The 116120-nt window shown below is 44.9% G+C and overlaps 1 protein-coding gene across 1 annotated transcript; it reads right to left on the reverse strand.

Annotated features, from left to right (window-relative positions):
- Nucleotides 1-37793: 37793 nt before the first annotated feature.
- Nucleotides 37794-103253, reverse strand: ISM1 (isthmin 1). Its single transcript, XM_005287399.4, has 6 exons — nt 102566-103253; nt 57865-58104; nt 49326-49593; nt 47115-47258; nt 41710-41799; nt 37794-39954 (listed from the first exon to the last, which is right to left on the reverse strand). Exons 1-6 carry the CDS (start codon nt 103088-103090, stop codon nt 39437-39439), a joined length of 1785 nt encoding a protein of 594 aa, XP_005287456.2. The 5' UTR covers nt 103091-103253; the 3' UTR covers nt 37794-39436.
- Between the last annotated feature and the right edge of the window lie 12867 nt (nt 103254-116120).

The following is a 116120-nucleotide window of genomic DNA, read 5'->3' on the forward strand; positions in this document are numbered from 1 at the left end:
AGAAAATGGAATGATCTATAATGTTGTTGACATCTACAACAGCTATGGAGTTCATTACCCGTCTTGGGATTACTTCTAAACTGACCCTTGATTTTCATTTTATAGACATCCTGTTTTAAGGTGCCGTGTAGCTACACAATATTTATGTACCTTTTATTCCAAAAACCACTTTACCTTCAGGGCCAGTATGAAGTCTGTGCACGAAGAAACAATTACATATGGGAACCTCTGAAAGCTTTTCTTATTAGAGAAAGGAATGTATGTTATATGCCTGGGAAAAGAGGAGTCTTGAGATGGATTGACTAACCACTGTGGAGAGAGATGCCACTAACGACGAATGAGCTAAAACTTCCAAATCAGGTGCCTTAAGTTGGACTCTGAAATTCATGTTTCAGAACCAAATCAAAATAGCCCTGTTAATTGGAGCAAAACCATCAGCTCTCATTGACTTAAATGGTGCTTGGATAATGAGCATTTCTGAAAATTGGGCTACATATATTTAGGTGGCAAAAATGGATTTAGGAATTCAACTTCAGGCACTCAGGTTTGAAAATTTTGACTAAGGTCCCCACAGGTGAGAAAAGGGGGAGTAAGTATGGGAGTTGGAGTGGCATTCTTGAAGGGATCTTCAAATGTTCTGTTTGGCAAAAAACAAAAAAACTTTGTAAATCTGAACTACATTTGATACAATTAATTATTTTTAAAAAGTATTGTGGTTGCTTAATGCCACTTGTGTTTAAGTAATAAATGAATGAGAAAATGCTAATGGTGATTGCAATAAATGGACTTTTATCAGCCCATGAACTGATCCATCAACAAAGTTTATTCAAGATTTATTTTTAGAAAAATAACTTGAATATTCAGTGGAATTATTTTGAGTTCCTTTAGCTGTCATGTCTACTCTAAAGAACAAGACAAACTGAGATCCAATCACCATGTGCCAAGATGACTGATGACCGTTTATCAAAATCTATTGAGAGGATGGAGATTTATGTCTGTCTGAAAATAGCTAACCTTTGCCCACAGCCAATACACTACAGTGTCCTACCCAGCTCTACTGGAAAAAGCTGCTTTTGGCTCTCAAAGACTTGTCTACACTAGCAAAATTTGGACCTGTAATTCCCTGCTGCAACAACTCCAACAGTGGTCACTACAGTGGAAGTGCTACTGTAGTTGGAGCTAGGGCATTTTTTATCAGAGCCTTCTCATTCTGTTCAGAGTGACCTTATAGGTCAAGAGAGAATTCTGCTCCTTGGTCAAACTGTATTGGCAGGGCAATGCTGTACTATGTAGTCAAGGATCCTGGATTGGCTGGCAGTTGAAGGAAAAGTTAGTTAAAATGTGTCTGAGTAGGGAAACAAAGGCTCTGTTCAAAAGACAGAGCAAGCAAATTGATTAAAAATAAGAACTAGAGCGAAAAGGAGTCAAAGCGGAGTTACTGTGGGCAGAAAGAAAGCAAACTGATTTGTAAAATTAACGGTATAGCACAAAGAAGAAAGCTTAGGACATAATTGAGAGAAGATCAGAGAAGCTTGACTAAGCATTGGTTTAGAGTACACTACCTTATTTACTGTAAATGGCCCAGAATAGCCGAGACCACAACCTGATTCCTTCATCCTTGATGGTGACTCTGCAGTAACACAGAAACAAGAAAAGCACCCTCTAGTTTACTAGGCCAGGGTTTTTATTTAAAAGGATGTTTTCTGAAGTATTGGATCATATACTGCCTAGTGAGGGCAGAAGGAGAAATTTCTTTATTGGTGAGCGAGGTTAGCAAGGTCTTTATGCCAGACACAAGATGGGTCTGGCTGTAAAAGCCTGTGGACATATATATGTATGTGTATATAGTGAGGGGATTTTTGTAATGTCCCTAATATTGAGTAATACAAGCTGCCTTGTTATTCATGTTGATAAACATTTGTTTTTTATAAATGTTTTTTTAAGACTATAGAAACTGATGTTTTTAAAAGAAAAAGCCTCTGAGATTTGCTAACATGCAGTCTTTCGGAAGGATCACATCAGGGTGAATGTTTGAGGTGAAATCCTAGCTCCACTGAAATCACTGGGAGCTTTGCCATTGACTTCAGTGGATCCAGGATTTTACCCTTGCGGCAATTCTTTCAGAAGGGACAAATAGTCTTAGCTCTTTAATATCAACAATATCAATCAATTTTTGCAACTCATAATGATAAATAATTAGTTTATTGCGCAATGGGTATTTTGGAATGTACCAGAAAGAGAATGGTCTATGCAGATGATCTGGTTGACCCTGTGAAATTATGGCTGAGTGCTTTCTACTTTAATACAACTGTTTGAGAGTGGGAGATTGCAAGCTATTCTCTGTTGGGCATCAGTATTGGTTGATTTATGTTCAGAAATGTTTTTTGGGGGAAAGCCCTAAAAATTAGAATTTAGCATCTTCAAGGCAAATGATTTAATGAAGCCAGACCTAGATTTGTTCTGAACACTTCAGGAAAATCTACATGAGCCAAACATTTTGAGCAGATTTTTACAAAGGTGGTAACATATTGAGCTCTTGTTCAAAAAGCAATCATCTTTTTGTCTTCCATTTTGAAAATATATATGGAATACACGGTATGGTGTAATACAAACATTTTATTGCTGTGCGATTTTGAATTGTTATATTACTCACTAATGGCAAAACCACCAGCATCCTAAGTGAGTGCTAATAAAACCATGATACCACCACTGACCGTCATGTATTCTGTACCTACCACATATGTAACAATGCTATTAGGAATGTTTTTTAAATGCTATTGGAACCATTTCTTGCATCCTTCCACTTGTAGAGACAGATGTCTTAGTGTGAATCCTGATATACAGGGCTCAGAGGAGAGGGTACATTTAAAATAGATATAATTTAAAACTTCTCCAAATGACCTAAAATCGACTTAGACTTAGACTTTGACTTTGAAGTCTGATACCTTCAGACCATTAAGGACTGGAACTAAATACTGTCTGTCAGTTGAGGTACAAAACATGGGAACATCAGGGATGATCCTGAGCCTATACAACTGGACAGCTGTCAGTGTGTACTGAGCCCCATTACATATTTCCTGGGCGCATTCTCACAAAACGGATGATCAGGTGGAAACCCTATGGTTGGCATGCAGTCACCACTGCAGCTTGAATGTGGTTGGAGTCTGAACTCAAGAGTAAAGTGATGCTGGATAAAGCTTGCAAATGAGGGGCCTACTCACTGTACTAACTAGAATTATTTTTAATGTATGCTGCTCATGTTGTCCAGTTTCAATTAGTTGTTGCAGATAAATAAAAAATGCACGATTGACTGGTTTTACTGGGAGCCATAGCAGAAACCTGAAACCCTAGAGAAATAGTTGTGTGCTGTACAGTATCTATATAATGTTACAAGAGTCAAGTCTACTTGGGTGTAGCTCTTGAACTGATCAAGGAATGGTTCCTCAAGCTCCGAGGCTAGCCTTCTTGGAAGGCTATGAAGTCTTCAAGCAAGTGCAGGGTTTTTGTGGGGAATGATTGTAAAGCACTTGGAAAGTGCTTGGATGGAGAGTTCTGTAAGTGTTGAAAATAAGATTTTATTGTGCTGTAAACAGGTTACAAAAAGAGGGGTAAAATTCCAGGAGAATGTTAACTTCAAACTTATCGGAGCCAAATAACCCTTTCAGAGATTTCTATAGAAATCTAGGTCCGTGTATTTTAAATTTTGAGGCTGGCCTTTTCCCAGGGAAGGTTCAATGCAGTCCAGAAAACTTTTTATAAAAGATTTCTCCTTCTTGGGCACCTGGTGCTCTGTGATAAATTACAACTGCGTTATTCCTCCTAATCTTCCAAGCAAAGAGAGGTTTCAGAGTAGCAGCCGTGTTAGTCTGTATCCGCAAAAAGAACAGGAGTACTTGTGGCACCTTAGAGACTAACAAATTTATTAGAGCATAAGCTTTCGTGGACTACAGCCCACTTCTTCGGATGCATACAGAGACTCCTTTTAAGAGATTCCTTTTAAAAACCAACCAACCAACACCCCCCCCCCCCCGTCTAACTTCTGTAAGGCCAGCAGGTGGGGCTGTTCTGAGAATTGTTTGTAGTGCCTAACTCCCCAGTGTCTCACTTCTGCTCCACAAAGCAGGAAGCATCTCTGGGTCTCTCTCCTCTCTGTGATCAGGCAGGAGCTTTTTCTATTATTTTACTTTCTTTCGTTCTTTCAGGCTCAATACAGAGAGGATTTTTGAGAATAGGAGTCTGCAGGAAACTGGTGTTTGAGGAGAAAACTTGGCAGTGTTGGCATGCCCAGCTGAGATCAAAGGGGCCCGGGCACACCACCCAAATATTCAGTAAGGCACACACTACCCACTCTACAAGCCTTCTGCTGCTTGGGGCAGGAATTGAACAGCTTTGCAGAATCACCAGGCCAGTTGTCCCTGGCTACATGGTGCTCTCGGTCAAGGTGAAGCATGGAAGGAAGAGTTGATTCCAACAGCAGCCGTGTAGCAGGCAAGCCTTAATAAGCCATTTGGGGTGGAAATTCATCAGCAGGTGTTTTGGAAGCCATGAGCCAGAGGTCTTGACTGGTCTGTGCTGACTGAGATGAAATATGGCATCCAGAAGTGTGTCCAAGAGGCTGGTAAGACAGAGGAGTAGGAAAACAGGACCCCTGTCCTAACTACTTCCCGTCTGATACAGTAACCAGGTGTTTTTGCCCTGATTGTCCTGAAGGGGCCTTTGCTAGTCCTTGTATCTGGTGTCTTGCACCCCAGACGTCTCAATTGTTCTTTTAGCCCACCTTCTTTGAGGGCCGTTGGACTCCCCCAGGCTTTGAAAACAGAAGTACAGTTAAAAACAAAAGGAAATGGCTCAGATTCCCTATATTTGGCACCAGTTACCATGACATCCTGGTAGCCTGAGGGGATCTGTCTGCTTCTATCCCGGGCTTTTCCTCAGTGAGTCAGCACAGCAGTGGGCCCAGTCTGCCAATGTGGCTTCCTGGCAAGAGACTGTGTTTGTGTGTGGGGGGGGGGAAAGGGGGGCATAGTCCAGGCCTCCACATTACCACGGCTTTGTTTTAACAGGATGTAGTGGAGCAGTATAGCCTATTAGTGCCAGTCTAACCCAGCCTACTCTGTTTGAACCACCCCTGCCGATTGCTTTTCTTACCAAGGCAGTGGAGCAGCCCAGCCCAGACTGGCAGCCCGCGTGTGCCAACAGACCACCCTAGCTGGAATTTACAGGGAGAGTGACAGTTCTTCCAGTTTTCCTTCACGTATGCCAGAACAGCCTGACAGCAGTTTTCTTCAGATGTTGCTGATAGTAGCCAGTTGCTCACAGCATGAGCCTGCCGGCTCCAATGGACAGTTGCAATAGCTGTGATCCAGGGCTAAAAGGTCAGCATTCCGAGTGCACCATTTTGTTGCATGGCTGTAAAACTACTTCAGCAGGCTTCAAAACTCAGAGTATTACTGCGTGAACTTGAGAGTGCTCGTGCCCAACTCAGCAGAGTCTTTTCAACCGTCAGGCTGGGGGGCCCAGTAGATTAGGAGTGGCTTTGCCATTTCTGAGGTGGTTAGTTCAGTCTTTTAATAAGCTGCCTTGGGGGGGGGGGGGGGGAGGAACAGGGGTGAGGGAGGTGGGGCAGAAAAGAGAGCCCAAAAGGGTTTTTTACTATTTTTCTCTTAGAATCGAGGCTTTTCTTTTTGTTTTTTGTTTTAATCCTTCCAAATCAAAAAAATTCACATCAGGTAGGTGGGCTCTCTAAATCATCCAAATCTTTCCATCGATCTTCAAGTTGCCCTCCTTCACCCACCCTTCCTCTTCACCAGTGAACAGGCAGTGAAGGACAGCAGCGTGAACCTAATTTCATCAAAAACAATTGCTCCTTTTCTGAGTGGTTATTTTGTTTGGGGGAGAGGGAAGGATGTTCACTCAAGACTCTGCCGGGTAGGAAAGAGAACACACACAGTTTGCCCAGTACTAGTTTTGTCTAGCCTAACGGGGCAAAGCCCATTTCTGAATGGAATCTAGGTTTTTGACAGATTTTTCCTCAGGATTTTCATAGTCCCTACAAGGAAACCTATGCCAGTTTGCATGTGCCACTCAAGCTAACTGCATTTTGCAGCTTTGCAGACCCATTTCTAGTCCCTGGCCCTTTGGCTTCTCTCCTGTTTTTGTTTTTTTATGAGTCAGATGATAACTCTGGCCAGTTTATGACCGTCAAAGATGGCATGTTGGTAGCCTGCCCATAGTATCTGTTCATACTGACTAAACCTTTCAAAGTACTTGAGTCCTTTGATTTCTTCATCTGTTTTCAGAGGACCTCCTTAATGCCTCCAGCATCTGATCCACCTCTGGGCATTCCTGATTGTAGTCCAGTTACTCAAAGAAATATTTCATAATCTATATTTCTTTGAGGAACTCATGTATTTTCCCTTCAGGGTCTCTAGTTACTTTGTATGACTGTGACCAGATGTGGAAACTGTTACTTTGCTCTGTTTTGTACACATTTTCTTGACTATCCATGGAATTTCCAGAACTAGAAATCAGTTTATCGTCTGCACCTCTGTGTGAGCTCAGAATGGCTCCATTCAAGTCCAGGCAAATGGCTGTCCCAGGAAGTTCTTCTGGACAACTGCCTAGAGTTCCAAGTGGCTAGAATAGTTCTCTCTCCTCTTAATCTCTTTGGGCTTGGTTGCCATGCAAGCTAAGAGCAACGAGAGCTCCGGGGCATACTGGCCCTTCCAGGCTGGAACAAGTTAAAAGTCCTGAATGAAGCAAGGGAAATTCTCTTGCTCCTGGAGCAGGAAGTTTTGCTGATTATTATTTACATTGTTTATAGTAGTACCTGCTGGGTGCTTACCAAGCCTTCATTAAGGACAGTCTTTTCTCCAAAAAGCTCACAAAACAAGGCATCTAATGATTAAAACCAATTACATTTGAGCAAAAGGGTAGACTATTGGTCACCTGCATCCCGTTTTGTCTCACAACCACCTATATCCTGGAGTTCCTTCTAGATGGGATCTGATTGGGTCAGACGTCTAGCTTCTTGAAGGTCCAAGTTTCAATGTTAGGAGCCTTGTCACCTATTTCTTCCACTTCTAGTGCTTTTTTGCAGCCCTGAGATGATGTGAGGAGGCTAATAGAACAATCTGATGTTTCAGGTAACCTCTGAACCTTCTGTTTTGAAAATATGGAGGAGTCTTTGCTAACAGGAAAAGACTGTATTTTGCCACAAGTACATTGGCCAGGAGAATTAGTAAGTTTGGGGGCCTTCTCACAGTAAGGTGAAACCTCTGTACATTTGTTTGGTTGGGACATCCAAACTCTGTTTATACAAAACTAAACGCTAAATAAAATCTGACGTGTTTTTAGTGTTAGATGGGGAACCTAAGCAGAAGGGCAAAGCAACCTTCTCCACTGTTTCAAAAGTGTAAATTCAGGAGTCTTTCAGGCCTACAAATTGTATATAAAAGATCTTCCTTTCCTCTGAGCACTCACTTGCCTTCTTCTTGAGCAGTATAGTATAGTCATGCATGTAACTTTGTCATATGGCCACGTGGTCTTCAGTGCATTCTTGTATCACTTTAAAACAGATGTGTTCTCTTTGTCTGATATGACTTTTGGACATAAGATTCTGTCTGCAGTTTTTCCTTTGGCTATCTTTCAGTAAAACCCTTCATGAAGGAAAGAGAGAAAAGTCAAAAAACAAAACAAAACACCCCACCCAAAAAAGACGAAAAAAACCTCAAATAAGAACTGGCTTGTTCTCTTCATGTCAAGTTATGTTTAAGTTTCTCTCCAGTTAGTGGAGATTTGTTTTATTACTGGTTACTTCCCAGTTGTAATGGATCACAGAACACCATAATTTTGCCTTCTCTGAAGTAGGCACCTGGTGCTTCATGAGATCCCATGCATCACCTAATATGCATTAAATTCTTGTTAGAGGATAAATATTTCAGTCCTTCCTTTTACCCTTGTAGAGCATTCCTTTGGAGAAAGATCATGTTGGAATCTGGGTTTGCTGTAAGTCTTCATTTACATTTTTGTATAATAAATGAATAAGTAGATAAAAGATAAAATATTCTGTCTGGAGACGACTAAACTTTCATAGTATTTATTTGCTGATCAAGCCCTTACACCCTTATTGGAAATACTATCAGAAGTCATTGACTGCTGAACTACTCTCCCATTCCTGTTCTGTGGATAATGCTTTTTGGTTTTTATGTTTACTAATTTTCTTGGGTGGGTAGTACCAAATCCCGTCCAGTCTATGCCGGTTCATGAAAGGGAGTTAGCGGCTATCCAGTTTTCTTCTGTTCTCTTGTATCAAAAGTTGGCCCATTATATTTACAGCTTTAACACCCTGCATATGGTCAGATCCTAAAGCGAGAATGAGACCAACTCTCTGCTTGCTCCTTGCCTTTTAAACGTATTCCCTCTCACCTCAAACAGCCGCTTGATCTTCAGAAATAGTCTCAGACGTCAAAGCAAAGAGTTTATATGATGAAAGTAAATAGTTCTCTTTTGAACTATGGCAAAAAGGCCCTTTCTTTGTAAGCAAAGGTGGAAATAGTAATTTGCTGATTAAATAAATACAAATCTGTTCTCCACGCTGTCTACCAGATGCAGTATGATTTTTGAAAGGTAGAGATGACTGTATCTTTTCTGCTCAGTTTTATTTAACATATAAAATCACTTACTTAGGTTTTTTGGGTGTCCGTCCCCCAGATACTGATGGGGCTGATCCAAAGCCCATTGAACCCAATGGGATTATTTTCCTTGACTCCAGTGGACATTTGTATCAGGATCTCCTACAAGGTTCCAAAATCGCAATTATGTCCAAAAAGGTGGAGAGTAGAATTTATGATCTAGGCTTTAACACTAAGCTAGTTATTGCCCAGGTAAAAGTATTTCTGAATCCTCTTTTAACTCTGGTGAGCACCACGCTTGCCACTTTCCTAGCATTGCCTTCTGACAGTCGTTTCCGCAGTCAAGCTGCTGAAGGGCTCTTCATGCAGAGTGTTTTAGGAGGTACGTAAGTATTTGGAGCGCCTTTGTGGTATAACACACAAGCCATGTTCTCCAACAAAATTAGACATTGTAACATTAGATCCCCCTTGTCTTTTAAAACCTAATAGCCATCATTAGCTTAGTAACAGTATCGTAATACTGAAAAACTGACTTCCGAGTCACTTAGGACTTGTGTACGCTGTCAGTCAGTGCAGGGCAAGCCGGGTCCGAATGTACAGCATGCTAGCCTGCCGAGCACTAACTGGCTGTTTGGACCCTGCTACCTCACATTAAAAATTCTGTAGTGTGTTTCATGCTGCTGCTCTCTGAGGCAGCCACACAGCAAAGTATACTACGGGACTTGTCCTGTGCCACAGCAGGGTCCACACGGCTAGTTAGTGCATGGCAGGCTACCCGCCGGATCGGCGGGCAGCAATCGATCCAGTGGGGATCGATTTATCACGTCTAGTCTAGATGCGATAAATGGACCCCCGAGTGCTCTCCCATCGACTCCTGTACTCCAGCTCGGTGAGAGACGCAGGCAGTCAGTGGGGGAGCGGCAGCAGTCAACTCACTGCAGTGAAAACACCACAGTAAGTCGATCTAAGTACGTCGACTTCAGCTATGTTATTCACGTAGCTGAGTTGCATAACTTAGATCGATTTCCCCCTCCCTCCCCCCAGTGTAGACCAGGGCTTAGTATTTGTGTAGCCCTTGGAGACACTTGGATGCAAAATGCTATAGAAGAGAGCAGATTATCAATATAATAAACTATTGTGAGACATGTTACTATGACACTGGAAATAAGATTTCCCACAGTAAAGTACATTGGTCATATAGGCTGTAGTGAGAACAGTAACACAGGGCTCAAAAGAAGAGAGCTATTACATGAGACTATGCAAACTGTAGCCGTAATCCGTCAAAAATTGGTGCATGTGATACTCCCATGGATGGGACGCTGCATGCATAAAGGTTAAGCCCGTGCAGAAGTGTTTGCAGGGCTGGGGTTCCTAATAGGAAAACAGATTGTAGATAAGCTTTCCCATTATTTCCTCCTTTGCTTGTGACCACGAAGCTACTCCCACTCCCTTTCCTTAGGGGTCAGGCTTTGCATTTTGGTCTATGTTTTCTGAGGCTATATTGTTGTAAAACCCTGATGTTAGGAAATTATAATTGTAAAAGGGCTTTTTAAATAAAAAATAGAATTTAAAAATCCTAACAGAACTGAAATTGAATCAAATGTATGTCCCAGCTACGGTTGCCAATTTTGGTTGGACGTATTCCTGGAGGTTTCATCAAATGACATGATCCTTGTTTAAAGAGTAGTCTTTAATTCCTGGAGACTCCCGGACAAGCCTGGAGGCTTGGCAACCCTAATCCTAGCCCTTTCAGAAAGGTATAGGCTGGGGATAACCCATTGACTCCTACTCTGGGGGATACACTGGATGGCATTGCATGTTCATGACCCACCTTTTGATAATATACATGCAGTGTAACCAATAAGCCAACACTGCCAACTATTAACCAAATTAATGCTTATTTGTTGCATTACCCTTTCCTGTGTAAATTATATTTCCATCCATCTCTTGTGATCATTTTTCCACAGTTCTTTACCAAGTACGTAGTAAAATGGAGACCAATGCTGTAGGTTTATATTACAACAGGCTCCCTCCCACCGCCACCCCCCGTTAGCTGGGCTTCAGGGGGGCCTGATTTTAGCAAAAGGCTGGTGAAATGGGAATCGAAACAATGTTCTTTCAGTGGTCGGGATGACCTCTGGCCAGCCCTAGTAGAGGCAGACAGTGAGGCCTCTGCCTGCATTAAAGTTTGGATTTCTTGACAGTTTGGTCTCCGCTCATTCCTTTGGGAACCCCTGATGCTACAGTGGTGATACTGGTATCAGAATGGTAGAGTGGTGATGAAACAACCCCATGCTGCCAAGCAGAAGCAGCTGCCACAGCTATGACCAGGAATCGAGCAGGCCCAATCCCAGGCAGGCCGGAGGCAGATACAGATGAAGGCCCTTTTGGAAGAGGTGAGTGGAAAAATTGCAGGGATCCCCCATTAATTGAGAAGCTGGCCAGAGAATCCAGAGAGGAAATGAGGCAGCAATGCATCTTGCTTCAGTCCCAGACAAGATAGTCGGAAACAGCAGAGGTCCCTGAGGAGGCGGAAAGCACCTAGATTGAATAGCAAAGGTGAGCTGGAAGACTTGTCTGATCGCGTTTTGACAAAAGAAGCATATTTAGCCACAAACCTGACTGGGGATGTGCTTCCAATTCTCACCTCAGTCAGTATGGGCGAGCATTGCAGTTACCAGGCCCTATGTGAGGCCTTTGCTCTCAGGTTTTGGTAGAGAATGGAGCTGGCTTGCATCCAGGTTGCAGATACAAAAGAGAGAGAGGTGAGGTGCTGTCAATTTCATTGAAGATCTGCATAGGTGTCCCCTGTAGAAGACCAATGAGGAGAAGGGGATTAAAGCCAGTCCACGTCATGAGGACACTGAGGAATCAAGTGTTTTTCTTCCTGCTGTGATGCTGCCGGTTCCCTTGGCCAATGGAACTCTGGCCTCATTGAATTCATATGCATTATAACATCACTTACAGGCCCCTCTGGGATTAAAGTCCCACTGTGCTCAATGCCACACACACATGCACTCAAAACGAGGTGGGGAGAGGAAATACTATCTGCATTTGACAGATGCACCGAGTTCATACAGGAATTCTGTAGCAGAGTTGCGGATTTAACCCAGATCTCCTGAGTCCCTCTCCAGTGTCCTACACCAGACCAACCATTCTCTCTCCTTAACTTGTCTAGGCATTCAGAGAGTCATGGATCTGGCAGGAGAAAGAAATAGGAAGGCCAGGTTCACAGTCACACAGCTGGCAGGGTGAGGGCTTTGCTGCACTGATGTGGACTCTCATTCCTTCCCAAAGGCCTTCAACTAACAAGCTGCGTTTCCTTGTCTCCCAGCTGGCCCCACGGTTTTGCAGTGATTCATCATAGACCAGGTGACACTCTGATCCTCTGGTACAGCACAAGTGAATAATAGGCAGTTGTCACAGTTTCACCCGGGGCCTTTTTAGACTTTCTCAATGAAACTAGGTTGTTGGATTATTCTGTAACTTGTTAACATTGCTATGTAATTGTCAGCTTGCTGCGGAATCCCCAGGGTGTGGCTGTATAATTTAGGCGTAATATGTGCCATAGGGCATAGGCTGGAAAATGTAAAGAGACAAAGTTACATTGCTTAAAATGTACTTGGATAGCATGTTGTTGAGGGCAGGATAAGACGTTGACTACAAGGGAAAGATCAAGTCTGTGGAGAATCTTATAAATGAAGAATGATGTTAAGAGAGGAGTGGGGAACTAGAATCTCCATCCCAAGAGCTCGTGGACATGTTTTTAATGAAGTAAAAATCAGACTAGGGAAATCCATATAATCTGTATTTTTTTATTTACCTCAACGAACATCATAACCCCTTTTCTCCTCTTACCCACCCCAAACTAATTAGTAAGCAGCTTTACTGTTTTTTTAAAATGGTGAAGACAAGGGCCTGGGCATTAAGTCAATGAGTCTGACTTTGGTTATGAAAAGCTCGCTGGCAAATCATTTACAAGAAAATATCTTGCACAGCAGGGTATCCAACAAGGAGGTCGCATTTAATGACCTGTCTTAAATGTTGTTATAAATCATTACATACTCACCAACTAAATCCCGGGCTGTGCATTTCTCTTGCACCCTCTATCGTCTCATAGAAATTTCTTTCATTTGTGAACATGTGGGTAGATAGTGTTGCACACCTTAATGGGGCAAAGAGGGAAGGCCAGAGCGAGGAATGGGGCACATCAGGCCGTCTTGGATATAAGCCCTGTGTTTTCAACAGGACCCACCCCCCTTTACAAAGCACAAGGCTTTTGGGAGATGGCTGAACTCGAGCCTGATGTGCCTAAAGGAAAGAGCTGAAGTAGCATTTTACAGGAGGCTAGAGCGGTGAGTGAGTTATGCAGTGATGTAAGTCAGCAAAGGTACAGTTCAGTGTCCTGCCAAACTGGATTCATAGCTGCATAATAAACTTCTTGCCTGGCTGGTTTGTTCAGCAGAACTATGCAATAAACCATTTCAGAGTCATGCCAGGCAAAAACCTTCGAATCATCCTCAGGTTACACATAATTTACAACAGTTGCCAGGGGCCTGAGTGATAGAGGCGGCACACAGTGGCCTCTGGAGCTGTTCTTACACAGTTTCTTGACAGATGGATGTCTGTATACCGAGGGTGGGGAAACTTCCTCCTCCCCATGGAAAGTAAACATCTCACCTCTGAAAAGCAACAGTCCTGTATCCAGCTCTCATCTGTGGATCCACTTTATGCTGGAAGGAGCCTAGGGGCTGCTTTCCACTATTTATTTTACACGGAAGAGTGTCAGTATTATTTGGGGAAAAAACCTCAAGACCGGCTGTCTTGTGAGGCACTAGTCATTTTAGAACAGTGAACAGCAGTGAGGTTTTAAATTGAGGAATAACAATTTGTTACTTTATTACTCCTTTTAAGTTATGCCTGAAAGAATTCCGGTCCATCTCCCTTGTTTTTCCATGCTCTGTGGGAATCACTGTCAGAAATTCTCTAGGGCACTTAGACATCATTGGTGATGTGTCAAAAAAGGAATTGAATGTTTTATTGATGCACTCATTCAGTAAGAGTGGTTATCCTTTGACAAGTTAAAAAAAAAACTAATAAAATTGCTCCAATAACCCCACTTTGACCAATAAGTAACATATAACACAATAGCCAAAAACATATTTAAAGTCTTCCTATCTCCCACCAGAGTCCTCCCAGCGGGGGGAAAGAAATGGCCTTGAGGCCTGCCCTGAAAGTAAGTAAACTAGGACTGTTGGGGATGGAGGTTAGGCCCAGAGGCAAGCAAGATGCTTACTCCTGGCTGGACTGCCCTGCTTCCCATGTATTAACAAGGCTGAGGTTTAGGGCTGGTTAGGCAGGACTACATAGTACACTGTTACACACCGTTTTACACGTTTTCTCAGTGTATGAGCAAGGTTTTCATGCCGGAAGGAATGCTGGTAGTACTTTTTAAATGAAAGAAATCTCCCAAGTAGTTGGATTAAGTCTGAGCTCAACGGGAGAGGTTGCTAACAGAACAGGTGTGGTAAGGGTGGTTGGTATTCATTTGACCTGAGAGGACCTTATTGAGAAGCAGCTCTTTGAAGTGCTATTGTGTATCAGTAAAGAGTGTGAGTGTGTGAGAGAGAAACGATACAACTAGACTTGTAAAACTGACAGGAGAACCTACCAGCCCACACAACAATCTGCTAGCCCAACTTTACTATAGTTACACAGCTTCCCCCCCCTTCTGCCCATACAACCATTCACATATGCTTACACTCTGTGTATATGTAACCCACTGGTGAATGTGTGTTAGAGGTCCCCCTCTGTGCCAATCCTCAGAGGATGTAAGTTCTCACAGAGCCCTGACTCGTTAGCTCAAGATGTAACTTTTAGCTTTGGAGATCCCCGGTTCAGTCCCCAGTCTGTTGGCCACAGTGGTGGCCGTAATATAGACATGCGCCTTTTCTCACTCATTGCTCACACAGACAAACTTACGCACCTCTGGACAAATAAATGTTCAATCACCCACCTGTTTCCACACAGTGGCCCTGGACATATATTTGCTCTTGACCACAATTGCCATCTTTATTTTCAAGACACCTTATTACTCCTTTTGACCTGAGTGGTTAGCCAAAAATTTGAGGTCTTGCCTGTGGTTCCAAATAGGAGGAAAAATTGGTGGTGGAGTTAGGCATTTCTGTGATGCCGTTTCATTGATTTACAAAGAATGTCCATAAAGTCGTGTTTCCCTGAACACAGCAGGAATCAAACAAGAGACCATTTCTTTGCTCACCGTTCCAAGCCCCTTTCAGACACCACTCGGCCCCAAAACGAACCCTCTCTCTCAGCTTTTCTCAGGACCACGCTCTTAGAGCTTGCTTCGTCTGTGGCTGATGCTTTCTTGCTGTCTTCTCTGACTATTTCTGTGGTGGTTTTCTCAGCTTCTCTCTCCTGCACATCCCTCTGCTCAAAACAATATCGACTGACGCCCCTCTGTTTACATAGTTTAAATTCCTGAGCAGCCTCACACGTGCCTTTGTTTTGGGCGGTGACAAGTGCCCGTGTTTGGGGTGGAGACCCCTGCTGTTTGGGCTCTTGGTTCCATAAAGCCTCTTACTGGCTTCCTACAAATCTCTTAACTGAAGGAGGGTGGTTACACCCCATTTCAGTGAAGCTTAATCCAGCTCAAACAGTGCTCTTGCATGCTCAGACCTGGACACACACACACACACACACACACACCCCTCTCGCATGAGTGTGCACCCATGGACACATATCACTGCTCTCCCTCTGTTTCATGTTACACCTGTTTCTCACACACACAAGATAACCCCGCTATGCACCACCCCCTGCCAACTTAGTCACACATACTTAATTACTCCCAATAACCATGTACCCACTGTCACCTCTTCAGCTGCCCCATCCCCCAGCACCATTCACCCTGACACCATTCACCTCTCCCCTCCCAAAATGTGTCAGCTGTTCTCCGTGGTCCCCCCCAATCTATTACCTTTCCGCAGCAGTGCTTACAAGTCACTGCAGCAGCTTTGTTCCCGTTCCCCTGGTCAGGATAGAAATGACCCTGTAACACCATGGTAATAGGGAACAGAAAACAAAACAAGGAAAGTCAGCGTGCCTCTTGGCTTGTATACCTTTGGACTCGGTTGTGGCAGGGTCTCACTAATTAGCAGTGGAGTGCCCAGCCAGTGGCTGGACTCCCTTTGTGTGCATCTTGCATATTGCTGCACCAGACTTGTGTTACTCTATAAGATGTGCACGAAATCATCCACTGGCTTGACCACAAGTTAAACACCCATTGCCTCCCCCGGCAAAGTTCTTACTCAAAGGGGCCTGTGGTTGAAATGAGCTATGGACCAGAGTTGCTGACACTGAGATCGCCCCTAGGTCTGGTAGAATGGCAGAACAGAAAATAGCACAAATCGTCTTTTGACTCCCAGTCCATTGACCAAGACCACACTGGAGTCCAACAGACACCCCAGTCGCTCTGCTTGTTTATTCAACACTTTAATACCCCTATTTGCTTACTTACAGAAGAGACTTTGGATCATTTGGCAACCTCTAATGACAGCCTAAAGCTAACCACCCAGTACTAATTGAGTGGTGTTAAAAATATAAGCATTTCCAAATGGCCAGTGGCTGTAGGCTTTTCACATAGAATGTGGCTTTTTCCTAATCCGTGGTGTATTTTCTTTGTCTCGCACCTTCATTTGGGAATAGCTATTTTCATATAAAATGAACATGAAGCAGAATAAAAGCATCTTGTTTAACCCTCTCTAAGAAAATTTTCTGGGGCTCATCGTGCTGCAGGAAAACAGGCAGCTTCTCACAGCCAAATATATGATCTGAAAGTGAGGTCAAGAACCCTTGATTGCAAGATGCAAGGAAGCCTTTTAATTAGGATTGACCAGTAATAACAACCCTATAGTATTGTGGCCAGGCACTTCCTGAAATGCACACCACCACACATACAGCGGTGTAAGGAGCTAAAATTAGCCATCATTCCTGTGGGGGGGAGCTTGGTTAAACTTTTCTTATATTCTTCCGTGAGGATCAGTATCAGTAACTGTCAATATTCCTCCCTAGCTTGTGTCTTGATGCAAGAGAAGATACCCCCAAAATAATGAGCAAGGTTCTGTAAAGATTTATAGCTTTCCAGCCTCTCCCCTCACATGAGTTTGTGGGCACTGAATAACAATGCAGCAATTCATGTGCAGTAAGGAGGGAAGGCTCCTATATTTATTTAGAGCTCAACCTTAATGCCACCTAAAAGTCTCTCAACACATCTGTAAACACAGTTTAATAGGGAACAACAGGCATAATTTGACGAAAGCAGCATCGCTTCTCCTTCTCCCAGCTGATCACTGGTCATCAGCCCAAAACAGCTGAAGCCTAGAGCTGGGTGAATTTTTTTTGGATGAGTAGTTTATTTGCTGAAAAATGCAGTTTTGGAGCAACCAAAACTGTATGCAAATTTAGATTGAATTTGGCAAGTACTTTTGGCCAAAAGAAGAAAAGAAAATCAAAATTATTGACTTATTTAAAAAGCAACACAAACCACCTAGAAAGGAAATGAAAAACTGAATTTTCCAGGTTGACCTGAAATGATTGATTGATTTGATTGATTGATTTTGAGGTTTGGCCACCGAACCAAAAACACAATTATTTGCTCAACTCCACATAAACTCAACCCCCACCCCAATTTCATCTGGGCAGAAATCCAGCCTCTGACTGTCTCAGCCGTACACCAGTGCCTGCTCCAATAGATGAGTTTTGCAGCAGGCCCTGACGATCTAGATATTCAGGCTATTTCAGACCTGAGGACGGAGAGCATTCCAAGGGAAAGGGAGAACGCTCTGCTGATCCATCTCGAACATCCCTGATGATCGCAACTGCAGCAGTATAGCATGGGCGGGGGCTGGGTGGAGGGAATTTACAGCGAAAGGGCCCAGTACTACAAGGTGCTGAATGCTTGCAACCTCCATAGATTTGTAGAATCTGGTCTGATGTCATTCCCTTCTCCCCTTCAGCCATTCAACATAATCAGTTTCTCAACATTGCAAAGAATTCATGGCCTGCTCAGTCTTTTTTCTTTGTCCCTCAGCCTGTTGTGGAAGCCTTCCTAAATTGTAACAGGAAACTACAACAAGTAAGAGAGGAACTGGAGAAAGATGAATCATTGGGAATCCTCAAAGAAGTGATCATTAAAAGGTGGTCTCAAGAAATAAGCAGTTGCTGTCTAAGTATAAGAGTCTATTGGAACTGCAGACACAAACCTACTGTGATAGACGGGGTGATTTTCCAGGGCAGTGGAATGAGCCTCTGTAAAGAAATGCTACGGAAGATCCACGAGGGTCCATTTAGGAATTGAGAAGTGATAACAAGCACAAGAGGTGCTGTATTGACTGCAGATCAATCATGATATCACTAATGTGGTAACCAGTTCCACAAAGGCCTTATAAGAAGGTAGGCATTCACTTATCCAGGAGCGGCACCAGGGTTTTTGCCGCCCTAGGCAGCAGCGCTCCTCCTCAGAGCATTCGGCGGCGGGGGTCCTTCTGCTCCGCGTCTTCGGGGCACTTCGGCGGCGGATACCAGAGCGAGTGAAGGACCCACTGCCGAAGCGCCCCGAAGATGCGGAGTGGAAGGACCCTGACGCCGAATTGCCACTGAGGACGGCAAAATGCCACCCCCCAAATCCTGCCGTCCTAGGCGACCACTAGGGTCGCCTAGTGGAAGCGCCGGGCCTGCACTTACCTGGCAATCAAAGGATTATTTAATAGCTAAAGATTATTATTCTCTGTATCCAGAAATGTGCACATTGCACAGTACTAACAGTAAGTCGGTGATGGCCAGCTTGAGGGGAATCTTCTCTATATGTGGAATTCCAGATGAAGTCTCTAGCGATAACGGACCACAATTTTCTAGTGAAGATTTTAGGCAATTTGCCATAGATGATGATTTCTGATGAAAATCCCAAAGTCCAAACTACCCCCAATCAAATGGATTTGTGGAAAGGTCTATACAGACAGTAAAGAACCTTATGAAAAAGACTTTTGACAGCAGGGATGATTTGTATAAAGCGTTACAGGTTTACTGAAGTACACTCCTGGAAAATGGCATTTCTCCAGCTCAGCTGTTAATGGGCAGAAGGATCAGATCTCCTTGCTGAAATCTCGTACCAATAAATCATACAGAAGAGGAAAGAAAATCAGAAGTGGAAGCAGAAATGTTATTTTGACAAAAGGGCCTGTGATCTTCCATCTCTTAACCCAGAGTGTCACACCTCCAATACCAAAGAGGTGCCACTCAAAATCAGCTGCTTCCAAGGTCTTATGTAGTACAGACAACAGTGGTAGGCAACCTGTGGCCCGTCAGAGTAATCTGCGGGTGGGCCGCGAGACAGTTTATTTACATTGACCGTCCGCAGGCACGGCCGCCCGCAGCTCCCAATGGCTGCGGTTCACCATTCCCGGCAAATGGGAAATGCGGGAAGCGGCGCAGGCTGCAGGGATGTGCTGGCTGCCGCTTCCCACAGCTCCCAATCAGTAGCGTAGCTAGCGGGCTGCAGGGGAAGTAGCTGCTTCCCCCGCCTTTCCAAAAGCGGCCGGAGGAGCGAGGGGGGGCGCAGGCTGGCGGCCCGCAGCGTGGCCGGCAGCCATGGGGGGGCGGTGGGGGTGGCCAGAGGAGTGGGGGGGCGCAGCATGGCGGCCGGCAGCCATGGCCGGAGGAGCGAGGAGGGGGGCCACGGGGGTGGCACAGCAGGGCCAGAGGAGCCATGGGGGGGAGGGGCGGTTCGGCCGGAGGAGGAGCCAAGGGGGGCGTGGCCAGAGGAGGAGCCAAGGGGGGCGCCTTTTTTATGTTTGCTCCCCCTCCTCTTAGAAACTGGCTACACCACTGCTCCCAATGGCTGGGAATGGTGAACCACAGCCACTGGGAGTTGCGGGCGGCCGTGCCTGTGGGCAGTCAATGTAAACAAACTGTCTCGTGCCCCGCCAGCGGATTACTCTGATGGGCCGCACGTTGCCCACCACTGGACTGGGGGGGCGAGGGGGGGGACACCTTTCGATTTAATTGAAGGGATTTATGAGTAATCCCAGAAAGTTCCAACATTGACAGTAGATGTGGACTCTGGCATTTCCTATCTAACGGATCGTTTATCATCAATGCAAAGGAGAAACTGTCAAGGAACAAGAGAGCAACTCAGACTCTAATAAAAGGCTGATACTGAGAAGATCATAGTGGGAAATTAAATATCCTGAAAGACTCCTAGAGATTTGCTAATCTGCCTGGAGAAGGAGTATTTGAGAAAAGTGAGTGGTAAAGACTCAACCAAAAGTGATGTGCTGATAACCTCTCCTATCTAGGTGGTTGACACACAAGGTTTATGGAAATGTACTACATGGGTTAAGAATTTAATGCATGTGTTATTACAGGGATCAGCAACCTTTGGCGTGCTGGTTGCTGATCCCTGTAATCCCTGGCGGGCCAGGACCGTTTGTTTACCTGCCGCGTCCGCAGGTTCGGCCAATTGCAGCTCCCACTAGCTGCGGTTCGCCACACCAAGCCAATGGGGGCTGCGGGAAGCGGCGTGGGCTGCAGGATGTGCTGGCCGCTGCTTCCCGCAGCCCCCATTGGCCTGGAACGGCGAAATGCGACAACTGGGAGCTGCGAACAGCGGAACCTGTGGACGCTGCAGATAAACAAACAGTCCTGGCCCGCCATGGGCTTACCCTGACGGGCCGCATGCCAAAGGTTGCCGATCCCTGTGTTATTAGATGGTTAGCTGTTTCATAGATATATGTATATATGAATTAATTTGTTTTTCTTTAAGGGGGAAGATATGGAGCTATGTTTGTAGAAGATTATAATTTAGAGACACTCCCTCATAAGGGGCAGTTTTAGAAACATAGGAATTTGGAGATGTGCCCTGAAGGCCAGGTTGGGAACACTGCACGGCTGTGTGCAGCAGTTCACCAGAGATGTTCTCTAGTTTGTTTTATTCAAGTTGTATTCCTTTCTCATTCACTGGTTTGTTATGTAATGAACCCCAAGATCGTTACACTCCTCATCCCCCTGAGCGACACAGCTATGCCAGCAGAAGTCTGTAGTGTAGACTGGGCCATAGTGCATTAAGAACAGTAACTAACTGTTCCTTTGCAAGGTAAGCAGGCATGTATGTACACATGTAAATAAGACAGTGATCCAGATGTGTTTTTCTACAGACAGCTTTCTGGAAAGGATTTCATAGAGGAAAGTTCTATTTTTTACATTTGGCCCTTGGACTTGATTTTTCAGTTATGTGGTAGTTTTTTGTAACTGTTAGAAACTGAGCACCGAAAACTCAGGCACAAAAGAGCATTGTGTGCATTTGTTCCAGGGATTGGGACCCATTTGATATTTTGCAAAAAATGAAAAGGTCATTTAATACCAGCCTAGCTATTTATACTTCTTGCACGAACTCAAAGATGATAAAAAAATAAAAATAAAAAAAAAGCAACATAACTCATGAAGTAAAGGGCAGTCTTTGCCAAGTGTAATATTTGTATTTGGAAACATGGTCTATGTTGTATGAAGCAGTAGCCTTCTAGCTGCCTCCAAGGTTTCTTTTGGCTGATGTTTATCCAAACACTCTTGCTCTTCATTCATTTTAATGGCTGAGAGGGAGCTGAGTGTTTTTACATTAAGAGACTGGCATGGCTCAGTCTTTACTTCTTGAACCATGCTGAATGCCCTCTTCTGCTTCGCAGGGGGAATGTGGGGAAGTGAACACAGCACTTGGGAGTTTTAGGAACAGTGGAACTGATGTGCTCAGTGTAGACAAACAAATGCCCCAGTGTTCTGCGGCTGCTGGATCGTTTTCCAAAGGCTTTACCTCCAACTTTTACACTGAGGGCTCTATTTTGCCTTTGGTTATGCCCTGTGTCTCTTTGGGTCTTGAACAATTCAAATGAAAGAGAGACATGGCAGGGCACATCATTTAAATGACACGGTGTTCTTGTAAGAAATTGATGGGCATCTTGAGAAAATTGCCAGACATGGGAGCTGTGTTTGTGCGTGGCCAAAAAGGGACAGGAAAAGCTTCTGAAAGGGTGGAAATGACTGCAACAAGTACGTCTCCGTGTATTCTCTGCTCTGAAAGTTTGTGGTTGTCAGGCAAGGTGGGAAGAATTTGTAATTTCCTATTTGGATAAATTCTGGGCATATCCTTAGTGGCACTTTGGTATTTTATTTTTGTTGCTTCTTTCCCTTTAACAGAGGTTAGAAAATATTCCCAGCTGTTGGTTCCTCTGAGTTTTTTAAAGGTAGTCCGAAACAGGTGTAACAGAAATGGTGTTGTCTGGTGAGAGTGAAGGGTCAGCTAGCCAGGACTCCAGAGTTCTCCTCTTTAATCTCTGCCACTCTTGCTGCCCATCTTGGCAAGTTCTTTTAATACAGTGTTTCTCAAACTGGGGTCACCGCTTTTTCATGGAAAGCCCCAGGCGGGCCGGACCGGTTTGTTTACCAGCCCCGTCCGCAGGTCCAGCCGATCGCGGCTCCCACTGGCCGCGGTTTGTGCTGCAGGCCAATGGGAGCTGCTGGAAGTGGCAGCCAGTAGGTCCCTCGGCCTGTGCTCCTTCCAGCAGCTCCCATTGGCCTGGAGCAGCAAACCGTGGCCAGTGGGAGCTGTGATCGGCAAGACCTGCGGAAGCGTCAGGTAAACAAACTGGCCCGGCCCACCAGGGGCTTTCCCTACACAAGTGGTGACCCCAGTTCAGGGCCGGCTCTACTGTTTTTGCCGCCTCAAGCAGCGCACCGAATTGCCTCCCGCACACGGCAGGGGCAGTCTGTATGCCATTAGAGCGGCACGCGCGTTTCCACGGCAGCAGCAATTCGGCGACGGCTTCTGTCTTCAGCCGGAAGACAGAAGCCGCCAAATTGCCCCCGCGGGCAGCTGAACATAGAAGCTGCCGCCGAATTGCCGCCGCCGCGGAAACGCGCGTGCCGTCCTAACGGCACACGGACCGCCCCCGCTGTCCGCGGCGGCAATTTGGCGCACTGCTTGGAGCGGCAAAAACACACAGACTGCCGCCCCTTGCAGATTGCCGCCCCAAGCACCTGCTTGGAATGCTGGTGCCTGGAGCCGGCCCTGCCCCAGTTTGAGAAACACTGTTTTAATGGCTCTGGGGTTAGGTTACAGACATGTAAAAGGATATTTGTGTACCAAACAGATTTATAATTGTGAAACTTAATTTAGGCCCTGATCCACATGAGTAAAGTTAATCATAAGCATGTTCGTAAATGTTCGTAGGTTTGGAGCCTTCGACTGTAAGCCCTTCAGGACAATGACTCTCTCACAATGTGACAACTTCTATCACAATGGGGGCCTGATCTCAGCTGAGGCTACTGTAGTACAAATAAATGTAAGGTTGTTTAGATTCTTAGATAAAGGTAGTATAAAAATTCAAAGTATTAGGAGGGGAGGGGGGAAGAATAAATTGTTGCAAGTGATTCAAAGGGGTTTAATCATAATAGAAATCTTAGAAGAAATGAAGCATACACCATGTTTCCTGAGCTTCCAGACGATCAGTTGTGCAGCAGATTATCTGAGGCCTCACTGATCCTGGCAGTATTAAGGTGGCCATATTTTTGCATGGATGAGATATTCTTGAAAAATGTCTCCAATGCAGTTGGCACAGATGAATTATATTTTCCACTCAAGGTATGCAAGTCTTCCTGTTCACCTTATTTTTCTTCAGTGAACGTAATTATTGTTGTCATTGTGAGGAAAATCCCTCTGTCTGTGTCTCTTTGTTAAAATATGTTAGGGCAGCAGATGATGAAGCACAAATGTTGTTGTTGTGACTGAGGATTTCCTCTTCAGGGCCTCGTTTCTATAGTTTATTGTTCTTCTCTAACATAAACTAAATGCTGGGAGGTGGTGGTGGGGGGGTTGATTTTAGTCATACTTACTTTGAAATGGGAAGTTCCCGGACCAGATTGTCAGCCGGTGTAAATCAGCATCGTTTCATTGATTCCAATGGAGCAACTTCGATTCACACACCTCCTGAGGGTCTGGCTTTCTGAGTGTGTTCCATCTCCATGCGTGCATTGACATCACCAGGGAGAATGTGACATCACCCATGTGTTTGGCTTCATTAGCATGTGATAGAGCAGTCTATCTACTGCTGTTACCCAGGAACCCAAGCAATTCCTGTGCACCTGTAACATGCTGCTAGGGACACCCAGACCTGTGAGTCAGGTGTTCCCTTTCAGAAAATGCTGCCAAACCTGCAGCTATGGGGGCAGCCCAGCCCCATTAGGAGGTGGCAGAGATGCTAATATGACGCTTACTTCCCAGACTCCTGTGCTGCACGGCACCGGGTACAAGCTGCCGACTGACAGCTCTGTAACAGCCCTCGTTATTGCAGCCCTTGCTTATGGCACTTTCTAGATTTCGTCCTCCTGTTTGATGGGAAACATGCTTATGCTACACGCCTGACTGGACCCAGTTCTGGACACATTCTCTGATGTGCTCCTCCATATCACCTGTGAGATGGGAGCCAGCTACTGTGATGGTCTAGGGGGAGGTCACCGACAGAATCTGGGATATCACTAGTGGGGAAAAGAAGAGGCAAGTTGGAGGGCTTTGCAGGGGTCCCCATATTTGCTTAGCAGGAGAGGAGCAGTCACAGACTTGGGAGTCGATGCATTGCAGTCATGTTTTTGTATTTGCCAGTTTTGTAAAGAAAACTGAAGGAAAGGGACAAAACTGCACGTGCCCGTAAATGCTTCTCACTCCGCATTGATATGAATGGGGCTGGGGAGCAGAGTTTGTACCTTAGCTGAGGGGAAGCAGGAATGGATTTGCACCTTTGCTGTTACTACTGTTTGGCTAAAGGCAATTTTCTGCAAGACTGCCTCAGTGGGACAGTAACCAAAGGAACAGATCTAAAGTTAAAATGTTCCTCCAGATTGTGGATGCAGTTTTGTGCCCAGAAATGCAGGTATAGTTATTTGTACCCACAATTATGCCCATTTAGAAATCTAACTTCCCTGTATATAACAGGGTTCAAAAGAGAACTAGATAAATTCATGGAGGATAGGACATTCATGGAGGATAAGTCCAACAATGGCTATTAGCCAGGATGGGCAGGGATGGTGTCCCTAGCCTCTGTTTGCCAGAAGTTGGGAACGGGCGACAGGGAATGGATCACTTGATGATTACCTGTTCTCTTCATTCCCTCTGGGACACCTGGCATTGGCCACTGTCAGAAGACAGGATACTGGGCTACTTGGACCTTTGGTCTGACCCAGTACGGTCGTTCTTATGAATCAATACTTAATTATGGGTGCAAAATTGTACCCAGAATATCAGAGGCTAAGTTTGGGATCTGGCTAAAAAACCAGGGCCCTATTCTTCAATCTCTGTCTGAATATAGTGTACAAGGCTTTCCTGGGATAAGCCACCTCATGGCTGAGCTGTGCAGCACTGCAAAGAATAGAACTCCTCTTATAGGTGGCTCATAACGGCTTTATGAGGCGCCAAGAAAATGCTTGTGAGGAACAATCACGTTCTTTGGTCTTTCACCATATGCACACTTATGCTGTCTTTGTGCCTCCTCCATGTGAATTCTGTGATTACAGTTAATGAAATGAAAGCTTAGGTTTCATCCCACAGAGAACAAAGTCTTCCTGGACGCAGGACTATGTATCACTGAAAGCGTATCGAGATAGTCCGTTGGTAACACTCTCTCTTCATATGTGTTTGGTAAAGGAAAACAGCTTAAAGCATCTACATTTCACAGTGTCTTACCAGCTTTGGCCTGGTGTTCAATGGTCTATTTTTAGTTTCTTATTGTCATAGCCCATGTCAGGATTCTGGGTGCCGCCTTTGTGGCACAGCTTTCATCTCAATAAACAATCAGATCACGGGTTTGTGATAGCTGCAAATTGTAAACATAACTTAGATGTATATTTGTGAAACTTCTTCATCCCAAAGATAACCGCTAATCCTTCTTGATCTAATTTGTTCAGCAGAAGGCAGTGTCCAGGACACACATGCAATTGGTTTCTCTGACCCATCCTCCGTCCACTGAGCTAAAACAGTGCTAGTTCCATAAAGAATGTAGCACAAGTCAAGATCGGTTCTTTCTTAGCTTGATCACGGACCAGGACTTCTGGGGCCTGCAGCAAGAGTTTAGAATCCTGAAGCATTTGTTCCTGAGCGGATTTCCAATTTAACCCCCTTTTTGAGTAGCATATACAGAGGCACTGGAAGTGTTGATAACTTTGGCAAAAACTAACTAATAATGCAGCAAGCCTAAGTAAGTGCTTAGCTCTGAAATATTCCTGGGTGCAGGGGCATCCTGAATTGCTTTGACTTTCTCTCGTTCTCTCTGGCTGTAGTCCCTGAGCTTTCACTTTATGTCCCACTTCATGTGCCAGGAAGGAACAGTTATCCCTTTTTAGGCACAGACCTGCTTCTGTTAGCCTGTTTAGCACTTCTGCTAAATGTTGTAAATGTTCTGTGTATGTGGTACATGTGGAATCCCCTGAATCAATCCCCCAGGGTGTGTTTTTTTTTTTTTTTTTTTTTTTGGAAAATAGCCGGGGCTGAGGACACACCAAAAGGTAACCAATTGTATTTAAACAGTCTTTTGTGAGTATTGACAGTGACGTGCTGCTTGGAAGCTTCCTCCAGGATGATCTGTTGGTAGGTCCAGCTCATATCTAACTTTGTGAGCAATTGCCGTCCGGCTAAAATTGCAAACAGATCCTTGGTTTTTGGAACTGGGTACTGTTCTCATTGTGAGGTGATGACATTGCAGCCCCTGAGCCTTCCATAGTAACTTTTGGGGAAAAAATTGAGCGAATTTATTACTTGTGAAAGGTATTGGCTTGACAGTCACAGCATTGTTAGTAAGACCTGGGGGATAGCGCTATTTTGGTTAGGGGTGTAATATTTTAAATAAATGGTTATACCATTACAGCCTCTAGTGTGGGTGCAGTTACACTGGTATAAAGGTGCCTTATAACCTGGATAGCTTATTCTCCATCCCCATATGGGAATCGCTATGGCTGCATAAAGCAACTTTATAGCAGTGTAACTGCATTCACACTAGGAAGTTCTACCATTTTAACTATACGACAGTAGTTATGCTACTAGCTAGCAGTCTCCTGAAGTCCCCTAATTATACACTAGTAACCTGCTGAAGTTCTCAGTTTATGCATACCACAGGCAATGGTAGTGCAAGTTTCCTCACAAGTGACCTACCAATAAGCCTCAGCCAGATACAGGTGGGACCACTAGAGGGCACTATGGTCTCCTTGCTCATTCAGTCATTGAGTTCTTGGGTGAATCTGTCTACATGGAACCAATTACAATTGTGCTTTTTGTGATGGGGATGCCTGTCTATGAGCAACTCAACTGACACTATTGACCCGTCATCAGATAGTTAATGACATTTCACCACTAATGTCTTGGGCAGGATTTGAAATGATGACCTACAGGTAAAAGGTTGTGGACTCAGACTCGTTCTAGCACCCCCATGCAAAATGTTTCTTTACAGGAGTGCCGAAGCACTTTATCTCCTTTTTTTTTTCTTATAAGCCTAACGGGTAATTTAGCAATTGCTTGCTTTTTTTAATGTTAAACTTTCTTTTTATATTGTAACAAACAACATCATAGACTCTAGGACAAACATAGAACAAGCATGGGCAAAGTAAATAATAGTACCAGTGCAATACAAGGGGAGTAGTATGTATATGTGGCTATATGGAGGGAAGGATAGTCTTGGAGTCAAAGCACAAGATTTGGGAATCAAGATATCAGAGTTATATTTTAATCTATTCTCTGTTAGAGACTCTTGTGTGACATGGGGCAAGTCTAACAACCTCAAGTTCCTCATTCATTAAACAGCTACTTCAGAGGGACATTGCAATGCTTGATTCACAAATGTTTGTAAAGGACTGTGAGGCCCTTGGAAGGAAGCTTCTACAGAAGGGTAAACTACTGCAAAAGAGAGACACTAGATTTTGTGCATTTTAATTTGTGGAAAATTAGCCTAAGACATAGTACGACTATCACGAAAAGGAAAGATTCTAGTTCTTTAGAACCTTTATTTGTCTCATAACTGGTTTCCTGTGAAACAGTTGACACGATACTTGCTGATAGTTTTGTTCCCTTGTTTCCCTGAAGTTGACTTGAAATCCCTGGAAGCAATTTACAAGCTACTCTTGTTCCATGCCAAAAGGAGAGGAGAATGGAAAAAGTTTGCTTGTTGCTGTGTGGTAAGAGTAAAAACAACACATTGGATCCAGTCCTACTCTGGCTGAAGACGAGAGGTTTTCCATGGCGTTGAGTGAGTGAAGGATTTGGCCCATTGTTTGTATGCAAGTTATTTTTTACAGCTCATAGAAAAGGAGAAATCTGGGTGCTAGTGCCATTTGCAGGTTGCTGTGTTTGACTTGCCATGTCAGTCTATTACACATCTTATTTCTATTAATGGGAAACGTTAGTAAAGCAAATCATTTCACACACACACACATGAGTGAGGAGTTCTCACTTGACACACAAGGTTAGTCCAGGGCCTCCTTTCTTCCAATATACAATGAAGTCCCACACATCTGAATTTCTTCCATTATCTCCCAGTCCAAGCCGTTCTTTTTTCGTCATATACAGTTTCAAAAGAAAAGCGTTCAAGAATCTGAGATCAATAGAGGTTTGTATCTATAAAAACCTCCCCTCTTCACTGAATAACACAGAGCATTGGGAGCTGTGCTGTATTTATTCCAACGCCGTTGTGGACTTTTCAAATCATGTTCTCCCTTTGTGATATACCCGAGGGTGCCCATCAGCATCTCCCGGAGGGTTACGAAGGGTTCCGCGGCTGCTGGGTCTCCGAAGAGGAGGGTGGAGAGAGGTGTGTGTCCCTGTGCAGATTGTACGTCTCAAACAGACCTGGTCTTAAGTTGACACAGTGATCAATAAAAAGCATCATGGTTTGATCTGTTTGGCTTCCTGTGTAGGGTGTCTCATTAGATGAAGATCAGCTCTTCTCATCCTTTAGCTATGCTTTCTTGATACTGAACTGCTTTTTGTGTTTTTTTTCTTTTCTCCTATTTACTTGTGCAGGACGAGGAAGTGGCAATCACTTCCAGCCAGGTGCTCTAAAGGAAGTCTCTGTGATATGTCACACTTGTGAAATGGGAGCTGCCAGCCACACTTAGCCATGTGGTGATTCCTTCAAATCTTGTAAGTGAAGCAGCACTGAGCTCTGTGACCGGTTGGGTGTGAAACCTCCGAAGACAGCAAGGTGCTGGAGGACGTGGTGTTGGCAGGTTGGTAGGTGGCAGCTGAGTTAGCATTGAAGCAATGCCCCAGCGCGGTGGAAGAGATGATGTCTTGGATGAGACATAAAACCAGAGTCCCAGCTGCTTCTATGGCACTCCTTTGGCTTTGTACTAGACTTTGAATTAAAATTGCCCACAGTTGTTGCCGCTCCACTGGAAGTAGCAGCAATGGGAGTGCTGGTGTAGACAAGGTGTCAGCAGCTGTTGGCATTTTTTAGGAGTTAGACAACATGGTGGTTAAAATGCTGGCAGTTGGCCCACACTGGCACTCCCGTAGATGGTCCAACATTGCCAATACCTGTGCCTCTGTCTACTCTGAAGTCCCTCTGAAAGACCCACATCTACCATGCTGTGGTTGTGGATCAACTGATCTGTATGTAAGTTGCCTATTGTTGTTCCCCTTCCCTGACCTCTGTCACTAGATTGTGAGCTCCTGGGGGTAGGAATTGTCCTGAAGTGTTTGGAAAGTACCTATCATATAGTAGTAATGGTGGGAACTTTTAAGGAAGATAGTCCACTGGAAGTGCAGGTGTAATAGGAGCAGTGGTATTGTACAAAGGTCCCATTTTAACAGAGGCTATATTCTCATTCTTCAATTCCTCCCACAGTTTGTATCGGACGTAGTATTCACTGAGCTCTCCGTTCATGGATTTTAAGGCCAGAAGGGACCATGTTGATCATTGAGTCTGACCTCCTGCGTAATACGTGTCAAAGAACCTCACCTAGTAATTTCTGTATTGCGCCTATAAGTTTGGTTTGAGCTATAGCCCGTATTTTTAAAAAGAGATCCGCTCTTGGCTTAGACTACAAGAGATGGAGATGAATGGTTCCAATGAATTACACTTACTGTCAAAAATTGGCACTTTATTTCCTTTTCAATTTGTCTAGCTTCAGCTCCCATCCATTGGATCTGGTGCTAAAGCAGTTACCACACTATCCTTCCTGTCTCTCTGCCCCCAGTTTGCTGTTTCCCATGGCCAGATGAGGCAAGTGTGATGCTGTTTTTAGTTAGGGTGGAAAAAGGGAATCATCCAAGTGTCCATGTAGTTACAGCTGTATATTGCTAGCGGGTTCGTCCAACTCAGTTACAACACGAACGAGTTGTGCTCACGCAGCAGCTTTCTTCACAACACGGGGGCCCAATGAGTGTGTGCATCCACAGCCCCAACACTGCCTATCTGTGCATTCGTAACTCGCCCATAGAGGCTCAGTAGGGATATAGCACTTACAGAGCACAGGCGTAAGACAGCATCCGCAGCATGTGGGGCAGCGCTCTCCAGGATGACCTGCCTCATGTTGAGGTGCTGGGAGGAAGGATGCCTGACTGGCCAAACTTGTTACCCAGGCACAGTTAAGGGGGTCCCATGCACCAATTAAAATGTGTTAACCACCAATGTTAACCACTAACAAATATAGTTAAGAGCTGTGATGCAGACAAGGATTAAAACGCCATTTTGGTTTCTTTATGTGTCAAAAAGTTGAGATGCCTTTTGCTCCCTGTTTGCCTGTTGGCTGCCCCTCTCCGTAGGCTCGTCCCTCATTGCATAACTAACCAGCTGCGAAAGAAGCTCAAGGTCAGATCATGTTAGAACCAGGGCTTCTTGCCTAGGAGGCCTGGCGGTGATGGGGGATCCATATGAAAACCTTATGAAGGAGACTTCCTTAGCCTAGCCATGATACAGACAGCAACGCCTTCCCTAGGTGCACCTTCCTTGGTACCTACCTGGTTCCTACTGACTTCCTTCCCTGTAAGGTGGCTCTGTTACAGGTTACTCTGTCCCGGGCTGATCCTTTAAATTTGGGCAAACCCTAAAGTGGCCATTTTTGACATGAGCTGCATCTCCACATCCTTCAACTTACTGAGTTGTTTTAACTCCTGTTATGTTTTCTCCTTGCTCATTCCTGAGCTGATTCTCATACTAGGTTTTCACCATGTTTACAATATGGTTCCGTAGCATAGCTATGAGTGTGTGCTCTGATCCCACAGGTAGGAGAGTGATAGCTGTGCTTCACAATGGCTATTTTTGTAGTGTGGATGGAGGGGCCTTATTGGGAGCCATTCTGTTTAGCTAGACTCGCATGAAGGAGAGAGGCGGAAAGGGAGAAAACGGAAGATATGAGTGTGCTGTGTATTAGCCCTTTGGAAGCTAGCACTGGATTCCATTTTAAGAACATTTCCCAAAGAGAAAGGCCTGGTACATGTGCTTAGATGAATGAAGGCCCAACAAACATTCATTGCTGCTTAATGCAGCAAGCTTATGATGTTATCAGAACGTCCTAGGAAGGCAGACTAGACTCACTGTTTACCAGAGAGAGAGAGAGACTGTTGTGTCTCCAGCGCAAAGAGGCTGGACTCCTTTCACCTATAACAGGGCAGAAGGCAACAGCTGGGACAGTGGAGGAGGCACACTAGCTCTGGAGTGAGGTAAGGGGCACTCACTGGGTCTAGCCTGTATAGAATCTGGTTTTCTAATGCAGCTTTGCCAACGTCCACCCACAGTTTGAGTTGCGTGTTTCCTAGGTGTATGTAGGGGAGCTGGAACGCTGTGCTTCTTTGGACCTAGTTACTTTGCAAGGTTCAAAAAACCCCAAGAGTACATCATGCCATTTCAGACCAGGTCTGGATAGCCAGACTCCTGCTGGGTAGCACCTTATTCCAGGCCAGGTTGTGACTGTGTGGCTGGGCAATGGCCCTTCACTCTCTTGCATCCACTCCCTGGATTCAAGAGGAAGGAGGGAGAATGTCCTCTGTGGAGGTGTGGGATGGGATGAGGAGTGGGTGGAACCTTGGCTGGCCAATGAACTGGCTAGTGTAGCTACACCATCATGCTGGGGAGATACACAGCACAAGTAAAGGACTAGGAGAGGGAACTTCCCTACTGCCTCCCTCCAAAGCAGGGGAAAATGCGGAGTCACAATCTGCCTTCCTGTTTGTTCCAGGGCCAGCACACAACTGCTCTGCAGTTTGCTTGGAGCTTGTTGTAAAGCCATCGCAGAGCCCTCCACAAGCAGACAGTGAAGTCAGCGGGGCTACTCCTGGAGCAACATGTCGGCCAACATGAGTAAAGGTATCAAAATTAATCCTGTAATAAGTAGTGACTCTGGTGTTTAACACATGAAACATTATTTGCTCTGTTTTAAAAGGGAAATACTGTCAAATCACTCCTTTAAAAATCTAGAGCCACCCACCCTTGGTCCTGACATTTTGAATCCCGTATTAATTGTGTGTTTAAGGAATGAAAAGCTGCTCTGTGTGTTAAAGGCCTTTTTTTTTTTTTTTAAGGTAGAGCACAAATACAGGAAAATTTTATAACTCCCTGAACTGATAGAAAATTAGCAAGGTCATAAAATGCATGTGTGGCTTTACCAGTGTGGCTACAGGGAAAACGAATAAGCCTGCTCCTCAGAACATTGATGTTTTTCGCATTAGAGTCAAGGCATGGCTGCTGCGGGTTCGATTTGCCACATCCCCTTGCAGAGCGTTAAGACTTGTCAAACCTGGGGCTAAACGTCATCCCTCCAGGCAGTCCAGTAAGGAACTGCTATTCTGTAGCTTGGCTTCTGTGGATGCTGCGTTCTGCAAACCATTGTCATATCTGAGGCTGATCTAAAATAGTGACTAGAGGATTTCCTGCCTTTATTTACAAACATATACGCACATACCAATATAAATATAGACACGTATGTATGAAACCAGTAATTACTTAGTCAACCCCTTCATTTGTCTGAAACAGTGCAGGCAAAATGGAAGCTGCCCACACACTTTTCTATTGGAAATTGCAAATGGATGAAAAAAATTGGAAAAAAACCCCCACATGCTCATCAGCTTTCACACAAATGTCATTAAGCCAGGTACCAATGCATGCACTTACCGGCTTGCTGGAAATGGCTTTCTCCCCATCCCAACACAAACTGCTGCACTTTCTCCTCCACTTGCCCTTCCCTCCTTTCTTATTTTTATGAGTTCTAAGAGCTTGTCTACACTACCAGCTGGATCAAAAGGCAGCGATCGATCCAGCGGGGTCAATTTATCGTGTCTAGTATAGACGCGATAAATCCACTGCCAATCGCTCTAGCATCGCCTCTGGTACTCCACCTCAACAAGAAGCACAAGGGGAATAGATGGGAGAGCGTCTCCTGTTGACACACCGCAGTGAAGTAGATCTAAGTACATCGACTTCAGCTACATTATTCACGTAGCTGAAGTTGCGTGACTTAGATCAACCCCCACCCCCGTAGTGTAAACACACACGAGAGATGGAGTGATTTGATCATGTTAAACAACACCCCTTGCATGACTTTCCAACTGACTTTAAAAGGATAGTTTAAAGGTGCCGTACGCTTGCTGTTGAATGTTCCTGGTACTGATCAAAGGTAGACTCTTGCTGTGTACCTACCGATCACAAAACTAGGGCCCCAATATTACTTGTAGGAGTGGGGTCTTATGAGCATTCTAGACAGCCTAAATGACTTCTTTCTGGGGAAGGTCCTTGCTGTATGGAAGCCCCTGCCAGCAGGCGGAAGCCCCAGTGCAGTTGAGCAATTACATTGGGTGGTGGGTTGCTGATTTCAGGCAGGCAGGCAAGAAATTTTAAAGAGCTATGGAGCCGAAGGTGCCTGTCCCTGGCAGCTACCTCAGCATTGGCGCTCGGCCAGAGACAACAGGGCCTTTTGACTAGATTTCTTCTCCTCACATCTCTGTGAAGGGGAAGGAGCCTATCCAGCTATGCAGGGGGATTAGAGAGAGAGAGGCCAACTGTATCTAGTGAGTTGGATTAGGAACCTTCTCGCTGACATTCCAGTATAATCTGAGGACCCCCTGATTCATATAATTTAAAAACAACGTAAAAGCTAAATTAGACTGTGGCCCAGTGACCTTCCCCTCACTGCTGCTCGCACTGCAGGAGGGTTTACTTTCAGTCCTAGGGCTATTGTAACCTCTGCACAGTCCCACTGTGGGGACAGCCAAAGGTAGGGGCTTGTGGCACGTGGGAGGAAGTGAGCTCATTAACACAAGCATCTCCCCAGAGCAGATCTGCAATTCCTGAGCTTGGAGCTGCCTCCTTGGACTTACGCACCTGGCCAACATATCGGCTGGGCTGATGTATAGCCAGCACGTGCTGCCTTCTGGGGTTTGAATGCACCAGAAGGCTGCATCAATATTCAACTAGACAGGACTTGCAGTGGCTATTAACTGTTTTCAGGAGGGCTAATAACTACCTAGTTTGTTTGTAACTTTTCATTAACTTTTCATTAATCAAAATGTTCTGGGTGCAAGTTAATTTCTTTTGCTCAGTAATTACTGTATATCCTCCCTCTCTATCTATCTATCTCGGGCTACAGTTGCTGAGAGAAATGAACTGTACATTTTTCTGGAATCAGATAACAGCTTATCAAGGGTTATAGTGGATTCTCCATCACTGGAAACTTCAAGATTGGATGTTTTTTCTTAAAGATGTGCTTTAGTTCAAACAGGAATTCATTCAGGGAAGTCCTATAGCCTGTGTTATACAGGAGGTCAGACTAGGTGATCACTATGGTCCCTTCTGCCTATATAATCTAAGAATTGGTCCATGCAGGGTCTCTAGTATCTTGGTATACTGTACCGAAATGATCTTGGGTAAACCTTTCAAAAGTGCCAGAGTTCCATTTTCAAAAGTGATTTAGTAGACTAGTAATTAACTCCCACTAATCTTATTGGAAATGGTACCATGAAAATCAGTTTATCTGAGCTAAATAGCCTTTAATAATAAATTAATAATAGGGCTGTCAAATTATTAAAAAAATTAATTGTGATTAATCGCACTATTAAACAATAGAATATCATTTATTTAAATATTTTTGGATGTTTTCTACATTTTCAAATATATTGATTTCAGTTGCAATACAGAATACAAATATATTGATTTCAGTTGCAATACAAAGTGTACAGTGCTCGCTTATTTATTTTTAATAATTGCACTGTAAAAAACAAAATAGTATATTTCAATTCACCTACTACAAGTATTGTAGTGTAATCTCTATCATGAAAGTTGAACTTACAAATATCTAATTATGTACAAGAAAATAACTGCACTCAAAAATAAAACAATGTAAAACTTGATAGAGTCTACAGGTCCACTCAGTCCTACTTCAGCCAATTGCTCAGACAAACAAGTTTGGTTACATTTGCAGGAGATAATGCTGCCCGCTTCTTGTTTACAATGTCACTTGAAAGTGAGAACAGACATTAGCATCGCACTGTTGTAGCCGGCGTCACAAGAAATTTACATGCCAGATGCTCTAAAGATTCATATGTCCCTTCATGCTTCAACCACCATTCCAGAGGACATGCGTCCATGCTGATGACAGATCTGCTCGATAACAATCCAAAGCAGAGCGGACCGATGCGTGTTCATTTTCATCATCTGAGTCAGTGCCACCAGCAGGTTGATTTTTTTTGTGTGTATGTGTGTTCGGGTTCTGTAGTTTCCACATCAGAGTGTCGCTCTTTTAAGACTTCTGAAAGCATTTGCCACACCTTGTCCCGCTCAGATTTTGGACGTCACTTCAGATTCTTAAACCTTGGGTCGAGTGCTGTAGCTATTTTTAGCAATCTCACATTGATACCTTCTTTGCATTTTGTCAAATCTGCAGTAACAGTGTTCGTAAATCAAACAACATGTGCTGGGTCATCATCTGAGACTGCCGTAACATGAAATATACTGCAGAATGCGGGTAAACAGAGCAGGGGACATACAATTCTCCCCCAAGAAGTTCAGTCACAAATTTAATTCACTATTTTTTTAACGAACATCATTAGCATGGAAGCATGTCCTCTGTAATGGTGGCTGAAGCATGAAGGGGCATACGAATGTTTAGCATATCTGGCACGTAAATACCTTGCAACACCAGCTACAAAAGTGCCATGCGAACGCCTGTTCTAATTTTCAGGTGACATTGTAAATAAGAAGCAGGCAGCATTATCTCCCGTAAATGTAAACAGACTTGTTTGTCTTAGTGGCTGACTGAACAAGAAATAGGACTAAGTGGACTTGTAGGCTCTAAATATTTAATAAATTTCAATTGGTATTCTATTGTTTAACAGTGCGATTAATCACGATTAATTTTTTTAATCGCATTTAATTTTTTTGAGTTAATCGTGTGCGTTAACTGCGATTAATCGACAGACCTCATTAATAATGATACCTGGGGTCTTGTATAGTGCTTTTCATCAGTAGATCTCAAAGCACTTTACAAAGGAGGTCGGGATCAAGGGCTGCATTCCACTGACAATGCAAATCATAGGGGCGGGAAATAAGCAGCTAATAAAAACTGTTGGGATGCACTGGTTTAACCACATTGTCTGTAGCCTGAATGTCTGATCATCACTACAGGTTTTGTTAACATAATCTCACCATTTAACAGAAACATAGAGCCAGGTCCATTCAAAGAAAAGACAAAATTAATGGGCTTTTATTTAGCGGCATGGAGAAAGCCTAACGGAAAGTCGAGTGGGCATAGGGGCCTCACAGAAACATACTATAGCCCCCGTTTTAAAATTCCTTCTGGGAGGCATAATAGCTGCTGAGAACTCTTCAAAGAATCTCTTGGACAGTGTCAAAAATCTTTTCAAAACATTAGTTGGCTAGGCAGTGTGTGTGGTGCTTGGTATGGTTTAGTTCCCCCTACGTTTCCCTTTGTTTTATACACCTGCTTTATTCTATTGTAAACTACATCGTAAGATTTCATCATAACTGTTTATACTGTTTCGAGCAAGTTAGGGCCCTGATCTCTCCATTTCTCTATTTGTTTAATTACCGAGACTGAGTCAAATCCATGCCTGGCTGAACGCCAGTGTGTTAGGAGAGTTACATCAGGGAGACATTTGGACAGTGATCTTTAACAGTTGTTGAATGCAAAGATAGAAAACCTAAGGAGTTGTAATTTCAGATGCAATAGCACAAACTTTGCTTTTACTTTTTTTTATTACAGTCTGCAGCGATTGAGAATTCTTTCCTCTTGATCTCTGCTCCAAGACCAGTGCTAGGAAAACTTATACTGATGCTGAAAACATGTTTCTCGTTTTGGCACATTGTAAGCAGTGGGACTTGACAGCTTTTGTGTCACTTTGTTGATTAAAATAATTTACCTCCCCCACATACCATATTTGTTCTGTAATTGAATGTTAATGGTGTATTATTAAAAACCTCTCCATAGTTCCACAAATCTTAAAATATATAATTAATGTGTGACTCTACACATCTCTCTCCCAGAGAAACCTGAGATGCTGGTTTCATCCCATGCTGTTAGAAATTGCTCATTACATCACTTCCTCTATTTTCAAGGCAGCTAACTGGGCAAAACACTGGTCCATTTTTACAAAACTCCCTCCTTCTGTAATGGGTGATTCTTGAGGTGCCTAAATGTTTAGCCCATCTGCTGTCAATTTCACTGGCTCAAGTCTCCTTACCAGGGCTGGACTTGCAAGGGTTTACAAAAACTGGTTTCTATAAAAATCAAGGGGACAGATCCTGAAATGAGGAACAATCCTTTTGTTTAGGGACATACGATGACCTGCCCCAATCAACTACCCAATTCTTGGTTTTATCACAATCAACTGGCACCTGAGAAGCCAAGAGACCTGCTTGTTTTCCTTTTTAAATCTGATTAATCCTCATACAATAAACTGAATCCCAGTGGTAAGGCTTCATGTTTAGTATGTATGACTGACTGGGACTCAAGTGAGCTAAATTTAGTTCCCAACAAACTAATCTAAGTGTTTATTACTCCTTTTCACACACTGTAATTTTCTTTGTCTTTAATGAGAATGCAGGTACCAACTGTTTAACTGTGGTTTTATTGATAGATTCATTTTTCATAGAGATCTGCAAGTTAAACATTTGCCTAGAAATAGTCTCTTTCCTGGCCATCACATTCCAGCTACAGAAGCCCCGCATGTTAAAAACACCCCTTGCATGAGTTATAACAACATTTTAATAAATACTTTACAAAAATAATGCTCAGGCTTTTTAAATCACTGAGAAGAACTCCTTATCCCTTTCCTCCAAAAAACTCTTTAAAGAATAGCTTTTTCTGTATAATACTGTGCAGTCAGGACATGCTGGAAGGAAAAAAAAATTAAGAAGGTGACTTATTGTACCCCAGTGAATCTGTTCAAAACTCTATATTCGTTTCTCTTTTTTTTAAAAGTGCACTTCTTTCTGTATAGCAGAACCCTTCTAATTACATGTAGGAATTAGAAGATAACCAGGATTTCTTCGTTTTTTTTGGTCAACATTCTTTTCCTTTTAACTCCACGCTTCAGCCTCAGCAAATTTTGGCCTGTTAGTCCCTGATCCTGCAAAGATTTACTTACACCGTTTCTTTATTTGTACACACTGTGTGGCAGATTCTCTACTGGTGTGAATTGTCATAACTTCATTCTCTTCCATGGAGCTATGATAATTCATAGCTGTAGATCCGCCCCTGTGCATAGTCCCATTGAAGTCACTGAACTACTCACAGTATGGGAAGTTGAGCACATTCATATGTCTTTGCAGAATCCTAGGCCTTATTTTAGATTCTTTTGGTGTAGCCCAAAGGAACATGGCAGCTGCATCTTCTGGAAACCCTACCACCTATGTACAGCTAACACCTGAGTGACTGGAAGGGCAATGGGGAGCTTCAACTGAGAATGATTAATGTGGGTGTTGGTTTATTGATCTGCAGCATTTCTACCTGTTTTCTCCTCCAATACTTAATAGCTTTCCCTCCCAACAATCCTTCCCCTCTTCTTGTAGATACCATTAAATACTTTCATTAATACAGCTCCAGAGAAAGTGTTATTTTTAACAGCTGTGTTTATATTAAATAAGTTACATATAAAAACTGTTTGAGAGTTTAGGCTCTTTGGCCCAGATACAAAAACCCCAAACCTCTCCATGTGGCAAAGCAGGTAAGTATGTGCTTATCTCTAAGCACATGCTTAAGTTGCATTGACTATAATGGATCTAAGCATGTGCTTAAGTGCTTTGCTGTACAGGACCTTTGAGCCTGATTTGCATTTCACTTCCCCTAGTTTTACCCTACCATTAGGGACCAATCGTGCATCATTTAAAATCAATGGGAGCAGGATCAGAGCTTTACTGATTTACACTGATGTAAAAATCTGTATCAAGCTCTTTATTCAGCATGAATTTAGTCACACTGTTTCTCCCTGGAGGTTTTTCTTTCTTTTGAAATAAAATGCATTTTATTGCTATATCCGCTTCTATCATTAAAGGTTTTGTGTATGTTTGTATGCAGAGGAGTGTGTGAGATATAGGCATATATAAATTACACACACATGTATTATATACAAATATATACACTCATACTAAAGATACTGACCAACCCCATTTCAAATAGAGAATGCAGCAAATGCAGTTTTGTACCATCTATAAAAATGATCCCCATTTTCCTGTCTGAGGAGGAAAATCCCTTCAGTATTCCCTTGCTTCCTGAAACTGCTTGTAATAGTCTTCATCTGAAGGGTTTTCTGTACATTTCTGACCATTGTTAGGGGGCCGTGCTTCATTGTATCGGCTCCAGTCTCCTTTGCATATAATCCAAGGCAAAATGTCTACTTTGTAATGGAGTTCTGCGGAGAATTCTACGCTGATCAGGTTTGGTGTGCCCGCCCCTTTCCCCCTAGTAATCAGCTGCATATTGTCATCATAGCAACAGTGCTGCGCAGCTAGAGTTGTGCTCTCCAAGGAAAGCATAGAGCGGATACAATATCTGGCTGTGGGCTTGTAGATCTCCAGTTTTTCCTTTGGCCCACTTGCATCTTTCCAGCGAAAGTTTTTCCGCTTAATCCGATCATAGATCTCAGCAGTGCTGTAAGCGACTTCTGTGGGGTAGGAGCAAGGGCAGCTGGGTAGGTCATTAACCACTTTGTGCATGTATTTCTTCAAGAACTCACTTTTGCAGCTCATCCATCTTTCGCAACTATCAGTATCTGTGGGAGGAGGGGAGAGGAAAATGCCTTAAGGTACATTACGCAGCACGTAAATTAATATGATATAGCTACAGAGATAACAATGAAGATAAACGTAACTGTCCCACAGAAAGTTCTGTGTAACCAAGTAAGGGCTATAAAGCATGCCTGCTTGTAGTGTGGTGACTTATCTTGTTATTGGATAATCAAGAAAGCAAGCTATGACAAGAAAAGGCCATCCTACCGTGAATTACATTGCCATAGTTACATGGATCTTTGGCACTTACTAGGCTTTCACAATGTCTTACAAACTTCAATTAAACCTGGCAACAGCCCAGTGAAGTACAATAGACGACATACTCCAGTTTTGCAAGTGAGTGAGCTTGAAGCACAGAGAGGTTAAGTGACTTGCCCCAGGTTAAACAATGAATCAGAATTGTGAATAGAAGCCGGCAGCCCTAGCTCTTGACCCTCAGCTCCAAAACCCAAGATCTCACAGCCTTCCTGTACCACCACTTGGGGCTCTGAAACGGTACGTGAGGCTCAGCTGGTTTGTAATGACACTAAAGACTCCAAGATGATAAGCATAGCCTTGTACTTATGAAAAATACTTTGGTTAGGACTTCATTTATTTTTCCCTTGCCATGTCCTCTACCTCTCCAAAAGGATCTTTCGAGCAGCTGCAGTTCGAAGATAGAGAGTGGCCTACAGCAGCCAGTTACATGATGTACCATCAGACAATGTCCGTAAATTAGGATGGTCAAATGGCACTAGACCTATGAATTTTGGTGTGGGGTGGCGGGGTGGCCAGAGTAGGACATTTACAGCTGATATTAATGGATTATGTTGAAGGGGACTGGAGAGAATCAGTTAAGTTTCTCATTTTGGTTGTTTGGGGGCCAAATCATCTCAAACGATGGGTCTGGTCCCATAAGTAGGGCCTTAATTTTACATTACTTATGTCATCAGCACTCAATAGGTCTCATCACATGAGGAAGGTGAGCAAAGTTTCGGCCTAAAGCTATACTGCAAACATATTGCCTCAACGATTTCATGGTCAGTTTGCCATACATTTAAGTGATATGCCCGGTTGTCAACAAGTGCTATAGTTTGCCTTACAAGCATACACTAGGATTTGGCATGCCGGATAACACTGTTGATCCAACCTGTCTAGTATCCTACCTCCATAAGGGACCAATCCCTGATGCTTCTATGGTAGGGGATAAACCCTCACAGTACACGTGGCCCATTATGTGCACTGTTGTACATGAATGGAAGAAAGTTACGTACAGCAATCAGCTCATACCCTGAGGCATTGATTTGGTTGATCCTATCTTGCCATCCATAGCTACAAATGCTATTATTGCTCATATAATTATCCACCTCACATCAGCAACAGCTGTAACTCTTACAAAAATGATCACGAATAAAGTGCCACTATAGCACCTTTCAACTGAGGATACCGAAGCGCTTATAGCACTGCTGTGAGGTAAGGACGCAGCATCGCTGTTTTACAACTGGAGAAACTGAGGCACAGACACCGACTTGGTGATTTGTGGAAAGTTATTCAAAAAGAATCCTGTGACAGAGCTAGGGATAGAACCAAGATATTCCGAGGTCTAGTTCTGTTCCTTAACAATAAAATAATCAACAGCAATTTGGAATATGACTCATTTTTAAGACAGAGGCTTATGAGCCCAAATCTTATAGTGATAGTTTAAAAAACAATCCTAAAAGGAGCTTGTCTCTAGAGATACTAGACTGCCAGCTGCTTACCAACTTCGAATAGCTTGGTGGCATTGAACTCTTCGCTTCCTGCAAGTAAGCTCACTTCTGTGGCAGCTGTCCTGAAGGTGTCTTCAATCCCTAAAGACAAACACAAACTAATAGATGTGTTTTCTTAACAGTAAACAACAATGAAAAACAAAAACAAACCACCAAAGTTCTGACTGCATTGCCTCTCTTGAATTTAGTGCTGGAGGAAAACAGTAACAAAATAATGATGAGAAACAAGCTGACCTGGTGGAGTCCCTGTAGATAACCGGTATACTTGCTAGGCAGGCCTTTAAATAGCCAGGCCAAAGGTTCCAAACTTTGGTGCCTAGATCGAGTTAGGGCACCTAAATCTATATTTAGGTAGGTAACTAAGGGGCCTGATTTTTCAAAGCTGCCCAGTAACTCCCAGGAATTCCAATAGAAGCTGCAGGTGTTCAGTCCCAATGGAAATCCGTCCATTTGATTAGGTGGCCAAGTTTACGGATCCAGATATCTTTTTCCTAGCATGTGTTAGGGATGGTTGATGACGTCTCAACTTGTTGAGAAGTTTCTTAGTGAAAGCTGTAAAGCACAACGTGGAATATGAAACCCGTTGGAGACCGTGCTCCAGCTGTGTTGAAATGCTCCAAAATGCTGATCTGGCACTATTTTTTTGTTTTGGAGCTGGAACAGCGATGGTCCCAGGTCAAGTGGCTCTTTTCTCTCTCCCCAGCTGCAGAGAGGCTTTGAGCCAGCAGGTGCTGATGCTAGGCCTGGGAGGGAGCTGGGGATGCGGCTGCCAGGACCAGCCAGGGGAGCGTCAGGGAACAGAGTGCCAGGAGCCCAGGGTGGAGCTGGAGTCTGGCAGCAGGACCACATGGATAGTGGAGGGAGGAGCCTGGCACAGGCAGGGACAGGACCGGCTCTATGGAGAATCACTCCCTGCTCGCCCAGGCCTCCCTCAGCTCCCCCTATCTTTCTCCCAGCTCCCCAAGTTTCCTCTCAGCAACCCGCTGCTCTCTTCCAGGGCCTCCCACGGCCTGCATTCCAGCACTACTGTTTCAGACCCCAGGACTGGTTGGAGACCGCCTCAGCTCCACCTTTTAAACTGATGGAGACTTGCTAATATGTTCATGTTTACTTGTTGGCAGGATACCAAATGTGTTTCAGTGAGTGAATGCAATAGCGCCTGCCCCAACAAGCTGAAAATGTATTTGTGTGCTTTGCTCTTCGGTTACATTCTCTGCTGCTGCTAGGGGAGTGAAAGGAGTTGGGAGGAAAGAGACAAATATGTAGATAATGGTCCAAAAATCTTAGACTTGGGGTGCCTGGCGAGCTCTAGTAAAGCATTTGTCACTAGCATAGAGAACCATGGACTAACAAAAAAGGTGTGAAAACATGGTCATTACTGGACTAATTGTATTATGCTCAAATGAACACCCTTTTGATGCTATTTTATTTAGCGAGCTACTATTCTCTTTAAATGAAAGCCCTTCAAAGAAGCATTTAAGCATGTCATTTTTATTCCATTGCATCATATATTTCAAAAGTAAGCCCAGAAAACGCTCAGTATGCAAAAACTGTGTGGTTAATAGAGCCTGGTTCCCTTCCATCCCCTGTCCAGCAAACTTTATCGTGATCTTGTTACTGGTGCACAGTCATACAAACTAGGGCCTTGCAGAGCTTCAAAACAGCCTCAGACTTCTTTACAATAATTTATTGTAAGGGCTTTGCCTTAACTGCAGCTGTAGATGCAGAATAATAGATACCCCAGAATCCTTCCAAGGGAATAATTCACTGCAGAGGTTCTGCTGACAGTATAAACAGTAGAAGCTGAGCTTTGGCCTGGTCATTTTAAAAATACCAGCAGAGACCCAAAGAGTGTATTACATTTTCCTCACTGATCCTCAGGTGTCTGTAATGTGACATAATACATTCTTTCCAGTCTGGTTTGATTCTAGATGATAACAAATACCTGAGACTACACCTGGGAGATGGTGACCTCTTCTGGATTTAACCCATTGTTGTTCAGGGTTGAGGGAGTGGGGGAAATGGTGTGTGTGTGTGTGTGTGTGTGTGTGTGTGTGTGTGTGTGTGTGTGTGTGTGTGTGTGTGTGTGTGTGTGTGTGTGTGTGTGTGTGTGTGTGTGTGTGTTTTCCTGCAGTGGCTAGCAAATAGCAACCAACATCCAGAGATGGATGGGTGTGCATGCCAAACACTGCTTGCGAGTGACTTTACAAATCTCTAGCAATACTGCATTTGTATAGTCCCAGTGCAACATCTCATCTCATACTTAGGATTTTATAGCTATTTCAGGTCTTTCACTTCCTTTACCTTCCAAATTGTGAAGCTAAACGTGGCTAAATGTTGGTGAAATGCAATCTGCTGGAGGGTGCTTCCCTCGGCTCCGCCTAGGCCCCGCCCGCAACTCCAACCCTTCCCCCAAGGCCCAACCCCCACCCTGCTTCTTCTCACCCCTGCTCTGCCCCCATCTTTTCCCACCCAATTCCACCCCTCCCCCGAGCACGCTGTGCCCTTGCTTCTTCCCTCCCTCCCCCCTCGCCCTCCAGCGCCTCCTGCCACTGAGAAAGAGCTGATCTGTGGCAGGCCATAGGAGGGAGGGGAAGGTGCTGATCGGTGGGGCCCGCCAGCGGGCAGGAGGCGCTGGGGGGAGGGGGAGGTTCTGGTACTGGGGCTGCCAGTGGGTGCTCAGCACCCACCATTTTCCCCCCGAAAATGGAGTTGGCGCCTACGTACTGTAATGTGAATGCACCATACTGCTCTCTGTGGTGTAATTATACAGCTCCAATGCATCACCCTCAGTGCTGCATCACTGTATGGATTGTGCAAATGTGGATTAATATGAATAAGCAGAGAATCCTCTCAACACGTGGCTCAAGCTAAAACCACATCCTTAATCTGCCCTGTTGTGCACAGGCATTGAAGGGCCAAGCCTGCTGGTTTTGAAACTTTTCCAATTTGTAGGCAAAATGGACAGAGAGAGAGATATGGATGGATGGCATTTTAGCCTTAATTCTAGACTTGCTGGTTTGTATTAAGAGACGGGCGCTTTGTGGTTTAATGTCTATTAAAACAAAAAAATCCCTTGACTCAAACTGCAACAGCTCTTTAGAACATTACTCCTGAGGGCATTCTGCGCCTAAAAAATTCGTCATCCAAAAAATTAAAAATTCTGCTCACAATATTTTAAAATTTGGCTAGTTTTATTTGTCAATAAATAAACACAGAGGCTGCAGCAAGGCAGTGGGGAGCACAGGCCACTGGCTACACGAAGGTGGGAGATCTCCCACCCCCAGGAGACGGACTCAGTGGTGAGGCTGCACCCGACCCTGACACAGCATGAGGCTTGGGCCTGCCCCAGAAACACCCTGGGGCCCAGCAAGGCACACTAGATGTGGGGTAGGCAGGCTCAACGAGGCAGGAGGGGCTCAGTGTGGGGGGATCCTGCTGTGAGGGTGAGAGGATTCTGTGAGGGACAATCTGGGTGCAGGCAGCTCAGTGGGGGGTGGGGGGAGGACCTGGATGCACAGAGGCTCATTGGGTGGGTTCCAGGTGCAGGGGCAATGGGATTCTGCAGGGGCTTCCAGGTGAAAATGGCTGGGGCTCAGAGGAGGGGTCTGGGTGTGGGGGTCTCAGTAGGGGGGTATGGATGCTGGGGGAGTGGGGCTTGGTGGGGTGGGGGTCTGGGTGCAGCTAGTTGGGGGTCAGTGGCATGGGGGTCTGAATGTGGGGGCTCAGGTTGGTGCAGGGGGGTGGGGCTCATCATGGTGGGGGGTTGAGTGCAGGGAGCTCAGTGGGGGATGGTCCGGGTGCGGGGGGGAGGGGGGGGGGTCAAGCTTCAGTGGGGTGAGGCTTGGATATGGAGGACTAGGGGGTTCTGGGAGTACAGGGTGAGGCTTGGAGGGCATATTTGGGAATGGGAGGGTCCAGATGCACAAGAGTTGGGCAGATGGGGGAGCAGCTTCCCATACAGTGACCCCTCCCTACACAGTTGAGGAGTGATGGGGGCAGGAAGTAGGGGAGGATGCAACTGGGGGAGGTTTCTAGGGGTGGGTCTGACACAGCCCCAGCCACTCCTTACAGGGGAAGAGAAAATCCCATCCTCTCCTGCCTCCTTCCCAGCCAGGACTAGCAGCTGATCCCAGCTCAGAGTAGGAGCCACTGACTGTCTCCACTGGCTGCTACGGGTGCGTAAAACAATGTACCTGCACAGCTAGGGAGTGATGTGTGACTGCTCTTGCACCTTCCCTTTGCTTCCCTGTCAGAAAGTCATTTTTCTGCGGGGAAGCAAAGACATCTGTGAGGGACATGAATTCTGCACATGTGCAGTGGCACAGAATTCCCCCAGGAGTAGAACATCTAGTGTATAAGACCATGTTTCAGATCTCCTCTAAAGCAGTGGTTCTCAAACTAGGGCAGCTGCTTGTCCAGGGAAAGATCCTGGCAGGCCGGGCCGGTTTGTTTACCTGCCACGTCCGCAGGTTCGGCTGCTCGCGGCTCCCACTGGCCGCAGTTTGCCGCTCCAGGCCAATGGGGACTGCAGGAAGGGCGGCCAGCACATCCCTTGGCCCGCGCTGCTTCCTGCAGCCCCCATTGGCTTGGAGCGGCGAACTGCGGCCAGTGGGAGCCGCGATCAGCCAAACCTGCGGACGCAGCAGTAAACAAACTGTCCCAGCTCACCAGGGGCTTTCCCTGAACAAGTGGTGGCCTTAGTTTGAGAACTAATTCTCTAAAGCCACTTTGCAGATAGTTGGCATGATACTTTAAAGGGCATATTAACAACTAATATGGAGCCATTATTCCTGACACTATGGGAAGTATATACATTAAATGTATTGCAATGTATGTTCTTATTTTCGAATAATAGTAATGTGGCTGTTTTAAAATAAAAAAAACAAATGCATTCTAGGTGAAATGAGTGCACATTTCTTTGGGCAAAAGCTTCAGTCCTGTGACGTGCGGAATGACGTGCGGTAGGCAAGAAGTAACTGCAGCAACAAAAGAATTTTGCCTTTAGACTGAAACTTTCTGTAGCAAGTTTAACCCCTTATAGGAGACAACATTGGATTTAATAACAAATGCTTTGTTAATTTAAAGATAAAAAATAAAATATAGAACTACCCTAAAACATAAAAGACAGGCATGGTCCATTAACATTAAAATACTATGTCTGCCTTTTACATTTTAGGGTAGTTCACATACAAAATAAAATTTCATAAGTGACCTTCAGGACTGGAACACCACTTTTTAATAGCACTGTTACCCAGCCATGGCCCAAATGTGATGCTGGCCTTTAACCATGTATGGTGAAGCCCTCCAAACCCAGTGCCCTGTCCCCTGGTGCAATGATCTTCCTAACAATTCAGGTTCTCTCTTTAAAAACAACCACCATTTGTTAACCATACCTGGGCAGTTTGGCCTATCACATGTCCTCGACTCAGTGGCTGTGCAGGCATATCCACAGGATCTGGTTCGCTTCTGATTGCCAATCCCACAGGTTACGCTACAAATGGACCATGGGCTCCAGTCTCCCTCTCCATCAATATAATCTATACAGGAACAAAGAGGAGGAAGGAAATGAAAAACAAAAACCCTACTACCAAATACTACTGTATAGATGGTGGTTTTTATTAAGTAGGCATAGCAAGAATGGAATCCAGATGTCTTTACCTGAAATCTGGGCTGAGTGCCAGGCTTAAGCCTGCTGTTTAAATGGTTTTCACACTTGACTCTCCTCAGGGACGTGCATGCAACATTATTTGAAAAAATATTTCCTTTCTCTTTTGACCTTTTAGCAGCCGAGAATCTTCAGCTGTAAAGCTGGGTCATGAACTAACAAAACGTCTATTTAAACTATTTTTCCATCGGTAGGAATATGCTTTCTGATCACAAACCGACCAGATATGTAATAAAAACATTTACTTTAACCTCTCCACCCCTCGAATAAACCCCTCCAAACATATCTATAGCACACAACGATATTCAAAATGTAACTGGATTTTATGACAGAATGCAGCTTGGATTTTGTTTGGCTAGTTGATTGTATGTGGAAATATTTCAGTTTCATTCTTTAATCTCCCCTCACATCAGAGCAAGAGAGCTAACGTGTTATAGAAGAAGTCACTGATGCAGTGAATTACATGTTCTTTTCAAACCCATGGTAATGAACATTTTATATTACTGACTAAATGACCAACTGTTGTCACTGAGGGCCTGATCCTGTACCATTAAAAGCTCTTTGGGTCAGGAACCAGCATTTTGTTCTGTAATGACTGTGGCTTCTAGGCACTACCACAGTGCAAATAATACGAACATGACTGGGTCCAAGTTGAGTGAAATATTCCACTAACTAATCTGGGAAGCCCAGAGCATAGAGTGTACTGCCTAGTGTGCCTTCACTCCCGATACCAAACATGCCACTTCAGGGTTACACATTTGCGAGAAGACCAACCAAGCTCCTGTCTCTCACTATGTAACGGACTGCACTAGTGCATAGTTTTCTGCCAGGGTTAGAGGTATCTATGTTATAACATGGTTTGTTTTATTGCCAGTGTGAACAGAAAACATGGATAATAAACCCTGTTAAAGATGGCTGTTTTAGCCTAGAGAATCTGCACTGGGAATAGAAATCTTCGTTTAACATTGATGCCCCTAGGTGTGGCAGAGCACTGTACATCTTTTTGTAGTACTAAAATTTGTCCACAGATACAGGTGCAAGAAGAAAGGACTTTAAAATTCTGGCCCACAATATTCAGTACTTATGTACATATTTAAATATAAAATTCAGCAAAAAAGCTCTCTAAGTTAAGGCTCTAGACTCAAACCTAATCAAAACAAGGGCAACTAGGGCTGAAACAGTAAGCTACAGCTTCTGTGTGTGTGTAGATGATGCAACATGAATTTGGTAGGGCTTTACTTCAGTATATATTGATTTACAGCTTCATCCTTAGAGGCTCTGAGCCACTTGCAACTCCCATAGTGTGCATATTAAGTCACGTCCCAGAAGTCATCCCAAAATGTGCAGCTATAGACCAATGTGATAGTAAGGAAATAATTCGTCCTTTCGGTTTTCAGCAATTGTTTCATACAACAAACTGAAAATAATTGTTTTCCCCAGGATACATCTGGAACAGAATTCCACACGCAAAGTGTTCCTGCTATCTATGCCACTCCCTACACATGAGTCAACATAACTTGCCTTACTTATATCTCAACCAAACATGACCACATTGTAGTTCTCACTCATTTATCCACCAGTTACATTTTAGCTTCCAAATCACTGCACATGGTTCTAAATTTGTACTTATCCTTACACTAAAAATAAATGAGACCGTATTTCCTTTGTTTAAAAAAGTACACTTATGAATAAAAAAAACTTCTTGTAGGATAACTGGTATAATTTTCAAGATTATAGACTCACAAGTGGAATGTGGCTACCACAGCCTAGTTTGTGCATCTGCACAGATTTGTATTTAAAAGCCAATGAACAAAAGCCACATGTTGGAAAAACTCTATTTTGCTTGGCCTACTTTCAGCGATGCCTCTCCATTCTCATTTCCCCCAAACTAGTTTTACAATCCCAAGGTGCCCATAAGAGGTCTGGAATGCGAACTCACCATACTCTGGCTGCTCCTTGGATTCAAAAGTCCGGTGGTTGGGTGCATGCCTATCCCACCCACCAAGAGGGTTTAGGAAGTTGCTATCTTCGGTGGTGCTGTCATGCTTGTAGTCCTGGTCACCGCTACTCATGCGAGTCAAGGTGGATGACGTCTGCCACCAGTTCCTCCAGTCAGGGGATGGGACTGGCCAGCTAGGCTTGCTGCTCTCTTTGTGCAGATCCTTCTCTGGTTCAGTATCGGGGCCATCAACCACTTCTATGGTAACCTAGAGAATTCAAGTTATGCCAGGTCAGTCGGCATGCAAAATCCAAAACTAGATCATCTCCACAGAGAGTGCCCATGCATCAGTGGGGAATCTTCTAAACAGCAGAGATAAGGGACTGATGTTATCTAGCAAAAGGGGCTTGTAATCCTTTAGGGCTAGCCTGTTATAAACCGTACGTGGATTACTGTGAGCCCAGAGATATGCAGAAACTGAGTGATTCCTTCTGCCACCTGTGCTGAGTCAAATCTTGGAGCAAAAAGCCCTCTTTCCCCTCTCTTCCCCCCCCAAAAAAAATCCTGAACAAAACAAGAACGAAACCTGCATTTTAAACCTTTACAATGAAGCTTTCTGTCTTCAGGGGAAAAGTCGTTTAAAAAGTTTATGAAGAGGAAAAAGAAAAACACTCATCTTAAATTCATTGGGCCTGAATGTGAAATGTGCTAGATCAGAATGGTAGCCTTCGTTGTTGGCTTTGCATAGGTGCAAATAACTACACCAGGTGCAAGGCAGTACAGAATCAGTTGCATGCTCTTTGCTTGCTAAATATCTGTTCAAGTGTTGGCCTGGTCGCTGGCTGATAAGACGATTTGCACCCTAGTAGATTTTCCTATAGCACAATTGCAACCCTATAATATTTAGGGCTGGCACTAGCGTGTGAAACCATAATGTAGGTGGCCACAGTTTCTATATATTCTTCTTTTACCCTGAGATACCTTTTATATCCAAGGTTACCATGGGAATTTTAATCATAAATGACTCAACATTTTTTCAACAAGATATAATAAATATACATTTTATACCACTATTCATTAGAGAAGCTTTAAGCATTTTTGGCAATTGTCACAACAGCCCTCTGAAATAGATTTGATTATACTCACTTTCCAGAGGGGTAAGAAGAGGTACATTTAAATCACCTGTCTAAAGTAGGACAGGCCACTATCAACCAGGAATAGAACAGCCCAGATTCAAGATTCCCTGCTCAAATCCCTAGACCACACATACATTCATGCATATAAATAAATCTGTATAATACTATATAATAATTATAACACACCCCTTTGCTGCTTTTCAATGCATAAAAATTAATGAATTAATTATGAAATTCTTAAATAAATGTTGGGTGCGCACATACATACACATTTAGAGAGACATTGATACTAGCAATCAGGAATCTAGGGTCCCGGTGTCATGGAAATACGGTATGACCATAGACAAACAAATTATCGTTCAGTCATTGGTATGCCCTCGCTGCTTTGTGCTGCTCCAGGAATGCAATGCAGCTGTAAACCCAGTTCAACTTGCTGAGTAAGCTGGACTTTTGGGTTGGCCAAAGGAGCCAGAGTGTAGAGGTGGTTCTGTCATATATATCTACTGTATAAAATGTATGTGAGTATGTACATTTTATAGATACACCTACATGTTACAAGAGCTTTTTGGACAGAACTTTCTTAAAATTGGGTTTCTATAAACCAGACAAAGCACAATAGCCTGTTATGCTGGGGACATGAAGGCAATTGGATTAGAGTTCACAGTTTCATAAAATTGGTTTTAATAAAATCATGAATTTACCTGAACACACACACACACACACACACACACACACACACACACACTCTCTCTCTCTCTCTCTCTCTCTCTCTCTCTCTCTCTCTCTGGCAAATAAAACCTCATGTACTTTCTATGTCCGTCCTGTTACTTGTGAGTTGCCGAGGGACATTACACTGGAAGTGGAATGGCTCCAGCTGAAGATCTGTTGGAGCTCAGTAGTGCAGAATGCAGTTGTGCACTTACAAAACAATGCACATATTTCCTTTTTGGAGAAACAAGCCATTGCATTTACACACTGCTTCCCCTCTGACTAGGGTCAGAAAAATTAAGACGAAATGACTGGGAGGCTATTAGGAAGTTCCACTGGGATTGTATAGAAAGAAGCAATACAGGTATGCAGTGGCTGTAACAAAATAAGTCTCTGGGAAGGAGATAAAACCGTCCAGCATATTTTTGTTTGTCTTACATTTTGTCATTTTAATGGTGGAATCAAAATGATTACTCCAACAGATTAGTCACTGCAATTTCTACAAACTGAGAATTAAAACAGATTTCATATGCTTGAAACTATAAGTGACAGTTCCTGGGCTGTACGGATCCAAGCAAAACAGTGTTGTGCATCCAATAAGTGGGAATAAACAAGGTGCTTTGTAGCAGTTTAAAGACAACTAGCTATGCTTGGAAGGTCCTATCACTGGCTGAATATCAACAGGATTTTTTTTTTAAAAGCACATTAACTTTAAAAGCAAAAACTAAACAAAAGGAAACAAAAAAGACTTTCCAAAGGGACCATTTCAAAATCAGTCCTTCTTTGCTATTTTTTAATTGTAATACGGTTCATTGCGATTAACTCTCTGGGTATATCATGCAGATGTAATCTGAAGTCCCATAGGAATCTAATTTAAAAAGATTACTCAGAATACTAAGTTATTTTTAAGATATTATAAAAAGATCTTTGAATTTTTAGTTATCCCTGCTATACTTGTAATGTGTTTGTTATTATGCAATCTTATTACAGGGTACTTTAAAACAATAAGGATTGCACATCTCAAAGTAAGTAGCATTAATTTCTTCTTAAAGTTGGGTTAAAATACAAAAAACTTCCACTTCTACCAATTATTAAACAGTTATATTATTCTTTCTGATAGGCCTAAGGAAAATGGATTTAGTCATTCACCATTCTGCTGCAGTTTTCCCAAACACACCACTCTAATGCAAACTGCAAGGTGTTAAACCCATCTGATACAAAGGGATTATTAATAAAGTGTGTACTATACAGGGCCGGCTCCAGGCACCAGCCCACCAAGCTTGTGCTTGGGGTGGCACCTGGAGGGGGGCGGCGCTGTGCTCCGGCTCCGGCCGCCGGGGAGAGCGGAGCCCCGGCTGGGCTCTCTGCCCTCCCCCCGGCGCTCTGGCCACGGGGGAGAGCGGAGCCGCGGTGGGCTCGCCGCCCTCCACTCGGTGCTCTGGCCGCCACTCCGCCCTCCCCCCGGCGCTCTGGCCACGGGGGAGAGCGGAGCCGCGGTGGGCTCGCCGTCCTCCACCCGGCGCTCTGGCCGCCACTCCGCCCTCCCCCTGGCGCTCTGGCCATGGGGGAGAGCGGAGCCGCGGCGGGCTCGCCGCCCTCCCCCCGGCACTCTGGCCGCCGGGGAGAGCGGAGCCGCGGCGGGCTCGCCGCCCTCTTCCTGGTGCTCTGGGAGGGCGGAGAGCCCAGCCAGGAAGAGGGCGCTCCGCCCTCCTCCCGGGGCTCCGGCCGCCAGTGGAGCCGCGGCAGGCTCGCCGCCCTCCCCCCGGCACTCTGGCCAGTTGGGGAGAGCGGCCTGCGGCCGGGCTCGGTGCCCTCCCCTGCCGCGCTGGGGGGGGGGGGGGGCGCGGCGGGAGGCTTTTTTGCCTGGGGCGGCAAAAAAGCCAGAGCCGGCCCTGGTACTATATACTTCCACAGAGATTTCACTTCTCCAACTCTGGAGTCAGAGTATTTCTAACATGCCCATCATTGCCGAATTCAGCTGTCAGACTGTGTAAATTCACATTAATGTTTTAAAAAGTAAGTTGGTGTGTGATGAAACTTGACAAAGAATCAAGTTCCCACAGGAGGACAAAATACCGCTACCTGCCAAGTCAGAAGGATTTTCCCCTTGCTAGCTGCTTCTTGTGTCATTTACCACCAGCCTTTTCTGCTGTACTCCCAAGGTGTCTGTATTGCAATGGGGAGCCGCAGAGCAGTAGAATGGGACACAACAGTACAGCACCCTTTAGGGTCCACAGGAGTGGGAAACTTTGACTTGAAATTCAAGGGCGGGGGAGAGCTAACATTCCAATGAAATCGGGGGTATCAGGTTCCAAGTGCAGCACCCCCCTCAGAGCTGGGTAGCATTGGATGGGTTGTAGCAGGGGGTGGAAGACAGAAAAATCTCAGAAAGAGAAAATAAATAGGTGGCCACATCCCCTTGACGTGACTTCACTTTCATTGCTAATGGGAAGGAAGGAAGTAATTCTGTTTTACACTGAGTAACCCTGCCACACTGGCAGGTCTGCATGTGTTACTGAGCTGGCATGTGTCAAATCAATGGAGACCAACAAAAGGGCTTTTCGGTGAGGAGGATGAAAAAAAGAAATCGGTGCTCCCAAAGGAAATATGGCACAGATTTTAAAAAGCACCTCACATTTTAGAGGACCTCCAATGAATTAGTTTATTCGAGTGCAATGGTGCATTTGGCTGCAGCTCTGATACCAAGCTAAAAACCAGCCACAATACACTAATGGCAACAGCTGCTGTGGTTACTCCCTTAAACAACCTCTTGCCTTACCAATACTAAACAACTGTACAAATTCAGCATGAAATGATGCAGGGGTTGAAAAATGGGCCAAACTTCTACAGGGCTAGCAGATCACAGAAAAACCAGTAAGAGTCCTTTTTGTATTACTTGCAAAGGGCTTACATACATCACAACAGCGAGTGATGAAACTTTAGCAGCTGTTTTTTTTGTTTTTTTATTAAAGTATTTGACAATTTTTGCATAGATCTTTTAACTAGAACTGACTGTTTTGTGGCTCTATTTGTTTCTAGTGTACTGGATCCAATACCTTTATAGTCAACAATGACTTTGTAGTTAGAGTAGTAACCTTGGGGCAGGGCTAGTTTTCTTAACACTGTGATTACACTCCCTGTAACACCACCTCCCCAGGAATAACAACAACAACAACAAAAATGTGGACAAGCGCATAACTATGACATGATACAACAATTGCTTTCTTTACCGCTATATAAAACAGGGCTCACGGGAATATCATTTTAAACTGTTCTCACAGGCTGACTTTCAGGCCTGTAAAGTATACCTCTACAATTTATAGGGAAAATGTCTTCATTTTTAAATGTATTATTATTGGGCTGTGTGTATGTCCCAGAAAACATTGGGAAGCAGGACCAAGATTTTCAGAAAGAGGAGCCCAGAGCTGGGCTCCTAAATCCATATTTAGGCACCTAAGTAAGTAGCCTGAAATTCTGGCCACATATTTAGGTGCTTAAATTGAATTAGGTGCTAAATGAATTGAGGAGCCTAAAGTTAGACTCCTGTTTCCATAAAATCTTGGTCCTGCTGCCCAATGTTTTCTGGGAGAGAAGGCTAAGTTTCTCAGGCCCAAGACCCCATGGTCACTGCTGGTGTACCATTCCATGTGTTGTCCAGTTTTCAGACGCCGCATCATCCAGTGAAAAACGAGCTCATAATGACAACAATTATTAATTTGTATTGGGAAGCCAAGAAAATGTTACTCCTCATTAATCCATTCTTTGGCTTTAAGCATTCAATAACTTTCCTGCCGGGGAATGTATTTCCCCCGCTCTATATTCTGTGGGTTACATTGTTATTTGTTAATATATACACGTATAGTGGCACACTATTTACCTCAAACTGCAGCTTCAGGCCTTTGTAGAGCTTCCCAGACTACCCTCCTCTAGGAATTCATGAATATATAACTGGGAGGTTTCTAGTAGCAGAAAGCATGTACACCTCTACCCCGATATAACGTTGTCCTTGGGAGCCAAAAAATCTTACCACGTTATAGGTGAAACCGCATTATATCGAACTTGCTTTGATCCGCCGGAGTGCGCAACCCCGCCCCCCCAGAGCACTGCTTTACCGTGTTATATCCGAATTCATGTTATAGTGGGTTGCGTTATATTGAGGTACAGGTGTAAGATGGCTACCTTTACATCTGGTATTGTGTGGCCAGGGAGGTTGAAGTGTTCTCCTACAGGTTTTTGTATATTGCCATTCCTGATATCTGACTTGTGAGGCAGGCCAGTCCTCGCCCACAGACAACCCGCCAACCTTAAGCATATTCTCACCAGCAACCACGCACCGCACCATAACAACTCTAACTCAGGAACCAACCCATGCAACAAACCTCGATGCCAACTCTGCCCACATATCTACACCAGCAACACCATCACAGGACCTAACCAGATCAGCTACAACATCACTGGCTCATTCACCTGCACGTCCACCAATGTTATATATGCCATCATTTGCCAGCAATGCCCCTCTGCTATGTACATTGGCCAAACTGGACAGTCACTACACAAGAGGATAAATGGACACAAGTCAGATATCAGGAATGGCAATATACAAAAACCTGTAGGAGAACACTTCAACCTCCCTGGCCACACAATAGCAGATGTAAAGGTAGCCATCTTACAACAAAAAAACTTCAGGACCAGACTCCAAAGAGAAACTGCTGAGCTCCAGTTCATTTGCAAGTTTGACACCATCAGATCAGGATTAAACAAAGACTGTGAATGGCTATTCAACTACAGAAGCAGTTTCTCCTCCCTTGGTGTTGACACTTCAACTGCTAGCAGAGCACCTCACCCTCCCTGATTGAACTAACCTCGTTATCTCCATACTGATTTATACCTGCCTCTGGAGATTTCCATTACTTGTGTCTGATGAAGTGGGCATTCACCCACAAAAGCTTATGCTCCAGTACTTCTGTTAATCTTAAAGGTGCCACAGGACCCTCTGTTCCTTTTTACAGATTCAGACTAACACAGCTACCCCTCTGATACTAGTTATAATAGTGCATTATGTTTTTGTAAACACATGTGTCAAGGCTGCTTCCCCACTTTGAACTTTAGGGTACAAATGTGGGGGCCTGCACGAAAACTTCTAAGCTTAACTACCAGCTTAGATCTGGTCCACTGCCACCACTACCAAAATGCTAATTCCCTTCCCTGGGTAGCCTTGAGAGACTCTTCACTAATTCCCTGGTGAATACAGATCCAAACCCCTTGGATCTTAAAACAAGGTGAAATTAACCATCCTCCTCCTTTCTCCCACCAACTCCTGGTGGATCAAGATCCAACCCTCTTGGATCTAAAAACAAGGGAAAAAAATCAATCAGGTTCTTAAAAAGAAGGCTTTTAATTAAAGAAAAAGGTAAAAATCATCTCTGTAAAATCAGGAGGGAAAATAACTTTACAGGGTAATCAAACTTAAAGAGCCCAGAGGAATCCCCTCTAGCCTTAGGTTCAAAGTTACAGCAAACAGAGATAAACACTCTAGCAAAAAGGTATATTTACAAGTTGAGAAAACAAAAGATAAAAACTAAAACACCTTGCCTGGCTGTTTACTTACAAGTTTGAAATATGAGAGACTTGTTCAGAAAGATTTGGAGAGCCTGGATTGATGTCTGGTCCCTCTCAGTCCCAAGAGCGAACAACCCCCAAAACAAAGAGCACAAACAAAAGCCTTCCCTCCAACAAGATTTGAAAGTATCTTGTCCCCTTATTGGTCCTTTGGGTCAGATGTCAACCAGGTTACCTGATTTCATCTTAACCCTTTACAGGTAAAAGGATTTTGGAGTCTCTGGCCAGGAGGGATTTTATAGTATTGTACACAGGAGGGCTATTACCCTTCCCTTTATAGTTATGACAACATGTTTTAGGCAGATCAATATTTCACTAAATTATTTTGGTTAAACATGACTTCTTATTAATGCAGATTTTTCTTTGAGACACTAAATTAAATTGCTATTTTTTTTCTTCCTAACCCTCTGTCTTTAATGGAAGTGACTTGTAGTGAGTTATTCCAAAACCAAGAAGAAGATTTTGACTAAAAACATATCAGATTTTTGTGGCGAGAGGGACTTTCTACTCAAGGTGGCTGCTGCTAAGATTAACATTTAATTCTTTGTTTTCTAAACAGAGGGCCAGATTTTGATCTCTAGGTGAGAATCTAATCTACAGTCATTCCACTGTAATCTGTGGAATCAGTTGAGATTTACACTAATGTAACAAATGAGAATCAGACCATAATTTCCAAGATACTAGTTTCCTGATTGTCACATTGCCAGTGGTTGGCCGCAAAATAAAAGAGGTAAAACGCTGCCAAAAACCAAAGAATGGAAAATATCTACATAACAAGAGGATGAAAGAAAGACATCTGCAAGAAAACTATGATTCTATCTCTAGCTCTGTGCAGTCAGTGGCATTCATAAAGGGGCTCAGGGGGAACTGGGATCGGTACATCCAGGTAGGCAAAAAGTATTCAGACTATCTCTCCACATAACAGCACTATGGGTTGGGATACCACACAGAAGAAGGGTATAAGAAAGCACAGCTGGCAGTGACTAAGGGACTGAAGCAAAGCTTAAAGCGGACGTGGTTGGGTTAAGTCAGTTTCCATAGTGTGTAAAATATCAAAGTCTTAATGAAGTGTGTACCTGAATGTTGGGGTTTTGCCCATTGATGTCTGCTTTTGATAGGTCAGGAAAGTTTGGGAGATCGAGGAGGAAGGATCTGGGTCCATCTCTTTGTAATGATGTGTGTCCATTTTCCTGCCTGAATCGCTGTTTGGGGAATGGCCTGTGCGCTGCCTGGTGGTCAGGATATTGTCTTCTGTCCTTGGGGTTTAATGTGAAGCTGGTTTGGGGAGCAGAATGGCCATCTGCACCCAGGGTGTTCTGGGGAGAAAGGAATACAATCAGATAACACCATTAGTAACAACAGTAACAATAAAACCCAGCCTTGGCTACTCTGACCCCTACCTCCAACTTTTAATTGATGAAGATCATCAAACAGACAGCATGTGTGCAAACAGCAGAATACCAGGACAACATTGATCAGGCAGTCTTTGTACATTCTGCAAGGTGCATACAAATCCTTACATGTACATCCCAAAGCTAGGCACCCAAGTATATAAAATGTAATGCTAGAATTTTCCAAAGAGCTGAGCATCAGCTCTCAGAGAATCATTCAGTTACAATAGTATCAATCTGCAGACAGATTAATTGTAAAGTCTAGCCACCTTCAGCTAATGTATGTGTTTCTGACAGGCATACTGGTTTAAGGCTTTAGATTACTGTTAGATAATGAGTAATTTACATCAGTATCTTGGAGCACTGTGATTAAACAGTTTCCCAGTCATGTACGTCTGACAAAAAACACGATTGCTGCTAGAAAATAAATTCAGACAGACAGAAATCCATGAAGAAATGTGACATTATACTGTTTTGGGGCAGGGTATCTGATACTAGCAATGATTTTTATTGCAAAATTAAATATCCACTTCATAAAGGGTTTATCCTGTGATTTCAGAAGCATCTTAATTTTCTACATTAATGCAGCCTGTGTATTTGGTCAGAGGCACTACATAGCTGAGGGAATTAGTAATAGATATGCACAGCCCTGTATCATCTCTGTATCATTGGTTTAAATTCAAATTTAATATTGACCTGTAGCTCTTGTAACAAGGATGTGACACACAGGATTGGTAGTAAGAGACTCAAGTATATTTCTACCTGACCTGAATTGGGGTTACAAAAGTTAATACCCCTTCACATAATAGGAGTGACTGGCTTACTGCCATTCAATAATTCAGTGCCCGAGGTAAGATAAAATGGTGGTTTTAATTCAATCCTTAGCAGGCAGGTGTCCCCATTATAAAACCATCATCAGTTATCGCCAAGACCAAAGGCTGAAAGGAAATGGAGACTGGATTCCCTGAGCAGCACAGAGACTATGCAGGTGAGATGAAGGAAATGGCTTTCAAGAGTTAGCCAGCACCATAATATTTCCTGTTACTGCCCTTGATAGTTAGGTTAGGTTATAGCCTGGCAGTTCTTCTGGTTGCCTCATTGTTTTTGACATTCAAATAGCTACAGCGGACAAAAATTCTGGCTTCCAGCTGTGACTGTTAAGAAGGCTGCATCACTTACTACCTGACAATTAGATGGTTACAGTAGCTCCTGCACCTCTATGGCCTCCACACAGGTTACTACCGGGAATGAGTGCACTGAGCTTTAAAACACGCTCCAGCTGGTCCAAAACTCAGCATCCCACCTCACAAGCAGCATTGGCTGATGAGAGCACATCACTCTGGTCACTACTTCGGTTGTGCATGTCACACAGGGTCTGTTTTGAGTTTGAATAAGCTCCTCCCCGCCCCCAAGTGGCATAAGTTACACTGACGAAAGTGCTGGTGTGGTTGGCAGGAGAGCTCTAGTCATTAGGATTCCCATCAGCATAGGGAAAAGATTCTCAAACTGTGGTCCGCAGACTGAGCTCCATTCAGCTGGTCCGTGGAGCTTCTCCTGCTGACATAGCTACCGCCTCTCGCGGAGGTGGATTTAGTATGCTGACGGGAGAACTCTCTCCCGTCAGCATAGAATGTTTTCCCCAGATGGGCTACAGCGGCGCAGCTGTATCGGTGCAGCTACACCATTGTAGCGCTTCTAGTGTAGACTAGCTCTAAGCTTAACTTCAAGTATTCAAACGCAACACTCTTCATTGCGGGCGGTGTTCACAATTTGTATTCCACATTTCTTTATGGAAAAGTATAGCTGCCTGCCTTGTTTTGGAAGAAGGGCCATTTGAGATAGCAATCTCCAGCCAGTCTCTCTGACGTTATGAAGTCTCTCAATCAGGCAGATGGGTTTCTTGTATAAATGAGGCATCTCCTCTAAATTCCTAAGATATGCCAGTATTTCATTTCATTGAAAAGGATTATTCACATTGTTGGAGAAAAACACAGTTCTCACTTTTTGTTTGGGTACAGTAAGTCAGATGCTTTATTAACTCTCACAATTGCGCAGAGGGAGAGAGCTAAGCAGGTCTCTCTACAGATAAACAATTACAGCAAACCTCTGCTTCCACAACACCTTTTACATTTCATAAAATAATTTTAAGCCTTTACGCATGAATGCCACCAGCTAAAACAATTCTCTTTAACCCATGTGGAATCATAGATTTATAACCCTTCAAAATGGGAAAACAACTAAGATTTCTGAGCTCTCTGAAGTATGTATAATATACACCAGGGGTGGGCAAACTTTTTGGCCCGAGGGTCACATCTGGGTATGGAAATTGTATGGCGGGCCATGAATGCTCATGAAATTGGGTGTTGAGGTGCGGAAGGGGGTGAGGGCTCCGGGGTGGGGCCAGAAACGAGGAGTTCAGGATGTGGGCTCCGGACTGGGGCGGTGAGGGTGAAGGCTCCAGCTGGGGGTGCAGGCTCTGGGGTGGGGCTGGGGATGAGTGGTTGGGGGTGCAGGAGGGTCTCTGTGCTGAGATCCAGGGGATCAGAGAGCAGGAGGGGGATCAGGGCTAGGGCATGGGGTTGGGGTGCAGGAGGGGGTCAGGAACAAGGCTCCGGGTGGCACTTACCTCAAGCAGGTCCTGGAAGCAGCGGCATGTCCTCCCTCCAGCTCCTACACAGAGGTGCAGCCAGGCGGCTCTGCGTGCTGCCCTGTCTGCAGGTGCAATCCCAGCCAATGGGAGCTGTGGGGGCAGCGCTTGGGGCAGTGTGCAGAGCCCCTATGCATAGGAGCCGGAGGGAGGACAGGTCGTTGCTTCCAGGAGCCATGCAAGCCCTAGTTACCGCTCCCCGGCGGGAGCTCGAGGGCCGGATTAAAATGTCTGGAGGGCCGGATGTGGCCCCCGGGCCGTAGTTTGCCCACCCCTGATATACACTGACTGGGGCATATTGCTAATGGCCATATGACAAGGCAATTCCAGCAGCTCATTAGCGAGAGAGACTGCCACACTAAGGCAAGCTTTTGTTTGAGGAAGACAGTAATGTCCTTGTTGCCCTGATCACAGATAAGGGTGGGTTAACAGCTCAGTGCCAGGTGTCAGATTCTCATTAGCAGTTGTTCATTTAGGCGCAGTGTGAAGAAAATAAAGATCAAGTGCAGAAAGATTTTTAAGTCATTAGTGGCAGCATGGAGAGCACCCCCACCTCATTCACTGCCAGAGTTCTACGGCATGTAGCAAGTGATGCAGGGGACCAATGGAAGAGGAAGAATGGTGCTGTGGTGAAGGCTCTGAACTGAGACCCTGAATGTGACCATGGCCTAGTTACTTAGGTGCTTGAAAATCCCATACCCTAATCTGGCTGTGCTCTAGTTCCTCACCTTTAAAATGGGGAATAATGGTAATTCATTGCCTCCACAGGGGTTTAGTGGGGATCACGCTGCATGGGACTCAGAGGTTGGGTGAGCCATATGGGACCTTGACACTGCGGGAATTTGAGGGTGCTGGGCAAGAGATAATCCTACAGATAGGAGAATTTCCTTATCTGCTATGCAATGGAACTTTTTAGTAATTAGATTATTTGGAACCTTTCCCCCCTTACTCTTCTGCCTCCACAACAGCGAGAAGCTAGCAGCACAGAATTGCACTCCCACTCTCTCCTAGTGGGGGGAGGGGGAGGTAATATGGGATTGAAACAGGAATGGGAGCACTCCCTCTACTTTTAATAGCATCAGCCAAAGAGGAAGGGGGCACTCTCTATATTTTCAGCAGAGACAGGGAAACTGTCCTTCCTCTCCCTTATTTTAACCTCTGCTCCTGAGTTGGAAGTTCAGCTGAGGCAGAGAAGTAAAGGGAAGGACCGGAGCAGGATAGGATATCCTGGGGGAACTACTCTTTCTTTCATCCAAAAGCATTTAGGAGATCGTCATAACAGACCTGTTATTTGCAGATGATGCAACCCTTGTGGCTCACAGTGTTGATGCCCTACAACATCTCATAACCAAGTTCTCCGATTCATGCAACTTCTTTGGGCTAGCCATAAGCTTGAAGAAGATTGTTATCATGCACTACAGCTCTTCAGAACCAGTTCCAGATATCACCTTAGATGGTATTCATTTGGATGTTGCTGACCAATTTTGCTACCTTGGCTTTACTGATACCAGCAATATAGATCTTGATGTTGAGTTCACTAAAAGAATCAGCAAAGCAGCTAGGAACTTTGGTCTTTTGCAGCAAAGTTCCTAGCTGCAAGACAGAGCCTGGAACAATAACAAATTGTCAACTAAAGTGAAAATCTGTATTTATGAGACATGTTTTATCCACTCTTGTATATGGCTCAGAAACATGGATGACTTATGCCAAACATACCAAAAGACTAAACAACGTTCATATCAGATCTTCCATAAAATTCTTTGAATAAGATGGCAAGACGGGGTAACAAATGTGGAAGTGTTAAATGGTACTGGTATGTCATTCATGGGAATGTTGATTAGTAACAAAAGACTCAGGTGGCTTGGACATGTCAAGTGAATGCTGGATTATAGGAACCTGAAGAGTGTGCTACACTCTGAAGCTCATGAAGGGTCTAGAAAGAGGCAGACCGCCGCGCAGACTTTGGGATGCTTGCAAAGATGACTTAGATCTTTTGTATCAGAGGGGTAGCTGTGTTAGTCTGGATCTGTAAAAAGCAACAGAGAGTCCTGTGGCACCTGTAAGACTAACAGATGTATTGGAGCATAAGCTTTTGTGGGTGAATACGAAGTGGGCATTCACCCACGAAAGCTTATGCTTCAATACATCTGTTAGTCTTACAGGTGCCACAGGACCCTCTGTTGCTTTTTAGATCTTTTGGAATCTCTGTGGATGATTGGGAAAGGACTGCAGAATGCTGCTTTGGTTGGCGGAGTCAGCTTGTAGATGGAGCGAGGTATTGCGAGGCAGATCAAGATTTGTGATGACTGGCATCAGAGGAGGAAAGAATCTGCTGCTTGGATTCAGAGCACAGCTAGTGCGTGGGTGTGTCCGATCTATGGACAGGACTGTCACTTGTGCATCGGACTCAGCAGCTATTAAAGAACTCATTGGCGCATATACCATGCTCTGTAAAGAGTGCCAGTGAGTTTTGGCACGTTTGCTTGAGCTCCTTAGCCTAGAGATGAATGAATTTGGAAGTCAAAGTCAAACAGCCCCCAAGTGGCACAGAAATTTATCACAGAAACCACTCTTCAGATGCACTGATTTATATTTTTTGGTATTCTCCTTTGCCATTATCATTTTACAAGTTATTTCAAAGATCATGGGCTGAAACTTGACAATACACCACTGCACTTTCATGATGCACCTTGTACAGTACTCTCAACCACCAAGAACTAATGACATTTATTTATTAGGAAACCTCTCAGATGCTATTAAAGATTATATTGCTATCAGAGACTAAGTAAGGCCTAGAGGCTTGACAGAAAATCATTTTAGTCATTAGGTTTCATTCCCCACCTGCCTTCACAGATTGTTTTGATTTTGAAGAGCTGTTATATGTTTCCAGAGCTAGTGATGGCTGAAGTGCAGCCAACTCTGGTTTTAAAACACAACTGGTGTTTAGCACTGTGTGTTAAGCCATGCTATGCAACAATTGAGTACAGTAAGGTTAGAATGACATTGTATCAAATTAAAACTTCTAAGGAAGGTTCAGAGAGGCAGGACTTAACGACCCACTGTCACAGTGTGAGCTGGGGCTTTACCGGGTTCACGTGGGCCTGGTTTCTATGATCCCACCCACTGAATCATGTGACAGAGCAGGTGACTGAGTGTAGACCTGCTATGAAATATAAGAAGCAGAACCATTTCTCGTTGTGCTGTATGATGTGGTTCTTTATGAATTGGGCAAGTGTCTGGCCGAGCTTCCCTATTGAAAAGGAAGTGCTTCTGTGTATGGAAGAAGGTACTATAGTAAGTGGCTCTGGCAAATAGTGGCATAGGGCAGCCTACCAATTCAGGGTCCCGATCTTGGGTATACTTTCCTCCACCTGGATATGAGTAAAAAAAAAAAAAAAAAAAAAAAATCTCTGTGCTGAGTGGGAGTGGACTGAAGGAGTGTTTTTAAATTAGACTCTTTTCCTTTGCCCTGGAAGGGGAAGGGCTTTATTTTAGCTAGAAATATCCTGTCCCTGACAAACCCCAAATCAACTGTCCAGCTAGAGGGGATGTTTTGTGATGTGATATGTAAGGTAAGCTGTTGCTACACCTAAAATATGGTTACATTTCTTTAGGACTCTAGGATTAGTACCCCATGCCAGTGGTTCTCAAACTTCTTTTTCACAGACTACTTGAAAATTGCTGATGGCCTTGGTGGACCACGTAATGATCTTTCCAAATGTTGTTTGTACGGTTAGCTAACTATTGTAAAGCACTTTGGATAAAAGCACTATATAAAAAAACCCTTAATAATAATTAATGTTTTTTTGTTCTACAAATAAAAACACACAACTCATATTTTAATACCAGTGGTCTTACATTTCTAATGCAATGGATGTGCGCTCTCCCCCCTGCTGGGGCTGGGAAGGAGGGGGGGTCTCTCCCTCTCTCCCCCGTCACAGCAGCCCCTGAGCTGGGACTGGGAAGGAGGGCCGTCTCTCCCCAGCAGCCGCAGCCCTGGAGCTGGGGAAAGTCGCCTCTTTCTCTGGTTGCTGCAACCGTGCACATCCCAAATTCCCCCTACCCCCTCTTCTCACCCCACTGCCCCCCCCACCTCCTATTTCCCCCACCTCCTCCCACTGCCCCCTCCCCCCAAGGCCACCACCTGACCTTACATGTGCGTCTTCTCCAGGGTACAGGCACCTAATTAGTGGAACCACGCCTGCGCAGCTCCACTAATTAGGTGGGTGGCCCTTCATTCTCTTGTGTGCGGCCGCCCAGGCGTGCGCCTTAGAGGGAACTATCCACGGACCAGCTGAATGGAGCTCGGTCTACAGACCACAGTTTGAGAACCTCTTCCCTATGCTGATGGGAATCCTAATGACTAGAGCTCTGCATGGATATAAAATTTGTATCTGTGTCCCATCTGTGATCCACAAAAATGGTCGGACTGTTCTTTCACTGCGAAGAAATATGTCGCAAAAGGAGCAAAGCAGATGCAAAGGCAGCAATGCTCTTGAGCGTCTCTCTAAAAAATTTTGACTCAGATTTCTAGCCGCTGTATCATTATAACCCCCACTGAAATCAGTGGAGCTGTGCGGACTTACATCAGCTGTTGCTCTGGCCTGCTGTATTCAGTCTAGGGTTACCACACGTCCTCTTTTTCCCGGACATGTCCGGCTTTTCGGCACTCAAACCCCCGTCCGGGGGGAATTGCCAAAAAGCCGAACATGTCCGGGAAAATGGTGGCTCTGCTCCTCCCCTGACTCTTCGGCTCTGTTTAAGAGCCGAGCTGCCCGAGGGCTATGGGCTTCAGGCAGCCCCCTTGCCTCCGGACCCCAGCCGCCGGCCGGGCACTTCCCCTCCCGGGCTCCGGCGGCGCAGGGTCCGGAGGCAAGGGGGCTGCCCGAAGCCCAAGCGCTACCGGCTTCACGGTTTGCCGGGCAGCTTCCAGACCCTGCACCCCCGGCTGGGCGCTTCCCCTCCCGGGCTCCAGCTGCGCTGGGGAAGCGCCGGCCGGGGGTGCAGCGTCTGGGGGCTGCCCGGCAAACGGTGAAGCCGGTAGCGCTGGGGCAGCCCTTTCCCCATGGCTGGGAGTGGGAGGGGGCGGAGTTGGGGCGGGGCTGGGGTGGGGAAATGGGCGGGGCCAGGGCCCGTGGAGGGTCCTCTTTTTTTATTTATTAGATATGGTAATCCTAATTCAGTCATAATATAGTAAACTAGTATTTACTTGCCCCGTGTTACACAAAGCATTGCAAAACTGCCTGTTAGTTTGCAGTACTTCTGCCCAATTACCCACATGTCTGTGCAAGCACAAAAACTGCAATCCTGCTCCCCCTTAGGGCTTGTCTACATTGAGAATCATTCCTGATTAGTTACATGTGTGGCTGCTCTTTATCATGTGTACACATGGAGTTAATCAGGAAGAGCTATTCTGCTTTAAATCCACACTCTACCTTTATTCTGGATCAACTACTATGTGAAACAAGCCCTTAGAAAAGGTGGAGAGTAATGCTAAGTGAGAAGTTAATACAATGGCAAGGTGTATCCAAAGCAGTGATCTATCTGCATGTACCTGAAGCAATAGCTCTAGGGTGACCAGATCACCAAAGAAAAATATCGGGACGCGGGGGGGGGGGGGGGGGGGCGTCGCGGGGGGGGGTGACGTGGGGGGGCGTGGCAGGGGGCGGGGCCAAAAAAAAAAAAAAAAAAAAAAAGCTTCCTCCGCAAGTGCTGGAGGGAGGCCCGGGAGACTCAGGGGAAGCGCGGGGCCGGGGTGAGTAAGAGTCCGGCCTGGTCCCGAGCAGGCAGGACTCAGTCGGGTGGTAAGGAGAGGAGGGGGGCGGCCCGCGGGGCCAGGCGGCGGTTGTTCTCCCCCCCGGGCAGCGGGACTCGGGAGCAGCCGCTGCTGCAGCTCCCACTGCCGCGGGGGAGGAAGCGGCCATGGCGCTCCGCGGCTGCGGCTCTGGCGCCCCCGAACCCCCCGAGCCGGGGCCTGCTGCGGGGACCCAGTAGCGCGCACGCTGGGCCCAGCCCCTGGCCAGCGTCTGGGCTGCTGCCCAGCTGGTGCTATCCCGCGGCGGCCCCGGAGTGGGGGCAGCAGGCCCCAGCCCCCCCGTCCCGCAGGGGAACGAACGGGGCTGGGCGGCCGATGCCTCCGCCCCGGGGCCGCCGCACGATAGCACCAGCTGGGCAGCAGCCCAGTCGCGACTGGCCAGGGGCTGGGCCCAGCGTACGCGCTGCTGCAGGCCCCGGCTCGGGGGGTTCGGGGGCGCCAGAGCCGCCGAGCGCCATGGCCGCTTCCTCCCCCGTCGCCTGGCCCCGCGGGTCGCCCCCCTCCTCTCCCAACCACCCGAGTCCTGCCTGCACTGGGCCAGGCCGGACTGTTACTCACCCCGGCCCCGCGCTTCCCCTGGCCTCCCTCCAGCACTTGTGGAGGGAGGGGGAATGGTGAGCCCGGGGAAGAGGCGGGGATTCGGGGAGGGAGCCAATCGGGGGAGGAGGGGGCGGAGTCGGGGCAGGGGGGGGGGGGCGCGAGCACTTCCGGGCTCGAGGCTCGGGGCATTTCCTTGTTTGTCCGGTTGTCCCGACCGCATGTCGGTCGGGACGCGGGACAAACAAGGAAATATCGGGACGGTCCCGATAAAATCGGGACGTCTGGTCACCCTAAATAGCTCTGAGGTCCGAACTGCCCCCTGCATTTCAGTGGGTTTACTCCAAAACCCACTACTCTGCTGAGAGCTCTGCCAACAGCACCCCTGGCAGAGTACTATATATGGCAGGAGAAAGAGTGCAGTGGGCCTGGGCCCCCCTCCTTTCCCTCCTCCAAGCAACTACACCCTGGTTGTTGAGGTAAACTATGCCCTCCAAACCTCTATCTCTCTGGGGCTTGGTTCATAGGTATTTTGTGATAATTGGATTAGAACAGCCTGGGGGCTGCTCTAGCTAGCTTGTGCCAACACTTGAGTGCAGTGCACTCTGGCCTAGGACTACCCTGCTGAAGGAGCTGTGCAAAAAGAGGTGTAAGAAGCCAGCTATGCTGGCTCTAGTCCCACCAGGGACTCCTTTCCACACCCGGTCCAGGACTTGCAGATGACTTTTGATACCTGAGCGGAATGGGGTAGAGACTCTGCCCCAAAGCATTTCTCGTGGCTGCTTGACTGCTTTGAAATAGAACATTTGGCCTTCATGCGGGAAGGGTTGGACGCCACTGCTTCAGGGATACTTTCTCAGCATGTGTGTGTGCACGTGCTGCTGAATTGATTAACAACTGGGTGCTGTGGTGAACACAGCATAAATATCTGTACCAGTGGGATGCTACATAAGAAAACTCTCCCTTGAAATGAAACCAAAAAGACAAAGCAGGAAAGGACACAGCTAGTTAATACGAATTCTGCCTTCCCCGTCCATCCTATGCAAGCTCTATACCGTCTCCTGTCTCTTTGCTCTTGCTCATCTTATAAATCTACATGTGCAAACTGTTTAATTCAGTGCTTTACGGCGTGGCTGAACCACTCCATAGAGTGGGAGCAGATGTGCAGAGACATCAATGCATCATGGCTCCCGGGGTGGTGGAGTACAATGAGATGTAGCCATTTAGGCTGGCTCCACAAATGGACTTAGACATTGCAATGCTTAACTTATAGGCGCTTAGAAAAAAATTTTAAAGGAACGACAATGGGATCCACAAAGACTCAGTTAGGTAGCTAGGCTCCTTATACAAGGAATGGGGAGAGAAATGTGCCTTGCAATGGGATCCATTATGTGAGGCAGGGAGCCACTTAAGTTAGCCAATGGGAGATGCCAATGTGAGGAGTGTGTCCTAAGCCCAGCCTCTCTCAAAGGCAGGTGCCTATCTCTGCTAGGGATCTACAACCAAGAACCCCTCTCCTGGTGTCAGGTGGCTTAGGCACCTGTGTTGTGTCTTGGGTGAATGTTAGGAGTTGTTGGAGCAGGAGGAGTGGACCACCATGCTATAGAGTTGTTCTCACTTGCACTCTCTCTGTCCCAATGATTATTTAATTGATTTATACAAGGTGGAAAAGTTTCCTCAGGAGAGACTGAGGGAGCCCCATATCAGAACATCTCATAGCTTGGTACTCAACTGAGAGGTGGAAGACCCCTGTTCAAATCCATCAGGCAGGTGGGAGACCCAGATTCCTGGTGATCATTCTGGCCACTGGGCTAAAAGCTATAAGGTGGACAAAAGCACGACCACTGGACAGATTTTGACTGGGACATGATTCAGTGGGCAGCCTCTGAGCATGCCTATTGGATTAGGCCATACACAGGAGAGACACTCCTCCACCTATCTTCCCTGGTATGTAGATTGCACCAAGGCTTAGGCAGGACATAGATGTCTGGATGCCTAAAGTAAGGCAGCAGTGAACATGCCCAGAAGCAGCAACTTACGTGCTTAGGTGCCTAATGAGTATTGGCCCCTACAGGGTTAGATGGCAGCTATCCAGGACTCTTGTGAATCACAGTGGTGCCTAAAATTGGAACTTAGGTGCCTAAGTATCTTTGTGGATCTGGGCCCGACTGACTGTAATGTGACCTAGCTATTCCCTCCTCTGGGACCACTTACATTGCCTAGTGCTACATCTTTTTCTACCCTGTGTTCATGATGTGGAGTCAGGCCTGAGGGCTGCTCAGGTGACCTCTGTCTAGCTAGCTTGCAATTTTGTAGCATTGCCGATTCCAATAGTATCTGAGTCACATTGCCCAAAGTGCCAAAGCAACCAAAACATGACTCAAGGTAACTTAGCACATGTACATAATTCAATGAAACTCAGTGCTGATAAGTGCAGAGTAATGCACATTGGAAACTACAATCCCAGCTATACATACAAAATGATGGGGTCTAAATTAGCTTTTATCACTCAGAAAAGAGACCTGGCCTGATTCTGGGAGCATCCCGGCGAAATCGGGAGGGTTGGCAACCTTACCCTGGGTTGAGGGGCCATCACCAAGGACATGACCAGAGACTGAACTATCTGTATTATAACAGAACAGGACCCCATTGTGGTAGGCACTGTACAAATACAGAACAAAGATAATCGCTTTGGGACAGAGACTACAATCTAAATCCAAACAAAATACCAATAACAGACATATCTTGTCCTCTGCTGAGGTGAATCTCCAAGTAAACTATCAGTTGTATAGATAGTGGGGGTCTTTCATATTTGCTTGACTGTGAAAGTCCCCTTTCAAAAAAGGCAATGACCTGATTCTGCTCTTGTTGGTATGGATTTTACACCAGTGCCACTACACTGAAGTTGCTCATCATCACATTTCTGATAAGAGACTGACCCCAACACTCCAACCTGGGCCCACCTGATGTGGGATCCATCACCCACTGAAGTGAACAGGAACCCTTCCTTTGACTTCAACAAGCACTGGATCAAGCCTTTAGCCATCTCAGTATCTCAGTGTGGAGCAAGATTCAATAGCGTTGCACCTGTTTACACTAGGGCTGAATTTTGTCTATCCCAATATTTGGAAATCACGTCATCTTTTACACACAATAAGCCAGTCCCAGCAGACTGGAAGGATCTGCTGAAAGCTAGAATCAAAGCCACAAAAAAAAATCCAGAAATCCAGAGCGCTAATGTTGTTTGAATGCAATATTTTGATCTGGTTTTTATAGGCTAGCATGTAATTATAAATCTACATGTGCAAACTGTTTAATTCAGTGCTTTATGGCGTGGCATCAGTGTAATTGAAAGACAATAGATACCTACATCTAAAATTCTTCTTGTGGCTTTTTAAGATGACCTTTTACAAGTTCATTCCACTCAGTCACTAAGACTATGATTTCAGTGATGTAAACCAGGTTTAATAATTGAAGTTTTTATCTCTCCCAAGCGGAAAAAATGACCTTGCTTGAAAACAATTCACAGTTTTCAATGTTGCCTTCAGACGTTTATAGTTTCCAAGAAACAATTACTCCCTGCATCTATGCCTTCCTCTTAAAGGCCACTAAATATTCACCCTGGGCTTACAGAAGTGTCTGATATTCTGGCTGTGGTATCTGGCAGATGTTTTCCTTGGTGACTTGGAAGTGTTAATTCCATGAGGGTCACAAGCTACAGGATGACTTCATCACACAATCAAAAGCTAATAATGGGGAAACAAGAAAGCAGACAAGTGTTATATTTGAAAAACATGGTGTTTCCTGTGCTCACTAGCGTCTTGGATACGGAAAACACACCACCAAACCACTGCAAGCCTGCTTGCCTGCCCCCTCCCATCCACTCCCCCCCCCTTTTTTGTTCAGATGGGGGGGGAGGAAGGGAAGAGGAGGCAACAATTGCCAATAATAATTAGTGTTTCATATGTTCAAAGCACTGTGCAGATACTAATCATTGCAACAGTCATGTCACGTAAATATCCTCCCCAGTTTAGACAGAGAAACTGAGGCAGAGATTTGAAGTGATGAGGTCAAGGTCACATACCACATCTATTCCCTTGCCCATTATATAAGCAATATATTGTTAAGCCTGGACATGCAATGTAAGTGTCTCCATTTTGAAAGGATCGGGGGTAAGAGTCACATGAGTGACTGAATTCCAACGGAATAACTTGCATCTGCATACACAATGGTAATAAGCTTTCTTGCTTCAGAAACAAGCTACAGAGGATGCTATGTCATCCCTCTGCCCCTGGAGGGTTGCGGGGGGGTGAGGGGGGTGAGAGGAGAGGCGTGGTTGCAAGGGGAAGAAACTGAGGAAGCAGACACGTAAAAGAACCAGGCTTCTTATACTATACATACACCATCTATATACAAAAATATTCTTTAAAAAACAGCCCCCCTTCTTCTTTCACTATTTTCTAGAGCCGATGAAAGAAGCATGACTTGATTTTCAATTTCAAACAACTCAACGGGTATTCCAGTAGACTGCAGACAGGAAATGAATACCATATAGGAACTGAACAAGGCAGATGCCTCTGAATCAGACAGGTAGGGTGAAAGAAAAATATTTATCTTCGTTTCTTCACCCCCACCCCCTGCAGCTCACTACTTAAGTCTAAGTTACTCTTGCAATAAATTAATTGAGTCTTTAAACTCATTAGCTGCACTGAATGCTTGAAGCCACCTGGATGTTAATGGCAGTAACATTGATAGTCACATTCATCCTAGGAACAAATCCATCACCTGCAGTGGAATTCCATCAAGAATTAATCTCAGCCTGCAAGCTTTAAGACCCTACTTTTGAAGAGTTAGATGACCGTTTTATCAAGCTTGGTACCAGTGTCCCCTTACTAATCATTTGGGTATCTTAAAAAACTTCCTCAGAATTCAGCAGTTCAATTGTGGAGAGCAGTGGGACATCTGAAAAGAGATGTCTGAGAAATGGATAGAGTGAACAAGATCTGGACTGGGATGGAGAGGTGCATCTACTTGGAGCTTTATGAGGTGCCCCAGTGTGTATACAGCAAAAACTTGCAAAATTGTGAAGCGCTTGCTGGTGGTCTGTGGTGAGCTGGCTGGCTATATATTGCTTGCGCTTCCTTGCTTTCTGCTGCTTAATTACATTACTTTCCTAATACTACTCTTCCAAATAAATGTCTGTAATTGCCACAGGGACATTATGTGACTGCAAATTGAAAGGGAGGTGGTTGATGTGACTGGCTCTCTTTACTCCCCTCTAGTAATGCAGATTACACTACAAAAGAATTAGGGAACCCATGGCATGGCGGAAGAAGACTGGAGAACCCTAATGGATGCCGGCAAAGAAGCCGCTACAGTCAGCAAGGTCAGGAGAGCACAAAACTGTGAAAGCCCAAAAGGGAGAGAAAGCAAAGAGGGTGAAAGAGAAGCAGAAGTCAGGAAAGCACCCATTTCACTCTGCTAGGAGATAAATTAGTCAGGTTGCTCAGTGGCTTTGGTGAGGAGGGCAGAATCAAGCCTTACTTAACATGTTGTCTGAGCTGGAAGAGAGATTCAAGAAGAGTAGAGGAGATTCTGGCATTGGTCAATTTCTTAGCATTTGCCCCCAGATGTTTTGGGCAATTACTGCAGATCTTTTTTAATGGCGCAGTGGGGAGACAGGCTGGACAGTTATGCCAAAATCATGTATAATTTGGGCATTAGCCTGGTCTCATTTTTTGGTAAGATCACCTCTAGCCATTTCCCATGGGCTATTTTGTTTAGGATTCAACTTTCAAAAATGATAAGTGACTTTTGGGATCACACCACTTGGCTGCCCAACTTGAGTCCTTATAAAGGTGTCTGATTTTCAGGAAGTGTGGAGCACCTATTCTCTGAAAATTGAGACTCTTTAAGGTGTCTCCATTTGGGCACCGAAAGTTGCTCTTGAAAACGTAGGCCTTAATTTTAAAACAAAAAAAATTGCTACCTAAATAGGCCCCAATCTTGCCAACACTTACACATGTAACTTTGCTCATGTGGGTGGTCTGACTGACTTCCCGGATACCACTCATGAGAGTAAAGTTAGAAATGTGTGTTAGTAGAATAATGGTCACATATCTTTCATTGTTGCTGTTTAGTTCCTCTTTGTGTTTGAGTGGGAGGAATTAATGTCCAATATTGAGCATTGTAGTCAGCCCTCAAATTTTGGGGGTGATGGTAATATGTCTTGTGGGGGAGCGGCGCTGGGGAAGCTGACTGGTGTTCCAGCTCTCTTCCTTTTTAAGAAACGCAGAAGTGAGTAGTGGGGACCTGGCATATCCCCTTAAGTCCCCCTCCCCACTCATGTATGCAAAAACTCAAGCACTGACTTCAGTTGTAAATTCCTCCCATAATGGACAGTGGGAAGAATTAAAATGGCAAAACCCAAAGCAATCACATGGATAACGTTAAACTCGACCTTACTCTGACCATATATAAAGTGACAAGCAAATCTTATTTCAGTGTAACAGTCATTCCATACAAAGCCCTATTTTTGACTCACTTTTAATGTGCTATTTAAAAAAAAAAAAAGATACAGCAAAACAAAACAATCTTGTTCCTGGAGGGGGACAAAGGCATGAGTAACTATGGCAGCGTCTGCATCCAAGAGATATGGTCACAAGTGGCACAACAAACAAGATGGAGAAAGGTATTTTTGGCCCCTAGAGGTACCTGTGACTTCAGGAGCACTATGGGATCTAATGGTTTCCCTGGAGCAAACCTCTTTAAGCACTCTAGTTACTACCTTTAACCAGGTTTCAGAGTAGCAGCTGTGTTAGTCTGTATCCGCAAAAAGAACAGGAGTACTTGTGGCACCTTAGAGATTAACACATTTATTAGAGCATAAGCTTTCGTGGACTACAGCCCACTTCTTCGGATGCATACAGAGTGGAATAAATATTGATACCTCTGCCTTAACTGAACTGAGCTTTGGCCAGTTTGCTTTTATCAGTCTGCATCTTGGGAAACCAAAGACCCTGCGTCATCTGGGCCTGATAAAGGAGTCAGAGCTTTGGTTGGGAACAGTGTGTGTGAATTGCTGCTAGAAGTTTCCTTTTTCTTAAATGGTCATCAACCTAGACTGAATAAGAGTGGTGGCAGATTTGAACCTGGCTGATTTCTGCACAAGAGAGCTGTCAGGGTAGATGAGTAACTGCACAACACGGCCTTCTGGTATATCTCCAAGATCTCCACACCTGCCAGCGTCCACAGCTGAGTCAACAAAGCCTGGTGGTCAGAGGTAGTTGTAGCTGACAGATGTATGGTCACCTGACCTTTGCCGAACATAACCAGGGGACCATCCACCACATCAACAAGAAACCTAGTGACTCGATAGCATCTTATCCTGGCACTCCTGCCCTCTCAGTAGCCTGGACTAGATGGGCAGCTAGAGATAGGACAAGTTAATGATCAGGCTTAATGACTGCTCATTTGAGAGATGCTGGGGCAGTGTTAGTATCTCCATCTATAGCCCAGGTCTTCTGAGTACAAGACACCTGTGCTGCAGCCACACGAGGCTCTCTCCAGGGTCAGGGCATCCTCACAGTGATGCAGAGTTAGTGTTGCAGCTCCAGTGCTGCCCCAGCTATGCCCCCTACACCCTGCTGGTCCCCAGCTGCCAGACTGGTTGACTTTTGGAACTATTGATGTAATTTAAAGCTGCCTTTCGGTGGCTCTAAATTACAGATCAGAAACCAGCCCAAGATCAGATAAGCATAAGCACCACTTTCATATGTCCCTCCTGAGCTGCACTGGGCATGGTCTAGAAGTAGAAGAGGATCTTGACCATTACATCATCACTTCATTTTACTAGCCAGGTGGATCATGAGGCCAACTTGCAGGTAAAGTCCCCAAGTTCTCCCAGCAACTTTGGAAATTCTGTAAAATGAACCAGTCAACTCAACCAAAGGGATGCAAAAAATCCCATATGAATGAGTGATCGTATTTGCAAAAGAGGTCAAAAATTGTGACATGAGCAATAGTTATGTTTCCAGCTGATGGCATTCACCAACCATTGTAATTTCACTCAATTGTTTATCACCTTTTATTGAATAACGGCTTTCCAAATTTGGCAAAGAGACTATTCATTGTCGAGGTGCAGTCATGTGCCAACTGAGAATTCAGTCCTCTGAACCATTACTAAGAGGAAAAGGTTTTAAACTGAAGGAATATGTTGCCCCTTACACAAATACTGTCGGAAGACTGAATTTTTTTTTTTTAATTCTCTTCAGGCTGAGACCACACACAAATGAAGATCTTTGTCAGAAAGATGTGAGCAAGTATACATGCAAACAAGAGTGGGATTATAATATTACTCTGTATGTAACCCCAATTATAGTATTAACTACACATTATTTATAATCTCCACAAGCAGAAGGGGTCCAGTCCTCCAACACTTAATCATGCAAAGAGACCAAGATCACTTGAGTAGCCCTACTCACTTCTTACACGTAAAGACTTACTTTATTTATTAATTACTGAAAGCATTGAAGGGTGTGTCCAATATTTTATAAGACCAATTAGAACTAACTGAGCTCCAGGTAGTACACCCAGGGTGCTGCCGAGTCTATCCCCAGGCCAAAGGCTAGATGCTCAAGTGAGCCATACTTCCATGCACCCCTCCCTCCCTTTAGAGCAATTCAGGATTGTGCTCTATGCTAGGGCAGCTGGAAATGGGTGGAGTAAACCCAATGTAACTGGCTCTAAATCAGCTGGGATTCTGCTTTTCAAGGAGTATCCCCACATGCTCAGCTAAGGCAGTGCTGTTAACTTTGTGCTTGGGGTCTGGATCCAAATATTTTTTGCTTGTATTCATGTTTATAAATGTAATTCCAGATACTCATCCGGAAGCAAATCTTGCGGACATCCATGGCAGACACTAAAAGTTTGGTTTCTATGTCTATCGCTCTACATGCTAGAACAGTGGTCTCCAAACATTTTATGCCCAAGATCACTTTCTGAATTTAAGGGCAACCCAGGATTGACCCCGCCCCTTCCCCTGCTCACTCCATCCCCCGCCATCTCTCCATTGCTCGCTCTCCCCCACACAAACTCACTTTCACCGGGCTGGTGCAGGGGGTTGGGGTTCGGGAGGCGATGTGGGCTCTGCGCTGGGGCTGAGGGGTTTGAAGTGTGGGAGAGGGCTGCAGGCTGAGCCTGGGACAGAGGGTTGGGATGCAGGCGGGGGTGAGAGGTGCAAGCTCTGGGAGGGAGTTTGGGTGCAGGAGGGGGCTCCGGGCTGGGGCAGAATGGGGTATGGGGCACTGGCTCCGGGAGGTGGGGTTGGGGTGCAGGCTCCTGCCAGGCGGTACTTACTTCAGCTCCCGGCCGGAGGTGCAGCAGGGCTAAGGCAGGTTCGCTGCCTGCCCTGGCCCCACGCCGCTCCTGTCCAATGGGAGCTGTGGGGGAGGTGCTTGCAGGCAGGAGCAGTACCCAAAGACCTCTGACCCCACTCTCCTGGGGACACTGGGGCATGCTGGCTACTTCTGGGAATGGCGTGAGGCCGGGGCAGGCAGGGAGCCTGCCTTAGCAGCCGCCCCGCTGCACTGGAGATTGCAATTGCCTGGGAGAGTCTACAGGATTGGTGACCATTGGTGCTAGAATACTAAAGCTTGTATGAAAAACAAATCTGTTGCCAACTCCTTTTTTTCTTTAAGCACCAGCTCCTGGAAGCATGTTCTTACACGAGATTTTCAGTTTTAGGTTTCTAGCCCACGTGATTGCTGAGATGCTCAAAAATGTCACCAGAGTATGGCCTAAAGGCTCAAAAACCCATCATGCACATAAAAAGGATCTCAAATTTAGTTAAAAAAAAAAACAAAAAAAAAAAACAAAAAAAACCCCTCATGATTTTGTGGGGCTTGGCTCATGGTTTGTTTGTTTTTTAAGGCGTGGCAAGGGCAATACTTTTATGATGACCAGGACTCTGTTTTCAATGATTCTGCAGCTAGATGATTTGCCAGATTTTTGTACCTCCAAAGTGTACTTCAAAATCCAAACTTCAATTTAAAAAAAAAAAAATAATAATTCTTCAATCCTAGGCCAAGGAATTAGCTTCCAAGTGTATACAAATGCAGTGTTGTCTTCCTGAACCTGCAAATAGATTTACTGAAGTAATAGCTCTGGGGGTTGTGAACTTCTGAGTGTTAATTCTGAAACCTAATTACAGAAACCTAAATGTCAACACTAACAGTTCCATTGCTGATCATCCTAACATTGTACTAGTTGGGCCATCTGAAGACAAGACACTACACTAGAAAGAAAATATTCTCTCCTACATCAGGCAGAAGGAAAAGGGGTCAGATTGGGGGAGAAACAAATGTATATAATTCAGACGTATTTCCTCAAGCTCTGCCCACAATTCAAGTTTTACCCATTCATACCAATATTGGATGCTATTTCTCATTGTGCATATCTTCAGAATGTGCCTGACCCTCTCTTCTGCACCTGATAAATGCTGATAAATTGTCTGTAAGCTTCACAGTTAACATCCCGTTGATGTAAATGAAATGTTGGACCTCTTTCTTTTAGAGTTATTGCTTCAGTCTATTTGAAGACTCGGGCAGACGCCAATTCATTGACTACCCTCACTTCCCATTTGGATGATTTTCTTCACAAGTATAAAAGTTCAAGTTTAAGTTCTAGACTGAGGGAAGCTAACCCCTTCTGTGGCCATCTGTTATGAGCTAGCCCAATTCTTCCCCCGGTAAAGGAAAATGGGACAATAACAGTTTTCCTTGGACATATGCACCTCCTTTAGGGCAGGGGTGGGCAAATCTTGTGGCCTGATGGCCACATCTAGGTATGGAAATTGTATGGCAGGCCATGAATGCTCATGAAATTGGGGTTGGGGTCTGGGAGGGGTGAGGGCTCCAGCTGCGGGTGCTGGCTCCAGGGTGGGACTGGGGATAAGGGACTTGGAGTGCAGGAGGGAGCTCCGGGCTGGGACTGAGGGGTTTGGAGGGCGGGAGGGGGATCAGGGCTGTGGCAGGGGATTGGGGCTCAGGAGAAAGTCAGGCGTGCAGGCTCTGGGCGGCACTTACTTCAAGCAGCTCCGGGAAACAGTGGCATGTCCATCTCCTATGCAGAGGCGGCCAGGCAGCTCTGCGCGCTGCTACGTCCACAGGCGCTGCCCCTGCAGCTCCCATTGGCTGCGGTTTCTGGCCAATGGGAGCTGCAGAGCTGGCGCTTGGGGTGGGGGTAGCGTGTGGAGACCCCTGGCTGCCCCAATGCGTAGGAGCTGGAGTGGGGACATGCCGCTGCTTCCGGGAGCTGTGCGGAGCCACGGCATGCGCAGAGCGGGGCAAGCCCCTGACCCCGCTCCCTGGCTGGAGCACTGGAGTGGGGCAAACCCCTGACCATGTTCCTCATCAGGAGCTCGAGGGTTGGATTAAAAGGTCTGACAGGCCAGGCATGGCCCACGGGCCGTAGTTTTCCCACCCCTGCTTTAGGTTATAGGAGAGAATAAGAGGAAGAAAGAAAAAAGAAATATTTAAAGCCCAGAGAGAGAGGTGGAAATGATGAAAAGGTAGTTCTGACAATAGAGAAACTGCAAACTACTTACTCATACCAAGATGCTACACTTCTTTCCCCTACACAGTTAAGATGGAGCGTATGGTACAGACCTGTGATATACATGGATTGTCGTCTATAACAATTGTAGTGAATGCAGACTTGTTTCAATGTTATGGAGGTCATAATCCTCCTCCTCTGCCTCTTCTCTATTGTTACAACATCAAAGACCAACTGCTGGCTGAGATGCAGTCAATATGAAAAGGGCGACCAGCAAATTTACTGCTTGACTTCATTCCCTTTAAATGGAATAGGCACCATGGCCCTTTTTCAAAGCTCAGTCACGACATATATCTTCTTTATAGGACATCACGTACAATACTGTGAAGCTGTAACTTGGGGGGGGGAACAGAACACCTTTAAAAAATCCCCTGAGGTGAACATTCCTTTATAAAAATATCACTGTGGTTACAGGTTTTCAAACACTCCGTGCATTCTAGCTATAGTCCATAAGGCTTCTACTATACATAACTATTTTACTGAACTAACTGAATTATATTTTAGCTAGGCTTAACACTTGAATCTGACTGGTTTCAAGAAAACAACATTTAAAAAAAAAAGATTTAAAATAAATACCCATGCCCTTCAAATAAAGTGAAATGGCAGCATTCATGTCCCATGAATCATTAACTATTTTGTTACTGTCTGATCTGTGTAGTGAACATTGACAGAACTCTTAAGTCCAAACTAATCTTAAAATCAGTTACACATAATGCCACCAACATCTACATCACATCTTCATATAATAAGAAATGTAATCCATCTTAGTTACTGGGCTACTCTCAGGAGACTTTAACATTTGCAGATGCTATAGTCATCTTAAAAATGGGAAATTATAAAAGGCTTTCATTGCTGTAGTATTGCTGAATTATTTTAGTCTCTTGCACAGGAAATACAAGGTAAGTGAATCAGATGTAATCTAAGGGATACATTTGATATGGAATTGAAGGATGTAGGCCAGTAAAATCAAGGCCCGACCAATAAAATAATTCCGTAATCACTGTATAGTAACCTGGGGCTACATTTCTGTTGTTTACTGTCTACACTGCAAAGAAAAACCTGCAGTGCCATGTTTCAGAGCCCAGGTCAATTGACTCAGGCTCAGTTTGCAGAGCTTTTTCTTTGCAGTGAAGACATACCTTTGGTAATGGATATTTGCCTTATACACTCTTCTCTTACAGATGGTTAATCCCTGCATACCTTGTTACTAACGTTATGGCTTCCAACTTGATTTAATTCTCTCCCCAGCCCTGAAAACATGAGTGCCACCTTTCTAACTGCTGGTAACCGGACTCTGAGGCACTGCCCCTGCCACGCCTCTTCCCCCAAGGCCCCGCCCCCATCATTTGCTCCTTTCCCCCACCCTGTCGCTTGCTAGGTTGTCTCAAGGAGCCTGCCTGCATGTAGGAGGCGGCCCCGACTGAGCAGGACCTGGCACGGGTTAATGACCTGGCACCTCCCCCCATCCCGTGGTAACCAGAGTTTTGGTTCGAGTGCCATTTAGGGTTGCCAGATCCCCTTTTTGAACAGGTTTTCCAGTTGAAAACCCAACACCTGTGTCACGGAGTGTGGGGGGGACACAAGGCCCTGCACCCCCGTCTTCCTGCGATTCACCATGACTCTCAGCCAGCCAGGAAAGCAGAAGGTTTATTTAGACAACAGGGACACAGTCCAAGACAGATCTTGCAGGCACAGACAAAAGGACCCCCTCAGTTAGGTCCATCTTGGGGTCCCAGGGCACCACAGCCCCCTTGGGAGGTCAGAGCCCCGTCTGCCTCCCAGCCATTCCACCAGCCCGCTCTGAAACTCTCCCCCCACCCTTTGTTCAGTTTCCCAGGCAAAGGTGTCACCTGGCCTCTAACCCCTTCCTGGGTTCTCATGTTACATGCCCAGGTATCTTCCCTTGGCCAGTCTCCCATCCCCCCATGCAGACCACCCTAGCCACACTCCCCTGCCTTCCCAGCCAATACTCAGCATTCAAAGACCACATTAAGAACAGTCCCAGTTCGTCACAACCTGGCAACCCTAAAGGAGACCCAGACACAGAAGCCAAAAACTGGAATGTCTGGGTAAAACCCAGATGGGTCGCAACCTTCATAAGCGCACGTATGCATGCACCCATACAGGAGATCGTAGTTTTCTTAAGGACGGCCTCTTAGTAGACTGGTCCATGGTTTGAAAAATATCTGTTAAATGAAAATGGTGTATTCAAAAAGTAAAAGTGGAAATTAAAGAACTTGAACTATCAAAGATATTATCGTTAATCAACTCAGAATAGCTCTGTGTAATATATTGACAAATTGAATTGATCTAAGTGAGGTTTAAATTGATGTAACCATGTCTGTATTAGTGGTTTGCGCTGTAACTAGATCAACTTTAAATTGATTTAATAAAATTGCACTGCTGCTAAAGACTCAAATTATGCTCTGTTGCACCTATATTAATCCAATGCAACTCCTATTGATTTCAGTGGAGTCATTCTGTTTTTGCACTGGGGTAACTTGTAATGTTTTTGACGCCACGTACTAGCAGTTTTGGTTTTGCTTGAGTAGCTGTATCTGTAGGCATCAGCTATGGATTAAGACTGATTTCAGACAAAGACACTAGTGCATACTGCCAACTTTATTGGTGGTGTGCTCAATTTATAAAAGAACCACACCACAATGGACATGCCTTTGTACCGAGATCTAGTTCTTTTTCACATTGTTAAGCAGAACTTTAGGACTATCTTTAATTGTGCTGTCTGGTGGATCCCAATAATATTACACAGGTGACATGAGACTCTGGCCCACTAACAGGATACATTTTCAATGATACATACAGAATTTAACCATTAAGTATGATAGGGTTACCATACGTCCGGATTTTCCCGGACATGTCCGGCTTTTTGGGACTCAAATCCCCGTCCGGGGGGAAATCCCAAAAAGCCGAACATGTCCGGGAAAATCCGACGCGCTGGGCCAGGGGCTGGCCCGGGGCCGGCGGTGCTGGGGGGCCGGGGGGTGCGCCGGGCCGGCGGTGCTGGGCGGCCGGGGGGGGGCGCCGGGCCGCCGGGGGCCGGCGGTGCTGGGCGGCTGGGGGGTGCGCCGGGCCGGCGGTGCTGGGCGGTGCGCCGGGCGCCGGCGGTGCCGGGCGGCCGGGAACCGGCGGTGCCGGGCCGCCGGGGGGTGCACCGGGCCGCAGGGGACCAGCAGTGCCAGGCGGTGCGCTGGGCCGCCGGGGGGTGCGCCGGCGGTGCTGGGCCGCCGGGGGGGGGTGCGCCGGGCCGCCGGGGGCCGGCGGTGCTGGGCGGGCCGGGGGTGCTCGGCCGGGGGCCGGCAGTGCTGGGCGGGCCGGGGGTGGTCGGCCGGGGCCGGCACCCCAGGGCCCGAGCCGACCCAGGCTGGGGCCGCCGGGGGGGCCAGCCTGGGCCGCGCCTCCTCCCCCCACACCCCCCTTACCTGCTTCAGGCTTCCCGCGAATCAAATGTTCGCGGGAAGCAGGGGAAGGGGGCGGAGACTTTGGGGAAGGGGCGGAGTTGGGGCTGGGGGCATGGGCGGGGCTGGGGGCGGGGCCAGGGCCCCGTGGAGTGTCCTCCATTTGGAGGCACAAAATATGGTAACCCTAAAGTATGATGAACAGCTAAATCCAATGCATCAGGCTGAAAATTAACCTCTTAATGCACAGAGGAATATTCCTAACCAAATGGTAGAACAGTTCTTCTAAAGAGCAATGTAATACATTTTACATTTATTTTGGTCAGGCTGTGGCTGTTTTGTGCCCTCTTAACAGAGCTCTTTCCTCTTAACAAGGCAAAAAGACAATAGGTTTTTGGTTAACACAGGATCAGGAATTTTCTATGCACTGTACTTCAGCAGAGGAGTGGATGGTACAGACAGAGGATTCCTTCCCCTCTCCCCCCATGGCAGTATGGCAGAACTCACAGTTGCCAAAAAATGGGTGTATGTGTAGAGGGAAGGGACTGGTGACAGATTACTACAGTGATATGGGCTGTACAGGAACCTGAATAGGACAGATACTAGGTTTACCTAATTCCAAATGTATCTCAATCCAGGAACCTAGTCCAGAATTTTTTTTGAGGCCAACACCTCCAAGTTCAATATTCTAGCCCAGATTGAAAAAGAATGCAAACATGACGAATGGGTTGTCTGCTACCACGCTTATACTGCTTGACTACCATAAGAAAGCATTATTCTTCAAATAAATTGTTGGTTGGCTCAGCCTCAGCAGGAGTTAGAGCAGCCATGGGGCTGCTCTTGTTTAACCCAGCAGCATATAGAGTAGAACATCAGAACCTCGGGAACGGAGGTTGTTCGTAACTCTGAAACATTCGTAACTCTATACAAAACATTACGGTTGTTCTTTTGAAAGTTTACAACTGAACATTGACTTAATACGGCTTTGAAACTTTACTATTGAGAAGAAAAACGCTGCTTTCCCTTTATTTTTAGTAGTTTATGTTTAATACAGTACTGTATAGTATTTGCTTTTTTGTTTGTTTGTTTTTGTCTCCGCTGCTGCCCGATTGTGTACTTCTGGTTCCAAATGAGGTGTGTGGTTGACCAGTCAACTCGTAACTCTGATGTTCGTAACTGAGTTTCTACTGTAGTTCCTAAAGAACCTTATGCTACCTGAGAATTTGTGAAACAGAGCTCTGTCCGTCACTCTGTGTTGTGGTGGAGAGTAGGCAGGAGACATCTGCTTTATGCAAGCTGAGAGCTCCCCCTGCCAGTAGAGGTCTCTGCTTGCTAATTACAGATTTTGCTTCCTTTGCACCACCTCAGCAGTGCCCAGGAGCCAGATCAGATGTGAGAATCTGGCTCATTATTTTTATGTATTCTTCAGAATCCAGAAACTATTATCTGTTTCAGCCCCACAGTGCTTACTGAAATTTCACAAGCTTTGAATCTGGAACCCCCACAAGTGCATTAGCCCAACAAGCTGTCTCTGTCATTTCAAACTAGACCTCATCAGAGGAATACACTTGATAGTGTCCTATCCTTACACAGCTGATGTGTGATTGGTAGATAAGGCCAGAAGGTATCATTGCGATTATCTAGTTTGACCTCCTACATAATACAGGCCATTGGACTTCTCTGAATAAATTCTTGCTTTAAATCCAATAGCTGTGGCTGAACTAGAGCATCTCTTTTAAACAAACATCCATCTTGATTTAAAAATTTCCAATGATGGAGAATCCATGGTAAGTTGTTTCAATGGTTAATTACTATTAACTCACCATTAAACATTTGCACCTTATTTCTAGTCTGAATGTGGTTAGCTTAAACTTCCAACCTTTGTCTGCTAGACCGAAGAGCCCTCTATTATCAAATTTCTGTCCCTCTGTATTCTGCAATCTGTTCACCCCTTAACCTTCTCTTTGAAAAGATAAATAGATTGAGCTCCTTGAGCCTTTCATTATAAGTCACGTTTTTCAATTCTTTAATCATTCTTCAGAGGGGTAGCTGTGTTAGTCTGAATCTGTAAAAAGCAACAGAGGGTCCTGTGGCACCTTTAAGACTAACAGAAATATTGGGAGCATAAACTTTTGTGGGTAAAAACCTCACTTCTTCAGATGCAAGTAATGGAAATCTCCAGAGGCAGGTATAAATCAGTATGGAGATAACGAGGTTAGTTCAATCAGGGAGGGTGAGGTGCTCTGCTAGCAGTTGAGGTGTGAACATCAAGGGAGGAGAAACTGCTTCTGTAGTTGGATAGCCATTCACAGTCTTTGTTTAATCCTGATCTGATGGTGTCAAATTTGCAAATGATCTGGAGCTCAGCAGTTTCTCTTTGAAGTCTGGTCCTGAAGTTTTTTTGCTGTAAGATGGCTACCTTTACATCTGCTATTGTGTGGCCAGGGAGGTTGAAGTGTTCTCCTACAGGTTTTTGTATATTGCCCTTCCTGATATCTGACTTGTGTCCATTTATCCTCTTGCGTAGTGACTCTCCAGTTTGGCCATATATATGATGGCATATATAACATTGGTGGACGTGCAGGTGAATGAGCCGGTGATGTTGTAGCTGATCTGGTTAGGTCCTGTGATGGTGTTGCTGGTGTAGATATGTGGGCAGAGTTGGCATCGAGGTTTGTTGCATGGGTTGGTTCCTGAGTTAGAGTTGTTATGGTGCGGTGCGTGGTTGCTGGTGAGAATATGTTTAAGGTTGGCAGGTTGTCTGTGGGCGAGGACTGGCCTGCCTCCCAAGGTCTGTGAAAGTGAGGGATCATTGTCCAGGATGGGTTGTAGATCACTGATGATGCGTTGGAGAGGTTTAAGCTGAGGACTGTAGGTGATGGCCAGTAGAGTTCTGTTGGTTTCTTTTTTGGGCCTGTCTTGTAGCAGGAGGCTTCTGGGTACACCTCTAGCTCTGTTGATTTGTTTCTTTATTTCCTTGTGTGGGTATCGTAGTTTTGAGAATGCTTGGTGAAGATCTTGTAGGTGTTGGTCTCTGTCTGAGGGGTTGGAGCAGATGCGATTGTACCTCAGTGCTTGGCTGTAGACGATGGATCGTGTGGTGTGACCGGGGTGGAAGCTGGAGGCATGAAGGTAGGTGTAGGGGTCGGTGGGTTTTCGGTATAGAGTGGTGTTAATGTGGCCATCGCTTATTTGTACGGTGGTGTCTAGGAAGTGGACCTCCCGTGTAGAATGGTCCAGGCTGAGGTTGATGGTGGGGTGGAAGCTGTTGAAATCATGGTGGAATTCTTCCAGGGTCTCCTTCCCATGGGTCCAGATGATGAAGGTGTCATCAATATAGCGTAGGTAGAGAAGGGGCATGAGTGGACGAGAGCTGAGGAAGTGTTGTTCCAGGTCAGCCATAAAAATGTTGGCATATTGTGGGGCCATGCAGGTGCCCATAGCGGTGCCACGGGTCTGGAGGTATATATTGTCACCAAATTTGAAATAATTGTGCGTGAGGATAGAGTCACAGAGCTCAGCAATAAGTTGTGCTGTGTCATCATCAGGGATACTGTTCCTGACAGCTTGTATTCCATCTGTGTGTGGGATGTTTGTGTAGAGAGCTTCTACATCCATGGTGGCTAGGATGGTGTTTTCTGGGAGGTCACCAATGCATTGTAGTTTTCTCAGGAAATCTGTGGTGTCACGGAGATAGCTGGGAGTGCTGGTGGCGTAGGGTCTGAGTAGGTAGTCCACATATCCAGACAGTCCTTCAGTGAGAGTGCCAATGCCCGAGATGATGGGGCGGCCAGGATTTCCAGGTTTGTGGATCTTAGGTAGTAGATAGAATAACCCCGGTCGGGGCTCTAAGGGTATGTTGATTTGTTCCTGTGTTAGTGTAGGGAGTGTCCTGAGTAGATGGTGCAGTTTCTTAGTGTATTCCTCAGTGGGATCGGAGGAAAGTGGCCTGTAGAATTTGGTATTGGAGAGTTGTCTGGCAGCCTCCTTCTGGTAGTCAGACCTGTTCATGACGACAACCAGCACCTCCTTTATCAGCCTCTTTGATGATAATGTCAGGGTGGTTTCTGAGGCTGTGGATAGCATTGCGTTCTGCACGACTTAGGTTATGAGGCAAGCGATGTTTTTCCACAATTTCTGCCTGTGCGTGTCGGCGGAAGCATTCGATGTATAGGTCCAGACTGTCATTTCGACCCTCAGGAGGAGTCCATGTGGAGTTACCCTCCCACCAACAACACAAGAAGAAGATCTGTGTATCAGTGCATTGTTCAGTGTAATCTTGAAAGTATTCTTTGAGTCGGAGGCGGCGAAAGTAGGCTTCCAGATCACCGCAGAACTGTATCATGTTCGTGGGGGTGCTGGGGCAAAAAGAGAGTCCCTGAGATAGGACAGACTCTTCTGCTGGGTTGAGTGTGTAGCTGGATAAATTGACGATATTGCTGGGTGAGTTAGGGGTACCCCTGTTGTGGCCCCATGTGGCACAGGACCCTCTGTTGCTTTTTAATCATTCTTGTGGCTCTTCTCTGAACCCTGTCTAATTTTTCAACATTCTCCTTGAATTGTGGATGTCAAAATTGGCCACAATATTCCACTGGTGGTTACACCAGCACCAAATACCAAAGTAATATAACCTCCCTGCTCCTACTTGATATTCCCCTGCTTATACATACAAGAATGCATGCACTGTATTGAATCCAGTTTTAATATTAATATTCAAATATTAATATGAGTTTTCCATTACTGGTCCATGCTAAAGTGAATTTGCCAATGATCTGACTTTTTTGAGGGGGGTGGAAGAGAGAGAAGGGGAGAGAAGAACTAAACCTGAGTCACTATCCTCAAATGGTATTGTTAGTATCCTATATGACTGCGTTAGCAAAGTGTCCTCTTTACTCTTCCTTCCACTCTCGTACCTCTCTGTTACTTCCTCTTCATCTTAGAGTTCCTGCTCTTTGAGGCAGGAACTCCATCTTCATCTATCTTACATAGCACATAAGTGAGCATGGGGCTTTAAAAGGGCCATGCTACACTCACTGAAGACAATGGGAACTTTTCTATTGGCTTCACTGGACATTGGCTTGGGACTTAAGTAGTCGTTACTAAGAACAGGGCTGTACTCTGTCAGAAACTCTACTGTTAAGAGAGGGAAAGCAATCAACGCCCTTACGGGGGGTTGTATCTAGTACTCCTACTGGCACCTGGCATTGTAGTATCTGAGCACTGATATCAAAGGCTACGCAGGTAAAGGGGTAAACTGATATTTTCTAAGCAAAATGTTTTCTTTCGTTTCCTCACAGTCCAAAGCCTTTCCTAGGTGCTGTATTAAACCATAACAATAAAACATTCTGGATCGAGGTGGACTCTCATGATCAGAAAAGATCCAGGTTCCCAAAGCCCTGATTATCTCTGCAGGAGGGATATTTTTGCTATGCACATGTGACTCTGCAGAAAGGCTTAGTTGTGAAGAACAGCCAGCTCTTAACAGGAGAAAGTTAAGGAAGAAGACTCTCAGCCAGTGGTTTAGCTGGCGTAAAACTGGCGTAGCTCCACTGAAGATAATGGAGCTAGGCAAATGTACATCACTGGAGGATCTGGCCTGGAGAGTACCACCATACAATCCAGATATGTTTAAATCAGTCTTAACCTGCAACCTAGAGTGATTAGATGGAGAAAATACGGTAGAGTAGTGAGAGGGATATCACCCTTCTGAATTTCTTCTCTGGTTTTCTTGAAAAGCTACTCAAGGTGGAAAGGGTCTAGATGACTGCATGACTGTACTCTCAGAGGTGAGCAACGACATACCTGCTGCCATCTTGTTGGTTTTTAACCAAGAGAAGAACATAAAATATGTGACCAACAGCTGTGATTGTTCTCTAAGATGCAGAAAAAAACAACAACAAAGGGCAAAAGGAAGTGTAAGAAAGCAGGGAGCCATCCTCCCCCCCCACTCCTCTGATAAAATATTATGCTGCTGCCTAACTGAATGACTGAAGTAGCTACCTATCCATTTTAACATAGTGATAAATTCATCCTTCACTTCGTTTGGATTTTTGGCATTTTTAATTTCAAATATTTTATAAAACAACAATGCTGGAACTGTTCTGCTCTTAGTGATGGGTAAATAAGTGATCGCTGCCCTCACAACTGCCTAAAGAGTAGTGGAAAATTCATGGAAATGTTATCCATCTAGTTTCTTTGTAATGTTCTCAATGACTTAGACTTCAGGCCTGGCATTTTCTGCATTCAAGACTTATTGTAACAATATTCCCTTGGACATATTTGTATTAAAGGGCAACAATTGTCACTGCAGTAACATTTCCTTCTACAGGTTGCTTAAGCACTCTGTATTTTCTTTTCTTAAATTATCACTTTCTTATTTATATTGTGGCAGTGCCTACATTGGGGACCCATTGTTAGGCACTGTACGTAGATAACAAAAAGTTCCAAAGAATTTAGGGTAGGATTTTCAAAAGGGCTTAACACTAGCCTAATTTCTGCTCCCATAGAAGCCAATGGTAAAACTCCCATTAACTTTAAAGGGAGCATGCTTCAGCGAACTCAGAGCTTTTGAAAAAAATAACACCCTTATTATTAAAGTGTATAAAGGGAGACAACAGGTGACAAAAAGACAAGGCGAGCAATAGGTAACAGTGAAAATGGAATAAAACAGATAATTTGACACCATTAAATCTGTTAACATAAAGCACAGTGGTGGAGCTGATGCAACCCAACCCATAAAACTAAAAACTGGAATTTCCAAATGTTTGACTATCACTATTTCAAATTTTCAGTATGTGAGCACCAAGAAACAAATTGGGTTTTTTTTAAATAATATTTTGGACAGACTTGTGCCAAAAAGTCCCTTGAAATCTCTCAATAGACCTCAGAAGTTATGCACACAACATACTTATCTTTTCTTTTAACCACTCAAAAGAACTTACAAGCATAAAAGGAAACATTTAAATGCTAAAATTATTTCCTACCATTAGTTGTATTCTAATCACTTTTTTCAAACTAAGAAAACAATGAGAAATTGTAATATATAAAATAACACATTTAACTATCCAGAGAATTTTGAATGTCTTTGGTGTGAATGTCAGTTTATTTTTCCTCTTTTCTTTCCCCAGGGGAAATGTATAAAATATATACTCATACCACAATTTTCATTATGTTCTCGTTACATCAAAAGTTATATTTGCTCAGCAGTCTGCCAAGATACTAACATCATACTTCTAGATTTATCTGTCAATCATATTCATTATTAAATCTATAGTTGAAAATTGTATACCTCATGTTATTTGTGTACTTAAATTTCATGATGGTAGAACACAAAACACAGGAAGTTTTCAGACTTTTGAATAATATTTTCATTCTGGAATTTTTCACACCAATTTATTGATAAATATATACATTTAGTACAAGTGCTTAAAATTAAGACAAAAGCTCAAATGTTAAATACTAAATACTTAAGTATTTAACATTTGAGCATAAACTTAAGTTTATATTTAAAATAGCAATTTGGGTGGTTAACCAGATTTCTCTGTGGTAAAAGAATTCCAGAATGGAGCAAGGTGTTGAAAAGCTTGCTGTGTTGAATACACAAGTGGTAGATGTAGATTATCTAGTAGCAGGTCATGATATGCATGTTCAAACCACCGTGGGAGTACACTGAAATCAGCTCCCTAATGTAAAAGAGTGTTGCAGTCTCTGCAATCATAAAGATCATCAGCAGAACTTCAACCTGGATTCTCACTTCCATGGGCAGTCAGTGTAAATAAGGACATAAAGTAATGTGACCGTACAAAACACTGAAAAAACTAGAGGTACAGCAATTTTTAAATCTTTTTTTTTTTCCCTCCAAAGGAAGCAATGAGTTTGACAATAACCAGTGCAACAGAAAATTGGTGCATGAACCAACATGGTGGTAAAGAAGAGCAAAGAAAGTTAAAAAATTCTATTTTAGAAATAATGAGTAAATGATATCAGAGAGACCATAAATTGTGTGATTAAGAAACAAAAGATTGCTACTGAAAAGGATGGACAGATCCATGAATGATACAACTACTGCAGGCTGTATCATTCATTCAATGAAGTGGAATCTAGGGAAAGGACATAATACTGTTCATGGTCAATAGAAAGATTTCCATTTTGGCCATGTTAGTCATGACAGAATCCTGGTGCATCCAGCAGGTGATATTTTGGGCACCAAATAATTTGAAAATGAAGAGCAGGTAGAGATACTTAAAACAGATCTGTTGCTCATCTCTATCTGCCATTCACCGAGAAGAAAGAGAACAATGACTAGGCCAAGACTGAATCCTGACTGACAAAAGCAGCTAAAAGAGACAAGGTGGCTGGGGTAATCTCTTTTATTGGATCAACTTCTGTTGGTCAGAGACAAGCTTTTGTGACACACAGAGCTCTTCTTCAGGAACCTCTGTGTGTCTTGAAAGCTTGTCTTTTCACCAACAGAAGTTGGTCCAATAAAAGATATTACCTCACCCACCTTGCCTCTCTAATATCCTGGGACCAACAAGGCTACAACTACACTGCAATAGCAGTTGAGTCATATGAGCAAGACTTATCAAGCTTACCCAACATTCAGAGTAGACACCAGGTACTTGTAGATAAGAGGCAAATATGTAAAATCCTGACTACCCAAAAGCTGAGCAGAAATAGTGAAGAAAGATGGTAGATATAGTCAACTGCTATAGATAAGTCCAAGAGGATAAGAAGGAATAGCAAACGTGAGACTGAGCAAAAGCCCAGTTAATAAAACCTTGAAATAATGTTATTTAGGTAGAATGGCTAACTTTTGCAAACCAAATTAAAGGAGCTTGAGAACAAAGTTCATGATCCTGCATGAAAGAAAGAGGTTGCTTACTGAAAAATAATTAGGCGTACCCACCTCAAAAAGAGATTAGAAAACGTCACTGTGTAGCTAGCCATAATTTTTCTAATCTATTTATACATTGCCCTTCATCTGTGTAACATGACACATGATGTCATTGGAAGAGCTGATTCCCTGTGATAAGTCCTCAGTTAACTTGTTGGTACTGAGTTGGTTGAAAAATAAAATTAAAATATATTTAAAAAAAAAAAAAAAAAGAGGAATTTTCAGTTTGAGTTAGACTTATTTTTCTTTTTAATTTGCCACTGAGTTGTTAGTAAAAATCTTCAAAACCAAAATTTGAATTTGGAAAAAAATCCCCCATACGACTAAACTATCCAATCAAAATTGGCAATGCAAAAAAACCATACAAAGTAATGGTGAAGGATGAACAAAACAAAACAAAAACATTGGTCTCCAGAGTCCCCAGGGGCCACACTACAAACAATGACAACCAAACATTAAGAGGAAAAAAGTACAATGGTTGCCCTATTTTATCAAATCAAACACAATGACTGACGACAACTGAACATGAAAGAGAAAACAGACAGAAACATGAAGATGGTAAACCAAAATTGTAAACAAGGTAACATTTTTTGCTTTGTTTCCCTTAAGTTTTCAAAAGAAACATTTTAAAAACCTAATAGTTAATAGTTTAAAAATGCATTTTTGGTTGAGAATCCACATGCTCTATTATGCTGTAGCAAAAGCAAAATATTAGATTAGCTTTGAAATTATTGGGATCTATCACAATTTCTTTTTTTTTTTTTTTTTTAAATGTTCAACAGTCAATTTAGTGCTCATGGCTGGTACTAGACTATCAGCCATGAAGAATGAAGACAACTGTTTATCCATAGAACAGGAGCTTGCAATACAAACTACTCCAAAAAAATACCACAAAAGTGCACTGATAGAGAAAAGCCAATCCTTGGCCTCTCATTGTCACCCTTGTTGATGGTGGCAATTAGTGCCAACTGACAGAGTGGTCTGTATTGTGAACATTTACCCTCTGGGAAATTGGATTCAGCCCAACCACTCATTTCACACACCACTGGTCACCTAACAATATTTACATGGCCTAGAAACATTGTAGCGAGTTTCCCTTCCCCCATTAGCTCAGATGAAGAAAGGTATATTTGAGAGACATTAGGGGTATGCCGGCAGTTGGAGCTAGTGGTGTAATTCCTACTTTGCACGGATGTACTTGCACTGGCTCCATTCAAGCTAGCATGCTAAAAATAGTAGTATAACTGTGGTAGCACGGGCAGTGGGAGTGGTGGCATGGGCTAGTTGCCCCGAGTGCAACCCACCTGACCCCGATGGGTATGTACTTGGGGTGGCTAGCCCATGCCACTGCTCTCCACTGACACTGCTACTGTGGCATTAGCAACTTGTAGCACATTGGCTTGAGTACACTACTACGTTTAGCGCACTTGATCAAGCAGAGCCAATGCTGGTAAATCTACGCCATCTGGGAATAACATCCCTGGCTCCAAGTGTAGATGTAACCTCCGGGAAATGGAAAGAGAAAACATGTTTTTGTTTTGTGGCTTAGAATCATAGAATATTAGGGTTGGAAGAGGCCTCAGGAGGTCATCTAGTCCAATCCCCTGCTCAAAGCAGGACCAACACCAACTTTTGTGTTGTTGTTTTTGAATGCTGCTATGCTGTAGCAAGTCCTAGAAGATAAGCTCAAAGCCCACTGAGGTTAATGGAAAACCTTCCAATACTTCATTGGGCACTGCCTGCCATACAAGGGCTCTGGATGGACTACAGGATTGTAAACTAAGTTGACTCTTCTCCTTCATTCAGATAACCCTGATGCTACAACACTTTAAAAGTCTTTCTTAAACTAGTTTCAGAAGATTCAAGTCTGTTTCTTTCAAAAAAAAAAGGGGGGGGGGGAGGGGAAGTACTATAGCTTCCTGTTTTGGATTATCTTTCCCATTTCTTAATTACTGAACCAGTGCTTCAGAGTGGAACTGAAGTCCCTACAACTGAAGGTGTGATCTTCTAATGACAGGGAAAGCCAAAGGCCTGACCAGCAATGGTAACGGAGTATCCCATGGTAAATCTCGGGACACAGGTAAAAGCAGAGTTGGAGGGAGGGTTGACAAGAGTGGGGTGTTTATCTTAGTGTCCTGGCCACATTCCAGCTCAAGAAATCACATTCCGCCTACCTCACATTGCCCTCTGTAGCTTCAATTGGATATAGTATTCTTTGATAATTCTTTCCCATTCTAAACTGTTGGGGTGTTGCATGGTCCTAAAAACAGTTGCCATATCCCACTACAGATAGATTCATCTACCAGTGGAAAGTATCTCTAGGAGATGAAAGGTATATGGATCAGGTGAGGCTTAGTTTTTTTTTTTTTTTTTTAAAAGGTCTGAGATCTTCAAATGGGAAATGCCTTTCGAAGAGCAAAGTATTTTAATATTACCTTTCTAGCTCTAGAACCTCTTGTTTAAATGCTTGCTGATGTCACAGCTTCAATGAAAGTGAATGTGATGGTTTCTTCCAAGCCCATGTTTGTTCACTTAAAAAAAAAAAAAATCAGTATACAAGTGAGACACTTGTGGGCAGTCTCTTGGTTAGCTTGAAGTAAGCTGGTATTTGATGCAATGGCATAATCACACTCCCAGCTGATTTTGTCTACACACAAAGTTGCACTGGTTTAACTAAAGGTGTGGTTTTTAAACGACTGTTAAAGCAGAGCAACTTCGGATGAACTCCTACCCCACTGAAATCAATGATAAAACTTTTCATTTAATTCAGTAGAGCCAGGATTTCACTTTTGGTGTTTAAATCTGTTTTCTATGGAGTCAGCTGGCACCAAGCATGCCTGTAACTTACAGATGCTGCTTAAATCCACAAATGCCAGGTTTAAACCTATTAGAGCATCTACACAAGGGTTTGCACTGGTTTAACTAAATTCATTTTTAAAAACTGATTTAAGTTAAACTGGTGAAGATTCTGTATAAAGACAAGCCCTTATTTGCTTCATTGCCAGCGATTTCTCTCTTCAAAGTTGTCCCAAGAACAGAACTACAGGATTTCTTAAACTTAGAAATGAATTGCACTGGCAAAACTATTCTGGAAAACCACCAGGAATATTAAACTTGCTTACCATGTTTTAAGCTAAAAAAACTAAATTACTTTGCTTAAAGAAAGAATTGACAAGTCGTTATTTCTCTTTGCATGACTGAGCTATGCTTCATCAAGTGAGCTAAACTTTCCAAGGGACTGCTGTAAAAAGCTTTTTCTTTGTATAAAAACCACTCCACAGTTCTAGTTAATCATAGGCCCTATGTGATCATTCTTCAATATTCTTAGTGTGTTAAATGTAGTAAACAAGAAAAAGCAATGGTCTGACCCTACATGGTGTTGAGGGCCCTCAATTCCCAAGGAAGTCCAAGGTTCTGGCATTAATACTTTAAAAATAAAGTTTAAAGATAGTTGATGTACTTGTACATCAATCTTTCAGAGTTCAGATGGGCTCACCAAATTCTTTGGGCTAGGCTGTGGAACCCTTGCTGGTAGGTACTTTCCAGTAGTCCCATTTGCTCCTGAGAATAAGTGATTACTAACATGAGTACCGATGGCAAGATTTAGCCCGCACTTGTGGAGTTCCAAAAAGATCAGTTCTTTCTCTGGTTATATTTCAACATCTACATGCAGCCAGTAAATCAACTGGCAAGATATTGACTGAAATGCCAGTACTATGCAGACAATGCAGCTCTTCTTAATCTTTCACCACATATATGACCATGCAACTACTTCCAAGATGGTCAAGTGGTTGGATGAGATCAGCTCATGGACAAAGAGCAACTGACTGAAGCAGAATGTGAACCAGACAAAGGTTATGTTGGTGGGCAGAGGAAAACACTTGGGAAAAAAATTGCATGGTGCAGCCTCCTTTGGCTGATGATACACATCCAGAGTTAGTCAATTCTGCCTGTAGTTCAGGAGTGCTCACAATTCCTAGCTGATGCTAAACTCTCTACAAAGCAGCATTCACAATCAACACTTCCGGTCATCATGGGTTGACTAGGAGATTGTCCTATTCTGGCAGACACTGAACCTAGCCTTGGTTATATTCACCTTCCTTACCTGGAATAAAATATTGTGCTATACCTGGGCATGAAGACATCAGCCCTTCGGAAACTCCAGCTAATACAGAGCATCGTAGCACATCTCCTCAGCAACACAAGCTATGGCAAGCATGTCAAACCTGTCCCCGCTCTCTACACTAACTTCCCAAGAGTATCAAATCAAGTTCAAGGTCTCAGTATTTACCTTGAAGGTGGCATATCTAACAAGTCACCTAAAGCTCCAGGATGAAGACCACGGTCAACAACTCCACTCTTCCAGCACAATGGAACACTATCAGATGGATAATGCTTGTCTGTGCAGGAGACACAATCTGAGGGCCAGTCCGAATCTGCGCATCAAACTCCCACAGAAACTAAGGACCCTCACAAACCTCACTGCCTCCTCCAAGTGGAGGGTACGTTCCTTCAACCTGCCTTCTCTAACACACACACAGAGCAGCATGTACTTTTAAACAAAAACTAAAAATCCCAACCTAAACAAACAAACAAACAAACAAACAAACAAACAAACAAACAAACAAACAAACAAACAAACAAACAAACAAACCGTACACTCCACTTGCAAGTGGAGAGGATGAGAGAATGAACCACACATGACAGAAGTCAGTCATGTTGCTTCAGGCACTACTGGAAGGCACTCAGGCTTGGTCTACACTACCCCCCCTAATTCGAACTAAGGTACGCAACTTCAGCTACGTGAATAACGTAGCTGAAGTTCGAAGTACCTTATTTCGAATTAGTTGAAACTTACCTTGGTCCACACTCGGCAGGCAGGCTCCCCCGTCGACTCCGCGGTACTCCTCTCGGCGAGCTGGAGTACCGCAGTCGACGGCGAGCACTTCCGGGTTCGACTTATCGCGTCCAGACTAGACGCGATAAGTCGAACCCAGAAGTTCGATTTCCAGCCGTCGAACTTGCCGGTAAGTGTAGCCAAGGCCTCAGATACTACGGTGATTAGAGTGAGTATAAGAACCTATATAGAATAGAAAAAGCCCTCTGTAAACAGATAGCAATTTGCCGGTCATTGTCAAACAGCACAAGTCAAATCCATATGCTTTAAGGTGAACAATGTCCACTAGAAAGAAGTCACATATCTTCATTAAGAGATTTCAGTCTTTAAAGTATCATCTACTTTCATTCATAAACCAACTGCCTGGTAAAAGTAATTTGTGTGGTGTTAAAACTGTTGATCGAGCAGGTCACGATTTAGTGCCTTAAAATCACTTATGATGAGTGCTTGCTTGTCACTCATTTTATTTAACAGGCCAACGGCTGTCTGGAAGCCATCAATGGAAAAATCTAACACTAAGATTTTCAAAGTTGCCTATGTGATTTGGATGCCCAATCCTCTTTAAAATTTAATAGGAATTATGGTTCAAATCCCCAGCCATCTTTGAAAACCTCACCTAAAAGTCTCCAAAAATACACAGCAATCCTGTTTAGATTGATAGAGCAATTGAAGAATTTTGTGGTATGTTACTGTGTATCTGAATGGATATCTTGTTGCATTTTGATTAAATATTTCTAAAGAGTAGTAAAAATGACAATATATGGAGAAATACCAATCTCAGAACTGGAAAGGACCTTTGAAAGGTCATTGAGTTCAGCCCCCTGCCTTTACTAGCAGGACCAAATACTGATTTTTGCCCCGATGCCTAAGTGGTCCCCTCAAGGATTGGGCTCACAACCCTGGGTTTAGCAGGCCAATGCTCAAACCACTGAGCTATCCCTTCCAGTTGCATGCTTACATACACATTATAAAGTGCTGAAACAGACAGCAGAGAACACACCAACATTTTAAGAACTCTTCCTCCTTCCCTGCTGACCCCTTATGCCAGGGGGTCTCAAACTGGGGGTCAGGACCCTTCAAGGGTTCGTTAGGTTATTAGATGGGGGTGTCGCGAGCTGTCAGCCTCCACCTCAAACCCTGCTTTGCCTCCAGCATTTATAATGGTGTTAAATATATAAAAAGTGTTTTTAATTTATTGGGGGGGGGGGGTCACACTTGGAAGCTTGCTATGTGAAAGGGGTCACCGTACAAAAGTTTGAGAACCACTGGACTATAACCTATGGAACTGATTCTGGTAATACTTTCTACAAATTACATCTCTGTTATGAAACTGACCTAAGAACTTTCTCCATAGCTGTATATAGAACAATCTTTTAACCACAATACTCTCTCTCTTCTCTTTTTAGGTAAATCTTAGTTTAGTTTATAAGAATCGGCTATAAGCGTGTATTTGGGTAAGATCGGAAAAAACTCATGGATCTGGTGGGTGATGTGTCTGATCTCTTAAGACTGGCAGAACTTTATGTATGGTGAACAAGATTGAAAGTAATTCTCATCATATTTGACTTGGCTATCTGGGAGGAAGCCCAGGAAATCTGTGCTTTAGTTTCTTCATAACCAGTAAGGTGTTGTAGAAGCTATTTTGTTGCTGGCTTGGTGAATCTAATTATTAGAATAAACCACCAGTTTTGGGAATCATCTATCCCATAATTTTCAGTTTGCCCTGACTGAGCATGGCCCCTCCAGGCACCACGGTCACATAGACCAGAAGGGACCATCATGATGATCTAGTCTGACGTCCTGCACATCACAGGCCACAGAACCGCACCCACCCACTCCTGAAATACACCCTTAATCTCTGGTTGAGTTACTGAAGTCCTCAGATTAAAGACTTCAAATTACAGAGAATTCACCATTTACACTAGCTTAAATCTGCAAGTGACCCATGCCCCAGGCTGCAAAGGAAGGTGAAAACTCCCCTAGGGTCTCTGCTAATCTGACCCGGGGAAAAATTCCTTCCCAATGCCAAATATGGCAATCAGTTAGACCCTGAGCATATGGGTAAGACCCACCAGGCAGATATCTGGGAAAGAATTCTCTGCAGTAACTCAGTGCCCTCCCTATCTAGTGTTCCATTACCGGCCATTGGAGATATTTGCTGCTAGCAGTCACAGATTGGCTATATGCCATTGTAGGCAGTCTCATCATACCATCCCCTCCATAAATTTATCAAGCTCAGTCTTTCAGATATATTTATGGACACACCCGTTAATAATTACAGCAATTCTAATAATGTGTTGTAGGATAAGTTGTATGTTAAAGGACTGCCAAAGGAAACAGGAAAGGAAACTGGTATTGGAACATGCCACCGTATTCCATCAAGTTTGCTGTAGAATATTCATGAGCCAATAGGGAGCCAGTCCTGTAAAACAGTGCTCAGATTACTTCAATGGGGATACTTGCGTAAGTAAGAACTATCCGCTGAAGTAAGGTTTTGCTGGATCGGGGCCTAAGTTTAGCAGCAGCAAAATGTGTGCTAGTGAAGAGAATAAAATACTTATAACCCATCTGTCTCTGGTATTATGAAACTATCTTTGCTTGAAAAATTCTGACAGCTACTCATCAGCTATTTGTACCTATGAATCACTTAAGTGTGAAAGCACAATATAAATCCATAAAAAGAGTGCATCTCTGAACACAAGAGGGCTTGAATCACCAGTGTGTTTCTCCAGTTAATATAAACCAACTGGCATAAAACTACAGTAATACAATGGTGAGTTAGGCCCATTGTCTCTTTGCAGCAGTAGTAACACCTGTGCTCCTACACATAGCACATCCCTTGCAGGAGCAGCGAAGTGAATATGACTAGGGTTGAATCAGTGTTTTCTCCCCAGTGCTGCTGCTATCAGAGCATTGTGGTCAGCAACAGAGGCACAACACGTACCAGATGGCTGGGAAATGGACACACATGTAGGGAGAACAGCAAGAGTAAAAATAAGAATGGAGGGAGAAGCAAATTGTTTTAGGGTGAGAGTTTTATCTGAAATTCTTTCATCTACCAACCTAATTAATGATGAGAGTTAACTTAATTGGAAGGCAAAAAGAAGTCAGACATAAAACCTCACTTCTAAAATGCTGGAATCTCTTCCGTTATTTGAAAGAGCAAGGGGTAAGGGAAGGAATAGATTCTCCCGAAGAGATTGAATAAAAGGCCTTTACATATAAATATAAAATACCTTCATTTATGGTCTGTAAATCTGTAGCCACACTTGAAGTCCATAGGGCCTGATTCAGAAGGCATCCTTATGCAGGAAAGGCACGTAAGAATGTACTGAATCATTTCCCTTTAGTCCTGAATTCCCACTCACACATATGGGGTCAAATTTATGCTCACCTGACTCATTCAAATCGTTCTACTGACATTCCAAAGTGTCATAGTCTATATTAGATATTAGTCATAAACAAAGTAGACAATATCATTTTAATTTACCCTCTTAGTGATACCAAAGATTTAGGTCAGAGTTTAAAGTGTTAAACATTTTGGTATACCTGCAGGTTTTGATGCCAATTTTCCTACTCAGTTACATTTCAAAATGGTTGTGGCACAGAAAGTTCCTTCTTGGGTATGGCAAGTTGTTTGTGCATACAACAGATTTTATCAAAAGAAGAATTTATCTAATCATATAGCTCCACTACTTAAATAGCTTTTATTTTCTCTTCACAGCACTAGCAGAGCAGCAAAGACAGAATAGCAAAAATCAATAAGAGAAGAAAGAGTAAGCACTGAATGATTTCAGAACACCTTTCCATAACCCCTGACTATACAGGATCACAGAACAACCTGGATAACTGTATATATTGAGCAAGCTAAACAACTATGCATATAATCAAGCTGACCGCTGTTACATCACGTATGGATTTTATCAACCAGTTGAAAAAAAAATTATAAACTAACAGCAACCTGATTGACTACCTTTTATTTGTAACATCTGATCTATTTGTTATGGTTCTCTTTACTTTCTACATTCACTTTTCACATAGGAATTCAATGAGGGAGCAGCATACATCTTGTGCTTTAACAGCACAAAATAATTGATACCAGAGCAAACTTTTCAAGAATAAAAATACCGTGTATGAAAACATCTGCCCAGTAACATTCTGAAATGCAATTTTTTTAGAGCAGGTTACAATATTTTTTGGCTAGAGGATGAATCCCTGCAAGTTATGAAAGCAACAGACTGATAAATTTCCATCTGTTCAAATATTCACCACGGCCTGATATACTCTCTGCCCTTAATGTCTGTTACAGAGATGCTCTCCCAAATACATAACTGCAAAATCAATTCAGTTGGGAAGTACATAAAACGTTTTATGCTACAAATGGGAAAACGTTATGAAAAATACTGAACTGCTAAACCCATCATGTGCTTAAAGGCACAGACTTATTTTATAACAGATAATTTTATAAAACAGGATATAGGGACTTCTTGGAAGTCAACAGATTTTAACAGCAGCTGGTCAACTAAATAGATACTAGTTTACTACAATTTTCTGAAGAGGATGACTTTTCCTTTCTTTCACCCTTATCCCTGTGTAGTACTTTAAAAAGAACTCCTTTGAGAAATGGTATCACCTAACGTTTCCATTTGCCCAGATGTTTTCCTCATTAGCCTGTCAGGAAAGGCATATATAGGGTAATTCTAATGATAGCAAACACCTCATAAAAAAAAAAAACCTCTCCAAATTTACTTTTCCACAAAATATAATTTTAAGGCGCTTCATGAACCCATGCGGAAAGAAAGCATCATTTACAAAATATTATTACTAGAAATCTTAAAGATATTAAAAAACTGGAATGTCAGTCTAGTGATAAAATTTCAGTGTATAAGACCGAATACAACCATGGACCTTATTCAAGACACTTTGCTCAATTCTGACTCCCACTTAGTTCAACAGGAAATGTTCTGAGTAACAGCCTGATCCTGCAATGTAGAATGCATGGGTGGACTGCTATGTTTGCAGAGACCCACTGAAGCTAGTGATTTCACATTGAGCATTACAGAATAAGGACCCAAGGGGAATAAGGAGTGCTGAATAGGAAGCCCTGTCCTCTATTAACTAGGAAGAAGAAAGAAGTGGTTTTAATATAGTTATACCTAAATTTATTATTATTAGTTATATATTTCCTGTCAGTTCTCTGCACAATGTATAAGATATTTCACTTTTTCTATACCTGCATTTAGACAGAAAAAATTAACCAATCAGTATAAAAAACCCACTTTATTAGAGATTTAAGATGTATTCAATTTAATCTTACATCTTCCACTATTGGTCTCAAGTCATTGTAAATAGCTGGCAACAGTAACACACTGTTAAGAAGAGCCAACAGAATAGGAAAGCACAAGAAACAGTGCTCTAAAATTCACTGAGATCATTTCCAGGGACATCACTCATTTTGGTCCCAAGTTACTAGTATCACACACATATTTTGTCCTTTTATTGTTGAAATGGCAATTATTTCCATCAGCAGCAAAGAATCATGAAGCTTGGGCTAGAGAAAGTGTTATTTACACTGAAGGGTGAAATTTAATTATTTTTGGTGTTTTTCACTGGGGTCTTTTCCACTCCTCACATCTCACGTTTGAGCCTTGGCACATGGAGAGGTCTGCTTTCATCATTTATATGAAAAATGTCATTAATAAGTCAGCAAAAGTACAGCAACTCTCTCCAGACGTTTCTGAAATACTTGCAACGTTACCAAATCATATGAGAAATCAAACTGGGAGCTACTTCTATCGACTTCTCCCCACCCCACTCCCGCCCACATCCCCAGGCAATATAAATGCAACTAGCAGTTTAAAAAACGAGTTTGATAAAAGCGTGTCTGGGAATAGCGCTGGACAAGTCGCAAGTCGGGAGAGAATGGCTGTGACAAGCAGGAGGGTGACGGCTGGGAAGGAGGAGAAAAGATGGGGTGGGGAAGACGGGGGCATGCGGTTGCAGAGATTTCAGCCCAAGTTGGCCCTGGTAGCTTCATGACACCCCCACATCTCATTTGGTCTGGTGCCGGCCCCCGAGCTTGCCTGAATTCGCACCTTCTCAGCACAAACACGAGGCTCTGGTTGCCACTTTGCCCGAATTCAAACAAGCCGCCTCCGTTGTACGGACGGAGACGTGACAGGCACCTGAGGGCAGCGGCATTTATAGGGCGTGGGGGTAACCAGGCAGGAGGGAATTCAAGCTTCCCTCTCCCCCCGCCCCGTTCCTAGGGGCATTGCTGCACGTGAACAACACCAGCACACGCGGCTTTAAGGGGGCGTGTGTCCGGCCGGGTCCCAACCCCGGCACCTGTAGCATGGCCCCGGGGGCATTCCTGCCACCCAGGTGGGCACTTTTCGAGGGCTGCCTCTTCGCGGGGAATCCGGCTTCAGGAGGGGGTCAGGCAATGGGGCGGCCCACCCACGCCCCGCCCCCAAACGCATCAAGCAGGCTCCCCCTCCACCCCCGGGCTGCAAACGCCGCTGTCTCGCCCCCCCCCCAGCGCACCTCCCCGGGAGGGACTCACCTGCGGCTGGCCGTGGGTGCTGTTGGCCGGCGGGGGGTCGGGCTTGGCCCGCAGCACGGTGATGTGCAAGGTGAGCAGCAGGAGCCCCAGTAACAGCAGCAGCTCCGCCGCCAGCCGCACCATCCTCTTGAAGCGGGCGGCTTTAGGGCCCCGCAGGAGCGGCGGCAGCAGCCGCGGAGGAGGAGGAGCCGCCGCCGCCGGAGCAGCCCCGGCCGGAGCAGCGGCCCCGCTGTCGGGCCGGGCCGGGGTGGCGGAGGCGCCGCCAGGCCACGGCGGAGCCACGTCAGGACGGGAGGCGCCGGGGCAGCAGCAGGCGGCGGAGAGGAGCGCGCCGCTGCCCGGCTGCTGCGGCGCTGGGCAGCAGGGCGCGGGGCCCGGGCCTGGTGCAGGAGGCGGCGGCTCGCCTGGCAGCCCCGCGCTCCGGAGTCCGCATGGGCTCGCCAGGGGGTCTCCGGGGCGGGGGGCTGGGGAGCCAGGCGCGCGGGGCAGCCTGCAGCCGGCGGGAGCCCGGGCCGCGCTCCGCATCCAGGGGGAGGCGAACGGGGAGCGGCCGCGGGGCTCCCTCACATGGCTGGGGCCGGCGCCGGGACACCGCGGGCGAGTGCCGGGGGCTATTGCTGCAGGCTCAGCGCAGGGGAGCTGCTGCGCTGTCCTCCCCACCCCGCTGCGGGGCTTGGGTCTCCCTAACCCCCCTCACGCTGCACGGACGGGGCGCCCCCAGCCCCCCCCCTCCCCGGTCCCCTCACACTGCAGGGGCTGGGCGCCCCTAGCCCCACTTCACTGCACGGGCTGCCCTAGCCCCCTGCCCTCCTCACACTGCAGGGGCTGGGCGCCCCTAGCCCCCTCACACTGCACGGGCTGCCCTAGCCCCCCAGCCCCACTTCACTGCACGGGCTGCCCTAGTCTCCCTCACACTGCACGGGCTGGGCGCCCCTGAACCCGCTGTGCGACCGCTCGGTCTTCCCCACGGGCTGCGCCCCGTTCCCAGGCACTGCCCTACCGACCCCCTTATACGCTGCCCTTAGGCACGGCTTTATCCCCCCAGCCTCTGGCTGGGCTAGCCCCGTGCCCTCTGCCTGCCGATCAGCGCCTGACAGCCGGATCCCAGGGCGAATGGCTCCCTGCCGGCCCCGGAGAGGGGTGACTCCCCTCCGCGCCCAGCGCTGAGGTTAGCTCTGAGCTTGAGGTGCTAGAGCCCCGCTCCTCTTCCTGCCGGTGCTGCGGGCTGCAGCCTCGGGGACACTCATCTCCTCGGCAGGGCGGCGGCAACTTCCCTTTGCCCTCCTGCTGCTGCGGGCTCCTGCTGCCCTTTCATCCCGCTGCCGAGCGGTGGGCAGGCGGGCGCTGCTGATTTCTCCCCCGCTGGGTTAATCCGGGGTAGATGGTGCCTGTCCCCTCCTCCTCCTCGGAGCTAAACTCCCGGTGCCGCAGCAGCAGAGAGACTGGACTGCAGAGCTTTAGCGATCTGCTCTGCTTGCGCGCTGGATACCTGGCTCCATCTCTCTCTGTCTCTCTCCTGCAATGACCCTAGGCCAGCTCCTCTCACTCTCTCCTGCCACTGTGTGTGTGTGTGATTGCAAGCCGCTGGCCCTCCTCTTCTTCCAGTCCAGCTTTCTCTCCCCCTCTTTCTCTTTGGAGAGGAGTGAGCTCTGTGGGTGTGATGCTTTTATACTGCGCTCTCTCTCCCTCCGCTGTCCCCTTTCCCCCTCCCACCTTCCCCCTCTTAAGCCTCCTGTTGCAGCCCGATCTCTTTTCCCCACTGCCTGTGGCTCCGAGGGCTGCTCCACAGTGATTCCCTGTGCAGCCTTGCCTTGCCTGCCTAGCCTCATCTGCAGCCAGCACTCTTACTTCTCTGCTCTAGGAAAAGAGGCAGTGAGCACAATTCTCTCTCTTCCCTGCACCTTGCGACGGCATTTATATCAGAGCAAAGTGGGCATTAAACGCCACCAACACAGAATATCCACTTTGGACTGGCGCAAATAACTATGCGAAGTGTAGGGCAACAGAATGCAAACCCTGTATATTCCTCACTCCCTGCTCTGTTCTCAGGATTTTATAATTAGCCTGGAAAAATACTCCCCTGGATGGGAAATGTGTCCCTGGGGTTAAAATTAATTTTCATTTTTCAAAAAAATCAATGCAGCTGCACTGACTCCTGTGGAGGCAGGCGGATTTACACAAGGTGAAGATCTGGCCCAGTATGTGATTTACACAAGGTGAAGATCTGGCCCAATATGTGAGTTGTTTGTTTTGAAGTTATAAAGTTACCAAACAAAATGGAAGTGTTGGACTCTGACATTGTTCCTCTGCAGTTCAAAAAGCCTATGTAAGAATATTGTTCAGGTGTGGGCCGTATCAGTGATCGGTATTTCTAAGCATTGGTGACAAAATAAAAAATGCTTACAATGGCCGAGAGACTGAATTTCATTACACTGCATTATTGGTATGAAAGGCAAGGAGAAGTTCCCTGTCCTTGTAAAACTGGTTTACAGTCTGACTGATTTTATCAGACGGGTCTTTATGAGCTAATGGCCGAATCCTTTTTGCCTTACATGATTTGTCCCATTAACCTCAGCAGAATGGTTCAAGTGAGAAAAGCAAGCAACGTCTGGCCCCTTGTCAGTAATCTGCAGACTCATAGTAGGAAACTGATCTCCTCTTGTAAACTGGGTGTGACTCCACTGAAGTGAATGGACTGGGTTTTTTAGACCATTAGGATGCTTTACGCCACTCTGAATCCACTCTCCCCATCAGTCATACACCAAGTCCTTCTCAGCCAGCCCAAAGGACACATACCTATGAAAAACTGGCGTGAGATGAACTGCCGGGACATGTGGTGGCTTTTATAGATCTGTGTAAATGGACAGATTAAAGAATGAATCAGAAGAGTGTCTCATATCCTTCCACTGAGAATTTTTTTCTGATTAGAATAATTATAAAATAACACTAGACCTGAAATAACTCTATTAAGGTAACAATGAGGCTGTGACTAAAAGCCACAAACTCTAACAAGTTCAGATTTAAGGATTTTTATCCATTAATACATCTCATTGTGTCTCAGTATTGCAGCACATGTGATCTGCATATCTGTGCACTGATCAGAATGGATATAGTCTCTCTCTAATTTGCCTTGATTTGGAGACCATGTGGGAAGTCACATATAACATTACTTTAACATGCTTTCTTGTGTTCATATGTATTCATGACACATTTACATGTAACAGTCATACTTGGAAATATTGCATTGATATTCTAATAGTGTATAGAACTAGCACATTATATTTAAAAAACCTGTGAAAAGTAGCTTTTTTTTCAAACACATATTTTGGACATTAAAAAAAAAAAATACCAAGAAGCATAACTAGTGATATGTTTTAAATTAAACATTTTTGGCCAGATTCTCTTCTCAATAACACTAGTATGATTCTGGAAGTCAGTGGCGTTATAAGGTATAAAATCAGTGTAAGCAAACAGAATCAGGCCCCTTTCTCAAAAGAATTTGTCCAAGAAAACATTTGATTCTAACATTTTTTCAAAATATTTGCCTTGGTGTCAGATACCATAAGCCCCCGGATAAGCAGAGTGGACTTTGCTTCTTTCTTAAGTGCCCACATGAATAGTAATCACCGATTCCCAGTTTTTGCTCAGACTACATGTGTTCCTACTCTACATAAGTGCCATCACTCATGCATAATTAGGTTAACTACATACCTAACAGGCTTATTTGCTGTCTCCACCTGTACTCAGTCTCTGGGCAAGTGCATGGGTGAGTTGGAGAGTGTCAGTGAAATGTAAAAATGTGGTAACAAGGCAAACATCAGTTCAGTGGCCTTCGGATTTGCAAAATACTAAACTGAGAGAGTGGAGTTGATTTAAAGTTATATAATAAAAAACACAGATGGTAACTGTTGAAGCTACTGGTATGTCAGGGTTCAATATTTTAAACAAAATAAAGAGAAGATTCTTGAAAAGTGGCAGAATAATTACAACCTGGACCACGAAAGTTGTCATGCTGGAAAGGTGGAAAATGTCAAAGAAACTTGTGCCACTGGTTTACCAAGACCTGCCACCCACAAGTTCCCGTCAGTGGATCCATGTTGTTGGGGGAAGCTGGAAACTTGGCATGTGAGGGATGTGTTTTTAGATATGAATGTTACAAATCAGTGGCTGGAGAGATGGAAAGATCATAATGCAAAACAGTCCGAGGACAGGATAGTGACAAAAACAAACGTCGGTTTGCTGCTGTGCTCTGGGTAATGTAAATCCTCCCTGATCTTATGAAAGACTATGAACAAGTAGAAAGGCATCTTTAATCCAGATGAGCTGGGTTTGTACTAGTGTGTGTTTCCTGATGGGGCATTAACTTCTTATGTGTCAAGCTGTTGTGCAAAGATGACGAAGGACAGAGCAACGATACTGTTGACAGTAAGGGGATGGCAGCAAGGAACTGGATTCTCTTGTGACTGGAAAAAACAAGGATCCACATTGTTTTAAAAATCTAGAAACATCATTTGTTCCCCCATGATGCCAACAACTCTGCGTGGATGACTGCAGAGACACGGAAAAATGACTACACAACAAAATGCAGAATAAAAAGAGCAATTCTGCTCTGTGTCTGTTGCGTGGCTCATATAGATAAACCGTAAACATTTTTAAGTAGCAAACATGACTTCATTGGTACATCCAGTAGATTGAGGGTCATAGCATGGGGTTAAAGTAAAGGAGTTTTGCTAAAAGCTGTGGGAGAACTCTTCCTCTGGTGTGAGGCAGACTTGCTCCACCACCTGCCATTTCCTCACTGGGTAGTGAAATGAGGACTCATCAGGAAGGGGGATTTCCAGTTGAGGACTGCAGGAAGAGCTGCTGTCTAGCCTGGGGAGTTTTGGGGGCTCCCAGCCTTAATGATAGCAATACCTAGCTTTTATGTAGTGCTTTTTATCAGTAGACCTCAAAGTGCTTTACAAAGGAGGTTAGTATTGTTAGCCTTATCTGTAAAAGCTGAGGGATAGAGAGGTGAAGGGAATTACCCAAAATCACTCAGCAAACCAGTGGCAGAGCTGACGGTAAAACCTAGGTCACCTGAGTCCCGATCCAGTGCTCTGTCCCCTGGGACACACTGCCTCCCACTTCTGTAAAGTAGACGCAACTTGGGTTTCCCAAGTCAAGAGACTCCTAACAGTCTGTTCTAGTTGGTGAGGTGTCCGTTTGCTAGCTCCCCGAGAGTAACGAGTCCTCCCTCTTTCCTCTCCCTGCCCAGGCTCTGAGAGAAGAGGAGACTGAAGACCACTGCTCCTCTCACCTTGAAGGCTTCAGCTTCTTCTCCAAGGATAAAAACAGGCACAAACAGCTCCTAGAGCAGTAAAATGGCTCCTTTCCCCTCTGCTCTCCTGGAACTCCACAGTGAGTTGGGAAATGAAAACTGAAAAGAGACAGGCACATAGAATAACCCCATTGCCTTCAGATTATGCCCTCAGTTTACCTCACTGAATGAGGTTGCAGAGGTATTGCTGAAGGCTTGATCTGGAGACTAGGAGGTTGCATTTGAGGATGGCTGACTTAGCTTTTACAACCTCTTCTGCTGGTGACATGAAATGCAGGAGCCCACCTTGATGCTCAGTCTCAAGGGCAGTTTGCAAGGCTGGCAATTTGAAAAAAACATCTTTTCACTTTCAAACTGAGCAAATTTGAGATGGAAATCAGTGCATATGAAACCACACTGTCATTTTCACAGAGTAACTTCTCAGGGTAATACCACACTTCTAAAATGCAGGAAACTGCATCAGTTATCCCCAACTTTCCTCTGGGAGGGACCTCCACTGCAAACACCTAGTACATGCCTATTCTTTGTCTGGCAGGGAGCCTTCTGGGAAACAAAATCCTTTTAGTATCAAAATTCATTAAAATTTCTATTACAGAGCATCAGTATTAGGCTCCCATTGTGCTAGGTACTGTACAGACACATATAAAGACAAAGTTCCTCCTCCTAAGAGTTTGTAATCCAAGAAACTCCTTTCAGATACGTTTCTTCTCTTGACCTAGTTCTCTTCTCCAAGCTGTCTCCTGTCACCACAAGAAAAGGCATGCAAAGCCTCTTCACTTCAAGGCATGGAAGCTATAATGACCACCAAAATGGTTCCCTTCTGAGTTCCCTTCTTCTTTAGGTGTACTTATATGACTAATCATAGCTGACTTTAGGAAGCAGCGTCTATCACTTGTTCTTCATCAGATGGCAAACTATTGATGCTTGAGGTGATAAAAGAGTTGTTAACACAAATAAAGACCCTGAGCTGCTAGAGTCCTTGCATGGAGATACTCTGGATTTTATGGCTGACTTAGAACAACGCTCTCGTCCCCTAACACCCCTACTCTACTTGCGCTACATTGATGACATTATCATCATCTGGACCCATGGAAAACAAGCCCTTGAGGAATTCCACCATGATTTCAACAATTTCCATCTCATCATCAACCTCAGCCTAGAACAACCCACACAAGCAGTCCATTTTCTGGACACTACTGTGCTAATAAGCGATGGTCACATAAACACCACCCTATACCAGAAACCTACTGACCGCTATACTTACTTACATACCTCCAGCTTCATCCAGAACACACCACATGATCCATTGTCTACAGCCAAGCTCTAAGATACAACCGCATTTGCTCCAATCCTTCAGACAGAGACAAACACCTACAAGATCTCTATCAAGCGTTCTTAAAACTGCAATACCCACCTGCTGAAGTGAAAAAACAGATTGACAGAGCCAGAAGAGTACTCAGAAGTCACCTACTAGAGGACAGGCCCAACAAAGAAAATAACAGAACGCCACTAGCCGTCACCTTCAGCCCCCAACTAAAACCTCTCCAGCGCATCATCAAAGATCTACAACCTATCCTGAAAGATGATCCCTCACTCTCACAGATCTTGAGAGATAGACAAGTCTTTGCTTACAGACAGCCCCCCAACCTGAAGCAAATATTCACCAGCAACCACACAACAAAAACACTAACCCAGGAACCTATCCTTGCAACAAAGTCCGATGCCAACTCTGTCCACCTATCTATTCAAGTGACACCATCATAGGACCTAATCACATCAGCCATGCCATCAGGGGCTTGTTCACCTGCACATCTACCAATGTGAAATATGCCATCATGTGCCAGGAATGCCTCTCTGCCATGATCATTGGCCAGACCGGACAGTCTCTACGCAAAAGAATAAATGAACACAAATCTGACATCAGGAATCATAACATTTAAAAAACAGTAGGAGAATTCTTCAACCTCTCTGGTCACTCAGTAACAGACTTAAAGAACAGAAAAGCTTCAAAACCAGACTCCAACGAGAAACTGCTGAACTTGACTTAATATGCAAACTAGATACCATTAATTTAGGCTTGAATAGAGACTGGGAATGGCTGAGTCATTACACAGATTGAATCTATTTCCCCATGTTAAGTATCCTCACACCTCTTGTCAACTGTCTGAAATGGGTCATCTTGATTATCACTACAAAAGTTTTTTTTTTCCTGCTGATAATAGCTCATCTTAATTAATTAGCCTCTTAGAGTTGGTAGGGCTACTTCCACCTTTTCATGTTCTCTGTATGTGTTTATATATCTCCTTACTATATGTTCCATTCTATATGCATCTAAAGAAGTGGGCTGTAGCCCATGAAAGCTTATGCTCAAATAAATGTGTTAGTCTCTAAGGTGCCACAAGTACTCCTGTTCTTTTTGTGGATTTACAGTGTAAGTGTGATCAGAATTTGGTTCCTTCTGGGCCAGATTCTCATCTGGTGTAAATTGGCATTGTTCCATTGGCGATGCTGGCCCAGGGAAACTTTGGACAGCATAGTAGCAGTAACAAGTGCAAATTGCTACCAAAGGGCAGGTTTACTAAAACAATAATGGATGGGATAATATACAGCAGGACTATTGTTGACACTGCTCTAGTTGTTTATGTTCTTCCACAAGAAAATTTCAACCACTCTGAAAAGTGGAATTTGGCAAAGGGAATGCTGCTGAAGGCCCGATAAGTGATTCTGATTCTACACTGTGTTGTGAATCTCAGTACAAAAATAATAGAGTTTCTCATGGGGACATAGAGAACACAGGTGAAAATGAAACTGCTGTACATGGGCAAGCACCAGGTTTCTTTTTGCCATCACACCTCTTGGATATAAGGTGACCATTTTTAGTGACCAACGGGATTCCATCCTAGGACACTGCTATCCTATAATCTTTGGTTGCTCATTCAACAATGTCATTTTGACAATATTGTAACACAATTACCAGTTATTTTACAGTAGCATGTGTGACACACACAAGCCAGCCTGTTGTAATCAAAGTACAATGCGGTCTTCTCTTTTATGTTTTTTTTTTTTTTTTTTTACAATAAATGTTTAATCTCCTTCTTTTTAGCATATGTACAACATGCCTCAGGTGACACGTGACCAGGATTCATCACCAAATTTGGTCTGCTAGTTGGATCATTAGCTTCCCCGGCCCAGGTCAGGTACTGACAGGGAATGCAACGTGAACGATGATTCTTTGCCCCCAGTGTATAATAATACTGTTGCAATAACATTCATAAGGTGCAGTTAATTTTTCTAACTGAATTTTAATCTGAGTTATCTGTATTAAATGTTTTTATGCATCCTGCATGTATTAAGTGGCAACTCATTTATTTATTTATTTATTTATTTATTATTTGTATGCCTGTAGTGCCTAAGAGCCCGAGCCATGGGCCCGGACCCCATTGTGCTAGGAGCTATGTATACACAGAACAAAAAGAGCTCACAATGTAAGACGTATAGAAGTTTCAAAAATCTATCTTAATCTTTTCTCTTTATAAATACGTTGCAGCTACAGTTCTTTTATACAGCATCTATGAGAATCACTTGGGTATTCCAGTGTGTAACAAGTATTTTCTAAGTGAGAAATTTATGGTAAGTCCACTGGTATCTGTTAATATAAAAGAGCCTTATTTTGGACTGGCATATAGGCTGCTTAATTGCATGTTGTGATGGTCTTGAAGCTCTGTTGATAAGTGTATGCAGAGTCTACTGTACTAGAACCTAGAATAATTTAAGCCTTATTCTCAGAATAGGGAGCCAGTGTGATTGCCTGACAAGAGGGCTGATAGGAACTGTGGAAGGTGGTGAAAAGTTAATGTTAGTGTGTGTGTTTCTTTCTTTCTTAGAATTACTGGGAATACCACCACTTTACCAAATCAGCTCCCCAGCCATTTGTGTCAGGTCCCTTGCTTTCCCCTGGCTGGTCCAGTGTTGGTGTCTTATCTTCCAGTTTAAACCTCTACTCTGGTTTCTAGGCTTCCATTGCTTGATTCAGTTTCTCATGGCTGGTTGTTCCAGTCTGAATTTTCCTCCAGGCTAGTAGATCCTCAAATGAACATAGGTTCTCTAGGCCCTACTCTCTCAACTCACCCGTATTCCTCTCCTGCTCCCAAGACACTGTTGTTTGTCTTTGAGCTCAAAGTTTCTTTAAAACTCTCTGGGGTGAATCCTGGCTCCACTGAAATTTTTGACAAAGCTCCCATTGACTTCAGTGGGGGCAGGATTTCACCCTAAATCTCTTTGTAGATTATTGGAGAATGAAAAGCATACATCTGGATTCTCATGGGCTATGGATGGTGGTGACCTCTGCTCTGGTAAGCATTGAGCAAGACTGGGTTGAGATAGATGGCTAAAGTTTTCCCTGCCTGTTCTATTGTTTCCCCACAGCCCTTTTGCTTTTCAGCTCATCATCACCTCTTATCACAGAATACCTGCCTTTGGAATGTAGTGCCTGTTTGTTTCCCACCTCCTTCCCTCTTCTCCCCACAAACCAGGGACAGGAGACAGAATGGCTGATTAACTGCTAACTGGAACCTCTTAGCTGCAAGCTATAAATGCACAACCAAGGTTCTTCTCTACAAAATAATCTTCCCCCGAAGGCAACAAAACTCTTGTTATGATGCATGGTTTTCTTGAATAACAATCAGAATCTTTTTCAAATAATTTGTCAACTTGTGGCATCCATTTTCCTGCTTTTCTTTTATCTAAGACCCCATATATGCAGCCGCAAGTTGGGCCTAAAGACAGTGGCAAGGTCCCTGGATTCTGCACAGTATCTAATGAGACAGACTGGAAATTCCCTGGAATTTTTATGTATACATGCTATCGTTTGGAAATCAAGAGCACAATCTAGTACAGTATCCCCTGTGTTATTTATTTTTTTATACTAAACTCTGTTTATACACTCCCCCATTTTCAGTTTCAATATTCTACAAATTTTGTATTGACAATGTGGAACTGCATTGTGGAATTTGCCATGGGACAGCTGAGGCGTCGGGGAGGCAATGTGGGATTGTGTATTCAGCCTCACAATACAGACGATCGGGTGTGTGTATGTGTGAATTGCAGCACACATTATGGCCTTGGCTACACTCACCGCGACAGCGCTGTGAAGCGCGAGTGTAGTCGCGCCGCCAGCGTTGCGAGAGAGCTCTCGCAGCGCTGTATGTACTCCACCTCTCCAAGGGGAATAGCTTGCAGCGCTGCGAGGGAGCGTGCAGCGTTGCAGGCTCTGATTACACAGGCACTTTACAGCGCTGTACTCGCTGCACTCGGGGGGGGGGCGTTTTCACACCCCTGAGCGCAGCAAGTTGCAGCGCTGTACAGCGCCAGTGTAGCCAAGGCCTAAGTAATGCACTGTATCTGCTCCTTGTAGATCCTGCTGGCAGGAACAGGACTATGTTAATGTTAACTAGGCAGCCTTTAGTATGTGCTAGCAGGGTCTTCCCTGGGCAGTTACAGTGTATGTCTACACAGCACAGCTACACTGCTGCAGCTGTAGTGTAGATGCTTCATATGTTGACAGAAGGGGTTTTTCCACCTCTGCAAGAGGTGGTAGCTAAGTCAATGAAATAATTTGCAAGCCTGTGTGATGTAGCTAAGGGGTATGTCTACACTAGAAAAGCTACAGCGGAAGCACTGTAGTGGACACACTTAGTATAGTAACAGAAGGGGTTCATCTGTTCTTCAGTGAGGGAAGGTAGCAAATCCACTTCTCCAAGAAGTGTTATGTCTACCCCAGAGCTTAGGCCAGCTTTACTACATTGTTCAGGGGTGTGAATTTTTCACATCCCTGAGCAACATAGCGAGGTCCACCTGAATTTTGTAGTGTAGGCCAGCCCTAGGTCACTTTAACATTTGGGGCAGATCAGGCCTTAATGCATGCTGCAGCTCACACCTCTCTAGTCTATCCTGTGGGGACATATAGCTTAGGGTTACCATACGTCCGGATTTTCCCGGACATGTCCGGCTTTTTGGGCTCCAAATCCCCGTCTGGGGGGAAATCCCCAAAAGCCGGACATGTCCGGGAAAATCGGACATGCGGTGCCGGGCCGGGGACTTGGGGGGCCTGGCCGGCGGTGCCGGGGCTCGGCCGGCGGTGCTTGTGGGGGCCCGGTCCCGGGCCGGGCTGGGGGCTCGGGGGGCCTGGCCGGCGGTGCCGGGCCAGGCCGGGGGCTCGGGGGCTCGGCCGGCGGCTCGGGGGCCGGGTGCCGGGCCGGGGGTCGGGGGCTCGGCCGGCGGTGCTCGGGGGGGCCCGGTGCCGGGCCGGGGGCTCGGCCGGCGGCTCGGGTGCCGGGTGCCGGGCCGGGGGCTCGGGGGCTCGGCCGGCGGTGCTCGGGGGGGCCCGGTGCCGTGCCGTGCCGGGCCGGGGGCTCGGCCGGCGGCTTGGGGGCTCGGGTGCCGGGGGCTCGGGTTCCGGGTCGGGGGCTCGGCCGGCGGTGCCGGGGGCCGGGGGTGGGCCGCGCCTCCTCCCCCCACACTCCCCCTTACCTGCTTCAGGCTTCCCGCGACTCAAATGTTCGCGGGAAGCAGGGGAGGGGGCGGAGACTTTGGGGAGGGGGCGGAGTTGGGGCGGGGCTGGGGGCGGGGCTGGGGCCCCTTTAAAGTGTCCTCCTTTCGGAGGCACTAAATATGGTAACCCTAATATAGCTGATACCTAAGTTCCATTGACTTTTGATGAGAATGGGGCCTTGTCACTGGAAAGTTTTGCCGCTTTAACTATACAAGTGTAGTAAAAGCGGCAAAACCTAACTATTTCAATATAGTTAAAGCTGTACAACCCCTTTATGTACATACAGTTATACTAATATAAAAGGGTATCCACACTAGAGCTGTTACCACTTTGTCTCAGAAAAATATCCCACCCCTAATCAACATCATTATAGTAGTAAAACTGTCAAGTGTAGACCAGCTTTGAGGTCCTGGAGTACCTACACCACTCTTGAAAATGGGACTTAGGGCATGTCTACATTTACAATGCTGCAGTTTCTTAGAGATCTCATGGGACATCCCGGTGCATATAAACAAAGTTCTCAGGGGCTAAATGTGTGAGGGAATGAGAAGCAGATAGCAACTCCACCTCTGTTGGCTATTTCACTACCTCTACTAGTATGATTAAAAAGGAGTAAATGAACAGATGTGTCCCCGCAATATCAAAGCAAACTGCATACTTACCAGAGGTTTCTTCTGCATCAGGCTCACCCGAGCTGGACTGGCTTGACTGCTGTGTGGAAAACAGGTCCTGGCTCACTGCACCACTGGATACCCTGGTTGCCTTTCCCCCATACTCCTCCTCCTCTTCCTCATCCAACACCTCCTCCTGACTGTTCACACCGGGGGCCTGTGACGCTGTGACTCCTCCAAAGTATCCACCAGGCTCTTGGGGTGGTGTTGAGGTCTCTGCTGAGGATGGCATGCAGCTCTTTGTAAAAGCAGCATGTTTGCACTCCGCACCAGAGTGAGTGTTGGCTTCCCTTGCCCTCTGGATGCCTGCCCCAGCTCCTTGGCTTTCACACAGCACTCCTGTGTAGCCCTTCTTCTCCCCCATGCCCCAAGTGATCTGCTCATAGATATCAACATTTCTGTGGCTGGATCGGAGCTGTGCCTGCACAGCCTTTTCTCTCCTCAGACCCAGGGGATCCACCACCTCCTGTGAACTCCAGGCAGGAGCGCGTCTTTAGCCTCTAGCCGGCATAGTCAGCTGGGCAGTTGCCAGGTGAGCTCTCCACGCCCAGCAAATGGGAAATAGAATTTCAAAAATTTGTGGGGATTTAGAGGGGAGGGGCACATACGTCTGTACCTGGCTGCCAGGCAGCAGAGTTCAAAATGGTGACCAGAGCAGTCACAGTAGGGCATTGTGGGACATCTCCTGGAGGCCTCTAAAGTCGATGTAAGTAACGCAGTGTCTACACTGACACTGTGTCGACTTAAGTGCATCGACCTAAGTGCTACGCCATTGTCAGAGACTGGATACTGGACTAGGTGGACTTTGGGTCAGATTCTGTCTGGCAATTACTATATTTCATCTAGAAATGTTTGAACAACACTTAGGTTTAGTGAAAGGGTTATAAAACACATATGTTTGTTATGATGCAGATGAAAATCTATAATATAAAGAAATTCTTTCTTATGTAGTGTAGAATTATGTTCAATGAGTTCACATTGGTTACACAGTAGTTTGGCGTGCAATAGTGAAAT

Source organism: Chrysemys picta, chromosome 3 (genome assembly GCF_011386835.1).
Source record: "Chrysemys picta bellii isolate R12L10 chromosome 3, ASM1138683v2, whole genome shotgun sequence".
NCBI lineage: Eukaryota > Metazoa > Chordata > Testudines > Emydidae > Chrysemys > Chrysemys picta.

What these genes read in the sequence shown, in the direction of transcription:
- ISM1 (XM_005287399.4), bottom strand. Translation starts at nt 103,090, where the DNA reads ATGCGGAGCGCGGCCCGGGCTCCCGCCGGCTGCAGGCTGCCCCGCGCG. An exon ending in GGCAAAACCCCAACATTCAG is followed by an intron (nt 49,594 to 57,864) that starts GTACACACTTCA and finishes TGAATTCTCTAG; the next exon opens with GTTACCATAGAAGTGGTTGA. An exon ending in CAAGGAGCAGCCAGAGTATG is followed by an intron (nt 47,259 to 49,325) that starts GTGAGTTCGCAT and finishes GTTCCTGTATAG; the next exon opens with ATTATATTGATGGAGAGGGA.